At 41.4% G+C, this 144,179-nt stretch overlaps 5 protein-coding genes and 1 pseudogene across 6 annotated transcripts; 1 reads left to right on the top strand and 5 right to left on the bottom strand.

Moving 5' to 3' along the window:
• Nucleotides 1-3,133: 3,133 nt before the first annotated feature.
• LOC105856576 (alcohol dehydrogenase 1C) lies at nucleotides 3,134-17,382 on the bottom strand. The gene is made up of 9 exons (XM_012738418.3): nucleotides 17,268-17,382; nucleotides 14,067-14,168; nucleotides 13,322-13,460; nucleotides 11,343-11,430; nucleotides 11,029-11,248; nucleotides 8,812-9,072; nucleotides 6,801-6,936; nucleotides 6,049-6,187; nucleotides 3,134-3,466 (listed from the first exon to the last, which is right to left on the bottom strand). The coding sequence occupies exons 1-9, from the start codon at nucleotides 17,283-17,285 to the stop codon at nucleotides 3,442-3,444; spliced, it is 1,128 nt and encodes a 375-aa protein (XP_012593872.2). The 5' UTR covers nucleotides 17,286-17,382; the 3' UTR covers nucleotides 3,134-3,441.
• Nucleotides 17,383-32,389: 15,007 nt separating this feature from the next.
• Nucleotides 32,390-47,584, bottom strand: LOC109730141 (alcohol dehydrogenase 1C-like). The gene is made up of 9 exons (XM_075998623.1): nucleotides 47,471-47,584; nucleotides 44,650-44,751; nucleotides 43,919-44,057; nucleotides 40,914-41,001; nucleotides 40,600-40,819; nucleotides 38,565-38,825; nucleotides 36,293-36,428; nucleotides 35,543-35,681; nucleotides 32,390-32,721 (listed from the first exon to the last, which is right to left on the bottom strand). Exons 1-9 carry the CDS (start codon nucleotides 47,486-47,488, stop codon nucleotides 32,697-32,699), a joined length of 1,128 nt encoding a protein of 375 aa, XP_075854738.1. The 5' UTR covers nucleotides 47,489-47,584; the 3' UTR covers nucleotides 32,390-32,696.
• Nucleotides 47,585-53,531: 5,947 nt separating this feature from the next.
• On the bottom strand, nucleotides 53,532-67,215 carry LOC142865522 (alcohol dehydrogenase 1C-like). The gene is made up of 9 exons (XM_075998621.1): nucleotides 67,008-67,215; nucleotides 64,212-64,313; nucleotides 63,478-63,616; nucleotides 61,690-61,777; nucleotides 61,376-61,595; nucleotides 59,310-59,570; nucleotides 57,271-57,406; nucleotides 56,515-56,653; nucleotides 53,532-53,699 (listed from the first exon to the last, which is right to left on the bottom strand). The coding sequence occupies exons 1-9, from the start codon at nucleotides 67,023-67,025 to the stop codon at nucleotides 53,675-53,677; spliced, it is 1,128 nt and encodes a 375-aa protein (XP_075854736.1). The 5' UTR covers nucleotides 67,026-67,215; the 3' UTR covers nucleotides 53,532-53,674.
• A 5,234-nt stretch (nucleotides 67,216-72,449) lies between these two features.
• LOC142865524 (alcohol dehydrogenase 1C-like) lies at nucleotides 72,450-86,132 on the bottom strand. Its single transcript, XM_075998622.1, has 9 exons — nucleotides 85,914-86,132; nucleotides 83,118-83,219; nucleotides 82,384-82,522; nucleotides 80,601-80,688; nucleotides 80,287-80,506; nucleotides 78,220-78,480; nucleotides 76,181-76,316; nucleotides 75,425-75,563; nucleotides 72,450-72,616 (listed from the first exon to the last, which is right to left on the bottom strand). Exons 1-9 carry the CDS (start codon nucleotides 85,929-85,931, stop codon nucleotides 72,592-72,594), a joined length of 1,128 nt encoding a protein of 375 aa, XP_075854737.1. The 5' UTR covers nucleotides 85,932-86,132; the 3' UTR covers nucleotides 72,450-72,591.
• Nucleotides 86,133-91,514: 5,382 nt separating this feature from the next.
• LOC105856584 (alcohol dehydrogenase 1C-like) lies at nucleotides 91,515-110,272 on the bottom strand. 2 transcript variants are annotated; one of them, XM_075998620.1, is made up of 10 exons: nucleotides 110,099-110,272; nucleotides 104,987-105,174; nucleotides 102,193-102,294; nucleotides 101,459-101,597; nucleotides 99,674-99,761; nucleotides 99,360-99,579; nucleotides 97,295-97,555; nucleotides 95,256-95,391; nucleotides 94,500-94,638; nucleotides 91,515-91,681 (listed from the first exon to the last, which is right to left on the bottom strand). In XM_075998620.1, the coding sequence occupies exons 2-10, from the start codon at nucleotides 105,002-105,004 to the stop codon at nucleotides 91,657-91,659; spliced, it is 1,128 nt and encodes a 375-aa protein (XP_075854735.1). In that variant the 5' UTR covers nucleotides 105,005-105,174; nucleotides 110,099-110,272; the 3' UTR covers nucleotides 91,515-91,656. The 2 variants fall into 2 exon arrangements, with proteins under 2 accessions (XP_075854735.1, XP_075854734.1); XM_075998619.1 differs by having other exon boundaries at nucleotides 110,158-110,272.
• Nucleotides 110,273-110,752: 480 nt separating this feature from the next.
• LOC105856582 (26S proteasome non-ATPase regulatory subunit 5 pseudogene) lies at nucleotides 110,753-112,981 on the top strand (annotated as a pseudogene).
• Nucleotides 112,982-144,179: the final 31,198 nt, after the last annotated feature.

The raw sequence follows: 144,179 nt of genomic DNA, 5'->3' as shown, positions 1-144,179 counted from the left end.
GCCAAGTTTATTGAGGGTTTTTATGATGAAAGGGTGCAGAATTTTGTGAATGCTTTTTCTGCATCAATTGAGATGATCTTTGTGATGGTCTTTGTTTTTGCTACTGTTTATGTGGTGAATTACATTTATTGATTTACATATGTTGAACCATTCTTGTATCCTGGGATGAAGCCTACTTAGTCATGGTGGATGAATTTTTTGAGGTGCAGTTTAATTCAGTTTGCTAGTATTTTATTGAGGATTTTTGCATGTATTTTAAGAAAGAATATTTGTCAATCGTTTTCTTTTATTGTGTTGTTTCCTGGCTTTGGTATATTGGCTTTATAGAATGAGTTAGGAAGGATTCTTTTATTCTTAATATTATGAATAATTTCTGTAGGATGGCTATCAGCTCTTCTTTGTAGGTCTTGAATACCCTCTGTCTTTAAATGTCCCAGAAGGAGGAGAAGTTATCAAATATTCATTGAGTGCTTCAAACAATTTTTTCTATTCATTATAATTTGAAGATTTGGGGAAGATAAAACCTAAAGCCTTAGAATACCTTCCATCAGTGAAGGAATTTACTTCAGTTCAGGTTTTGATTCACTTCCTACTTTTTGAGGCTTGAATTCAGGTTCAAAAGAAATGCTTCATCTTGAAGTTATTTCCCAACTTCTTTCTCCCACCCACCTGCAATGATATTTATTATTTAAATTTACAATGAACTAAAAAAGTTTTTTGTTTCAAAACTGTAGCTATATTTGTTGAAGGCAATTAGATATATCCCCAAACACTGGAAATTGTTGGTTTCTGGGTGAGTAATAGTCTTTAAATATGAATGATCTGTTGATTTCTGTCACATGCTTTCATTGAAAATAACGCTACTGAGTTATCTGTTGACATGTCAAATACTTAAAAAGCAAGCCTGGACATGGAAAGCAGATCTTTCTCTCTCTCTACTTATCTCTGCCGGTTAGTGTTGTCTGTGAGATGTTAAGGAACCTCTAGATTCTCTTTGTGACTATGATAGTGCTGATGGTCTTCTGGACTCTGAGACCCAAGTGATGGAATGAGTAGACCAAGTTCACGTATCCAAGCATTCATCTCATCAAATTAGTGTTTGGCACAAACTCCATTGCTCCTGTTTTACTTTTATTACTGCCCCACCAATTTTTCATTATTTCCTTATGCAATGGCAGTTCCTAAATAGTGCTAGGTATTTGATTGACAAATACAATTTAATGTACTTTAATAAAATACTGACTTTAACTTCTTTCAGGGAATACCTAATTAGAGGTTATTTGTACAGTAATCATTTGGTAACATAATTGAGTAGTCAGGTATGTTCATAATTATCCAATACATATTGTGCTCATTCTACTTCAACTTCTGAGTAACTACCTAATAATTCTGTCAAGATGACCTTCTTTATAATCCTAGAGCTGCTTGTGTGATTCGCAAAGTAGCATAGGGCCAATTCAGAGTTCATCTTTGTTACTTCTTTTTGCTATATACTATTTCTGGAGGTGCTAAGTCAGTGTATCAGTGTTATTAATTAAACCATCAATGTGAAGCATGAAAACATTTGTTACTTCAACTAAGCTTTTTGCTAATAGCTAAAAGTGTGTGCGATCTATGTACATTCACAGAGTTACACTTTTGGGGGGAGAGTAGCAAACATGGAAGTTCTCGATGCTCTAGAATCAAGTAAACTTTTGATTCCAGTCAAAAGTTACTGGAGGCCACACTGATCACATGCACCATTATAGGCCTGTGGGGGTACAAGCCACTCTGTGGTTCCACTTTTCTATTTCGATTTCAACCTGCCTCCCTCCCTACCAATGTCAGCATAACTAAGAACCAGGGATGGGTGCAGAAATTTCCCCCCCATACACCTACCCAGTTTCAGTGAAAACACTGAAAGTGTCACCTGACATCCCTCTCCATCTACTCCCCTAAACTGGGAGGAAGGAGGGTAGAAGCCGGATCCAGGCCTCTCGGCCACTGGTAGGAATTTATACCTCTGTGGTAAGGTAGACATTTGGAACTACTTCTTCCTTGTGTGGGTCTCATCTTTAGCACCAAACTTGATAAGGCTGTACTGGGTGGGGGTAGCTTAATGTTTTTCAGAACACAGGATGAATAAGCTCAGAGAGTTTCAGGGACGTATTGAAGGTCACATAGTAAATGGTACATTATTTTACAATCTGTCTAGAGTAATTTCTGTGATATTAAAGAGATTGTAGATGTAGCAACAAGCAGCACTTTTGGAGAAAGCTGTAATTCCTTGAATGGGAGTAAACTTTTTCTTACACATTGGAGATAAAGCTCAAAATGCAAATCTTCCTCTGAGAGTGGGAAAGCATTAGCAAATGGGTACTATAGGTCTTTGCATATTCGAAATATTGAACTTACTTGAGGATCATAGGTTTGATTTAAGACCCAGTACTTAAGACAAAAGTTCTAGATTGAAGTTAATTTTTATAAAAATGTACCTCTGCATATGGGCATATATCTACTTAGAAAATATCCTGCTTTAGGTGTTGGTGCCATTTCTTGGTTACCATTTTATATGCTGTCCTCATAGTTGCTGCTGTCCTATCCCTATACTTCAAGCCACCATATGATTTTTAATTACTTTATGACTCATTTTCAGTCGATTGCAATTATTAACTAAGACCATCTAGCCAATGAAGCACTTCCAAAAGTAAAAATTATAGATTTTTGAACATGGTTAAAGGAATAGTTCAATTTTCCCAACTAGTATCTGAATCTCACATTAATCACATGAAGCATGAAACCTGTTATTAAAAGAATAATTATATATTCATGGTAAACGAATAACATGAAAAGGATAGAGTTACTTCCCTTCACTGTATGAAAATGTGTGACATTTTGTTTGAATTTGTAAGAAATTCTCTGGATTTAGAAGTTCTAAATTTTCTCTATTTATAAACCTGAGTGTATCTTTGGCCATACTGTAGTTTTTGCCCTGGAGTCTTGACACATTCTATAGAAAAAGAAAATACAGGCAGTGGAAATAGAGGTGGAGGTAGAAGACCTCAAGCACGGTAGCCTGCCGTGTGTGTTCGGGGTGAGTGGAGGGTGCCCTTCCCCGGGCTTCAAAGACTGTGGGTTAAAAAGACACAAAAAATGCAAGAAGGCAGAAGACATTTATTTCCTCAATGGGAAAGGCGACATAAGTAGAATGATTAAGAAGGAAAGTTTACTGGCCCCACATCCTCAGCTGATATTCAACATCTTATCTAGCTCTCACTTGGATTTTAAACATTTGCTTGAAAAATAATTTCCTATCAATTTCTATTTCCTTTGGGAAGCTCTCGTGTGTGATTCATTGCTAACATTTCTGAAGATCAGAATCAATGACATTGCCCCGTTGGTGCTGCAGAGGGTGCGGGTGGAGGAGGCTGAAGGCTGCTTGCGGAAGGCATCTGTGTGGTCTCAGAATGTCAGGACGGTCCGGATGCTGCAATGGGACAGAAAAGACAGTGTGTCAACACTGAGACATTCACACTCTTCCTGGAGAGGGTCCAGGGAGCATCTGAGGTGTCTTAGTGAAAACCTGTCTGGGCTCCCAGCTATGGCATCCCCACCCCTAACTATTTGGGTCAAATCAAATGAAAACACAGTTCATCTTTTTGTTGTTGTTCTTCTCTCTTGTGTTTTCTCTAATCTTAAGCTTGCTCATAATATCCTGGCCATGACTGTCATTTAGATGTCAATTCTATATTAGCATCCTCAAAAAATCATTTTTGAGTGCCCATATTCTTGTCAAATGAAGGAATATAAAACAACAATGAGTAATAACATGTAAAAAGTTCTTCCGATTTGTCACAAACTTTGTGGATACTTTTCATGCATTATCTCATTTAAACCTCAGTCTAAACCACAAGACTATAAGGAAGGCTTTCCTATTATTTCCATTTGAGAGATTATAAAAACTGAGAATTAGAGGAATTGTAATTTGGTGCACGTTGTACATCCAGTATGGTGTGCTGGCATTCCAAAATGCATAAATACAAAGTGTATAAATTCTAAGACACTAGCCTGAAGGAACTGATATTTTAAGTTAAAACTATGCTGAAAATTTAATAGAGCTTTGATGCAGAGATGTTTAAGGATTCTTAAAAGTAGCAATAAAGGTAATTTTGTATTAACTATAAGAGACTTCATTCTTGTAAAGGTTAGAAATGTAACATTTACACTTGGCATTCCATATTATACTCTTTCTATAAACCATCTTCTGAAAGATAAATGCTTTAGAAAAAAATGTACCTAGACGTAGGTACATTTTTTACTGTGCTTGTTGAAAAATTGGGAGCATATTATATATACGATTTGTATTCTCTATTTTCTGAACCAAGATGACATCAAGAGAATCTAAAAAATAAAAAATAAATTAAAAAAACCCAGAATCTCCCAATGTAATGCAATCATTCCTTTTAACGGCTTCATGGATTTCTAATACATAATTGGAATTTATTTAATCATTCATTTAATGTTGGACTTTCAGGATGTTTCTAGGCTTTTATGTTATAGGTAACAGGTAAACATGCTTAAACACATACATATGTTTGAATATTTAATAACCTCTGTGGAATATTTTTCTAGAAATTAAATTGCTGGCACAAAGGATCTAAGGTTTCTCAATGTTTCTGATGCAAATTACCAAATTCCTTTTCCAAAGGATGTAACAATATTCCTAAAGCAGCACATGTAGGTGCCCATGTCCCCTTACCCTTACCAATATCAAGCATTGCAATTTTTGATCTTTGCTTATTGGTAGGATTCATTATATTTAAACACACATATTGAATTGTATGACACTCTCATAAAGTAAATATAGATGCACCTAGTGAATTATTTTGTTGTTCAAAACTGCTCTCCGGGTTTGGTCATCTGTATTTGCCATCATCCTTCTACCTAATGATGATGAGGAGGATGATGATGATGATAACTAACCTTTGATGACTACTGTATTCCATATATGTATGTGAATTGATTTGCTAACAACCAGATCTTTGAATTTCACTCCCCTCTCAACTACCTGTATGGTTTTGGCTTAGATGTGTCTTCTCTGAGTCTCAGGTTTCTCCTAAGATAGTGAAATCGGAACTGGCATATCAGTATTGTTTGGGAATCACATAAGATAATACAGATAAGACAGTTAGTAGAATAGCTGGTGCTCTAGGAAAGAAAAAGTTGCTTGTTTCTTTCCTTCCTCAAAAATATTTGTCGGATGAAGTGTCTAGTATAATATTTTATGTGAGTGCGCAGGAAATAGTGTTTGAAGTTGAAAACCTCATAAGAAAAAGTGTAGGGTAGGAGAAAAGCCATGGACTATGGGGCTAGAAGGCAGGGGTTAGATACAACTGCCTATTACTAGTTGTGCTTTGTTTAAATGCAGGCGACGAAATTCATCTCGCTAGGTGGATGTAAAGGGTAAATGTTAGAAGTAGGAAATAGAATTGGCTATTTTTCTAAGCTTTAGAGAAAAGTAAGACAAACATTTAAAATAGCATTTTGCACCCTTCCCCTTTATAACTTTCATTTGTAAAAATTTCCTTGTAAGCTGCAAAAACAAAAAAGAAAAACTAGTAGTGTCTGAATAGAGAAAATCCCAACATAGTTCTATTTCCTCCCAATATGAAAGTATTGGGCATGTCCTGAATATAATTTAAATTTACAGTCCCTAAATGTCAGCCTTATTCAGGGGTCCAGGCAGAGGCTTCAGTGACTCCATAGTGTAATTAGGATTGTGTGACCCAAGTATTTTTTTTGGCAAAGGTGAGTGTCTCTTGCAAAGAAGGCTGAGTGGCTCTGATCCTGCCCTTTTGCTGTAACCAACATAATTTGGCTCCGACAGAGCAGGAAGTGCAACACGACTGTTCTCAGCTCCCACGGTAGCGTCTCGGTGCTCTACATGGGAAGCCTGAGCTGGTAACGCAAACCCGAGGCACTCCCATTTTCTCTCATCGTTCTACTTTTTCATTCTCTGCTAGCCAACCCCCTACCACAAAAAGCAAAAACGAACAACTTACAACCTACCTCTTTCCAGAGCGAAGCAGGTCAAATCCTTCATTTATTTTTTCAAAAGGCATAACATTGGTTATTAATGGATCCAATGGAAACTTCTTAGCCATAAAATCAGCCACAAGTTTGGGGACAGAGTCTTTACTCTTATAGCCTGAAAAGAAACAATACCATTGTTAGATTCAGCCAGGGGTGAGGAGGAGAATTGGAGAGATGACTATCCAAATAAGATTAAGATGAAGTTTATAAAAAGTGCTACATTCCTCAGACTGCTATTACTGAAGTTATAGAAATACAGAGTGCTTTTATAGATGTCCTTTTGCAGTGCTTTGATTTTAAGAAAAGATTTTTTAAAAATCTTGCCAGATAAAGAAGGGTCTTTAGTCATCAGCTGTCTCATAGAGAAATTCTAGTGCAGATGATTACGCCCAAAGTCAAGGAGCAATTTAGCAATTGTCTCAATTTGGGCGATGAGTGTAGACATGAATTATGTGTTCTATATTGTCTCTGTCCTATTAGAAATTTTGGTGTCTTATGGGGTCACGAGTATAAAAAGGGGTCTTAGTTTAAAGGGACACGAGGATATTCTGTCTTGGGACCGTCTGTCTTCCCTAGTTCCACATCTAGTTGATTTGGAGAATAAAGATTCAACAGGAGTTTTGATTAATTTTTGACCGCTTTGCTTTTCGAAACCTGGGCTTGTCACTTATAAAAAGGGAGAGATTCTGAGGTTAATGACAATTTGGCCTTTACGTGTAATTACATACCTCCAAAAACACCTCCTTTCCAGGTGCGTCCAGTCAACAGTATTAAAGGATTCATCGAGAGGTTCTGAGAATCGGGAGGTATCCCCACAGAGACGGTTGTGCCACACGCCTGGTGACAACATAACAGGGCAGCCATCTGGAATAAAATCAACACTGAGCATCCTTACAACAGACTCTCTGATAGTCTCTACTGATAATGCCCAGTGGGATGTCATATGGATTTAGCTAGGTTGTGAGTGTGCAGAGGGAAGAGATTATGTCTTTTTCTTCTTTGTGCCTATGCTAGAGCTGTAGTTTTAGGAAATGCCCAGAAAATATTTTTTGGATGAATGCATTTGTGTATACTTAATTCCTCCTCAGAAAGTAAAAAGGAGACAAACAGCATTACAAACATACATACCTTCTGGTTCCTTAAGGAATGGTACTGTTTCACTATCACATGATTCTCAGGCAACCTATGAATCGGTTAATTCATTTTTCATTGATTTATTAAGTAGATGATTTAACCTGGTACATTGAACCAAATAGTTTGATGGTGAACAAGGTATGATTACATCATCAAAATTTGTCTCTTTCCTACTTGATGCTTTGCCTTTTTGATAGATTCCTGTTCTACTGTCCACTTCTAAAATGGACGTGTTTTAAGCATTGTTTTTTTACTTCCCCCGAATGCATATTGGTTTCATTTTAAACTACACTTATTATTCTGGATCCTCAAAAGTCAGTCCACAAAGTCTTCCCCTTCTAGTCATCCTTTTGTACATGTTCTGTAGTAAGATAAGGGTACAGGATCCCCCCCAGGCAAATAATGATTAGTCCTTTGATTTTTGATTATGACACCTAGAAAACCAGATATCCTCAGAACATGTGGCTATCTGGCATTTGGTATCTTCAAATAAGGCAGCAATTCAGTTCCACATGAGAAAATGGAGGAAAACAATAGAAAAAGAGCATAAGGAAGAAAACTACAGAAAGTTGGATTCTCTTGAATCTCCATGCTTGTACAGCATGTTGTCCCAGGTCAAGACTGCAAAGGGCTTTACTTTCAGGGTGCTGCTCCCCTTCACCACACTGCTGAGACTTCCTGGAGAACCTCAGCAATGGGGAGTTGTTGGCCTCTGTGGACTTATTCAGCAGGATTCTAGAGGATTCAGTGTGGGTAAAATATAGCTGGAGATGTGTTTTCCATTGCAGCTGATGATATTTGTACTTATTTGAAAGTAACAGGATGTATATTTCAAAGATGGTACAAACACTGCAAGATTGGAAATAGTATTTCATATCAATAATACTAACGCTGGCTGACATTTCTTGAGAGCTTGCTGTAGGACAGGTGGCACTGTGCTAAGTCCCTTATCCGCATTATCTCATGCAATCCATAAACGATGCAATGAGATAGGTATGTATCCCTCCAATTTGGGGGCTGATAAATTGTTGATTTTTTTAAAGTGTTCAGTCCAACACATCGATATTGGGCAGAAGATAGGTGCTAGGCACTGTGTTCTCTCTGTGGTAAAATATAAGGTGCACTAAAGCAGTCATTTTCGTTAGGGCACGTTTTCAGTTAATGAAATAATTCTTGACCTAAAATTGCTCTTTACTTCAGGTCAAAATATAATATGTAAAAAAATTGGAATACATTAAAGCACATAAACAATTATTAAGCCATTTTTGTTAAGAATATGGAGGAAAAATGAATTTGAGAACAGAATTTGTATTATTTATATTTACTAGAGTTTGAATATTTTTCCTAAAACTAATAAAGTAAATCTGTAATGGTTCAATTAAAAGACAAACCCTTTTCCTTTTCTAAGGAAGAAATATTACTTGAGGCAGGCCTGCTTAGCTGATGGAATGAAAGATTTCTCAACAATAAATTAAACAAGCCAGGTGAGAAACGGGAGATGGAAAATTACCATTCATTATTTACAAAATATTCTTTATACATAATATTTATATTCTTCCGCCTAAAAGATCAGAAGCAGAAATTTCCACATATCATTGTACGTACCGTGGTGTCAAGTCGACCAACGACCTCAAACGAAAAATCCACACCTCCATCGGTCATTTCTGTGATCACCTCCTGGATGGGTTTCTTGTGGTCTTGAGGGTTGATGCATTCAGTGGCACCCAACTCTTTGGCCTTTGCAAATTTACTCTTGTTGATGTCCACGGCAATGATCCTGGCTGCTCCGGCTGCTTTACAGCCCATGATGACAGACAGGCCAACACCTCCCAGGCCAAACACAGCACAGCTAGAGCCCGGGGTGACCTGTATATTCAGAAAGTGAAAAAATGGATTAAGTAATGATTGCTGGAATGTGCCTAGGCTTTATAAAGTGCCAAGCCTTGTCTGTTGTCAAGAGTCACTCAGGCTCTCATGTCCGATCTGTTGTCAAAAGCTTTAGTTGTTTCATGTTTAAATTGAGGGGGTCAAAGTAGGTCAGTGGTTCTCAAGCTTTGCTGCATATTACACTCATCTGGTGAGCTTTAAAACATCCCAATGCCCAAGTCACAGCCTCTACCAATTAAATCAGAATCTCTGCAGGTACAACCTAGTCCCCAGGTGAGTCCAAGGGGACTGGATGATCTTTGAGTTCTAAATGTCCGTGACTGCAATCTTGAAGAGAATCTAAATGGCGGAGAGCCACTGATAGGAAGCTTTCGTATCTCACACAGGCACAAGGGCAGCTTGTGGAAATGAAATATGTGGAAAAGCCTATTCGAGGAGACTGAAAAATTATCCAGCAAAATCCTCCATTTACTCCTTGATTCATTACCTTTCAGTAGTCATGACCAGTATATCCCTATATACACTAATGAACACTAATGCAACAAAAGATGGGCTATATTTTAATAATAAATAAAATCTATGATTATGAGTATTCTCAGCTTCTGTTCTCTGGGTCGACTCACTTAGACCACCTATAGAAGAAATGAGGCAACTGCTCAAGGTACTAAGTCCAAAAGTCACAGAAAAGATGTAGTCTAAATCATCAGTCCCCAACCTTTTTTCAGCAGGACCAGTCTCATGGAATATAATTTTTCCCCACCTGGGGGTCGGAGGGGTGGTGAGTGATGGGGAATGGCTGTAAATAGAGGTGAAGCTTCGCTTGCTGGCCTGGAGCCAGGTCCTGCTGTGTAGCCCTGTTCCTAACAGGCCACAGACAGGCACCAGTCCACAGTCCTGGCACTGGGGACTCCAGCAAAATTGTTTAAATTATTAACGGGCTACTTAGTAAACCTAGTATTCTATAGTCAGCCTTCAGCGTGAATAAAATTGTCTTCCTGTCCCCAGGAATCCATTGGTACATTCCCTTAAAGGTGTCTATTCACTCATTCATCCACCAACTGTTATTAAGTACTATGAGATAGAAGACCAGTTTCAACCTTACTCAGAAAAATACAAGGCTTGTGATTGTGATTTAAAAGTGCTAGCAATTATTTATTGTGATTTAAGATTAAGCAGGAGAGTTTTAGAAAGATACTCCAGTGTTAGCTCTCATGCTCACCAGCAGCAAGCTGCATGTCTCTGGACATCAGCTTCAAACAATGAAGAGTACTACTAGATACGCTACTGGATTTTCAGCCATTTGAGAAGAGGAGTAAAGGCTCCTCTTTCAAGAATTTCTCCTTGAAACTGAGCACTTGTGGGGAGTGTGTGTGTGTTCATGGCGGGGAAGGAGACGCAGATGACTCCAACAACGAGGGGAATAAGTCTGTCACCGAAGCTTTATTACTTCCCTGTGAAGAATCCACAGAGTGAGTGGAAATGGTAAAGCTAGGGAATCTACTGTTGATCCTAAACGTGGGAGCGGGGGATCCATGGACTCGATGCTCTTGCAAGGCAAACCCTTCCTTTCCTTTATCTTTGCTGCCTCAGAACCTCCCGTGCCTAATGCATGCCCAGGTGCTCTCTAATTGTAGAATAAATGACTAAATGAACTCTGAACCCTAAAATTTAATAATCCCAAAAAGGAAAAATAAAGAAGAATAATTATTGCAAATGAAATCTTTAGTTTTTCCTAACCAAGTATGAACAGGGTTTTATCTATGATTAACAGTTGAAATTTTTAAAGACATGCTCTCTTTCTTCTGGGGCCATTTGTCTGCTTCATCAACACTGCACAACTATGAAAATAATCTGTGACTCTTGTGAGAAATTGCTTCCTTTGTGGCTCCTGCCAATCTGAGTGTAAGTGGTCTTACTGCCCACTGGCGCGCCTACCTTGGCAATTTTCACTGCAGACCCATAACCAGTTGAGAATCCACAGCCAATGAGGCAAACTTTCTCCAGTGGTGAAGCTGCATCGATCTTGGCCACGGAGTTCTCATCCATCACAGTGTACTGGGAGAAGGTGCTGATGCCGAGGAAGTGGTGGACTGGTTTCCCCCTGCAGGTGAACCTGGTGGTGCCGTCCTGCATGGTCCCCCGAGGCTTGCCCAGACTGCTCAGTGCGACACAGACACACCGGGGCGTGAGAGGGGAGCATGACTATGTGCAAACTCAAGGGCTGGGCAAAGAGAAGAGCAAAAACCTACTCGTTCTTTAAGCAGAAGTTGCTTTCAGGGTGTTTACAGATTCTGCATTTTCCACACTGAGGAGTAAAGAGTGGGATGACTTTATCACCTGGAGGGGGATAAAACAGATTCTTGTGAAATTTCCAGAGGAAGAACTTAAAGCTTATATATATATATAAGAACTTAAAGCATATATATATATATATACACACACATATATATATATAATGAAAAATGAATTAACCATTTCATAGGTTGCCAGAGAATCATGTGATGATGAAACGGTACCATATATATATATATATATATATATATATATATATATATATATATATAGTTTGTGTCTTTGACATGTAAACCCATGAACTAGAGTCCAGTCACTACTGTGTCACTGGTCCTTGCCTGCCAGCATTGGAGTTGGTTTGGGTTCCATGTGCCTGAAGATTCTCGAAGAGGAAATGTAAATGTGGAAACAAAATGGATTTTACAAGTTATTTCTGTGTATATTTAACTTTTATTGAGTGTCCTGATTTGTCCTGGGGGCTTACACACATCATCTCACTTAATCCTTAACTAATTAAATATTCAATATTCATATTGAATCACTGTATCAATAACATTTTCAGTTGAAAGTGGGCTGCCATAGTTCCGCCGGATGTTGGGGAGAGGTGATATTTTGTAATAATTTGAGTTAAAATAAAAATGAGAATTTGGATAACTGATTCTTGACTTTTCAAAATGAGTGGGCTTAACTTTAATATGTAGGGAATGCTTTTTAAAAAATGTTAATTTTGTTTTGAGGAAAACTAACAAAAATAGAACAAAAATGAATGTAAGATATCCCCCTGAAAACCTCAACCCTTAACAATGAGTTAGGCACATTCTTTCAGGAGAAGAGCTGACTTTCAAATGTTTTTGGTTGATAATTTATGAATTATCTCTTTTTTCTGCTATGGTGAAAGGAGAAGGGGTGTAAAGAAAGGGTGTCATTTTATTATTAATTTATTTCTGGCTATAGAAAATACGAAGAGAAGAAGCTCAAACTTCACCGTTCGTTTTATTATTTGCTGTTCACAGTTTCTTTAAGTATTTGATAGGGTGGAAGGTCAAATATATTGGCTAAAGGGATTTTTAGGATTAAACATAATTTTTATTTATAATCATGTATTCTACTTATCCCATAAGACCAAGAAAAATGGCTGGCCCACCACATTTTATAGATAAACGTTATGTGGGAATGGTGATATGAAAATTTTCTATTTAGTCACCCTTTCCCTGTGAAAATATTTATATCACTACATAATAAAATTAAGGCAAATAAATATTAAAGATAAAATAATTTATAATTTGTAAGCAGTCACATTTAGTCATGGCTAAAGGTAATACAACAGACTGTTGGTGGCGAGGTGCCTTCTGCTATGTTCCTTCATTTCGTCTGTGTCATTCATTCCCTGGGGAAGAAGAGAGGCTCGGTGGGAAGAGGAAACTGGTGACGGTTGTCACGTGTCTCACCTAAGCCAAGACCGTGCTGATTCTGCTGTGGCCACCCAGCCCCGTGTGCACTCCGCACAGAGCAGATTCCACACGCTGCCCTAGAGACTCGGGCCGAGCTGGCGTGATTCCCTCGTCCCCCTGCTCGTTCTGTTTGGGCCCTGGCAGAAGACAGTGCCTGTAGCACTGGACTGGGGTTACTGGTGATGGACTCGACAGTGGCAGGCGCTGTGTCTCCTGTGATCTCTCTTGTCCCTGTGCTCTAACCTGTGTTTGGCACCTTGTATCAATAGGTGCTCAATAAATGCGCTGAAGGGGAGGATACATGAGTGCTCGGATGGCCACGAGCCCGGGTCAGGCAGAGAGGGAGGGAGCAGGGAACACTTCAGGGCCCAGCTGGGCTGTGACCTTGTGCAAGATCCTCCATCTCCCTTTGCCTCAGTTTCCCCCAGGCTGGATGGTCTTGGGGTCATGAGCCAAGGGACATCCCCTGAGTGTGACTTCTGTACCTGGTTTGACTGTGGTCACCCCTTCTCCAATGCTCTCCACGATGCCAGCGGACTCATGCCCTGCGATCACAGGCAGAGGGAGCACCATGGTGCCGCTGACCACATGGTCATCCGTGCGGCAGATTCCTACGGCCACCATCTGCAGAGGAAAGGGAAGATGGTCAGATTCAGAAAGATTATGACCCTCAGATGGAGTTAACATACCCAATTTTCTGAAACTGTGCTTTTAAAACCTTTTTAAGGATTTTGCTAATAATCCCTACTCTTTCCAAATACAAAAGATGCAGTTTATCCCCAAGCAAGGCTATGCAGTTTGAAACTGTTCCCTACTTTTCTTTCCTGACTTAAAAAATTTAGAATATTCTGTGAAATAATTGGTCCTAAAATATTTGTCTTATATAATACAAAATGCATTTTATATAGAAGTAGAAATTGCAGATTAACCACAAGAAAGTGTCTAATGCTAATTGATTTGAAATCATAATATATCCCTTTGCATTTTTTAAATATACAGACATACACATTGGTTTTTATTTTACTGGGATTTTATTATACTGTATATAATTTTTGGTCACTTTTAAAAAATTTAACAATTCATATTACATCTCTCCTTGGCAAAAAATGTAATTTCATTGTCTGGATTGTAAAAGGTATCTCTTATTGGATTTCTGTTCTTTTCCATTTGTAATATTTTCTGTATTTTTTTTAAAGCTAAAATTAAATAGAAGTGGAAAAAATGTTTTACCTTAACACGAACTTCGTAAGCCTTAGGGGGTGCAACCTCCACTTCCTCAATGGAAAAAGGTTTGTTTAGCTCCCATAGCACAGCGGCTTTGCATTTTATCACCTGGAAAATGAAACAAAATGATGACACCAGTTTGTCCCCACTCTTGAGGTCATGGATTGGGTTTCTTCATCTTTGTACATGGAACATCTAGCCCATATGTGGTAGCTAGCAAGTGCTTCATGGACATGAGCACTTCTGGTTTACAAAGAGAATAAAACTGTCTTTTTAAAAAAGTATAAAAACAATACCATAGGAAAGAGAAACAGAATTAACTGTAATAAGACACTGAGATATAAGAGAATATATTATTTGAGGCCATCCCCATGTTGTTGTTTTTTCCACAAATTGCTTAATCCCGATATTTCCTAACCCTGTCCTAAAATCTGTTGTTTACAAACAACTGTTGGCTTTTACATAAAGTTCCAAATCACTATTATTTTCCCGACAGAGCCAGTGTCTGTTCACATCAATCCATTACTTCCTTGCTCCATTTTCTGCTTAGGACAAAGGATCTATCTTTGTAATGACAGTTACATACTTCCTTGCCCCTGGCCCTGGGATGACAACTCTTTTTCTACTTGCCTTTTCTCCTCCAATTTCTCTTCCCACACCAGTATACTACTTGTTTGCATCATTCATTGGAAACTTAGCTTTGGCAGCCTGTTTGGTTATATAATTTATGTGTAGAGGCTCTTTCCAAATTAGATTGGGGCCAAAAATTACAGAGGTTAGAGCTAGTGGGGTGTGTGTGTATGTTTATATACACTCACTCACACACACATATATTTTAAAACTGGAGAACTGTGTGTTTTAATTTCAGCTAGCATAGGTTATTCATAGATGCTCTTAAAAATGAAAGTTGAACACATATTTTCAGTGCGTGGGAATGTGTCATAAAATCTATTTTCATTGGTGTAAAATGTGTGCAGTTAACAGAGCTCCTTCTAGTGAGAATTGACATAATTGTAAATTCAATAGAAATTTATTGCTCTGAGAATTCATTTTCATTATTTGTCAAATCCTTCCACTTTGCAGGGTGATCAACATGGTCAATGCCAAAATAAATAAATAAGAATTCTTGGAAACAGCATCCTAGTAGCAGGAAGGTCCTGATTGTCAGCTGCCTGTGATGTGACAGGCACATGTGGCCCTGCTGGGGGGAGAGCCAGGCTGTGTCTTTAGACCTGACAAGGCGCTGCCAGGATAGTAGTATTGAACATTGGCTTTATTTTCCAGATGAAAAGATTGAGGATTAATTGACTTGGATTGAATCATTTTCCCAAAGTCCCAAAGCTGGCTGTCTAGGGAATTAAGATCAATCCAGCCTTACCTTTTTGGTACCCCATGGTAGTTAAAAGTCAGCAAAAAGTTTAATAAGAACAGCAGTAATGGTGGTGACTAACATTTATCGACTTATTTCTGTGTTCCAGGTACTTTTCTAAGTGCTTTACAGCATTAATTTATTAAATTCTCATAACCACCTTATGAAGTAGATGTTGGTGCTTTCACCATGTAGCAGTCAGGAAAATAAAATGCAGGCAGGACAAACATAAATGGAAAGCTATCAAAATGCTGAATTATTAACACTGCGCTTGAGAGAGGAGGATCAATTGCTTGTTTCATTATTTATTATTTTCATTAATATGATTGGTTTATAGCTCACTTTTCCTTAATGAACACATTATTTAGCTTAAGCTGAGTTTTGGTAAATTTAATTTTTCTCCCAATTATTTTTCCTTTAGAAGGCAAATACTAATCAGTAACCAATGAAAATAAAGTGGAATAAGAACACCGACAATTGTCCACTCATCCAACCAATCTTATTGCCATGCGCCTGTTTTGTCAGACAGTGTGTGTGTATACAAACGTCAGAGCCTTTAAATTGAGAGCCTAGCAAGACGTTTTACTGTGTGCTCCACTCCTAACACAACAAATATGCTGCAAATATTGCACAGCCTCTTGTACATAAGCAATTAAAAACAGGATTTGATTACATTGAATGTCCACATGCCGTTCACCTATCAACACATTGAAGAAATAAGTATAAATTTCTGGAAGGCTTAGAACCTGAGTTCCTAGCTCTAATAAGTGATTCAAATTGTATTAGTATTAATTTTCTGTAAAATCATACTGATTTTTATATGTAGAAGATATTGTTCTGTAGGATTTCTGTGGAAATTGCCTAACATGTGCCATAAGAGACCCCAGAATTTGCATGCTGATGCTGTCCTGCTTATGCTTGATGAATCTAGTGCTGTGCAGTTTGTATGCCTAACCTTGATGATTCTAATGCTATATGTATTTTTAAGATATTTTATAGTAAGATTAGAAGGCTATTTCAGTCTTCTGAATTAAATTCTTCTCACAAAACGTTTGTCAGATAACTTTCTGGTAACTTTAACTTTCTGTAACTTTCTGGTTTTCATAAAAAGAATGTGATTATAAAGAATAACACCTTTAAATTATGGTTTCTTTTCTTCTTTTATTTTTGAGACAGAGTCTCATTCTGTCACCCTGTGTGGAGTGCAGTGGCATCATCATAGATCATTGCAACCTCAAACTCCTAGGCTCAAGGGATTCTCCTGCCTCAGCTTCCTGAGTAGCTGGGACTAGAGGCCTGTGTCACAAAACGTGGCTGATTTTTCTATTTTTAGTAGAGACAGGGTCTCACTCTTGCTCAGGCTGGTCTCGAACTCCTGAGCCCAAACAATCCTTCCACTTCAGCCTCCCAGAGTGCTAGGATTACAGGTGTGAGCCACCTCGCCGGCCTAGGATTTCTTAATATAAACATAACTTCTTATTTTTACAACTCACATTTCTCTGAATAAAATAACTTCTTGACTAAGGTTTTTTTTGACTTTAGAATTACAAATTATTTATGATTAGCTTGGAATATACTATCACTTTACTACAAATTTATTTAATGGAGAAAATAAAGACTTAGATACCAGTTATATACATTCTTGCTAAAATTATTTAGGATAGCTTATCTCCATTGTAATTCAGTAGACAGTATAAATTGTAGCATATATTGTTTATTATATTCAGTGTACTATTTCTAATTTAGATATGAATTTTAAATAAGTCATCAAATACTGTATCCCCTTATTTATTATATTAATGAGAATATATTTCCACCAGTAATGGCTTTTTGCTTACTTTTCCTGCTGTGCTCATGTTGTTGCTGTCTTCTGTGCAGACCAGGAGACTGATGAGTTCTTGTGGACTTCTTCCCTGGCTCAGTGCATATATATATAGTGCACAGATATCGTGTTTCCTTGAGTAATGCCCAGTTCCACATGTGATCACATGTGTCTTTAAGCCACACCCATCAAATTATGCTTAGATCAGTCAAATGAGAAAAAAGGGCACTGAACTACTACTCAAAACCTTGACTTTGTGATGTGCTAATTTCAGATAACATTTTGTTTTATTAGGTTAAATATTTCCCTACACATATGAACAAGTGTTAAACTCCCTCGCTCTCTCGAATTCCATGATTCCCTCTCTCAGTGAGAGTTCTGTTTTCCCTTTCTGTGCACTAAGCTCCAACCTTGAACCCACATGGTGCAGTTAGGAGGGAGGAGGACTGAGGAAGCAGCACAGAGGGAGCGAGGAACCAGAGGAATGTATCTGGTCCAGGACTCTCCTCTTCACAGCAGGGAATCAAACACCCAATTAGTCACAGCAAAGGTGTCACCACCCTTGGCATTTCTGCTCCGTGCAATACTAGTCGATGTTGACTGAGCATCTGCCTATAGGGAGATAATAATCTGGGTCCAGTGGGTGGCAGGGTTGAATAAGAGATGACTTCCACCCATGCCCAGAGGCAGTGTGGACCAGTGGTTATGGCATGGCCTTTGGGATCAGGCAGACACCATTTCTTACTAGCTGTGTGAACTTGGACTTAATATTTAACTGTTCTTTGTCTTGGCTTTATTATTTGTAAGATGAGGATAAGTACCGGTTTCCAGGGCTGTTTGGTGAATAAGTGAAATAAGCCATGTAAAGCAACTATCATGAACTTGGCAGGTAGGAGAAGCCTCAATAAATACTAGCTACAGTTATTGTTCATACAATGGAGCTCGTAGTCTATGGGGAAAAGGCACACAGGCAACCACGCCTGCATATCAGCGTATCTGGGCAGTACCTGTCACAGGGATAAGTTAGTGCTTTGGGAGCCGAGAAGGAAGGACACAGTCCTTCCGAATGAAGGACGTAGAGGAGGCATGGTGGAGGAGCAGGCATTTGGGGTAGATTTTAAATAATCTCATAACATCAAGAAAATCCTCATTGGATCATTTCCATTGTCCTTTGTTCAATGTAACTAGTATATGTATGGCTCTCAGAGAATAGGAGTTTGATTTTTCTTTTATCCACACTTGGAGGCGTCATAAGATTGTGCAGTGAGCTATTTACTTAGCTGTAGTCTGTCAACATGGACAAGTTACCTTAAGGGACATATTTCTCCAGATTTGCCAAGGGAACAGTTTCCTGACTAGCTCATGGCTGTGTCAGGAAGCTTTAATTATGAGTCACTGAGCCTGACACCAGGGCTGAGAAGCCTCCACCCAGCAGAGCGGCAAGGGGAGATCCCACGGCTTCAGTCTGGAAAGGTAAGAAGGAAAGCAGAAAGTCCCAGATCTGATGCCTGCCTTCACAGGGGTCCACGATCTGGCTTTTACCTTCTTCTTCACTCTGCCGCTCCCTGTCGCAGTGCAGGGCCACGTTCTTTGAGAGCTCTTGTCGCTGTTGCCCCCAAACAGACGTCTGTTCCCCTCTCCAGCCCTTGCTCATCATGCTCTGTCTCCTCTTTTTTTCCCTGTGACCCATTCAGATCCTGCCCAAACTTTGAGACCCAGGACAGGCCCCCTCGTGGAAATATATTGGCTGCATATCAGAATTATCCTTCCCTTCTTTGCGTCCCTTTAGCACCAGCGTCCCCCCTGTGATATTTGGGACCTTTTCTCTGTCATTGTTCTATGCATTTAGTGTAGAGACCAGACTTTCAGATTCTATCAGAAATTTCTAGTCAGGGGCCTTCTTAAATTTTATTTATAGTACCATGTAGACAGTAGGTGTTTAAGAAATGGTTACTGAATCCCTATGCTCATTTTTGTTAGGACAGGTATCGTGCTACCTGTGAGGAATCTCATAATCCATGAGATTCAGTGACTCCACTTTAAGGGATTACAGATTAGCAGTGGGGTTGGTGGTCAAGTGGACAAGGCGGAGAACCCTCATGTGAGGTGGGAAGTGGCTGGTGCAGGAGAGAGTTGAGAGTGGATTCAGAGGAGGAAGACACCACCCTGTCTTTCCCTTGTGTATTCTCAGCACTTAATGCCTGGCTCAGAGTGAGTGCTTGTGTATTTATTGACCAAATTGAAGGAGTGACTTCTACTTTGAGAGTCAGAGAAGCCTCAGAGGAAAGATATTTTATTAAGATTAGTCAAGAAAGATGAGTTGGAATTGAGAGGTATAGACGGAATCAATAGCATACGTTTTGCTTCTCTCCCACACCTGCGGACCTAGCATTGGAGGGAATTGTAGTCACTGTCACCTTGTTTTTAGGGCCCAGATACATTTGGAACGCTGGTATTCACTTATAAGCTCCCATCACTTCATGAACACATGGCTCCATGAACCACAAAAATGCACTGGGACAAAGTCCATGGAGTCAGAAAATCCTTCCTAATACAATCTAATAAGCACTGTGCTCTTACTCTTTGCCCCACTTTCCAGAAATATAGCTAGCCAAGTGTATCAGCAATCTAGGGTCAGAGGGCCATGGCCGGCCTGGAACATCTGGAATATTCAAAGGTAAACCTGTCCGTCTGTAAGGGCCACAGGGCATCACTTCCCTCTGCTTTCCTCTCCTCTCTCGCTCTAAGGCAGCCAAATTCTATATTACATTTCCATTTAAGTATGAGCTTCTAAATTCAGATCAAGTGCTTGGCTCAGGTTAGGTCAGGGATTGCCCATGTGGTAGACAGAATAATGACCCCCAAAGACGTCCACTCCTAATCCCTGGAACCTATGAATATGTTGCTTTATATGGCGAAAGAGATACTGTACATATGATTAAGCTAAAGATTTTGAGATGGGGAGATCATCTTGTATTATTTAGATGGACCCTGTCTAATATTTTGGGTTGTTAAAATTGGAGAATATTTCCAGGCTGTGGTCTGAGAGGAAGTCCTGCCTACCCACAGGCCTGACGTGTCATGTTTGCAACAGGAGTGTATTAATTTTCCATTGCTGATATAACAAATTACCACAGATTAATAGGAAAGACGGGGCTGGCATCTCTAATATAACTATACAGAGCCTCTGAGGGAAAGACCAGCATCTCTGCAAGGGATCAAACTATCTCCTTTTTCTCGAGAGCCTTCATAATTTACATGGCCTAAGAAAGGTTATTGTAACTGCCAGAATTATCCTCATTCTAAATTCATTTTTTGGGTTAACTGACTTGGCAAAATGGTGAGATTAATATTATTCTAAAGATTTCTAGAAAGAAAAATTATAAAACCACATATGTGCATAAATAGTCTGAAAACTTTAAAGCATGTTGAAGAATGAAGTGCAAAACGAAGATTGGGAGAGGGAATTCAGCAGCAGTCAATAGAACTTTAGAATAGAATAGATAAATATTCTATAGGGCCAACTGTGGTGGCTCATGCCTGTAAACCTAGCACTTTGGTAGGCCAAGGTGAGAGAATCCCTGGAGGTCAGGAGTTCAAGATCAGCTTGAGCGACATAGTGAGATCTTGTCTCTTCAAAAGAAAAAACAAAAAAAAAAAAGAAAAGAAAAACTAGCTGACTGTGATAGTGTGCACCTGTAGTCCCAGCTACTGGGAGGCGGAGACAGAAGGTCAGCCCAGGATTTGAGATTGCTGTGAGCTATGATCACGCCACTGCACTCAGGTCCATGCAACAAAGCATGGACTATGTCTCCAAAAAGAAAAATAAATAGAAAGTTAGAATAAATAGAGTATTTTATTTAGAATGGAATAGATTTTAAGTTGCTAGAATAATTTTTGAAAATACATTAAAAACCATCAATTACTATTCAATTAGCATTTCATTTTGATTTTGATTTTGAAGCCAAAGATGGTGAGGGAGGTAGGTGCTGGCCAGCCGTGTGACCGTGGGGGCTGGGTTGCTGCCACGGGGACCACGTGTGAGGGAACAGCGAGTTTGTTGACACTTGTCTTGCGAAAGGACTTGGGAAATAATCTAAGAAGCCAAAATCCAAAATAACAAACATGTTTATCCAAGTTTTTTTTCTGTTAGAGCCAAACTACAAACCATCATAATGTCTCACAGACACTTTGGTGATTTATTTTGAATTATTCTGGCAATGTGCTTTGCAGATGCTGAAAATATACTCACTGAGATGATCTGGAAATACCAAACGTTTACTGAGACAATGCAAAGTGAAAACATGCCATGGCTGTCACAATATAAAGGTACCTGAAAATGAAAAAGGGATCTTTAGTGGTAGAGAATTTTCTCCTTTTCAAAACTTAAAAGTATTATTTTCCATTAAAAAAAACAAATTATTATCATCAATATTTATCATTTATGGAGTGCCTACTTTGCTAGGTGCTGTGCATACATTGTCTCATTTAATTCAATTTTTAGAATTAACTCTGAGGTGGATACCCCTGCCGTGCACATTTTACAGATGAAGACACTGAGGCTTAGAGAGTTTACATAGGTTTCCCCAGGCAACACCACTAGTGCTAGAGCCAGGATGCCAGGAAGCTTAACTCCAGAGTTTAATAACCTGCCTAATAATGATGATGATGATAGTTAATATCCTCGCCACCCTTAGTATACTAGGGCTGTCTGGAAAGTATCCTGGTGTGTGACCGTTCTTGTTATATTAAGAATGGCCAGATACTTTCCGGATAGCCAGGTACCATTCTAAGTGCTTTACTTCCATAAACTCACTTAAACCGCACAATAACTCTATGGTACTATTATTTCCATTTTATAGACGAATGTTTTTCTTCAGTGTCTTTGTCAGCCTTGAAGCCACTTGTTGACTTTTGTAGCAGAACTTTCCAGGACATGTCAACTCTGCTTCAATCTCTGCTTGCTTGAGACACAAGCTCTTTTCAAGCAAGGGTTGGAACAGTCTCTGGAAATCTTATTCGCAGCCAAGTGTCTCTCTGGATGCTTTGGCTTAGTCCACTGTGGGCAGGGGGTGCTCTGCATCTGGCCACGCCTGCCATCCTCGCGCCTCCCCACCCTCATCTGGGGAATCCCTTCCTTCTCTCCCGGATGAGAGCATCCGCTTCCCAGATGCCATGTCTTTCCTTAAATTAATTTTCCAGTTTGAGGGGCACTTTGTGAGGTATCTTCTGGAGGAAAGGTGCACTGGGGGATATATTTATCGAGATCTTTTATGTTTCCATTGCATTTCCCCTCCTGCTATGATACTTCTTAGTTCCCAAGGGATTTTTTTTAATGGCACCATCTCCTTAATGCACACATACAGTATCTTCTTTTCTCCTTGGAGATATTAAAGACACCTTTAAAGAAGATTTTTTATTTTTCCATTTTATGCATTATTTCTTCTAATTTCTTTTCTCTTTGCTTTGTTATCTTTCACGTTAGAAAGCTGGCGTCACCTCAGATGCCTGATGATTCTTGCTTGTCTGTTCTATTGAAGAATGGAGCACTAACAGCTTTGGGAAGCTCCGGACATGTGGATGCCATCTGTATACCTTGAGATTGGCTATGGAATTGTCTGGTGGGCTTTACTGCTGTGCAGTCTGCAATGTCAGCCTGGTTAGGTGTTTCCTCTTGGGCTGGTCAGTTTTCATAGCAATGTTTTCCAAGTGTCTGTGTAGAAGACACATGGCTAGCTGCCAGCATTCTGGCGTCCAGGGGCACAACTGAACAACCAAATGTAAGCCACTCGGGAGAAAGGCACAATCCAGGACTACCCACGTAACTCCAAAAGTTTGCTCACATTACTCTTGTAAGACTATAGACAAATCTCTATTGGATACTTTAATAATCTCATGCTTCTTAGCTCTAAATATTTTCTGTTAAGGCCTGTGAGAATTTTTTTCTTTCTAATTTCCAGCCTTGTCTATCTGCCTTATATAATCTTAGATTCCTATATGATCCAGTAAGTAATATGAAACATGGATAAAGAGCTTTTGGAAGTCCTCCTAAAGTGTTAGAGATGGCAGAGAATAGTTTATATTATTTTGACAATGAGTCAGCTCGAAGTTCTTTTAAAAAAATAATGAAAATAGGAATTATAGTACCTTTAAGTTATTTCACAATGACATACGAATGTTGGTGGCTGAAATCTTTATCTCATTTCTATACAGATCCTTTATAAAGCAATAAAGAAATAGAATCACATATCTTACAGCAAGTAAATCCTAATAGTATTGATAAACCTTAATTCCTTCACTGTTTTCAAACTCGAGTTTCTGAGATAAACAGGGTGTTTTGTATATTTCTACATCCTTCTTCATGCTCACACAGACCTCTGCATTGATAAATGGGAATTTTTATTTGGTTTGTTTTTTCTTCACAGAAATTGAGTCATACATACACATTACTTTGTTCCTTGCCTTATGTACTTAGTGAACTATATTTATCCCTCCAGATTTTAAGATATAATCTGTTCTTTTAAAGATCTGCTTACCGTTCAAAATGGAGTGGTGTCATTACTCTGTTAATCCACAATGTTTAAAGACTTTTTTTTTGTACAAACAAGTCTGCAGTAAATTGCCTTGTCATTCTATCTTTACATACACTTCTATTTCTAGGAATTGATTCCCAAGTGTGATATTGCTGAGGACATGCATGTTTTAAAATGTTAATAAATACTGTTAGTTGCTTGTCAGAAGCCTATGACAATTCACTTTCTACCAGTAGTGTAAGGTAGTAGGTGAGTAGTAGTACCTTTTTTTTGTTTCATTTTGCATTTTTTTGACCATTACCAAGGCTCAGCACCATTTTGTATGCTTGTTGGCCATTTTAATTTCCTCTCCTGGGAATTTGCATTATTACCATTTTCTGATTGTTGTCTCTTTCTCTTTTATTTTTAAGTAAAAAAACACTTGGATATAACAGATCTCAATTTTTTGTCAGTCATGTGTTGGAAACATTTTTTCCCTTTTATTTTATTTTCCCATTTTATTTTATTTTTTCATATCAAAACTTGAAATTTTTACCCATGCTCAGAATTTGATTTTAAATACTTCCATGAAATTATTGAAGTCAAACTTACACTTTATGTGAGTTTACATATATATTGTGGGAAGTCAAAGAATCAAAGCAATATATTCTCACATTCTATGCACATTTTTCCCTGTCCTTGTCACCCCTGTGTGTGTCACTCTGATAATCCTGTTTTCAACACCTGTGAAGCCTCCCCTCCATCACTATGGATTATTTCTGCTCCTTCTCTGTAGACGTAGTTGATTACAGACCTAGCCAATAATTTCTGTGCTGGAATATCTATTATACATAAATGCAATCTGGGAGGTTGAGGCAGGTGGATCTCTTGAGGCTGGGAGTTTGAGACATGTCTGGGAAACAAAGCAAGATCCCCCTGTTTCTACAAAAAAGAAAAATTAGCTGAGTGTGGTAACACACACTTGTGGTTCTAGCTACTCGGGAGGCTGAGGCAGGAGATCACTTGAGCTCAGGAGTTAGAGATTACAGTGATCTGGGATTGCACTGCCCTATTCCAGCTGGGGCAATAGAGAGAACTTGTCTCTAAATATACTTGCATATAAAATACAAGTCACTGAAACTATTTGCCCCTTAGTAAAAATTGCTTTTCATAATGTTCTTGATAGTCTTCAAGAGAGGCAGGATGAATTTATGTCAATTATGTTCTTTAATAATTTATAGGAACTAGATATTGAGGATTTTCTGATGAATTCTGTCAATTATGTTGTTTAATAATTTATAGGAACTAGATATTGAGGATTTTCTGATGAATTCTGTCAATTATGTTCTTTAATAATTTATAGGAACTAGATATTGAGGATTTTCTGATGAATTCTATTGTCGTGTTGTGTGCTATGGACTGAATGTTTGTGTCCCACCAAAATTCATATGTTAAAGGGTACTTCCCAATGTGATTGTATTTAGAGATGAGACCTTTGGGATGTGATTCTATTGCTGTGAATAGAGTCTGTGTCTTTATAGGAAGAGACACATGGTGATTGATCTCTCAGACAGAGAAGGCATCTGTCCATAGGCTAAGATGGTGGCCTTCAGCAGAAACCAGATCTGCTGGCACCTTCATCTTGGACTTCCCAGCCTCCATAACTGTGCAAAATAAGTGTTTGTTGTTTACGTCACCCAGTCTGCAGCAGCCCCAACTGACAAAGACATTGTGATAGAATTCTAAGATGACTCCCAAGATTCCAACTCCCGTGTGTATATATCTTGTGGAATTCCTTACACTTAAGTGAGGATGGAACTTTTACGTATGTTATGATAGACATTCCCTTGATGAAGGTATGTTACATGGCAAATGTTAATGGTATAGTCACACCATGATCATGCCACATTATATAAGACTCTGTTGTAACTGGAGGGCTCTGGAAGTCTGAAGCAGTACTAGAAGTCAGGAGTTTGGAAGGGTGAGAGGGTGTTCAGATGAACAATGCTGAGATTTTTCCTGCTCGACAGTGCACAAGAGAATGGAAACCTCAGTCCTATAACACAGGGAACTGAATTTTTTGGAAGAGGGCCCCAGCTCCAGAAAGGAAGGCAGGCCAACTAACTAACACCTTGAGACCCCAATGAGAGAAACCAGTTCAGCTGTGCCCAGACTTTCTACCTGGAGAAACCATGAGAAAATAAATGAGTGTTCATCCAAGCCAATAATTTAGTGGTAATTTGTTATTCAGTAATAGAATACTGACATATATGAGAAGAAATGTTTCATATAATTAACCACCTACAAGTGTTGTTTTTTTTTTAAGTGCGTTTATTTTTTCAAGTGCATTTTCACACATTTAGTGCAAACTTTTTTGTGTAATCAAGGGAGATGTTAGAAAGGGATCACTTTTAAGAAAGACTTCAGACAAGACAGAGTATTTCTGGAAACTTTTCAATGATGTGAAAAAAGACTCATGATTAAAGGTGGGAATATCACCTGGGATAAAATTTTGGCTTATAGGTAGGTGTGTAAAACACTAACAGTACAGTACTACTTACTAAAAATTTTTAAAAATGGAAAATTCATTCTAAAATAAAAAAGACTATAAGAATAGAAACAAAGCCTAACATAATTTAGAAATCCTATTTAATGACTGAATGCTAAAATTATTTATTTCCACTTCTGATACTCATGTAAAAGAGTTTTATGTAGAGGACTTAAGCAATACTTTTTGCAGTTATGACGATGTGACAAAGAGACCATAAGGGCTCTATTATCAATTGGAGCCAGAGAGCTTTTCCTCCCAAAGGTGACTAAGGATTGCCCCTACAATGATTGTACCTCCCATTCTTAGCTCCGAACTTTCTAAAAACAACCCATTTGAAAATCCTAGAGGCATTTCAAACTCATCAACTCCATTGCTGAATTTAACCATTACTATGGCTTGAATGTTTGTCCTCTCCAAAACTAATGTTGAAATTCAGTGGCCATTATAACAGTGTTAAGAGGTGAATCCCTTAAGAGGTAATTAAGCCATGAGGGCTTTGTCCTCATGGGTGGCATTAATGACATTATAACAGGGTAAGTTCAGTCTCCTCTTTCTCTCTCTCACTCTCTCTCATTCCACCATGTGATGAGAAGTCTCTCAGCAGATGTCAGCACTTTGATCTTGGACTTTCCAGCCTCCAGAATGGTGGGCCAATCAATTTCTGTTCATTATAAATGGCACAGTCTCAACTATCCTACTAGCAGCAGAAAATGGACTAAGACTACCATCTTCACCATAAATGCCTGATATGGTTTTTAGACTCCTTCCTGGTGAAGAGCTCTAGGGTCTACACCCAGCTGTCAGGCTGATACTTTGGAATTAGCCTCTGCCCTCTGTGTCATGCCCCATACTCCCTGGATCTTGCTGCCAAGTCGTCTGTCCTTCCTAAGAATGTCTCCTTCATTTGGGGCTCTTTTTTCCCTTTGCTATTGCTCTGAAACAGGCCCTATTCTGTCTTGCCTGTACATAGATAAAATCTCCTCCTTTTCTCTGTTCCTCTCCTCACCTCTAATCCACCCTCCCCAGGGCCACAAGAATTCATTTCTAATGTGCCAATCTGAACATATCACAACCTGCTCAGAAAAATGTTAATAGAACACCCACTTTCCAAGACCTAGAGGATAAAATCTCAACTTCTTTTGAGGAGTCCAGGAACCACTGTTCCCTAGCCATAGATACTTCCTGTTGTGAAATTTACATGCCAACAATTACTAAAAGCTTGTAGTTCCTTATACACACTCTGCTTTTCTGTCCTGAACCCTTTGCCTGCAGTGCCTTCCCCCCATTTTCCTTCTGTCAAACTCCTTCTGATCCGTTAAAGTTAGGTATAAGTATTTGCACTAGGTAACAATCACTGTAATCCCAGCATGGACCTTTCAGCTTAAACATTACCACTTTCTCCCTTATTAGTTTTGGATGTAACTTTTATCTTCTCTCCCTCTTTGCTCTCTTGTTTTTCCTCAGAACTATTGGAAAGAGGGACAACAGATAACTCAGACAGCCTCAAATCTCTTTCATGCTCAGAAGTCAACCAGTGTACTCATTTTTTTTTCTTACTGATTTGTTTAAGTTCTTTGTAGGTTCTGGATATTAGCCTTTTGTCAGATGTATAGTTGATGAATATTTTCTCCTATTCTGTAGGTTGTCTATTCACTCTTGGTTATTTCCTTCACTGTGTGGAATCTTTTTAATTAAATCAAATCTCATTTCTTTTTTGTTGTTATATTTGCCTTTGGTGTCTTAGTCATAAATTCTTTGCCTAGGTCAATGTCTAGAAGAGTTTTTCCTGCATTTTACCCCAGAATTTTTGTGGTTTTATGCCTTACAATTAAGTCTTTTATCCATCTAGAATTAATTTTTGTATATGGTGAGAGATAGGGGTCCTGTTTCATTCTTCTGAATGTGGTTATTCAGTTTTCCCAGCACCATATTTTGAATAGGGCTTCCTTTCCCCAGCATATAATGTTTGCTTTGTCAAAGATCAGTTGGTTGTATACAGTTAGATGGTTTTATATTGGTTCCATCTTCTGTTCCATTGGTCTTTGTCTCTGCTCTTATACTAGTAACATGCTGTTTTGGTTACTATAGCCTTGCAGTACAATTTGAAGTCTGATAATGTGATGCCTCCAAATTTGTTCTTTTTTCTTAGGATTGCTTTGGCTGTTTTTGCTCTTTTTGGTTCCAAATAAAGTGTCGAATTATTTTTTCTAGATCTGTGAAATATGATATTGGTATTTTGATGAGTATTACATTGAATCTATAAATCACTTTAAACAGTACAGACATTTTGACAATGTTGATCCCACTGATCCATGAGCATGAGATGCATTTCAATTTGTTTGTGTCATCTGCAATTTTTTTTCTCAGTGTTCCTTACTTGTTCTTGTAGAGATCTTTTATCTCCTTGGTTAAGTATATTCCCAAATATTTTATTTTCTTTGTAGCTGTTGTGAATGGTATCGAGTCTTTGATTTGACTCTCAGCTTGACTCTTACTGGTATATAGAAATGCTACTGATTTGTGTACATCAATTTGGCAACCTAAGACTTTGCCAGATTTATTTATCAATTCCAGGAGTCTTATGGTGGACTCTTTGGGATTTTCTAGATATAAGGTCATATCATCAGCAAAAAGTGATAGTTTTACCTCCTGTTTCCCAATTTGGATACACTTTATTTCTTTTTCTTGTCTACTATCTCTGGGTGGGACTTCTACCACTATGTTGAATAGAAGTGGTGACAGTGGGCAACCTTGTGTTGTTCCAGTTCTAAGGGAGAATGATTTCAACTATTCCGCTTTCAGTATAATGTTGGCTTTGGGTTTGTTATATGTGGCTTTTATAATTTTCAGACATGTTTCTTCCATGCTTAGTTGGTTGAGGATTTTTATCACAAAAGGGTGCTCAATTTTGTCAAATGCTTCTTCTGCATCTATTGAGATGATCATATCATCTTTGTTTTTGCTTCTGTTTATGTGGTGAATCACCTTTTTTGATTTGTACATGTTGAACCACCCTTGCATTCCTGAGATGAAGCCCACTTGCTCATGGTGGATTATCTTTATGATGTGCTGTTGAATTTGGTTTGGCAGTATTTTATTCAGGATATTTGCATCTATATTCATAAGGAATATTTATCTATGGTCTTCTTTTCTTATTGTGTCTTTTCCTGGATTTGGTATCAAGGTAATATTGGCTTTGTAGAATGAGTTAGGGAAGATTCATACCTTCTTGATGTTATAAAATCATTTCTGTAAGATGGGTATCAGCTCTCCTCAGTAGGCCTTGAATGTCCTCTGTCTTTAAATGTCCCAGAAGGAGGGGAAGTAATTGAATGTAAAATAAATGATCAGTGAGTGCTCCAAATGATATCTGCTATTATTATAGTTTGAAGATTTAGGAAAGATAAAACCTAAAGCCTTAGAGTTTTCTTCCATCCGTGAAGGAATTTACTTCAGTTCAGCTCTTGTTTTCCTTCCAAATTTCTGAGGCTTGAATTCAGGTTCAAAAGAAATAGTCTTGAAGTTATTTCTCCACTTATTCCTCCCACCCATCCTGCAACATGCTATCACCAAAGGGATATTTATTATTTAAATTTGTAGTGAACTAAAAATGTTTTTTGTTTCAAAACTGTAGTTATATCTGTTGAAGGCAATCAGATATCTTCCCAAACACTGGAAATTATTGGTTTCTGGATGAGTAGTCATTCTTAAATATGTTTAGATAAGAATGATCTGTTGATTTCTCTCACCTGCTTTCATTGATAATAGAGCTACTGAGTTATTTATTGACATGTCAAATCCCTCAAATGGTAAGAATGGACATGGAAAGCAGATCTTTCCCTCTATTTCTAGTTATCTTTATCTGTTAGTTTTGTCTGTAAGAAATTAATCAAGCTCTGGATTCTCTTGGTGAGTGTGATAGTGCTATGCAGATGGTCTTTTTGGATCCTGAGACCCAAGTGAATGGAATGAGCAAGCCAAGTTCACATATCCAAGCATTCATCTCATGAAAATAGTGGTAGGTACCTACTCTACTTTTATTAATATTCTTGCCTCAGCAATTTTTCTTTCTCTTCTTATGCCATGTCATGATCAGATACATTCATAATCATCCAATACATACTTGTGCTCACTCTACTTTAACTTCTGAGTAACTATCTAATAATTCTGTCAAAATGACTTTCTTTCTAATCCTAGAGCTGCTTGTGTGCATTGCAAAGTGGTGAAGAGCCAATTCAGAGTTCATCTTTATTACTTCTTTTTATTATGTACTATTTCCGGAGGTGCTAAGTCAGTGGATCAGTTATTAATTAAACCATCAACATGAAATTTTCTCTCTTAGAACCTTGAAAATATTTTTATTTTGACTAACCATTTTGCTATTGACTAAAAGTGTGTGCAAGCTATGTACATTCACAGTTACATTTTTGGGGGAGAGTAGCAAACATAGAAGTTCTTGATTCTAGAGTCAAGAGTTACTGGAGGACACACTGACCATGTGCACCACTACAGGCTTGTCGGGATACAACCACTCTGTGGTTCCACTTTTCTACTTTGGTTCTGCCTCCTTCCCTGCTAAGGTCAATATAACTAAGAACCAGTGAAAGGTGCAGAAAGTTCCCCCCCCACACCTACCCACTCTGTGAGAACAGTGACAGTGTCTACCTGACACCCCTCTCCACCTGTTCCCCTAACCTGGGAGGAAGGAGGGTAGAAGCCGGATGCAGGCCTTTCGGCCCCTGGCAGGATTTTATGACCTCTGTGATAAGGTGGGCATTTGGAACTACTTGTTCCTTGTGGGTCTCACATTGTCAGCACCAAAGTAAAAATCACAGTGCACACCGCAACAGGGAGTGTCTCCCAATGTTATGTTAGGGACATTCTGAAAGGTGCCTTGACACTGAGCGTCTTCTTCAGCATTTATGAAAAACAATTAAATGTTCCCCACATTCATGTGGCACTTTGCAGCTGGCAAAGCTCTTTCACTGGCATCATCCCCTTCAACTTGATAAGGCTATACTGGGTGGGGGTAGCTTAATGTTTTTCAGAACACAGGATGAACAAGCTCAGGGAGTTTCAGGGACTTATTGAGGGTCACATAGTAAATGGTACATTATTTTACAATCTGTCTAGAGTAATTTCTGTGATATTAAAGAGATTGTAGATGTAGCAACAAGTAGCACTTTTGGAGAAAGCTGTAATTCCTTGAATAGGAGTAAACTTTTTCTTACACATTGGAGATAAAGCTCAAAATGCAAATCTTCCTCTGAGAGTGGGAAAGCATTAGCAAATGGGTACTATAGGTCTTTGCATATTCAAAATATTGAACTTACTTGAGGATCATAGGTTTGATTTAAGACCCGGTACTTAAGAGAAAAGTTCTAGATTGAAGTTAATTTTTATAAAAATATACCTCTGCATATGGGTATATATCTACTTAGAAAATATCCTGCTTTAGGTGTTGTACCATTTCTTGGTTACCATTTTATATGCTGTCCTCATAGCTGCTGCTATCCTATCCCTATACTTCAAGCCACCATATGATTTTTAATTACTTTATGACTCATTTTCAGTCGATTGCAATCACTAACTAAGACCATCTAGCCAATGAAGCACTTCCAAAAGTAAAAATTATAGATTTTTGAACATGGTTAAAGGAATAGTTCAATTTTCCCAACTAGTATCTGAACCTCACATTAATCACATGAAGCATGAAACCTGTTATTATTTAAAAGAATAATTATATATTCACTCTAAATGAATACTGTGAAAGGAATAGAGATGCTCTCCTTCACTCTATGAAAATGTGTGGTATTTTGTTTGAATTAGTAAGCAATTCCCTGGACTTAGAAGTTCTGGATCTTCTCTATTTATAAATCTGAGTGTATCCTTGGCCATACTGTAGTTTTTGCCCTAGAGTCTTGACACATTCTATAAAAAAAGAAAATACAGGCAGTGGAAATAGAGGTGGAGGTAGAAGACCTCAAGCACGGTAGCCTGCTGTGTGTGTTCGGGGCGAGTGGAGGGTCTCCTTCACCGGGCTTCAAAGACTGTGGGTTAAAAAGACACAAAAAATGCAAGAAGGCAGAAGACATTTATTTCCTCAATGGGAAAGGCGACATAAGTAGAATGATTAAGAAGGAAAGTTTACTGGCCCCAAATCCTCAGCTGATATTCAACATCTTATCTAGCTCTCACTTGGATTTTAAACATTTGCTTGAAAAATAATTTCCTATCAATTTCTGTTTCCTTTGGGAAGCTCTCGTGTGAGGTTTATTGCTAACATCTCTGATGACAGAATCAATGACATTGCCCCGTTGGTGCTGCAGAGGGTGCGGGTGGAGGAGGCTGAAGGCTGCTTCCAGAAGGCGTCTGTGTGCTCTCAGAATGTCAGGACGGTCCGGATGCTGCAATGGGACAGAAAAGACAGTGTGTCAACACGGAGACATTCACACTCTTCCTGGAGAGGGTCCAGGGAGCATCTGAGGTGTCTTAGTGAAAACCTGTCTGGGCTCCCAGCTATGGCATCCCCACCCCTAACTATTTGGGTCAAATCAAATAAAAACACAGTTCATCTTTTTTGTTGTTGTTCTTCTCTCTTGTGTTTTCTCTAATCTTAAGCTTGCTCATAATATCCTGGCCATGACTGTCATTTAGACTTCAATTCTATATTATCATCCTCAAAAAATCATTTTTGAGTGCCCTTGTTCCTGGCAATTGAGAGAATATAAAACAACAAAGGGCAATAATATGTAAAAAGTTCTTCCGATTTGTCACAAACTTTGTGGATACTTTTCATTCATTATCTCATTTAAACCTAAACCTCAACCTAAACTGTGGGGTGGGCAGGGTTTCCTTTTACTTCCATTTGAGAGATTATAAAAACTGAGAGATTTAGACAGCTGTATAGCTTGGTTCAGGTCATACCTCTAGTGTGGTGTGCTGGCATTCCAAATTGTGTAAATACAATATTGTATAAATTACAAGATACAAGCCTGGAGGAACTGTTAATTTAATGATGCTAGGGCTATGCTGAAAATTTAATAGAGCTTTAATGTAGAGATGTTTAAAGATTCTTAAAATTAGGTAATAAAGCTATTTGTATTAACTGTAAGAGACTTCATTCTTGTAAAAGTTGGAAATGTAACATTTATACTTGGCTTTACACATCATACCCTTTCTAAAAACCATCTTCTGATGGTTAAATGCTTTTAGAAGAAGATGGTGGTCTTCATGCCTCTTTAATTTTTTTTTTACCTATACATGTATATACAAATATAACAATATCTGTAGATAATTTATAAAGGACAGGACAGTATAAAAAAGAAAGTAAAAATACTCTAATCCCACAACCTCAAAATAATCATTGTTAGTATTTTCTTGTATTTGAATAAACTTTTTTTCTAGATGTAGGTACATTTTTACTGTGCTTGTTGAAAATTTGGGATCAAATTTTATATATAATTTATATTCTCTATTATATGAACTAAGATTACATCAGGAAAATCTCCCAATGTAATCCAATAATTTCTTTTTAATGGCTTCATGGAATTCTAATACATGATTGGAATTTATTTAATCATTCACTTAATGTTGGACTTTCAGGATGTTTCTAGTCTTTTATATTATGGGTAACAGGTAAACATGCTTAAACACATATGTGTGTTTGAATATTTGATTATTTCTGTAGAATAGTTTTCTAGAAATGAAATTGCTGGCACAAAGGATCTAAGGTTTCTCAATGTTTCTGATACAAATTACCAAATTCCTTTTCCAAAGAATAGAACAATTAATATCCTACAAGCAGCACACATAGGTGCCCATGTCACCTTACCCTTACCAATATCAGGCATTGCAATTAATTTTTGATGTTTGCTTATTGGTAGGATTCATTATATGTAAATACACATACTGAATTGTATGACACTCTCATAAAGTGAATATAGATGCACCTAGTGAATTCCTTTGTTGTTTAAAACTGCTCTCTGGGTTTGGTCATCTCTTTATAAGCCATCATCTTTCCAACTTGATGATGATGATGAAAATGATGATGATGATGAAGATAATAAATAACGTTTGATGACTACTGTATTCTATATATATGTATGTGTACATACACACACACACACACACACACACACACACACGCTCTTGCAGTGTGTTTTAATAGAAAGTGAATTGATTTGCTAACAACCAGATCTTTGAATTCTGCTCCCCTCTCAACTACCTGCATGGTTTGGGCCTGGATGTGTCCTCTCTGAGTCTCAGGTTTCTCCTAAGATGGTGAAATTGGAACTGGAACATCCGTATTGTTTGGGAATCACATAAGATAATACCGTTAAGACAATTAGTAGAACAGCTGGTGCTCTGTAGTTGCTTGTTTCTTTCCTTTCTTAAGAATATTAGTCAGATGAAGTGTCTAGTATAACATTTGATGTGAGTGCCCAGGAAATACTACTTAAAGTTAAAAACCCCATGAGAAGAAGTGTGGGGTAGCATAAAAACCATGGACTATGGGGCTAGAAAGCAGGGGTTGGATATAGCTGTCTATTACTAGTTGTGCTTTGTTTAAATGCAGGTGACGAAATTCATCTGAGTAGGTGGCTGTAAATGGTAAATGTTAGAAGTAGTAAATATTTAATAGAATTGGCTTATTTTCTAAGCTTTAGAGAAAAGTTAAGACAAACATTTAAAAGTATTTTGTACCCTTCCCCTTTAACTTTTATTTGTAAAAATTTCTTTGTAAGCTACAAAAACAAAACAAAAACAAAAACTAGTAGTGTCTGAATAGAAAAAAATCCCGGTGTAGTTCTATCTCCTCCCACAATGAAAGTATTTGGCATGTCCTGAATATAATTTAAATTTACAGTCCCTAAATGTCAGCCTTATTCAGGGGTCGAGGCAGAGGCTTCAGTGACTCCATATTGTAATTAGGATCGTGTGACCCAAGTATTTTTTTTGGCAAAGGTGAGTGTCTCTTGCAAAGAAGGCTGAGTGGCTCTGATCCTGCCCTTTTGCTGTAACCAACATAATTTGGCTCCGACAGAGCAGGAAGCCCAACACAACTGTTCTCAGCGCCCACGGTAGCGTCTCCGTGCTCTACATGGGAAGCCTGAGCTGGTAACGCAAACCCGAGGCACTCCCATTTTCTCTCATCCTTCTACTTTTTCATTCTCTGCTAGCCAACCCCCTACCACAAAAAGCAAAAACGAACAACTTACAACCTACCTCTTTCCAGAGCGAAGCAGGTCAAATCCTTCATTTATTTTTTCAAAAGGCATAACATTGGTTATTAATGGATCCAATGGAAACTTCTTAGCCATAAAATCAGCCACAAGTTTGGGGACAGATTCTTTACTCTTATAGCCTGAAAAGAAGACAGAATCATTCTTAGATTCAGCCAGGGGTGAGGAGGAGAATTGGAGAGAAGACTTTCCAAATAAACTTGAGATGAAAGTTTATAAAATGTGCCACATTCCTCAGACTGCTATTACTGAGGTTTCAGAGATACAGAGTGGTTTGATAGATGTCCTTTTGCAGTGCTTTGACTTTTTAAAAAAATCTTGCCAGATAAAGAAGAGTCCTTAGTCATCAGCTGTCTCAGAGAAATTCTAGTGCAGAGGATTATGTCCAAAGTCAAGGAGAAAATTTAACAGTTGTCTCAATTTGGGTGATGAGTGTAGAATGAATTATAGATTCACGTGTACTATAGACTTTCTCTGTCCCATTAGAAATTTTGGTGTCTTATGGGGTCACGAGTATAAAAAGGGGTCTTAGTTTAAAGGGACAGGAGGATATTCTGTCTTAGGACCTCTGTCTTCCTTAGTTCCACATCTAGTTGATTTGGAGCCTACAGATGCCACAGGAGTTTTGATTAATTTTTGACCATGTGGCTTTCCAAAATCTGGCCTTGTCACTTGTAAAAGGGGAGAGATTCTGAGGTTAACGACAATTTGGCCTTTAAGTGTAAGTACATACCTCCAAAAATACCTCCTTTCCAGGTGCGGCCAGTCAGTAGCACTAGAGGGTTGACGGAGAGGGTATTAGAACCAGGAGGAACCCCAACAACGACGCTTGTGCCACACGCCTCGTGACAACATAACAGGGCAGACATCTGGAATAAAATCAATACTGAGTGTCCTTACAACAGACTCTCTGATAGTCTCTACTGATAATGCCCAGTGGGATGTCATATGGATTTAGCTAGATTGTGAGTGTGCGGAAGGAAGAAATTACATCGTTTTGTTTTTCATTCCTTTTTCTGCCTAGGTTAGTGCTGTGGATTTAGGAAATGCCCAGAAAATGTTTTTTGAATGAAAGAATAGATGAATGCATTTGTGTATATTTAACACTTTCTTCTAAAGTAATAAGGAGGCAAACACCATTACAAACATGTAAATTATGGTTCTTTAAGGAAGGATACTGTTTCATCATCACATGATTCTCAGGCAATCTTTGAGCTAGTTAATTAATTTTTCATTGATTTATTAAGTAGATGATTTGAACCTGGCACATTGAACCAAATGGTTTGGTGGTGAAGATGCAATGACTACATCCTCAAAATTTGTCTCTTCTCCACTTGATAGTTTCCCTTTTTAATCAATTACTATTCTTTTGTCCATTTCTAAAAGGGACATGTTTCAAACGTTGTTTTTACCTCCCGCCAAATGTATATTGGTTTATCTTTACACTACGCCTATTATTCTGTAACCTCAAAAGTGGGTCCAGAAAGTCTTCCCCCTCTAGTCATCCTTTTGTACATGTTCCGTAGTAAGATAAGGGTACAGGATCCCCCCAGACAAATAACCATTAGTCCTTTGATTTTGGATTATAACGCTTAGAAGAACGGATATCCTCAGAACATGTGACTATCTGGCATTTAGTATCTTCGAATAAGGCAGCAATTCAGTTCCATATGAGAAAATGCAGGAAAACAATAGAAAAAGAGCATAAGAACGAAAACTACAGCCTTGGAGAAAGTTGGATTCTTGTGAATCTCCATGCTTGTACAGCATGTTGTCCCAGGTCAAGGCTGCAAAGGGTTTACTGTCAAGGTGCTGCTCCCCTTCACCACACTGCTGGGGCTTCCTGGAGAACCTCAGCAATGGGGAGTTGTTGGTCTCTGTGGACTTTTTCAGCAGGATTCTAGAGGATTCAGTGTGGGTAAAATATAGCTGGAGATGTGTTTTCCATTGCAGCTGATGTTTGTAATTATTTGAAAGTAACAGGATGTATATTTCAAAGATTACATAAGCACTGCAAGATGGGAAATAGTATTTCATATCAATAATAGTAACGCTGGCTGACATTTCCTGAGAGCTTGCTGTAGGACAGGTGGCACTGTGCTCAGTCTGTTACATGCGTTATCTCATGCAATCATAAACAATGCAATGAGTAGGAATATATCGGTCAAATTTGGGGGCTGGTAAATAATTCTTGACCTAAAATTGCTCATTCCTTTTAGGGAAAGTATACTATATAAAAAATTGGAATACATTAAAACATGTAAAGAATTGTTAAGTCATTTTTATTAAGAATGTGGAGGAAAAACAATACCAATTTGAGAAAAGAATTTATATTAGTTATAGTTACTTGAGTTTGAATTTTTTTACTAAACATTAACCAAATAAATCTGTAATGGTTTTTCAATTAAAAAACAAACCCTCCATAATATGCCGAAATAAAAAAAAAAACCCTTTTCTTTTTTTTTTTTTTTTTTTTTTTTTTTGAGACACAGTCTCACTTTGTTGTCCAGGCTAGAGTGAGTGCCGTGGCGTCAGCCTAGCTCACAGCAACCTCAAACTCCTGGGCTCAAGCAATCCTCTTGCCTCAGCCTCCCAAGTAGCTGGGACTACAGGCATGCGCCACCATGCCCGGCTAATTTTATATATATATATCAGTTGGCCAATTAATTTCTTTCTATTTATAGTAGAGACGGGGTCTCGCTCTTGCTCAGGCTGGTTTTGAACTCCTGACCTTGAGCAATCCGCCCGCCTCGGCCTCCCAAGAGCTAGGATTACAAAAAACCCTTTTCTTTTCTAAAAAAGAAATATTACTTGAGGCGGGCCTACTTAGCTGATGGAAAGAAAGATTTCTCAACAATAAATCAAACAAACCAGGTAACAAACAGGAGATGGAAAATTGCCATTCATTATTTAAAATATTATTTATACACAATATTTATACTCTGCTGCCTTAGAGCATACTCCAGATTGCAGAAGCAGAAATTTCCACATATCATTGTACGTACCAGTGTGTCAAGCCGACCAATGACCTCAAACGAAAAATCCACACCTCCATCGGTCATTTCTGTGATCACCTCGTGGATGGGTTTCTTGTGGTCTTGAGGGTTGATGCATTCAGTGGCACCCAACTCTTTGGCCTTTGCAAATTTACCTTTGTTGATGTCCACGGCAATGATCCTGGCCGCTCCGGCTGCTTTACAGCCCATGATGACAGACAGGCCAACACCTCCCAGGCCAAACACAGCACAGCTAGAGCCCGGGGTGACCTGTGTATTCAGAAAGTGAAAAAATGGATTAAGTAATGATTGCTGGAATGTGCCTAGGCTTCACAAAGTGCCAAGCCTTGCCTGTTATTAGGAGCCCATCAGATTCTCATATCTGTTGTCAAAAGCTCTTTTGGCTTTAGTTGTTTCATGTTTAAATTGAGGGGTCAAAGTAGGTCAGTGGTTCTCATGCTTTGCTGCATATTACACTCATCTGGAGAGCTTTAAAACATCCCAATGCCCAAGTCACAGCCTGTACCAGTTAAATCAGAATCTCTGCAGGTGCAACCCAGTCCCCAGGTGAGCCCAACGGGACTGGATGATCTTTGAGTTCTAAATGTCCGTGACGGCAATCTTGAAGAGAATCTAAATGGCGGAGAGCCACTGATAGCAGCTTTCGTATCTCACACAGGCACAAGGGCAGCTTGTGGACAATGGCATAAGTGGAAAAGGCTACTTATGGAGACTGAGAAATTATTCAGTCAAACCCTCAATGATTCACTTGCTTGGTTCATTAACTTTCGGTAGTCATGACCAGTAAACCCTGCTTTAAAAAATACACTAGTGAACAATAATGCAACAAAAAGTTGGTCTATATGTCAATAGTGAATAAAATCCTATATTATGAGTATTCTGAGCTTCTCCTCTATGGGGAGGCCCACTTGGACCACCTGCAAAACAGATGAGACAATCGCTCAAGGGAGTAAGTGCCAAAGTCACAGACATTTGGAAAGATGTACTCTAAATTGTTTAAATTGTCCAGGGGCTGTTTAATAAGCCTAGACTTCTACAGTCAGCCTTCAGTGTGGGTAAAATGCTCTTCCTGTCCCCAGTAATCTCATTGGTACATTCCCTTAAGTGTGTCTATTCACTCATTCATCCACCAAATGTTGTTCAGTATGACATGGTACAGTAATACTTTCTACCTTACTAAGAAAAACACAAGGCTTGTGATTGTGATTTAAAAGTGCTAGCAATTACGTATTGTGATTTAAGATACAGCAAGAGATTTTAGAAAGATATTTCAATGTCAGCTCTCATACTAACCAGCAGGGAGCTTTATGTCTTGGGACCTCCGTTTCACAAAATGAAGAGTACTGCTAGATACACTGCTAGATTTTCAGCCTTTTGTGAGGAAGAGGAGCCTTTAAAGCATTTCTCCTTGAAACTGACCACTTGTGGGGAGTGTGTGTGTGTTCATGGCGGGGAAGGAGACGCAGATGACTCCAACAGTGGGTGAAATAAGCCTGTCACCGAAGCCTTATTACTTCCCTGTGAAGAATCCGCAGAGTGGGTGACTTTGGTTTGCAAATGTATCAGGTAAAGCTTTGGAATCTACTGTTGACCCTAAACGTGGGAGCGGGGGATCCATGGACTGGATGCTCTTGCAAGGCAAACCCTTCCTTTCCTTTATCTTTGCTGCCTCAGAACCTCCCGTGCCTAATGCAGGTACAGGTGCTCTGTAATTGTAGAATAAATGACTAAATGAACTCTGAATCCTAAAATTTAATATCTCAAAAAAGGAAAAATATAGAAGAATAATGATTGCAAATGAAATCTTTAGTTTTTCCTAACCAAGTATGAACAGAGTTTTATCTAGGATTAACAGTTGAACTTTTTAAAGACATGCTCTCAATTCCTTCTGGGGCCATTTTTCTGCTCGTAATCAACACTGCACAGCTATGAAAATAATCTGTGACTCTTGTGAGAAATTGCTTCCTTTGTGGCTCCTGCCAATGTGAGTGTAAGTGGTCTTACTGCCCACTGTCACTCCTACCTTGGCGATTTTGACTGCAGACCCATAACCAGTTGAGAATCCACAGCCAATGAGGCAAACTTTCTCCAGCGGTGCAGCTGCATCGATCTTGGCCACGGCGTTCTCATTCACCACGGTGTACTCGGAGAAGGTGCTGATGCCCACGAAGTGGTAGACCGGCTTCCCCCTGCAGGTGAACCTGGTGGTGCCGTCCTGCATGGTCCCCCGAGGCTTGCCCAGGCTGCTCAGTGCGACACAGACACACCAGGGCGTGAGACGGGAGCATGACTATGTGCAAACTCAAGGTCTGGGCAAAGAGAGGAGCAAAAACCTACTCGTTCTTTAAGCAGAAATTGCTTTCAGGGTGTTTACAGGTTCTGCATTTTCCACACTGAGGAGTAAAGAGTGGGATGACTTTGTCACCTGGAAGGGGATAAAACAGATTCTTGTGAAATTTCCAGAAATTTACAGAGGAAGAACTTAGAGCTTGTGAGAGTGTCCATGAACTAGGGTCCAGTCACTACTATGTCACTGGTCATTGATTGCCTACATTGGTGTTGGTTTGGGTTCCATGTGCCTCAAGATTCCTGTAGAGGAAATGTAAATGTGGAAAACAACATGGATTTTAAAAATTATTTCTGTGTATTGTTAACTTTTTTTTTCCAAAGAAATGTACTTTTTTATTTGACAGACTGTCAAAGACACCTGCAAGCAACATGCATTGTATGTGATAAGATGAATGACCAAGTTGGGAAAATGTCATTTACGTTGAAATACTTCATTACAGTTTCAACATTTTTTTTTATTTCGGCATATTATGGGGGTACAAATTTTAAGGTTTCAAAAAATGCCCTTTCTCTTCCTCCCCCCACAAGTCGGAGTTTCCAGCGTGACCATCCCCCAGATGGTGCACATCTCACTGATTATGTATGTATATACCCGCCACTCTCCCCACTCCCACCTGCCCAATACCCAATTACTGTAGCACCTATGTGTCCATTTAGGTGCTGCTCGGTTAATACCAGTTTGCTGGTGAATATATGTGGTGTTTGTTTTTCCATTTTTGGGATACTTCACTTAGTAGTATGGGTTCCAGCTCTAACCAGGAAAATATAAAATGTGCTATATCACCGTTGTTTCTTAGAGCTGAATAGTACTCCATGGTATACATATACCACATTTTATTAATCCATTCTCGGATTGATGGGCACTTGGGCTGTTTCCACAGCCTTGCGATTATGAATTGTGCTGCTATAAACATTTGGGTGCAGGTATCTTTTTTGTAGAGTGTCATTGGATCTTTTGGGTAGATGCCCAGTAATGGGATTGCTGGATCAAATGGTAGATTCACTTGTATCGCTTTAAGGTATCTCCATATTGCTTTCCACAGAGGTTGAACTAATTTGCAGTCCCACCAGCAGTGTAGGAGTGTTCCACTCTCTCCGCATCCATGCCAGCATTTATTGTTTGGAGACTTTTTGATAAAGGCCATTCTCACTGGAGTTAAGTGATATCTCATTGTGGTTTTGATTTGCATTTCTATAGTTAACTTTTATTGAGTGTCCTGATTAAATCTGCAAAATTCTCACTGTAAGGATTGATAACATTTATAGTTGAAAGTGGGCTGCTTTAGTTCTATGGGAAGTTGGGGAGAGGTGATATTTTGTAATAATTTGAGCTAACATAAAAATGAGAATTTGGATAACCAATTCTTGGGTTTTCAAAGTGAGTATGCTTATCTTTAATATCTAGGGAATGCTTTTTAAAAAATATTAATTTTTTTTGAGGAAAACTAACAAAAATAGAACAAAGAATAATGGAAGAAATGACTCTGAAAACCTCAACCCTTAACAATGAGTTGGGCACGTTCTTTTAGAAGAAGAGCTGACTTTCAAGTGATTTTAGTTGATAATTTATGAATTATCTCTTTTTCATGCTATGGTGAAAGGAGAAGGGGTGAAAAGAAAGGGTGTCATTTTATTATTAGTTTAATTCTAGCTATAGGAAGTTCGAAGAGCAGAAGCTTAAACTAGACTGTTGGTTTTATTATTTGCTCTTTGTAGTTTATTTAAGTATTTGGGGCAGGGCACTGTGGCTCACAGCTGTAATCCTAGCACTCTGTGAGGCGGAGGCAGGAGGATCGATCAAGGTCAGGAGTTTGAAACCGGCCTGAGCAAGAGAGAGACTCTGTCTCTACTAAAAATAGAAAGAAATTAATAGGTCAAATAAAAATATACAGAAAAAATGAGCCAGGCATGATGGTGCATGCCTGTAGTCCCAGCTACTTGGGAGATTGAGGTGGGAGGATCGCTTGAGCCCAGGAGTTTGAGGTTGCCGTGAGCCAGGCCAACGCCACAGCACTCTAGCCTGGGCAACAGAGTGAGACTCTGTCTCAAAAATAAATAAATAAATAAATAAAATAAATAAGCATTTGGTAAGGCAGAAGGTCAAATCTACTGACTAATGGGATTTTTTAGAATAAAACATAATTTTTATGTATAATCACATATACTACCTATCCTAGAAGACCAAGAAAAATGGCTGGTCCACCACATTTTATAGATAAAGGTCATGTGAAAATGGTGATATGAAAATTTGATATTTAGTCACACTTTCTCTATGAAAACATTTGTATCACTACAAATAAAATTAGGGTAAATAAGTGTTAAATATAAATTAATTTATAATTTGTAAGCAGTCACATTTAGTCATGGCTAAAGGTAATACAACAGACTGTTGGTGGCGAGGTGCCTTCTGCTATGTTCCTTCATTTCGTCTGTGTCATTCATTTCCTGGGGAAGAAGAGAGGCTCGGTGGGAAGAGGAAACTGGTGACGGTTGTCACGTGTCACCTAAGCCAAGACCGTGCTGATTCTGCTGTGGCCACCCAGCCCCGTGTGCACTCCGCACAGAGCAGATTCCACACGCTGCCCTAGAGACTCGGGCCGAGCTGGCGTGATTCCCTCGTCCCCCTGCTCCTTCTGTTTGGGCCCTGGCAGAAGACAGTGCCCCGCAGCACTGGACTGGGGTTACTGGTGATGGACTCGACAGTGGCAGGCGCTGTGTCTCCTGTGATCTCTCTTGTCCCTGTGCTCTAACCTGTGTCTGGCACCTTGTATCAATAGGTGCTCAATAAATGCGCTGAAGGGGAGGATACATGAGCGCCCGGATGGCCACGAGCCCGCGTCAGGCAGGGAGGGAGGGAGCAGGGAACACTTCAGGGCCCAGCTGGGCTGTGACCTTGTGCAAGATCCTCCATCTCCCTTTGCCTCAGTTTCCTCCAGGCTGGATGGTCTTGGGGTCATGAGCCAAGGGACATCCCCTGAGTGTGACTTCTGTACCTGGTTTGACTGTGGTCACCCCTTCTCCAATGCTCTCCACGATGCCAGCTGCCTCATGGCCGACTATTACAGGAAGAGGGCTCTCAATATGGCCACTAATCACATGGTCATCTGATCGACATATTCCTGCGGCCACTATCTGCAGAGTAAAGAGAACATGATCAGATTCAGATCCTCTGATGGAGTTAACATACTGAATTTTCTGAAATTGTGCTTCTAAAACATTTTTAATGATTTTGCTAACAATCCCTACTCTTTCCAAATACAAAAGATGCAGTTTATCCCCAAGCAAGGCTATGCAGTCTGAAACCCTTCTTTACCTTCCTTCTCTGAATTAAAGAATTTAGAATAATCTGGGAAATAATGTATCTTGAAATATTTATCTAACACAAGAATGCATTTTTATAGAATTAGAAATTGCAGATTAACTCCAAGAAAGTATCTAATGCTAATTGATTTTTGAAATCTTGATATATCCCTTTGCACTTTTTAAATATACAGACACATAAATTGCTTTTCATTTTACCAGGATTATATTTTTTACACTCTTTGGTCACTTTTAAACAATTTAACAATTCATATTCACATGTCTACTTGATAACAAATGTATTTCCATTGTCTGAATTACCATATACAATGTTCCTCTTAATGGATTTTTGGTTTTTCCATTTGTAATATTTTCTGAAGTTTTTTAAAGCTAAAATTAAATAAAAGTGGAAAAAATGTTTCACCTTAACACGGACTTCGTAGGCCTTCGGGGGTGCAACCTCCACTTCCTCAATGGAAAAAGGTTTGTTTAGCTCCCATAGCACAGCGGCTTTGCATTTTATCACCTGGAAAATGAAACAAAATGATAACACCAGTTTGTCCCCACTCTTGAGGTCATGGATTGGGTTTTTTCATCTTTGTACATGGAACATCTAGCCCATATGTGGTAGCTAGCAAGTGCTTCATGGACATGAGCACTTCTGGTTTACAAAGAGAATTAAAGTGTCTTTTTAAAAAAGTATAAAAACAATACCATAGGAAAGAGAAACAGAATTAACTGTAATAAGACACTAAGATATAAGAGAATATATTATTCGAGGCCATCCCCATGTTGTTTTTTTCCCAAAGTTGCTTATTCTGCTATTTCCTAAAGCTGTCCTAAAATCCGTTGTTTACAAACAACTGTTGGCTTTTACATGAAGTTCCAAATCACTATTATTTTCCCGACAGAGCCAGTGTCTGTTCACATCAATCCATTACTTCCTTGCTCAGTTTTCTGCTTAGGACAAAGGATCTGTCTTTGTAATGACAGTTACATACTTCCTTGCCCCCTGCCCTGGGATGACAACTCTTCTCTACTTGCCTTTTCTCCTCCGATTTCTCTTTACACACCAGTGTATTACTTGTTTGCATCATTTATTGGAAACTTAGCTTTGGCAGCTTGTTTGGTTACATAATTTACGTGTAGAGGCTCCTTCCAGATTAGATTGGGGCCAAAAATTACAGAGGTTAGAGCTAGTGGTGTGTGTGTGTGTGTGTGTGTGTATACACTCACACACATATATTTTAAAACTGGAGAACTATATGTTTGAATTTCTAGCTGGCATAGCTTATCCACAGATGCTCTTAAAAATGAAAGTTGAACACATATTTTCAGTGCGTGGGAATGTGTCATAAAACCTATCTTCATTGGTGTAAAATGTGTGCAGTTACCAGTGCTCTTTCTAGTGAGAATTGACATCATTGTAAATATGATCAATTCAATAGGAATTTATTGCTCTGAGAATTCATTTTCATTATTTGTCAAATCCTTCCACTTTGCAGGGTGATCAACATGGTCAATGCCAAAATAAATAAATGTGAGAATTCTTGGAAACAGCATCCTAGTAGCAGGAAGGTCCTGATTGTCAGGTGCCTGTGATGTGACAGGCACATGTGGCCATGCTGGGGGGAGAGCCAGGCTTTGTCTTTAGACCTGACAAGGCGCTGCCAGGATAGTATTATTCAACATTGGCTGTATTTTCTGGATGAAAAGATTGAGGATCCCTGTCTAGGGAATGAAGATCAATCCAGCCTTAACTTTCACTACCCCATGGCAGTTAAAAGTTAACAAAAAGTTAAATAGCAACAGAAATAATAGTGGTGACTAACATTTATTGACTTATTTCCATGTACCCGGTACTGTTCTAAGTGCTTACAGCATTAGTTTTTTAAATTCTCATAACAATCATATGAAGTAGATGTTGGTGCTTTCACCATGTAGCATTCAGGAAAATAAAATGCAGGTAGGACAAACATAAATGAAACGCTATCAAAATGCTAAGTTATTAACACTGCGCTTGAGAGGGGAGGATCTATTGCTTATTTCATCATTTATTGTTTTCATTAATATGATTGGTTTATACTTCACTTTTGCTTAATGAACTCATTATGTATCTTAAGCTGAGTTTTGGTAAATTTAATTTTTCTTTTTCCTAATTATTTTTCCTTTAGAAGGCAAATACTAATCAGTAACCAGTGAAAATAAAGTAAAGTGGAATAAGAACACTGACAATAGGCCACTCATAATTTCTAATTGATCTTTTGGCTTTGAGCCTGTTTTGTCAGACAGTGTGTGTGTATACTAACGTCAGAATCTTGAAATTGAGAGCCTAGCAGGACGTTTTACTGTGTGCTCCACTCCTAACACAACAAATGTGCTGGAAATGTTGCACAGCATCTTGTAAGTAAGCAGTTAAAAACAGGATTTGATTACATTGAATGGCCACATGCCATTCCCCTGTCAACACATGGAAGAAATAAGTATAAATTTCTGGCAGGCTTAGAACCTGTGTTCCTAGCTCTAATAAGTAATTCAAATTGAATTAGTATTAATTTTTCATAAAATCATGCTGATTTTTATATGGGGAAGATATTGTTCCGTAGGATTTCTGTGGAAATTGCCTAAATTGTGCCATAACAGAGCTTTTCAAATCAGAATTTGCATGGTGATGTTGTCTTGCTTGACCTTGATGATCATAACATTTAGAGATTAATGTGCCTTTTGTAAGTGATTTTACTTAAGGTTAAAAAGATATTTAGGTCTTCTCAATCAAATTCTTCTCACAAAATTTTTGTCACACTTAACTTTCTGGTGTTCATAAAAAGAATCTGATTACAAAGAATAACACATTTAAATTATGCTTTCTTAAAATAGATAACTGTTTTTTTTATAACTAATTTCTCTGAAAAAAGGTAACTTCATGATTAAAGACTTGTCTGACTTTAGAATTACAAATTAGTTAAAATTAGCTTGGAATAAACTCACTTTACTGCAAATATTTAAAGTAGGAAACACAGACTTTAACACATAGAAATTTGATCCATTTTTGTTAAAGTAACTTAGGATAGCTTATTTCCATTGTAGTTTAATAGACATTATAAATTATACCGCATATTTCATATTGTTTTCAGTGTATCATTTCTACTTTAGATATGAATTTTAAATTAGTCACCAAATACTGTATCCCTTTGTTTATTGTACTAATGAGAAGATATTTCCAATAGTAATGATTTTTTGCTTACTTTTCCTGCTGTGCTCATGTTGTTTCTGTCTTCTTTGCAGACCAGGAGACTGATGAGTTCTTGTGGACTTCTTCCTTGCTTGAGTGCATAAAGTAGATATTGCCCAGATATTTTGTTTGATTGAGTAACACCCTTTCCACATGTGATCTGCGTCTTTAAGCCACACCCATCAGATTATTCTGGGACTAAGTCAAATAGGAGAGAACAGGGCACTGAACCAGCATGCAAAACCTTAACGTTGTGATATGTTTATTTAAGATAACATCTGGTTTTCATTAGTTAAATATTTCCCTGCATGTAAATTTTAATGTCTCTCTTCCAGTCTCCCCTCCTCTCTCTCTGAAACTCTGTCTCTCTTCTCCAATCCCACACAGACCATTCAGAGTTCTGTTTTCCCTTTGCACTGAGCTCCAACCTTGAATCCTCATGGTGCGGCTAGGAGGGAGGAGGACTGAGGAAGCAGGGCAAATGAGGTGGACAGAGAGAGCGAGGGGAAAGGCAACATGTCTGATCCAGCACCCTCCTCTTCACAGCAGAGAATCAGACACCCAATCAGTCACAGCAAAGGTGTCACCGTCCCCGGCATTTCTGCTCCGTGCAACACTGGTCGACAGTGACTGAGCACCTCCCTCTGCCAGGCTCAGAGCTGGGTGGCGGGGTTGAAAAAGAGATGACGTCTACCCATGCCCAGAGGCAGGACGGGGCAGTGGCTATGGCACAGCCTTTGGATCAGGCAGACACCACTTCTTAGCAGCTGTGTGAACTTGGACTTACTATGTAACTGCTCCTTGGCTTGGCTTTATTATCTGTAAGAGGTGGAGGAACAACAGTACTACTTGAAAGGACTGTTTGATGAATGAATGAAACAATGCTTGTAAGGCAGCTCTGGCAGATAGGATAATCTGCAACAAATACCAGCTACAATTATTAGCCATAAAATTGATGAGAAAAGGCAGACAGGTGAGCAGGTCAGCCCAGCCCGGCAGTGCAACATCAGGGGGAGGGCATCCTGATTGAAGGGCTCGGAGGAGGCCTGGTAGACAGAAGATGTTCGACTTAGAGTCTCAACAATGATCGTTTTGCCAAATAGACCAACAATTGACTTGGGTATTCCATTGTCTTTTGTTCAATGCCATAAATACGGGAAAAAGAATAGGAGTTTGATTTTTAATAAATCTCAAGTCTTCTACCAATGCTTGGGGAGCCACAGTGCATTTAACCACTTAATTAGATGTAGTCTGTCAACATACACACAGAAACATAAACTGTACATTTCTCTAGAATTGTCAAGGGCACCACATTCTTGGCTGTTTCCAACTACACCAATTACGCAGGTGTTGAGAGCTGTAGGAGGGGTGCACTGTTCCACCCAGCAGAGAGCCTGAAAGGCCTTCCAGCTCTTCATTGTGGTCTTGGAGCACTGAACAGGCATCACTTCTAGAGAATGGCCATTAATCCTCTCACCTGCTCTCCCACCTTTACTCGTGGAAGGTAGTGTGGAGGAGGGAGTCTGGCTACTTATTAGATAGGCTGAATGATATCAAGGAACTCATTTGTTGCAATCAATTTGAAAGACTCATTGTATTGGTATGTTTATAGAATGATGGGCAGACATGGTATGGTATTAGAAATCATGTGAATTCTTAGGTTTTCAGGACTCTACTGGGAGACTTTCCGTATGTTATCAAATATCATCCTCAGAGCAACCCTACAAGGAAGGTATTATTATTCTCATTTTACAGATGAAGTAAGAAGAGAAGATTACAGGTTCCTGAATGTCTTTTCTAAGTCAGAGATGTTGGCTTCAAGAACAGAACCACACTTAGGCTGGGGTTAGTAAGAATTTTATAGCATGAATATGACAGGCAATCACAGAAATATCAAAGGAGAAGAAGTGGGTGGTATGTGTTGAACACCTGGAGCTCCGGAGCTAACTGACCACCTCTCATCTTTGCTTCTGTCTCTCTTTTCTCTCCTTTCTCCCTGGCCCTAATGCTTTTATCTTTTATCTTAAACCTGTCACTTAGCTGGATCAGGTCTCCAGCCCAAGTCAGATGTCTGGCCATGAAACAATCAGTTAGAACAGGAAGATTGAGGTTACACAAGTGTAGGAAGCCATATCATCTTCCAAGATGTCCCAAACCTTGTAAGTGGCAGTAGCAGAATCCCAAGTCACCTCTATCTGATTTGGAAGCCCATGTTCTTTCCACTCTTCTACAAAAGGGGAGAGGGGCAGAACAGTTTAAGTAAGACATGCAGGTATCTAGCCTCAAAAATAGCCCCCACCTTAGGCAAGCCTAAGGAAAAACACTGTAATAACTGGCAAGGATCTCAGAAATCATCCCATGCAAATTCCTCATTTTATAGGCCAAATGACTTGGCAAAGCAATATGGTTAATATTTACTTAAAAGGTATTTGGAAAGGAAAAAGATGCCACTGTTCCCATGGGTGCATACAGAGTCTAATAGTTTTCAAATATTATAGGGTTGAGTCAGGCTAAGGAGCAAGAAGCCTTAAGCTGCAAGGGTAATATGTTTAATTCACCCAAATCTTTTTTTTTTTTTTTGAAACAGAGTTTCGCTTTGTTGCTCAGGCTAGAGTGAGTGCAGTGGTGTCAGCCTAGCTCACAGCAACCTCAAACTCCTGAGCTCAAGCAATCCTCCTGCCTTAGCTTCCTGAGTAGCTGGGACTACAGGAATGGGCCACCATGCCCGGCTAATTTTTTCTATATATATTAGTTGGCCAATTAATTTCTTTCTATTTATAGTAGAGACGGGGTCTCCCTCTTGTTCAGGCTGGTTACGAACTCCTAACCTAGTGCAATCCACCCACCTCAGCCTCCCAAAGTGCTAGGATTACAGGTGTGAGCCACTGGGCCCAGCTGAATTCACCCAAATCTGACACCATAAATTAAGTCTTAGCTTCATTTCACTTAGACAGTGAAGCCAAAGTTGGTAATAGAGTTAAAGAGTTATCTCCTTCATTCCAAAATTAGAAAATATTTTGCCACTGGGCCCTGATCCTGACATGAAAAACAGGTATAGAACGTTGAAAATATTTATTCATAGGTCTCCCTGTGAACAATTTTGGGAGATAATTCTCAGAGAAGCCAAAAGGCAAAGCTGTACAGATATTCTTGGCAGTTTCCTCTGAATGCCAAAATCACAAAACCTAGACGTGTCAGCAAATGTTGTAGAGCAGTACCATGAAGTGCTATGCAAATGATCATGTTTAAAATGATGCAGAAACAAAATAGTATAAATGATTTGAAAATAATGCAAAATGACATGATTCCTACGATTTTAATAATATAAAAATGCATACATACCTGGGAAGGGTGCAATCTATAAATTGAAAATGGCTTTTTGAGGATAAAGATTCTATGATGATTTTCCATAAGATAGTATTATTTTCATTGATTATCACACATTATATCACGAATAATAGCCAAAATGTATTGAATGATTACTTGATTAAGTGCCTTACTTATATCTTTTAATTCTTCTTAGGAAGGTATTATCATAAGTCACACTTTGTAAAGAAACTGAGGTTAAGAGAGAGTATGCAAACTGCCTGAGATAAGACTCTAAAAGGTTTTTCCCAGAGTTCCAGTTTTAAGGAATAATAATAATAATAATACTATTGGCTAACAATTACGTGGCACTTAGTATGTGCCAGGCACTGTTCTAAGGGCTTTACATTTGCTAACTCATTTACCTAATTCTCAGACCAGCTGTACGAGGTAAGCACTATTCTTATTCCTTTTCATAGGTGAGGAAACCAAGGCCCAGAAGCAGGGTCCCCAGCTGGCCTGTGGCCACATCAGAATTAGAATTCAGGCCATCTGGGTCCAGTTCAGTCACCTGCACTGTCTGCACTTACTGCTCTAGTCTCAGGGCTTAGGGAAATAATACAGAAGAAATGAAGAAGAAAGAAATTGTTCATGAAAATTTAAAGTACTCATGATAATTCCAACAGAATCCCAAACATTCCAACCTGCATAAGCGGGAGAAAGGTTTTCTTGGCTAACTGGGAGGTTTATTTGGACATGATGAAGCTCAGGCCACCTGGCCACATGCTGAGTGCAGGTCCAGCTGGGGTTGGGCAGCGCAGGGATGGCAGGCCATACCAAATGACACAATGCATGGATTTGAGAGTGACAAAAAGAGGTGATCATTCTTAAATGTCAGTATGAATTAATTTCTTGAAAGAGAAAGCCGAGAGGGAAGAGCAGTCTTCAAGAAAAGTGGCAGTAACAAGGGAAGAGGGAGCAGCTTTCATTGTCAGAGGCATTCATTTCGGATGAGTCTGCAGATGACAGCAGGCAGCAGTGGAGAGGAGAGGGCCAGGAGGGAAGGGCACCCGGGGGCTTGGTGCCCAGAGGCCCCCTGACCCGGGGGCAGGTGACCAGAGAGGAAAGAAAGGGGCAGATAAGGCCGGGCGCTGTGGCTCACGCCTGTAATCCTAGCTCTTGGGAGGCCGAGGCGGGCGGATTGCTCAAGGTCAGGAGTTCAAAACCAGCCTGAGCAAGAGCGAGACCCCGTCTCTACTATAAATAGAAAGAAATTAATTGGCCAACTGATATATATATATAAAATTAGCCGGGCATGGTGGCGCATGCCTGTAGTCCCAGCTACTTGGGAGGCTGAGGCAGGAGGATCGCTTGAGCCCAGGAGTTTGAGGTTGCTGTGAGCTAGGCTGACGCCACGGCACTCACTCTAGCCTGGACAACAAAGCGAGACTCTGTCTCAAAAAAAAAAAAAAAAAAAAAAAAAAAAAAAAAAAAAAAAAAAAAAAAAGAAAGGGGCAGATGGTTGTCTGAGCTTGTCAGCAAAGGGAGCGAGGAAGGAGACCGGGAGCCGCTGGCGGAGAGACAGGGACTGGAGTCTCTTCCCAGTGGGGACTGTGGCAGGCGGGAGGGTGAGGATTGTGGCAGGTGGGACGGTGGGGACTGTGGCAGGTGGGACGGTGGGGACTGTGGCAGGTGGGACGGTGGGGACTGGGGCAGGTGGGATGGTGGGGACGGTGGCAGGTGGGACGGTGGGGACTGTGGCAGGCTGGACGGTGGGGACTGTGGCAGGTGGGACGGTGGGGACTGTGGCAGGCTGGACGGTGGGGACTGTGGCAGGTGGGACGGTGGGGACTGGGGCAGGTGGGATGGTGGGGACGGTGGCAGGTGGGACGTGGGGACGGTAGCAGGTGGGACGGTGGGGACTGTGGCAGGTGGGACGGTGGGGACTGTGGCAGGTGGGACGGTGGGGACTGCGGCAGGTGGGTCGGTGGGGACCGGCCGGGCGACGTTTGTCTCTGACAACGCGACCGGCCTGGGGCGATGGGGGGAAGCGGGGCTGAGCGCAGCCTGGGGTTAGAGTCAGTGATATAAACATCATGCTGCTCATTTGCCTGGCACCCGCAAGGTTGCCCTTTTCTAGTCTGTTCTGCGTGCTGGGTCAAGGACTCGGTTTCCCGGCTCTCCTGGCTCTGGGCTGCCCAGCGGCTCCCCCGAGAGAGCAGCAGGGAGGTCTCAAGGCCGTGAGGGGACAGGGCCCGGCAGGTGGTCAGTGTCGCCACGGAGCACCTGCAGCCCCCACCCCCCTCAGGAGGGTTGGCCGTGGGCAGAGCCGCCGCGCCTCTCCCAGCCGCCCCGCCAGCCCACCCCGGAGACCCCGCCAGCCCCAGAGACCCTGGCAGCCTGCCCTGCAGGCCCCGCCTGGCTTCTCCCCTTGTGCTCCCGGGCCCTCCAGGACCGCGTGTTCTGGGAGGCTGCAGTGTGCCCTTGTGCCCTTTTGGGCTCCCACACGCCTGTGACACATCCCCTGTGTTCGATTCGCTTCGAAAGAGCGCATTTCCCTTTGGCCACCCGGACCTGCGGGCACAGCCCTGGCGCCGGCCGGGCGGGGAGGCCGGGCGGGCACGCAGCAGGGTGGCCGCGGGCTCTGCGCTGGGGACGCGATGGCTAACAAGGTTACTGGCCCCAAATCCCCAGCTGATGATATTCGACATCTTATCTCCCTTCCACTTGGATTTTCAACGTTTGCTTGAAAAACAATTTCATATCGATTTCTGTTTCCTTCGGGAAGCTCCCGTGTGAGGTTTATTGCTAACATCTCTGACGACAGAATCAATGACATTGCCCCGTTGGTGCTGCAGAGGGTGCGGGTGGAGGAGGCTGAAGGCTGCTTCCGGAAGGCTTCTGTGTGCTCTCAGAATGTCAGGACGGTCCGGATGCTGCAATGGGACAGAAAAGACAGTGTGTCAACACTGAGACGTTCACACTCTTCCTAGAGAGGGTCCAGGGAGCATCTGAGGTGTCTTAGTGAAAACCTGTCTGGGCTCCCAGCTATGGCATCCCCACCCTAACTATTTGGGTCAAATCAAATAAAAACACAGCTCATCTTGCTTTCTTGTTGTTCTTCTCTCGTGTTTAATCTTAAGCTCGCTCATAATATCCTGGCCATGACTGTCATTTGGACTTCAATTCTATATTAGCATCCTCAAAAAATCATTTTTGAGTGCCCATGTTCCTGGCAATTGAGGGAATATAAAATAACAAAGGGCAATAATATGTAAAAAGTTCTTCTGATTTGTCACAAACTTTGTGGATACTTTTCATGCATTATCTCGTTTAAACCTCAGCCTCAACCTAAACCATGGGGTAGGCAGGGTTTCCTTTTACTTCCATTTGAGATATTATAAAAACTGAGATTTAGACAGGTTTATAGCTTGGTTCAGGTCATGCCTCTAGTGTGGCGTGTTGGCATTCCAAATTGCGTAAATACAAAATTGTATAAATTACAAGATACAAGCCTGAAGGAACTGTTAATTTAATGACGCTAGGGCTATGCTGAAAATGTAATAGAGCTTTAATGTAGAGATGTTTAAAGATTCTTAAAATTAGATAATAAAGCAGTTTGTATTAACTGTAAGAGACTTCATTCTTGTAAAAGTTGGAAATGTAACATTTATACTTGGCTTTACACATCATACCCTTTCTAAAAACCATCTTCTGATGGTTAAATGCCTTTAGAAGAACATGGTCTTCATGCCTCTTTAAAATATTTTACATATATATGTTATACAAATATAAGAAAACATGTAGATAATTTATAAAGTACAGGACAGTATAAAGAAGAAAGAATAATAATCTGTAATCCCACAACCTTGAAATCACCATTGTTAGTATTTTCTTGTATTTTAATAAACTTTTTAATAGACATCTGTGCTTGTTGAAAATTTGGGATCAGATTATATATATAATTAGTATTCTCTATTTTATGAACAAAGATGATATCAAGAGACTCTCCCAGTGTAATGCAATCATTTCTTTTTAATGGCTTCATGAATTTGTAATACATAATTGGAATTTATTTAGTCATCTGCTTAATGTTGGACTTTCAGGATGTTTCTAGTCTTTTATATTATACATAACAGATACATATGCTTAAACACATATGTATGTTTGAATATTTGATTATTTCTGTTGAATAGTTTTCTAAAAATGAAATTGCTGGCACAAAGAATCTAAGGTTTCTCAATGTTTCTGATACAAATTATCAAATTCCTTTTCCAAAAGTATGTAACAATTAATACTCCTACAAGCAGCCCACATAGGTGCCCATGTCACCTTACCTTTACCAATATCAAGCATTGCAATTTTTGATCTTTGCTTATATTAGTAGGATTCATTATATGTAAATGCATATATTGAATTGTATGACACTCTCATAAAGTGCATTTAGGTGCACCTAATGAATTCCTTTGTTGTTCAACACTGCTGTCAGGGTTTGGTCATCTCTTTATACACATCATCTTTCCAACATGATGATGATAATCATAATGAGGATAATAACTAACGTTTGGTGACTACTGTAGTCTATATATACATATATGTATGTGTAAACACACACACACACACACACACACACACACACACACACACACTTGCAGTGTATTTTAATAGAAAGTGAATTGATTTGCTAACAACCAGATCTTTGAATTCTGCTCCCCTCTCAACTACCTGCATGGTTTGGGCCTGGATGTGTCCTCTCTGAGTCTCAGGTTTCTCCTAAGTTGGTGAAATTGGAACTGGAATATCCGTATTGTTTGGGAATCACACAAGATAATACAGATAAGACAATTAGTAGAACAGCTGGTGCTCTGTAGCTGCTTGTTTCTTTCCTTTCTCAAGAATATTAGTCAGATGAAGTGTCTAGTATAACATTTGATGTGAGTGCCCAGGAAATACTACTTAAAGTTAAAAACCCCATGAGAAGAAGTGTGGGGTAGCATAAAAACCATGGACTATGGGGCTAGAAGGCAGGGGTTAGATACAACTGCCTATTACTAGTTGTGCTTTGTTTAAATGCAGGTGACGAAATTCATCTGAGTAGGTGGCTGTAAATGGTAAATGTTAGAAGTAGTAAATATTTAATAGAATTGGCTTATTTTCTAAGCTTTAGAGAAAAGTTAAGACAAACATTTAAAAGTGTTTTGTACCCTTCCCCTTTATATTAACTTTTATTTGTAAAATTTCTTTGTAAGCTACAAAAACAAAAACAAAAAGAAAGAAAGAAAAAGAAAACCTAGCAGTGTCTGAATAGAAAAAAATCCCGGTGTAGTTCTATCTCCTCCCAATATGAAAGTATTGGGCATGTCCTGAATGTAATTTAAATTTACAGTCCCTAAATGTCAGCCTTATTCAGGGGTCCAGGCAGAGGCTTCAGTGACTCCATATTGTAATTAGGATTGTGTGACCCAAGTATTTTTTTTGGCAAAGGTGAGTGTCTCTTGCAAAGAAGGCTGAGTGGCTCTGATCCTTCCTTTTGCTGTAACCAACATAATTTGGCTCCGACAGAGCAGGAAGCGCAACACGACTGTTCTCAGCGCCCACGGTAGCGTCTCGGTGCTCTACATGGGAAGCCTGAGCTGGTAACGCAAACCCGAGGCACTCCCATTTTCTCTCATCGTTCTACTTTTTCATTCTCTGCTAGCCAACCCCCTACCACAAAAAGCAAAAAGCAAAAACGAACAACTTACAACCTACCTCTTTCCAGAGCGAAGCAGGTCAAATCCTTCATTTATTTTTTCAAAAGGCATAACATGAGATATTAATGCATCAAATGAGTACTTCTTAGCCATAAAATCAGCCACAAGTTTGGGGACAGAGTCTTTACTCTTATAGCCTGAAAAGAAACAATATCATTGTTAGATTCGGCCAGGGGTGAGGAGGAGAATTGGAGAGAAGACTTTCTAAATAAGCTTGAGATGAAAGTTTATAAAATGTGCCACATTCCTCAGACTGCTATTACTGAGGTCACAGAGATACAGAGTGCTTTGATAGATGTTCTTTTGCAGTGCTTTGACTTTTAAAGAAAATCTTCCCAGATGAACAAGGGCCCTTAAGTCATTAGCTGTCTCATGGAGAAATTCTAGTGCAGACGATTAGGCCCAAAGTCAAGGAGAAAATTTAGCAGTTGTCTCAATTTGGGCGATGAGTGTAGACATGAATTATAGATTCACATGTGCTATAGACTTTCTCTGTCCCATTAGAAATTTGGGTGTCTTATGCAGTCACGAGTATAAAAGAGATTCTAGTTAGTTTAAAGGGACAGGAGGATATTCTGTCTTAGGACCTCTGTCTTCCTTAGTTCCACATCTAGTTGATTTGGAGCCTACAGATGCCACAGGAGTTTTGATTAATTTTTGACCATGTGGCTTTCCAAAATCTGGCCTTGTCACTTGTAAAAGGGGAGAGATTTTGAGGTTAATGACAATTTGGCCTTTAAGTGTAAGTACATACCTCCAAAAATACCTCCTGTCCACGTGCGGCCAGTCAGTAGCACTAGAGGGTTGACGGAAAGGGTATCAGAACCAGGAGCTACCCCGACAACGACGCTTGTGCCACACGCCTCGTGACAACATAACAGGGCAGACATCTGGAATAAAATCAACACTGAGTGTCCTTACAACGGACTCTCTGATAGTCTCTACTGATAATATGGATTTAGCTAGATTGTGAGTGTGCAGAGGGAGGAGATTACATCTTTTTGTTTTTCATTCCTTTTTCTGTCTAGGTTAGTGCTGTGGATTTAGGAAATGCCCAGAAAATGTTTTTTGAATGAAAAAATAGATGAATGCATTTGTGTGTAGTTAACACTTTCTTCTAAAGTAATAAGGAGGCAAACATCATTACAAACATGTAAATTATGGTTCGTTAAGGAAGGGTACTGTTTCATCATCACATAATTCTCAGGCAATCTTTGAGCTAGTTAATCCATTTTTCAATGATTTATTAAGTAGATGATTTGAACCTGGCACATTGAACCAAAGAGTTTGTTGGTTAAGGAGATGCAATGACTACATCCTCAAAATTTGTCTCTTGTCTACTTGATGGTTTCCCTTTTTAATCAATTACTATTCTTTTTTCCATTTCTAAAAGGGATATGTTTGAAACATTGTTTTTCCTTCCCTCAAATGTATATTGGTTTATCTTTACACTACACCTATTATTCTGTAACCTCAAAAGTCGGTCCAGAAAGTCTTCCCTCTCTAGTCACCTTTTGAACATGTTCTGTAGTAAGAAAATTGTTTAGGATCCCCTAAGACAAATAATGATTAGTCCTCTGATTTTGCATGATGACATTTGGAAGACCAGATATCCTCAGAACATGTGTCTGTCTGGCATTTGGTATCTTCAAATAAGGCAGCAATTCAGCTCCACATGAGAAAATTGATGAAAACAATAGTAAAGGAGCATAAAAATGAAAACTACAGCCTGGGAGAAAGTTGGATTCTTGTGAATCTCCATGCTTGTACAGCATGTTGTCCCAGATCAAGGCTGCAAAGGGCTTTACTTTCAGGGTGCTGCTCCCCTTCACCACACTGCTGAGACTTCCTGGAGAACCTCAGCAATGGGGAGTTGTTGGTCTCTGTGGACTTATTCAGCAGGATTCTAGAAGATTCATTGTGGGTAAAATATAGCTGGAGATGTGTTTTCCATTGCAGCTGATGATATTTGTACTTATTTGAAAGTAATAGGATGTATTTTTCAAAGATGGCACAAGCACTGCAAGATTGGAAATAGTATTTCATATCAATAATACTAACGCTGGCTGACATTTCTTGAGAGCTTGCTGTAGGACAGGTGGCACTGTGCTCAGTCCCTTACCTGTGTTATCTCATGCAATCCATAAACAATGCAATGAGATAGGTATGTAGCTCTCCAGTTTTGGGGCTGGTAAATCCTTGATTTTTTAAAGTATTAAGTCCAACATATCGATATTGGGTACAAGATAGGCACCAGGCACTGTGCTCTCTCTGTGGTAAAAATACAGGATGCCCTAAAGCAGGGCATCATTTTCAGTTTCCTTAGGGCACATTTTCAGTTAATGAAATAATTCTGTACCTAAAATTGCTCATTCCTTTTAGGAAAAGTATGATATATGAAAACATTAGAATAGATTAAAGCATGTAAGGAATTGTTAAGCCATTTTTGTTAAGAATATGGAGGAAAAATAATACCAATTTGAGAACAGAATTTGTATTGTTTACATTTACTAGAGTTTGAATTTTTTTTACTAAAAATTAACCAAGTAACTCTGTAATGGTTCAATTACAAACAAACCCTTTTCTTCTCTAAAATGGAAATATTACTTGAGGCAGGCCTGCTTAGCTGATGGAATGAAAGATTTCTCAACAATAAATTAAACAAGCCAGGTGAGATGGAAAATGACCATTCATTATGTTAAAAATATTACTTATGCCCAATATTTATACTCTGCTGTCTAAAGCACACTCCAAATTGCAGAAGCAGAAATTTCCACATATCATTGTACGTACCAGAGTGTCACGCAGACCAACGACCTCAAACGAAAAATCCACACCTCCGTCAGCCATTTCATTGATCACCTCATGGATGGGTTTCTTGTGGTCTTGAGGATCGATGCATTCAGTGGCACCCAACTCTTTGGCTTTTGCAAATTTATTCTTGTTGATGTCCACACCAATGATCCTGGCCGCTCCGGCTGCTTTACAGCCCATGATGACAGACAGGCCAACACCTCCCAGGCCAAACACAGCACAGCTAGAGCCCTGGGTGACCTGTGTATTGAGAAATGCAAAAATGGATTAAGTAATGATTGCTGGAATGTGCCTAGGCTTTATAAAGTGCCATGCCTTGTCTGTTGTCAAGAGTCACTCAGGCTCTCATGTCCGATCTGTTGTCAAAAGCTTTAGTTGTTTCATGTTTAAATTGAGGGGTCAAAGTAGGTCAGTGGTTCTCAAGCTTTGCTGCATATTACACTCATCTGGTGAGCTTTAAAATATCCCAATGCCCAAGTCACAGCCTGTACCAGTTAAATCAGTACCTCTGCAGGTGCAACCCAGTCCCCATGTGAGCCCAACGGGACTGGATGATCTTTGAGTTCTAAATGTCCGTGACGGCAATCTTGAAGAGAATCTAAATGGCGGAGAGCCACTGATAGCAGCTTTCGTATCTCACACAGGCACAAGGGCAGCTTGTGGACAATGGCATGAGTGGAAAAGGCTACTTAAGGAGACTGAGAAATTATTCAGTCAAACCCTCAATGATTCACTGCTTGGTTCATTAACTTTCGGTAGTCATGACCAGTAAACCCTGCTTTAAAAAATACACTAGTGAACAATAATGCAACAAAAAGCTGGTCTATATGTCAATAGTGAATAAAATCCTATATTATGAGTATTCTGAGCTTCTCCTCTATGGGGAGGCCCACTTGGACCACCTGCAAAACAGATGAGACAATCGCTCAAGGGAGTAAGTGCCAAAGTCACAGACATTTGGAAAGATGTACTCTAAATTGTTTAAATTGTCCAGGGGCTGTTTAATAAGTCTAGACTTCTACAGTCAGCCTTCAGTGTGGGTAAAATGCTCTTCCTGTCCCCAGTAATCTCATTGGTACATTCCCTTAAGTGTGTCTATTCACTCATTCATCCACCAAATGTTGTTCAGTACGACATGGTACAATAATACTTTCTACCTTACTAAGAAAAACACAAGGCTTGTGATTGTGATTTAAAAGTGCTAGCAATTACGTATTGTGATTTAAGATACAGCAAGAGATTTTAGAAAGATATTTCAATGTCAGCTCTCATACTAACCAGCAGGGAGCTTTATGTCTTGGGACCTCCGTTTCACAAAATGAAAAGTACTGCTAGATACACTGCTAGATTTTCAGCCTTTTGTGAGGAAGAGGAGCCTTTAAAGCATTTCTCCTTGAAACTGACCACTTGTGGGGAGTGTGTGTGTGTTCATGGCGGGGAAGGAGACGCAGATGACTCCAACAACGAGGGGAATAAGCCTGTCACAGAAGCCTTATTACTTCCCTGTGAAGAATCCGCAGGTGGGTGACTTTGGTTTGCAAATGTATCAGGTAAAGCTTTGGAATCTACTGTTGACCCTAAACGTGGGAGCGGGGGATCCATGGACTCGATGCTCTTGCAAGGCAAACCCTTCCTTTCCTTTATCTTTGCTGCCTCAGAACCTCCCGTGCCTAATGCATGCCCAGGTGCTCTGTAATTGTAGAATAAATGACTAAATGAACTCTCGACCCTAAAATTTAATATCTCAAAAAAGGAAAAATATAGAAGAATAATGATTGCAAATGAAATCTTTAGTTTTTCCTAACCAAGTATGAGCAGCTGTTTATCAGTTGAATTTTTCAATTAGTTGTTTCAATCAGTTGAAATTTTCAATTAACAGTTGAGTTTTGGAGACATGTTCTCTGTTCCTTCGGGGGCCATTTTTCTGCTCGTAATCAACACTGCACAGCTATGAAAATAATCTCTGACTCTTGTGAGAAATTGCTTCCTTTATGGCTCCTGCCAATCTGAGTGTAAGTGGTCTTACTGCCCACTGGCGCGCCTACCTTGGCGATTTTGACTGCAGACCCATAACCAGTGGAGAATCCACAGCCAATGAGGCAAACTTTCTCCAGTGGTGCAGCTGCATCGATCTTGGCCACGGCGTTCTCATCCACCACGGTGTACTGGGAGAAGGTGCTGATGCCGAGGAAGTGGTGGACCGGCTTCCCCTTGCAGGTAAACCTGGTGGTGCCGTCCTGCATGGTCCCCCGAAGCTTGCCCAGGCTGCTCAGTGCGACACAGACACACCAGGGTGTGAGAGAGGAACATGACTATGTGCAAACTCAAGGGCTGGGCAAAGAGAGGAGCAAAAACCTACTCGTTCTTTAAGCAGAAATTGCTTTCAGGATGTTTACAGATTCTGCATTTTCCACACTGAGGAGTAAAGAGTGGGATGACTTTGTCACCTGGAGGGGGATAAAACAGATTCTTGTGAAATTTCCAGAAATTTACAGAGGAAGAACTTAGAGCTTGTGAGAGTGTCCATGAACTAGGGTCCAGTCACTATTGTGTCACTGGTCATTGGCTGCCAGCATTGGTGTTGGTTTGGGTTCCATGTGCCTGAAGATTCCTGAAGAAGAAATGTAAATGTGGAAAACAACATGGATTTTAAAAATTATTTCTGTGTATAGTTAACTTTTATTGAGTGTCCTGATTAAATATGTAAAATTCTCACTGTAAGGATCGATAACATTTATAGTTGAAAGTGGGCTGCCATACGTCCACAGGAAGTTGGGGAGAGGTGATATTTCATAATAATTTGAGCTAACATAAAAATGAGATTTTTGGATATTTGAAAAATGAGATTTTTGAAATTTGGATAACCAATTCTTGGCTTTTCAAAGTGACTATGCTTATCTTTAATATGTAGTGAATGAGTTTTAAAAATATCTTAATTTCTCTTTGAGGAAAACTAACAAAAATAGGCACAAAGAAGAATGGAAGAAATGACTCTGAAAACCTTAACCCTCAACTATGAGTTAGGCACGTTCTTTTAGGAGAAGAGCTGACTTTCAGGTGTTTTTAGTTGATAATTTATGAATTTTCTCTTTTTCCTGCTATGGTGAAAGGAGAAGGGGTGAAAAGAAAGGGTGTCATTTTGTTATTAATTTATTTCTAGCTATAGGAAGTTCGAAGAGTAGAAGCTCAAACTAGACCGTTGGTTTTATTATTCACTGTTCACAGTTTTAAGTATTTGGTAAGGTGAAAGATCAAATCTCTTGGCTAAAGGGATTTTTTATAATTAAACATAATTCTTATTTATAAACATCTATTTTACCTATCCTACAAGACCAAGAAAAATGGCTGGCCCACCAAATTTTATAGATAGACCTTATGGGGGAATGGTGATAATGAAAATTTTCCATTTAGTCACCCTTTCCCTGTGAAAGCATTTATATGACTACACAATAAAATTAGGGTAAATAAATATTAAAGATAAAATAATTTATAATTTGTAAGCAGTCACATTTAGTCATGGCTAAAGGTAATACAACAGACTGTTGGTGGCGAGGTGCCTTCTGCTGTGTTCCTTCATTTCGTCTGTGTCATTCATTTCCTGCGGAAGAAGAGAGGCTCGGTGGGAAGAGGAAATTGGTGACGTTTGTCACGTGTCACCTAAGCCAGGACCGTGCTGATTCTGCTGTGGCCACCCAGCCCCGTGTGCACTCGGCACAGAGCAGATTCCACACGCTGCCCTAAAGACTCGGGCCGAGCTGGCGTGATTCCCTTGTCCCCCTGCTCGTTCTGTGTGGACCCTGGCAGAAGACAGTGCCCCGCAGCACTGGACTGGGGTTACTGGTGATGGACTCGACAGTGGCAGGCGCTGTGTCTCCTGTGATCTCTCTTGTCCCTGCGCTCTAACCTGTGTCTGGCACCTTGTGTATCAATAGGTGCTCAAAAATGCGCTGAAGGGGAGGATACATGAGCGCCCGGATGCCCACGAGCCCCGCCCGGTCAGGCAGGGAGGGAGCAGGATACACTTCAGGGCCCAGCTGGGCTGTGACCTTGTGCAAGATCCTCCATCTCCCTTTGCCTCAGTTTCCCTCAGGCTGGATGGTCTTGGGGTCATGAACCAAGGGACATCCCCTGAGTGTGACTTCTGTACCTGGTTTGACTGTGGTCACCCCTTCTCCAATGCTCTCCACAATGCCAGCGGACTCATGCCCTGGGATCACAGGCAGAGGGAGCACAATGGTGCCTGTGACCACATGGTTATCAGTATGGCAGATTCCTACGGCCACCATCTGCAGAGAAAAGGGAAGATGGTCAGATTCAGGAGGATTATGACCCTCAGATGGAGTTAACATACACAGTTTTCCAAAATTGTGCTTCTAAAATGTTTTTCAGGATTTTCCTAATAATTCCTACTCTTTCCAAATATAAAAGATGCAGTTTATCCCCAAGCAAGGCTATGCAGTCTGAAACCCTTCTTTACCCTCCTTCCCTGAATTAAAGAATTTAGAATAATCTGGAAAATAATCTATCTTGAAATATTTATCTTATATGAAACAAAAATGCATTTTTATAGAATTAGAAATTGCAGATTAACTCCAAGAAAGTACCTAATGCTAATTGATTTTTGATATCTTGATATATCCCTTTGAACTTTTTAAATATACAGACAAATTATTTTTTATTTTACCAGGATTGTATTGTATACACTCTTTGGTCACTTTTAAACAATTTAACAATTCATATTCACATGTCTCCTTGACAACAAATCTAATTCCATATACCACATACAATGTGCCTCTTAATGGAGTTTTGGTTTTTCCATTTTTAATATTTTCTGAACTTTTTTAAAGCTAAAATTAAATAGAAGTGGAAAAAATGTTTCACCTTAACACGAACTTCATGGGCCTTAGGGGGTGCAACCTCCACTTCCTCAATGGAAAAAGGTTTGTTTAGCTCCCATAGTACCGCGGCTTTGCATTTTATCACCTGGAAAATGAAACAAAATGATGACACCATTTGTCCCCTCTTGAAGTCAGGGATTGGCTTTTTTCATCTTTGTACATGGAACATCTAGCCCATGAGCACTTCCGGTTTACAAAGTGTATCTGTAAAAAAAAAGTATCTGTGTATCTGAAAAAAAAGTATAAAGCAATATCATCAGAAAAGAGAAACAGAAGTAACTGTAATAAGACACTTAGATATAAGAGAATATATTATTTTAGGCCATCCCCATGTTATTTTTTTCCCCAAAAGGTGCTTATTCTGCTATTGTCTAAAGCTGTCCTAAAATCCGTTGTTTATGAACAACTGTTGGCTTCTACTTAAAGTTCCAAATCGCTATTATTTTCCTGACAGAGCCAGTGTCTGTTCACATCAATCCATTACTTCCTTGCTCAATTTTCTGCTTAGGACAAAGGATCTGTCTTTGTAATGACAGTTACATACTTCCTTGCCCCCTGCCCTGGGATGACAACTCTTCTCTACTTGCCTTTTCTCCTCCAATTTCTCTTCACACAACAGTGTACTAATTGTTTGCATCATTCATTGGAAACTTAGCTTTGGCAAGCTGTTTGGTTACATAATTTACATGTAGAGGCTCCTTCCAGATTAGATTGGGGCCAAAAATTACAGAGGTTAGAGCTAGTGGTGTGTGTTTGTATGTTTATATACACTCACTCACACACACATATGTTTTAAAACTGGAGAATTGTGTGTTTGAATTTTTAGCTAGCATAGCTTATCCTCAGAAGCTCTAAAAATGAAAGTTGAACACATATTTTCAGTGAGTGGGAATGTGTCATAAAACCTATTTTCATTGGTGTAAAATGTGTGCAGTTACCAGAGCTCTTTCTGGTGAGAATTGACATCATTGTAAATATGATCAATTCAATAGAAATTTATTGCTCTGAGAATTCATTTTCATTATTTGTCAAATCCTTCCACTTTGCAGGGTGATCAACATGGTCAATGCCAAAATAAATAAATATGAGAATTCTTGGAAACAGCATCCTAGTAGCAGGAAGGTCCTGATTGTCAGGTGCCTGTGATGTGACAGGCACATGTGGCCCTGCTGGGGGGACAGCCAGGCTTTGTCTTTAGACCTGACAAGGCGCTGCCAGGATAGTAGTATTGAATATTGGCTGTATTTTCTGGATAAAAAGATTGAGGATCCCTGTCTAGGGAATGAAGATCAATCCAGCCTTAACTTTCACTACCCCATGGCAGTTAAAAGTTAACAAAAAGTTAAATAGCAACAGAAAATAATAGTGGTGACTAACATTTATTGACTTATTTCTATGTACCAGGTACTGTTCTAAGTGCTTACAGCATTAGTTTTTTAAATTCTCATAACCACCTTATGAAGTAGATGTTGGTACTTTCACCATGTAGCATTTCAGGAAAATAAAATGGCAGGACAAACATAAATGAAACGCTATCAAAATGCTAAGTTATTAACACTGCGCTTGAGAGGGAAGGATCGATTGCTTATTTTACCATTTATTGTTTTCATTAATAGAATTGGTTTATAGCTCACTTTTGCTTAATGAAATCATTATGTATCTTAAACTGAGTTTGGTAAATTTAATTTTTCTTTTTCCTAATTATTTTTCCTTTAGAAGGCAAATACTAATCAGTAACCAGTGAAAATAAAGTAAGATGGAATAAGAACACTGACAATTGGCCACTCATAATTTCTAACTGATCTTTTGGGTATGAGCCTGTTTTGTCAGACAGTGTGTGTGTATACAAACGTCAGAGCCTTTAAATTGAGAGCCTAGCAGGACATTTTACTGTGTGCTCCACTCCTAACACAACAAATGTGCTGGAAATGTTGCACAGCATCTTGTAAGTAAGCAGTTAAAAACAGGATTTGATTCCATTGAATGGCCACATGCCATTCCCCTGTCAACACATGGAAGAAGTAAGTATAAATTTCTGGCAGGCTTAGAACCTGTGTTCCTAGCTCTAATAAGTAATTCAAATTGAATTAGTATTAATTTTCCATAAAATCATGCTGATTTTTATATGGGGAAGATATTGTTCCGTAGGATTTCTGTGGAAAGTGCCTAAATTGTGCCATAACAGAGCTTTTCAAATCAGAATTTGCATGGCGATGTTGTCTTGCTTGACCTTGGTGATCATAACATTTGGAGATTGATGTGCCTTTTGTAAGTGTTTTATTTAAGATTAAAAGGATATTTCAGTCTTGTCAATCGAAGTCTTCTCACAAAACTTTTGTCACACTTAACTTTCTGGTGTTCATAAAAACAACCTGATTACAAAGATTAATGCATTTAAATTATGGTTTCCTAAAAAAATATAACTTTTTTTTACAACTCATTTCTTTGAAAAAAGGCAACTTCATGATTACAGAGTTTTCCGACTTTAGAATTACAAATTAGTTATGATTAGCTTGGAATAAACTCACTTTACTGCAAATATTTGAAGTAGGAAACACAGACTTTAACACATAGAAATTTGATACATTTTTGTTATTTAGGATAGCTTATTTCCATTGTAGTTTAGTAGACATTATAAATTATAGCATATATTACATATTGTATTCAGTGTATCATTTCTAATTCAGATATGAATTTTAAATTAGTCACCAAATACCGTATCCCATTGTTTATTGTACTAATGAGAAGATATTACCAATAGTAAAGATTTTTTGCTTACTTTTCCTTCTGTGCTCATGTTGTTTCTATATTCTTTGCAGACCAGGAGACTGATGAGTTCTTGTGGACTTCTTCCTTGCTTGAGTGCATAAAGTAGATATATTGCCCAGATATTTTGTTTGCTTGAGTAACACCCAATTCCACGTGTGATCTGTATCTTTAAGCCACACTCATCAGATTATTCCGGGACTAAGTCAAATAGGAGAGAACAGGGCACTGAACCAGCATGCAAAACCTCGACATTCTGATATGCTTATTTAATATAACATCTGGTTTTCATTAGTTAAATATTTCCCTGCATGTAAATTTTAATGTCTCTCTTCCAGTCTCCCCTCCTCTCTCTCTGAAACTCTGTCTCTCTTCTCCAATCCCACACAGACCATTCAGAGTTCTGTTTTCCCTTTGCACTGAGCTCCAACCTTGAATCCTCATGGTGCGGCTAGGAGGGAGGAGGACTGAGGAAGTGGACAAATGAGGTGGACAGAGAGAGCGAGGGGCCAGGGAACATGCCTGATCCAGCACCCTCCTCTTCATAGCAGAGAATCAGACACCCAATCAGTCACAGCAAAGGTGTCACCGTCCCCGGCATTTCTGCTCCGTGCCACACTTGTCGACAGTGACTGAGCACCTCCCTCTGCCAGGCTCAGAGCTGGGTGGCGGGGTTGAAAAAGAGATGACGTCTACCCATGCCCAGAGGCAGGACGGGGCAGTGGCTATGGCACAGCCTTTGGATCAGGCAGACACCACTTCTTAGCAGCTGTGTGAACTTGGACTTACTATGTAACTGCTCCTTGGCTTGGCTTTATTATCTGTAAGAGGTGGAGGAACAAGTACTACTTGAAAGGACTGTTTGATGAATGAATGAAACAATGCTTGTAAGGCAGCTCTGGCAGATAGGATAATCTGCAACAAATACCAGCTACAATTATTAGCCATAAAATTGATGAGAAAAGGCAGACAGGTGAGCAGGTCAGCCCAGCCCGACAGTGCAACGTCAGGGGAGGGCACCCTGATTGCAGGGCTCAGAGGAGGCTTGGTAGACAGAAGATGTTCGACTTAGAGTCTCAACAATGATTGTTTTGCAAATAGACCAACAATTGACTTGGGCATTCCATTGTCTTTTGTTCAATGCCATAAATACGGGATAGAGAATATGAGTTTGATTTTTAATAAATCTCAAGTCTTCTACCAATGCTTGGGGAGCCACAGTGCATTTAACCACTTAATTAGATGTAGTCTGTCAACATACACACAGAAACATAAACTGTACATTTCTCTAGAATTGTCAAGGGCACCACATTCTTGGCTGTTTCCAACTACACCAATTACGCAGGTGTTGAGAGCTGTAGGAGGGGTGCGCTGTTCCACCCAGCAGAGAGCCTGAAAGGCCTTCCAGCTCTTCATTGTGGAGCACTGAACAGGCATCACTTCTAGAGAATGGCCATTAATGCTGTCTCCCACTCTCCCACCTTTACTCGTGGAAGGTAGTGCGGAGGAGGGAGTCTGGCCTCTTATTAGATAGGCTGAATGATATCAAGGAACTCACTTTTGCAATCAATTTGAAAGACTCATTGGATTGGTGTGCTTACAGAATGATGGGCAGACATGGTAGGGCATTAGACATCATGTGAATTCTTATGTTTTCAGGACTCTACTGGGAGACTTTCCGTATGTTATTGAATATCATCCTCAGAGCAACCCTACAAGGAAGGTATTATTATTCTCATTTTACAGATAAAGTAAGAAGAGAAGATTACAGGTTCCTGAATGTCTTTTCTAAGTCAGAGATGTTGGCTTCAAGAACAGAACCACACTTAGGCTGGGGTTAGTAAGAATTTTATAGCATGAATATGACAGGCAATCACAGAAATATCAAAGGAGAAGAAGTGGGTGGTATGTGTTGAACACCTGGAGCTCCGGAGCTAACTGACCACCTCTCATCTTTGCTTCTGTCTCTCTTTTCTCTCCTTTCTCCCTGGCCCTAATGCTGTTATCTTTTATCTGAAACCTGTGTATCACTTAGCTGGATCAGGTCTCCAGCCCAAGTCAGATGTCTGGCCATGAAACAGTTAAAACTAGAAGATTGAGGTTACACAAGTGTAGGAAGCCATATCATCTTCCAAGATGTCCCAAAGCTTATAAGTGGCAGTGGCAGAATCCCAAGTCACATCTATCTAATTCGGAAGCCCATGTTCTTTCCACTCTTCTACAAAAGGGGAAAAGGGCAGAGCAGTTTAAGTAAGACATGCAGCTATCTAGCCACAAAAATAGCCCTCACCATTGGCAAGCCTAAAGAAAAACACTGTAACTGGCAAGGACCTCAGAAATCATCCATGCAAATGCCTCATTTTATAGGCCAAATGACTTGGCAAAGCAATATGGTTAATATTTATTTAAAAGGTATTTGTAAAGGAAAACAATGCCACTGTTCCCATGGGTGCATACAGAGTCTAATAGCTTTCAAATATTATAGGGTTGAGTCAGGCAAAGGAGCAAGAAGCCTTAGCTGCAAGGGTAATATGTTTCAATCACCCAAATCTGACACCATAAATCAAGTCTTAGCTTCATTTCACTTAGACAGTGAAGCCAAAGTTATAGAGTTAAAGTTATCTCCTTCATTCCCAAATTAGAAAATATTTTGCCAACTTGGCCTTGATCCTAACATAAAAAACAGGTATAGAATGTTGAAAATATTTGTTCATAGGTCTCCCTGTGAACAATTTTGGGAGATAATTCTCGGAGAAGCCAAAAGGCAAAGCTGTACAGATATTCTTGGCAGTTTCCTCTGAATGCCAAAATCACAAAACCTAGATGTGTCAGCAAATGTTGTAGAGCAGTACCATGAAGTGCTATGCAAATGATCATGTTTAAAATGATGCAGAAACAAAATAGTATAAATGATTTGAAAATAATGCAAAATGATATGATTCCTATGATTTTAATAATATAAAAATGCATATATACCAGGAAAGGGTGCAATCTATAAATTGAAAATGGCTTTTTGAGGATAAAGATTCTATGATGATTTTCCATAAGATAGTATTATTTTCATTGATCATCACACATTATATCACAAATAATAGCCAAAATGTATTGAATGATTACTTGATTAAGTGCTTAACTTATATCTTTTAATTCTTCTTAGGAAGGTATTATCATAAGTCACACTTTGTAAAGAAACTGAGGTTAAGAAAGAGTATGCAAACTGCCTGAGATAAGACTCTAAAAGGTTTTTCCCAGAGTTCAAGTTTTAAGGAATAATAATAATAATAATAATACTATTGGCTAACAATTACGTGGCACTTAGTATGTGCCAGGCACTGTTCTAAGGGCTTTACATTTGCTAACTCATTTACCTAATTCTCAGACCAGCTGTACGAGGTAAGCACTATTCTTATTCCTTTTCATAGGTGAGAAAACCAAGGCCCAGAAGCAGGGTCCCCAGCTGGCCTGTGGCCACATCAGAATTAGAATTCAGGCCATCTGGGTCCAGTTCAGTCACCAGCACTGTCTGCACTTACTGCTCTAGTCTCAGGGCTTAGGGAAATAGTACAGAAGAAATGAAGAAGAAAGAAATTGTTCATGAAAATTTAAAGTACTCGTGATAATTCCAACAGAATCCCAAACATTCCAACCTGCATGAGCGGGAGAAAGGTTTTCTTGGCTAACTGGGAGGTTCATTTGGACATGACGAAGCTCAGGCCACCTGGCCACATGCTGAGTGCAGGTCCAGCTGGGGTTGGGCAGCGCAGGGATGGCAGGCCATACCAAATGACACAATGCATGGATTTGAGAGCGACAAAAAGAGGTGATCATTCTTAAATGTCAGTATGAATTAATTTCTTGAAAGAGAAAGCCGAGAGGGAAGAGCAGTCTTCAAGAAAAGTGGCAGTAACAAGGGAAGAGGGAACAGCTTTCATTGTCAGAGGGATTCATTTCGGATGAGTCTGCAGATGACAGCAGGCAGCGGTGGAGAGGAGAGGGCCAGGAGGGAAGGGCACCCGGGGGCTTGGTGCCCAGAGGCCCCCTGACCCTGGGGCGGGCGACCCTCCCTGCAAGGCCGTGAGCCGAGAGGAAAGAAAGGGGCAGATGGTTGTCTGAGCTTGTCAGCAAAGGGAGCGAGGAAGGAGACCGGGAGCCGCTGGCGGAGAGACAGGGATGTGGAGTCTCTTCCCAGTGGGGACTGTGGCAGGCGGGAGGGTGAGGATTGTGGCAGGTGGGACGGTGGGGACTGGGGCAGGTGGGACAGTGGGGACTGTGGCAGGTGGGACAGTGGGGACTGTGGCAGGTGGGACGGTGGGGACGGTGGCAGACGGGACAGTGGGGACTGGGGCAGGCGGGAAGGTGGGGACTGTGGCAGGCGGGACGGTGGGGACGGTGGCAGGCGGGACGGTGGGGACTGTGGCAGGTGGGACGGTGGGGACGGTGGCAGACGGGACGGTGGGGACTGGGGCAGGCGGGAAGGTGGGGACTGTGGCAGGTGGGACGGTGGGACTGCGGCAGGTGGGACGGTGGGGACTGCAGCAGGTGGGACGGTGGGGACTGTGGCAGGTGGGATGGTGGGGACGGTGGGGACCAGCCGGGCCAGGCGGGGGACGTTTGTCTCTGACAGCGGGACCGGCCTGTGGCGATGGGGGGAAGCGGGACTGAGCGCAGCCTGGGGTTAAAGTCAGTGATATAAACGTCATGCTGCTCATTTGCCTAGCGCCCGCACGGTTGCCCTTTTCTAGTCTGTTCTGCGTGCTGGGCCGAGGACTCGGTTTCCTGGCTCTCCTGGCTCCGGGCTGCCCAGCGGCTCCCCCGAGAGAGCAGCGGCGAGGTCTCAAGGCCCCGAGGGGACAGGGCCCGGCAGGTGGTCAGTGTCACAAGGAGCACCTGCAGCCCCCAACCCCCTCAGGAGGGTTGGCCGCGGGCGGAGCCGCCGTGCCTCTCCCGGCCGCCCCGTCAGCCCGCCCCGAGACCCCGCCAGCCCCGAGACCCCGCCAGCCCCGGAGACCCCGCCAGTCCCGGAGACCCCGCCAGTCCCGGAGACCCCGCCAGTCCCGGAGACCCCGCCAGCCCCGGAGACCCCGCCAGCCCCGGAGACCCTGGCAGCCTGCCCTGCAGGCCCCGCCTGGCCTCTCCCCTTGTGCTCCCAGGCCCTCCAGGACCGCGTGTTCTGGGAGGCCGCAGTGTGCCCTTGTGCCCTTTTGGGCTCCCACACGCCTGTGACACATCCCCTGTGTTCGATTCGCTTCGAAAGAGCGCGTTTCCCTTTGGCCACCCGGACCCGCGGCACAGCCCTGGCGCTGGCCGGGCGGGGAGGCCGGGCCCGCGGGCTCTGCGCTGGGGACGCGATGGCTAACAAGGTTACTGGCCCCAAATCCCCAGCTGATGATATCGACATCTTATCTCCCTTCCACTTGGATTTTCAACGTTTGCTTGAAAAACAATTTCATATCGATTTCTGTTTCCTTCGGGAAGCTCCCGTGTGAGGTTTATTGCTAACATCTCTGACGACAGAATCAATGACATTGCCCCGTTGGTGCTGCAGAGGGTGCGGGTGGAGGAGGCTGAAGCTGCTTCCGGAAGGCGTCTGTGTGGTCTCAGAATGTCAGGACGGTCCGGATGCTGCAATGGGACAGAAAAGACAGTGTGTCAACACGGAGACATTCACACTCTTCCTGGAGAGGGTCCAGGGAGCATCTGAGGTGTCTTAGTGAAAACCTGTCTGGGCTCCCAGCTATGGCATCCCCACCCTAACTATTTGGGTCAAATCAAATAAAAACACAGTTCATCTTTTTTGTTGTTGTTCTTCTCTCTTGTGTTTAATCTTAAGCTCGCTCATAATATCCTGGCCATGACTGTCATTTAGACTTCAATTCTATATTAGCATCCTCAAAAAATCATTTTTGAGTGCCCATGTTCCTGGCAATTGAGGGAATATAAAACAACAAAGGGCAATAATATGTAAAAAGTTCTTCCGATTTGTCACAAACGTTGTGGATACTTTTCATTCATTATCTCATTTAAACCTCAGCCTCAACCTAAACCATGGGGCAAGCAGGGTTTCCTTTTACTTCCATTTGAGAGATTATAAAAACTGAGATTTAGACAGGTTTATAGCTTGGTTCAGGTCATGCCTCTAGTGTGGCGTGCTGGCATTCCAAATTGCGTAAATACAAAATTGTATAAATTACAAGATACAAGCCTGGAGGAACTGTTAATTTAATGACGCTAGGGCTATGCTGAAAATGTAATAGAGCTTTAATGTAGAGATGTTTAAAGATTCTTAAAATTAGATAATAAAGCTGTTTGTATTAACTGTAAGAGACTTCATTCTTGTAAAAGTTGGAAATGTAACATTTACACTTGGCTTTACACATCATACCCTTTCTAAAAACCATCTTCTGATGGTTAAATGGCTTTAGAAGAACATGGTCTTCATGCCTCTTTAAAATATTTTACATATATATGTTATACAAATATAAGAAAACATGTAGATAATTTATAAAGTACAGGACAGTATAAAGAAGAAAGAATAATAATCTGTAATCCCACAACCTTGAAATCACCATTGTTAGTATTTTCTTGTATTTTAATAAACTTTTTAATAGACATCTGTGCTTGTTGAAAATTTGGGATCAGATTATATATATAATTAGTATTCTCTATTTTATGAACAAAGATGATATCAAGAGACTCTCCCAGTGTAATGCAATCATTTCTTTTTAATGGCTTCATGAATTTGTAATACATAATTGGAATTTATTTAGTCATCTGCTTAATGTTGGACTTTCAGGATGTTTCTAGTCTTTTATATTATACATAACAGATACATATGCTTAAACACATATGTATGTTTGAATATTTGATTATTTCTGTAGAATAGTTTTCTAGAAATGAAATTGCTGGCACAAAGGATCTAAGGTTTCTCAATGTTTCTGATACAAATTATCAAATTCCTTTTCCAAAAGGATGTAACAATTAATACTCCTACAAGCAGCCCACATAGGTGCCCATGTCACCTTACCTTTACCAATATCAAGCATTGCAATTTTTGATCTTTGCTTATATTAGTAGGATTCATTATATGTAAATGCATATATTGAATTGTATGACACTCTCATAAAGTGCATTTAGGTGCACCTAATGAATTCCTTTGTTGTTCAACACTGCTGTCTGGGTTTGATCATCTCTTTATACACATCATCTTTCCAACATGATGATGATAATCATAATGAGGATAATAACTAACGTTTGGTGACTACTGTAGTCTATATATACATATATGTATGTGTAAACACACACACACACACACACACACACACACACACACACACTTGCAGTGTATTTTAATAGAAAGTAAATTGATTTGCTAACAACCAGATCTTTGAATTCTGCTCCCCTCTCAACTACCTGCATGGTTTGGGCCTGGATGTGTCCTCTCTGAGTCTCAGGTTTCTCCTAAGATGGTGAAATTAAAACTGGAATATCCGTATTGTTTGGGAATCACATAAGATAATACAGATAAGACAATTAGTAGAACAGCTGGTGCTCTGTAGCTGCTTGTTTCTTTCCTTTCTCAAGAATATTAGTCAGATGAAGTGTCTAGTATAACATTTGATGTGAGTGCCCAGGAAATACTACTTAAAGTTAAAAACCCCATGAGAAGAAGTGTGGGGTAGCATAAAAACCATGGACTATGGGGCTAGAAGGCAGGGGTTAGATACAACTGCCTATTACTAGTTGTGCTTTGTTTAAATGCAGGTGACGAAATTCATCTGAGTAGGTGGCTGTAAATGGTAAATGTTAGAAGTAGTAAATATTTAATAGAATTGGCTTATTTTCTAAGCTTTAGAGAAAAGTTAAGACAAACATTTAAAAGTGTTTTGTACCCTTCCCCTTTATATTAACTTTTATTTGTAAAAATTTCTTTGTAAGCTACAAAAACAAAAACATAAAGAAAGAAAGAAAAAGAAAACCTAGCAGTGTCTGAATAGAAAAAAATCCCGGTGTAGTTCTATCTCCTCCCAATATGAAAGTATTGGGCATGTCCTGAATATAATTTAAATTTACAGTCCCTAAATGTCAGCCTTATTCAGGGGTCCAGGCAGAGGCTTCAGTGACTCCATAGTGTAATTAGGATTGTGTGACCCAAGTATTTTTTTTGGCAAAGGTGAGTGTCTCTTGCAAAGAAGGCTGAGTGGCTCTGATCCTTCCTTTTGCTGTAACCAACATAATTTGGCTCCGACAGAGCAGGAAGTGCAACACGACTGTTCTCAGCTCCCACGGTAGCGTCTCGGTGCTCTACATGGGAAGCCTGAGCTGGTAACGCAAACCCGAGGCACTCCCATTTTCTCTCATCGTTCTACTTTTTCATTCTCTGCTAGCCAACCCCCTACCACAAAAAGCAAAAACGAACAACTTACAACCTACCTCTTTCCAGAGCGAAGCAGGTCAAATCCTTCATTTATTTTTTCAAAAGGCATAACATGAGATATTAATGCATCAAATGAGTACTTCTTAGCCATAAAATCAGCCACAAGTTTGGGGACAGAGTCTTTACTCTTATAGCCTGAAAAGAAACAATATCATTGTTAGATTCAGCCAGGGGTGAGGAGGAGAATTGGAGAGAAGACTTTCCAAATAAGCTTGAGATGAAAGTTTATAAAATGTGCCACATTCCTCAGACTACTATTACTGAGGTCACAGAGATACAGAGTGCTTTGATAGATGTTCTTTTGCAGTGCTTTGACTTTTAAAGAAAATCTTCCCAGATGAACAAGGGCCCTTAAGTCATTAGCTGTCTCATGGAGAAATTCTAGTGCAGAGGATTATGCCCAAAGTCAAGGAGAAAATTTAGCAGTTGTCTCAATTTGGGCGATGAGTGTAGACATGAATTATAGATTCACATGTGCTATAGACTTTCTCTGTCCCATTAGAAATTTGGGTGTCTTATGCAGTCACGAGTATAAAAGAGATTCTAGTTAGTTTAAAGGGACAGGAGGATATTCTGTCTTAGGACCTCTGTCTTCCTTAGTTCCACATCTAGTTGATTTGGAGCCTACAGATGCCACAGGAGTTTTGATTAATTTTTGACCATGTGGCTTTCCAAAATCTGGCCTTGTCACTTGTAAAAGGGGAGAGATTTTGAGGTTAATGACAATTTGGCCTTTAAGTGTAAGTACATACCTCCAAAAATACCTCCTGTCCACGTGCGGCCAGTCAGTAGCACTAGAGGGTTGACGGAAAGGGTATCAGAACCAGGAGCTACCCCGACAACGACGCTTGTGCCACACGCCTCGTGACAACATAACAGGGCAGACATCTGGAATAAAATCAACACTGAGTGTCCTTACAACGGACTCTCTGATAGTCTCTACTGATAATATGGATTTAGCTAGATTGTGAGTGTGCAGAGGGAGGAGATTACATCTTTTTGTTTTTCATTCCTTTTTCTGTCTAGGTTAGTGCTGTGGATTTAGGAAATGCCCAGAAAATGTTTTTTGAATGAAAAAATAGATGAATGCATTTGTGTGTAGTTAACACTTTCTTCTAAAGTAATAAGGAGGCAAACATCATTACAAACATGTAAATTATGGTTCGTTAAGGAAGGGTACTGTTTCATCATCACATAATTCTCAGGCAATCTTTGAGCTAGTTAATCCATTTTTCAATGATTTATTAAGTAGATGATTTGAACCTGGCACATTGAACCAAAGAATTTGTTGGTTAAGGAGATGCAATGACTACATCCTCAAAATTTGTCTCTTGTCTACTTGATGGTTTCCCTTTTTAATCAATTACTATTCTTTTTTCCATTTCTAAAAGGGATATGTTTGAAACATTGTTTTTCCTTCCCTCAAATGTATATTGGTTTATCTTTACACTACACCTATTATTCTGTAACCTCAAAAGTCGGTCCAGAAAGTCTTCCCTCTCTAGTCACCTTTTGAACATGTTCTGTAGTAAGAAAATTGTTTAGGATCCCCTAAGACAAATAATGATTAGTCCTCTGATTTTGCATGATGACATTTGGAAGACCAGATATCCTCAGAACATGTGTCTGTCTGGCATTTGGTATCTTCAAATAAGGCAGCAATTCAGCTCCACATGAGAAAATTGATGAAAACAATAGTAAAGGAGCATAAAAATGAAAACTACAGCCTGGGAGAAAGTTGGATTCTTGTGAATCTCCATGCTTGTACAGCATGTTGTCCCAGATCAAGGCTGCAAAGGGCTCTACTTTCAGGGTGCTGCTCCCCTTCACCACACTGCTGAGACTTCCTGGAGAACCTCAGCAATGGGGAGTTGTTGGTCTCTGTGGACTTATTCAGCAGGATTCTAGAAGATTCAGTGTGGGTAAAATATAGCTGGAGATGTGTTTTCCATTGCAGCTGATGATATTTGTACTTATTTGAAAGTAATAGGATGTATTTTTCAAAGATGGCACAAGCACTGCAAGATTGGAAATAGTATTTCATATCAATAATACTAACGCTGGCTGACATTTCTTGAGAGCTTGCTGTAGGACAGGTGGCACTGTGCTCAGTCCCTTACCTGTGTTATCTCATGCAATCCATAAACAATGCAATGAGATAGGTATGTAGCTCTCCAGTTTTGGGGCTGGTAAATCGTTGATTTTTTAAAGTATTAAGTCCAACATATCGATATTGGGTACAAGATAGGCACCAGGCACTGTGCTCTCTCTGTGGTAAAAATACAGGATGCCCTAAAGCAGGGCATCATTTTCAGTTTCCTTAGGGCACATTTTCAGTTAATGAAATAATTCTGTACCTAAAATTGCTCATTCCTTTTAGGAAAAGTATGATATATGAAAACATTAGAATAGATTAAAGCATGTAAAGAATTGTTAAGCCATTTTTGTTAAGAATATGGAGGGAAAATAATACCAATTTGAGAACAGAATTTGTATTGTTTACATTTACTAGAGTTTGAATTTTTTTTACTAAAAATTAACCAAGTAACTCTGTAATGGTTCAATTACAAACAAACCCTTTTCTTCTCTAAAATGGAAATATTACTTGAGGCAGGCCTGCTTAGGTGATGGAATGAAAGATTTCTCAACAATAAATTAAACAAGCCAGGTGAGATGGAAAATTACCATTCATTATGTTAAAAATATTACTTATGCCCAATATTTATACTCTGCTGTCTAAAGCACACTCCAAATTGCAGAAGCAGAAATTTCCACATATCATTGTACGTACCAGAGTGTCACGCAGACCAACGACCTCAAACGAAAAATCCACACCTCCGTCAGCCATTTCATTGATCACCTCATGGATGGGTTTCTTGTGGTCTTGAGGGTCGATGCATTCAGTGGCACCCAACTCTTTGGCCTTTGCAAATTTATTCTTGTTGATGTCCACACCAATGATCCTGGCTGCTCCGGCTGCTTTACAGCCCATGATGACAGACAGGCCAACACCTCCCAGGCCAAACACAGCACAGCTAGAGCCCTGGGTGACCTGTGTATTGAGAAATGCAAAAATGGATTAAGTAATGATTGCTGGAATGTGCCTAGGCTTTATAAAGTGCCATGCCTTGTCTGTTGTCAAGAGTCACTCAGGCTCTCATGTCCGATCTGTTGTCAAAAGCTTTAGTTGTTTCATGTTTAAATTGAGGGGTCAAAGTAGGTCAGTGGTTCTCATGCTTTGCTGCATATTACACTCATCTGGTGAGCTTTAAAACATCCCAATGCCCAAGTCACAGCCTGTACCAGTTAAATCAGAATCTCTGCAGGTGCAACCCAGTCCCCAGGTGAGCCCAACGGGACTGGATGATCTTTGAGTTTTAAATGTCCGTGACGGCAATCTTGAAGAGAATCTAAATGGCAGAGAGCCACTGATAGCAGCTTTCGTATCTCATACATGCACAAGGGCAGCTTGTGGAAAATGGCATAAGTGGAAAAGGCTACTTATGGAGACTGAGAAATTATTCAGTCAAACCCTCAATGATTCACTGCTTGGTTCATTAACTTTCGGTAGTCATGACCAGTAAACCCTGCTTTAAAAAATACACTAGTGAACAATAATGCAACAAAAAGTTGGTCTATATGTCAATAGTGAATAAAATCCTATATTATGAGTATTCTGAGCTTCTCCTCTATGGGGAGGCCCACTTGGACCACCTGCAAAACAGATGAGACAATCGCTCAAGGGAGTAAGTGCCAAAGTCACAGACATTTGGAAAGATGTACTCTAAATTGTTTAAATTGTCCACGGGCTGTTTAATAAGTCTAGACTTCTACAGTCAGCCTTCAGTGTGGGTAAAATGCTCTTCCTGTCCCCAGTAATCTCATTGGTACATTCCCTTAAGTGTGTCTATTCACTCATTCATCCACCAAATGTTGTTCAGTACGACATGGTACAATAATACTTTCTACCTTACTAAGAAAAATGCAAGTCTTGTGATTGTGATTTGAAAGTGCTAGCAATTACGTATTGTGATTTAAGATACAGCAAGAGATTTTAGAAAGATATTTCAATGTCAGCTCTCATACTAACCAGCAGGGAGCTTTATGTCTTGGGACCTCCGTTTCACAAAATGAAGAGTACTGCTAGATACACTGCTAGATTTTCAGCCTTTTGTGAGGAAGAGGAGCCTTTAAAGCATTTCTCCTTGAAACTGACCACTTGTGGGGAGTGTGTGTGTGTTCATGGCGGGGAAGGAGACGCAGATGACTCCAACAGTGGGTGAAATAAGCCTGTCACCGAAGCCTTATTACTTCCCTGTGAAGAATCCGCAGAGTGGGTGACTTTGGTTTGCAAATGTATCAGGTAAAGCTTTGGAATCTACTGTTGACCCTAAACGTGGGAGCGGGGGATCCATGGACTGCATGCTCTTGCAAGGCAAACCCTTCCTTTCCTTTATCTTTGCTGCCTCAGAACCTCCCGTGCCTAATGCATGCCCAGGTGCTCTGTAATTGTAGAATAAATGACTAAATGAACTCTCGACCCTAAAATTTAATATCTCAAAAAAGGAAAAATATAGAAGAATAATGATTGCAAATGAAATCTTTAGTTTTTCCTAACCAAGTATGAGCAGCTGTTTATCAGTTGAATTTTTCAATTAGTTGTTTCAATCAGTTGAAATTTTCAATTAACAGTTGAGTTTTGGAGACATGTTCTCTGTTCCTTCGGGGGCCATTTTTCTGCTCGTAATCAACACTGCACAGCTATGAAAATAATCTCTGACTCTTGTGAGAAATTGCTTCCTTTATGGCTCCTGCCAATCTGAGTGTAAGTGGTCTTACTGCCCATTGGCGCGCCTACCTTGGCAATTTTGACTGCAGACCCATAACCAGTGGAGAATCCACAGCCAATGAGGCAAACTTTCTCCAGTGGTGCAGCTGCATCGATCTTGGCCACGGCGTTCTCATCCACCACGGTGTACTGGGAGAAGGTGCTGATGCCGAGGAAGTGGTGGACCGGCTTCCCCTTGCAGGTGAACCTGGTGGTGCCGTCCTGCATGGTCCCCCGAAGCTTGCCCAGGCTGCTCAGTGCGACACAGACACACCAGGGTGTGAGAGAGGAACATGACTATGTGCAAACTCAAGGGCTGGGCAAAGAGAGGAGCAAAAACCTACTCGTTCTTTAAGCAGAAATTGCTTTCAGGATGTTTACAGATTCTGCATTTTCCACACTGAGGAGTAAAGAGTGGGATGACTTTGTCACCTGGAGGGGGATAAAACAGATTCTTGTGAAATTTCCAGAAATTTACAGAGGAAGAACTTAGAGCTTGTGAGAGTGTCCATGAACTAGGGTCCAGTCACTATTGTGTCACTGGTCATTGGCTGCCAGCATTGGTGTTGGTTTGGGTTCCATGTGCCTCAAGATTCCTGAAGAAGAAATGTAAATGTGGAAAACAACATGGATTTTAAAAATTATTTCTGTGTATAGTTAACTTTTATTGAGTGTCCTGATTAAATATGTAAAATTCTCACTGTAAGGATCGATAACATTTATAGTTGAAAGTGGGCTACCATACGTCCACAGGAAGTTGGGGAGAGGTGATATTTCATAATAATTTGAGCTAACATAAAAATGAGATTTTTGGATATTTGAAAAATGAGATTTTTGAAATTTGGATAACCAATTCTTGGCTTTTCAAAGTGACTATGCTTATCTTTAATATGTAGTGAATGCGTTTTAAAAATATCTTAATTTCTCTTTGAGGAAAACTAACAAAAATAGGCACAAAGAAGAATGGAAGAAATGACTCTGAAAACCTTAACCCTCAACTATGAGTTAGGCACGTTCTTTTAGGAGAAGAGCTGACTTTCAGGTGTTTTTAGTTGATAATTTATGAATTTTCTCTTTTTCCTGCTATGGTGAAAGGAGAAGGGGTGAAAAGAAAGGGTGTCATTTTGTTATTAATTTATTTCTAGCTATAGGAAGTTCGAAGAGTAGAAGCTCAAACTAGACCGTTGGTTTTATTATTCACTGTTCACAGTTTTAAGTATTTGGTAAGGTGAAAGATCAAATCTCTTGGCTAAAGGGATTTTTTAGAATTAAACATAATTCTTATTTATAAACATCTATTTTACCTATCCTACAAGACCAAGAAAAATGGCTGGCCAACCAAATTTTATAGATAGACCTTATGGGGGAATGGTGATAATGAAAATTTTCCATTTAGTCACCCTTTCCCTGTGAAAGCATTTATATGACTACACAATAAAATTAGGGTAAATAAATATTAAAGATAAAATAATTTATAATTTGTAAGCAGTCACATTTAGTCATGGCTAAAGGTAATACAACAGACTGTTGGTGGCGAGGTGCCTTCTGCTGTGTTCCTTCATTTCGTCTGTGTCATTCATTTCCTGCGGAAGAAGAGAGGCTCGGTGGGAAGAGGAAATTGGTGACGTTTGTCACGTGTCACCTAAGCCAGGACCGTGCTGATTCTGCTGTGGCCACCCAGCCCCGTGTGCACTCCGCACAGAGCAGATTCCACACGCTGCCCTAGAGACTCGGGCCGAGCTGGCGTGATTCCCTTGTCCCCCTGCTCGTTCTGTGTGGACCCTGGCAGAAGACAGTGCCCCGCAGCACTGGACTGGGGTTACTGTGATGGACTCGACAGTGGCAGGCGCTGTGTCTCCTGTGATCTCTCTTGTCCCTGCGCTCTAACCTGTGTCTGGCACCTTGTGTATCAATAGGTGCTCAAAAATGCGCTGAAGGGGAGGATACATGAGCGCCCGGATGCCCACGAGCCCCGGTCAGGCAGGGAGGGAGCAGGATACACTTCAGGGCCCAGCTGGGCTGTGACCTTGTGCAAGATCCTCCATCTCCCTTTGCCTCAGTTTCCCTCAGGCTGGATGGTCTTGGGGTCATGAACCAAGGGACATCCCCTGAGTGTGACTTCTGTACCTGGTTTGACTGTGGTCACCCCTTCTCCAATGCTCTCCACAATGCCAGCGGACTCATGCCCTGGGATCACAGGCAGAGGGAGCACAATGGTGCCTGTGACCACATGGTTATCAGTATGGCAGATTCCTACGGCCACCATCTGCAGAGAAAAGGGAAGATGGTCAGATTCAGGAGGATTATGACCCTCAGATGGAGTTAACATACACAGTTTTCCAAAATTGTGCTTCTAAAATGTTTTTCAGGATTTTGCTAATAATTCCTACTCTTTCCAAATATAAAAGATGCAGTTTATCCCCAAGCAAGGCTATGCAGTCTGAAACCCTTCTTTACCCTCCTTCCCTGAATTAAAGAATTTGGAATAATCTGGGAAATAATCTATCTTGAAATATTTATCTTATATGAAACAAAAATGCATTTTTATAGAATTAGAAATTGCAGATTAACTCCAAGAAAGTACCTAATGCTAATTGATTTTTGATATCTTGATATATCCCTTTGCACTTTTTAAATATACAGACAAATTATTTTTTATTTTACCAGGATTGTATTGTATACACTCTTTGGTCACTTTTAAACAATTTAACAATTCATATTCACATGTCTCCTTGACAACAAATCTAATTCCATATACCATATACAATGTGCCTCTTAATGGAGTTTTGGTTTTTCCATTTTTAATATTTTCTGAACTTTTTTAAAGCTAAAATTAAATAGAAGTGGAAAAAATGTTTCACCTTAACACGAACTTCATGGGCCTTAGGGGGTGCAACCTCCACTTCCTCAATGGAAAAAGGTTTGTTTAGCTCCCATAGTACCGCGGCTTTGCATTTTATCACCTGGAAAATGAAACAAAATGATGACACCATTTGTCCCCTCTTGAAGTCAGGGATTGGCTTTTTTCATCTTTGTACATGGAACATCTAGCCCATGAGCACTTCCGGTTTACAAAGTGTATCTGTAAAAAAAAAGTATCTGTGTATCTGAAAAAAAAGTATAAAGCAATATCATCAGAAAAGAGAAACAGAAGTAACTGTAATAAGACACTTAGATATAAGAGAATATATTATTTTAGGCCATCCCCATGTTATTTTTTTCCCCAAAAGGTGCTTATTCTGCTATTGTCTAAAGCTGTCCTAAAATCCATTGTTTATGAACAACTGTTGGCTTCTACTTAAAGTTCCAAATCACTATTATTTTCCTGACAGAGCCAGTGTCTGTTCACATCAATCCATTACTTCCTTGCTCAATTTTCTGCTTAGGACAAAGGATCTGTCTTTGTAATGACAGTTACATACTTCCTTGCCCCCTGCCCTGGGATGACAACTCTTCTCTACTTGCCTTTTCTCCTCCAATTTCTCTTCACACACCAGTGTACTAATTGTTTGCGTCATTCATTGGAAACTTAGCTTTGGCAAGCTGTTTGGTTACATAATTTACATGTAGAGGCTCCTTCCAGATTAGATTGGGGCCAAAAATTACAGAGGTTAGAGCTAGTGGTGTGTGTTTGTATGTTTATATACACTCACTCACACACACATATATTTTAAAACTGGAGAATTGTGTGTTTGAATTTTTAGCTAGCATAGCTTATCCTCAGAAGCTCTAAAAATGAAAGTTGAACACATATTTTCAGTGAGTGGGAATGTGTCATAAAACCTATTTTCATTGGTGTAAAATGTGTGCAGTTACCAGAGCTCTTTCTGGTGAGAATTGACATCATTGTAAATATGATCAATTCAATAGAAATTTATTGCTCTGAGAATTCATTTTCATTATTTGTCAAATCCTTCCACTTTGCAGGGTGATCAACATGGTCAATGCCAAAATAAATAAATATGAGAATTCTTGGAAACAGCATCCTTGTAGCAGGAAGGTCCTGATTGTCAGGTGCCTGTGATGTGACAGGCACATGTGGCCCTGCTGGGGGGAGAGCCAGGCTTTGTCTTTAGACCTGACAAGGCGCTGCCAGGATAGTAGTATTGAATATTGGCTGTATTTTCTGGATGAAAAGATTGAGGATCCCTGTCTAGGGAATGAAGATCAATCCAGCCTTAACTTTCACTACCCCATGGCTGTTAAAAGTTAACAAAAAGTTAAATAGCAACAGAAATAATAGTGGTGACTAACATTTATTGACTTATTTCTATGTACCAGGTACTGTTCTAAGTGCTTACAGCATTAGTTTTTTAAATTCTCATAACCACCTTATGAAGTAGATGTTGGTGCTTTCACCATGTAGCATTCAGGAAAATAAAATGCAGGCAGGACAAACATAAATGAAACGCTATCAAAATGCTAAGTTATTAACACTGCGCTTGAGAGGGGAGGATCGATTGCTTATTTTACCATTTATTGTTTTCATTAATAGAATTGGTTTATAGCTCACTTTTGCTTAATGAACTCATTATGTATCTTAAGCTGAGTTTGGTAAATTTAATTTTTCTTTTTCCTAATTATTTTTCCTTTAGAAGGCAAATACTAATCAGTAACCAGTGAAAATAAAGTAAGATGGAATAAGAACACTGACAATTGGCCACTCATAATTTCTAACTGATCTTTTGGGTATGAGCCTGTTTTGTCAGACAGTGTGTGTGTATACAAACGTCAGAACCTTTAAATTGAGAGCCTAGCAAGACGTTTTACTGTGTGCTCCACTCCTAACACAGCAAATGTGCTGGAAATGTTGCACAGCCTCTTGTAAGTAAGCAGTTAGAAACAGGATTTGATTACATTGAATGGCCACATGCCATTCCCCTGTCAACACATGGAAGAAGTAAGTATAAATTTCTGGCAGGCTTAGAACCTGTGTTCCTAGCTCTACTAAGTAATTCAAATTGTATTAGTATTAATTTTCCATAAAATCATGCTGATTTTTATATGGGGAAGATATTGTTCCGTAGGATTTCTGTGGAAATTGCCTAAATTGTGCCATAACAGAGCTTTTCAAATCAGAATTTGCATGGCGATGTTGTCTGGCTTGACCTTGGTGATCATAACATTTGGAGATTGATGTGCCTTTTGTAAGTGTTTTATTTAAGATTAAAAGGATATTTCAGTCTTGTCAATCGAAGTCTTCTCACAAAACTTTTGTCACACTTAACTTTCTGGTGTTCATAAAAACAATCTGATTACAAAGATTAATGCATTTAAATTATGGTTTCCTAAAAAAATATAACTTTTTTTTTACAACTCATTTCTTTGAAAAAAGGTAACTTCATGATTACAGAGTTTTCCGACTTTAGAATTACAAATTAGTTATGATTAGCTTGGAATAAACTCACTTTACTGCAAATATTTGAAGTAGGAAACAGACTTTAACACATAGAAATTTGATACATTTTTGTTATTTAGGATAGCTTATTTCCATTGTAGTTTAGTAGACATTATAAATTATAGCATATATTACATATTGTATTCAGTGTATCATTTCTAATTCAGATATGAATTTTAAATTAGTCACCAAATACTGTATCCCTTTGTTTATTATACTAATGAGAAGATATTACCAATAGTAAAGATTTTTTGCTTACTTTTCCTTCTGTGCTCATGTTGTTTCTATATTCTTTGCAGACCAGGAGACTGATGAGTTCTTGGGGACTTCTTCCTTGCTTGAGTGCATAAAGTAGATATATTGCCCAGATATTTTGTTTGCTTGAGTAACACCCAATTCCACGTGTGATCTGTATCTTTAAGCCACACTCATCAGATTATTCCGGGACTAAGTCAAATAGGAGAGAACAGGGCACTGAGGTAGCATGCAAAACCTCGACATTCTGATATGCTTATTTAATATAACATCTGGTTTTCATTAGTTAAATATTTCCCTCCATGTAAATTTTAATGTCTCTCTTCCAGTCTCCCCTCCTCTCTCTCTGAAACTCTGTCTCTCTTCTCCAATCCCACACAGACCATTCAGAGTTCTGTTTTCCCTTTGCACTGAGCTCCAACCTTGAATCCTCATGCTGCGGCTAGGAGGGAGGAGGACTGAGGAAGCAGGACAAATGAGGTGGACAGAGAGAGCGAGGGGCCAGGGAACATGCCTGATCCAGCACCCTCCTATTCACAGCAGAGAATCAGACACCCAATCAGTCACAGCTAAGGTGTCACCGTCCCCGGCATTTCTGCTCCGTGCAACACTGGTCGACAGTGACTGAGCACCTCCCTCTGCCAGGCTCAGAGCTGGGTGGCGGGGTGGAAAAAGAGATGACGTCTACCCATGCCCAGAGGCAGGATGGGGCAGTGGCTATGGCACAGCCTTTGGATCAGGTAGACACCACTTCTTAGCAGCTGCGTGAACTTGGACTTACTATGTAACTGCTCCCTGGCTTGGCTTTATTATCTGTAAGAGGTGGAGGAACAACAGTACTACTTGAAAGGACTGTTTGATGAATGAATGAAACAATGCTTGTAAGGCAGTTCTGGCAGATAGGATAATCTGCAACAAATACCAGCTACAATTATTAGCCATAAAATTGATGAGCAAAGGCAGACAGGTGAGCAGGTCAGCCCAGCCCGGCAGTGCAACGTCAGGGGAGGGCACCCTGATTGCAGGGCTCGGAGGAGGCTTGGTAGACAGAAGATGTTTGACTTAGAGTCTCAACAATTATTGTTTTGCCAAATAGACCAACAGTTGACTTGGGTATCCCATTGTCTTTTGTTCAATGCCATAAATACGGGAAAAAGAATAGGAGTTTGGTTTTTAATAAATCTCAAGTCTTCTACCAATGCTTGGGGAGCCACAGTGCATTTAACCACTTAATTAGATGTAGTCTGTCAACATACACACAGAAACATAAACTGTACATTTCTCTAGAATTGTCAAGGGCACCACATTCTTGGCTGTTTCCAACTACACCAATTACGCAGGTGTTGAGAGCTGTAGGAGGGGTGCGCTGTTCCACCCAGCAGAGAGCCTGAAAGGCCTTCCAGCTCTTCATTGTGGAGCACTGAACAGGCATCACTTCTAGAGAATGGCCATTAATGCTGTCTCCCACTCTCCCACCTTTACTCGTGGAAGGTAGTGTGGAGGAGGGAGTCTGGCTACTTATTAGATAGGCTGAATGATATCAAGGAACTCACTTTTGCAATCAATTTGAAAGACTCATTGGATTGGTGTGCTTACAGAATGATGGGCAGACATGGTAGGGTATTAGACATCATGTGAATTCTTATGTTTTCAGGCCTCTACTGGGAGACTTTCCGTATGTTATTGAATATCATCCTCAGAGCAACCCTACAAGGAAGGTATTATTATTCTCATTTTACAGATGAAGTAAGAAGAGAAGATTACAGGTTCCTGAATGTCTTTTCTAAATCAGAGATGTTGGCTTCAAGAACAGAACCACACTTAGGCTGGGGTTAGTAAGAATTTTATAGCATGAATATGACAGGCAATCACAGAAATATCAAAGGAGAAGAAGTGGGTGGTATGTGTTGAACACCTGGAGCTCCGGAGCTAACTGACCACCTCTCATCTTTGCTTCTGTCTCTCTTTTCTCTCCTTTCTCCCTGGCTCTAATGCTGTTATCTTTTATCTGAAACCTGTGTATCACTCAGCTGGGTCAAGTCTCCAGCCCAAGTCAGATGTCTGGCCATGAAACAGTTAAAACTGGAAGATTGAGGTTACACAAGTGTAGGGAGCCATATCATCTTCCAAGATGTCCCAAAGCTTGTAAGTGGCAGTGGCAGAATCCCAAGTCACCTCTATCTGATTTGGAAGCCCATGTTCTTTCCACTCTTCTACAAAAGGGGAAAAGGGCAGAGCAGTTTAAGTAAGACATGCAGCTATCTAGCCACAAAAATAGCCCTCACCATTGGCAAGCCTAAGGAAAAACACTGTAACTGGCAAGGACCTCAGAAATCATCCATGCAAATGCCTCATTTTATAGGCCAAATGACTTGGCAAAGCAATATGGTTAATATTTATTTAAAAGGTATTTGTAAAGGAAAACAATGCCACTGTTCCCATGGGTGCATACAGAGTCTAATAGCTTTCAAATATTATAGGGTTGAGTCAGGCAAAGGAGCAAGAAGCCTTAGCTGCAAGGGTAATATGTTTCAATCACCCAAATCTGACACCATAAATCAAGTCTTAGCTTCATTTCACTTAGACAGTGAAGCCAAAGTTATAGAGTTAAAGTTATCTCCTTCATTCCCAAATTAGAAAATATTTTGCCAACTTGGCCTTGATCCTAACATAAAAAACAGGTATAGAATGTTGAAAATATTTGTTCATAGGTCTCCCTGTGAACAATTTTGGGAGATAATTCTCGGAGAAGCCAAAAGGCAAAGCTGTACAGATATTCTTGGCAGTTTCCTCTGAATGCCAAAATCACAAAACCTAGATGTGTCAGCAAATGTTGTAGAGCAGTATGATGAAGTGCTATGCAAATGATCATGTTTAAAATGATGCAGAAACAAAATAGTATAAATGATTTGAAAATAATGCAAAATGATATGATTCCTATGATTTTAATAATATAAAAATGCATATATACCAGGAAAGGGTGCAATCTATAAATTGAAAATGGCTTTTTGAGGATAAAGATTCTATGATGATTTTCCATAAGATAGTATTATTTTCATTGATCATCACACATTATATCACAAATAATAGCCAAAATGTATTGAATGATTACTTGATTAAGTGCTTAACTTATATCTTTTAATTCTTCTTAGGAAGGTATTATCATAAGTCACACTTTGTAAAGAAACTGAGGTTAAGAAAGAGTATGCAAACTGCCTGAGATAAGACTCTAAAAGGTTTTTCCCAGAGTTCAAGTTTTAAGGAATAATAATAATAATAATAATACTATTGGCTAACAATTACGTGGCACTTAGTATGTGCCAGGCACTGTTCTAAGGGCTTTACATTTGCTAACTCATTTACCTAATTCTCAGACCAGCTGTACGAGGTAAGCACTATTCTTATTCCTTTTCATAGGTGAGGAAACCAAGGCCCAGAAGCAGGGTCCCCAGCTGGCCTGTGGCCACATCAGAATTAGAATTCAGGCCATCTGGGTCCAGTTCAGTCACCAGCACTGTCTGCACTTACTGCTCTAGTCTCAGGGCTTAGGGAAATAGTACAGAAGAAATGAAGAAGAAAGAAATTGTTCATGAAAATTTAAAGTACTCGTGATAATTCCAACAGAATCCCAAACATTCCAACCTGCATGAGCGGGAGAAAGGTTTTCTTGGCTAACTGGGAGGTTCATTTGGACATGACGAAGCTCAGGCCACCTGGCCACATGCTGAGTGCAGGTCCAGCTGGGGTTGGGCAGCGCAGGGATGGCAGGCCATACCAAATGACACAATGCATGGATTTGAGAGCGACAAAAAGAGGTGATCATTCTTAAATGTCAGTATGAATTAATTTCTTGAAAGAGAAAGCCGAGAGGGAAGAGCAGTCTTCAAGAAAAGTGGCAGTAACAAGGGAAGAGGGAACAGCTTTCATTGTCAGAGGGATTCATTTCGGATGAGTCTGCAGATGACAGCAGGCAGCGGTGGAGAGGAGAGGGCCAGGAGGGAAGGGCACCCGGGGGCTTGGTGCCCAGAGGCCCCCTGACCCTGGGGCGGGCGACCCTCCCTGCAAGGCCGTGAGCCGAGAGGAAAGAAAGGGGCAGATGGTTGTCTGAGCTTGTCAGCAAAGGGAGCGAGGAAGGAGACCGGGAGCCGCTGGCGGAGAGACAGGGATGTGGAGTCTCTTCCCAGTGGGGACTGTGGCAGGCGGGAGGGTGAGGATTGTGGCAGGTGGGACAGTGGGGACTGTGGCAGGTGGGACAGTGGGGACTGTGGCAGGTGGGACGGTGGGGACGGTGGCAGACGGGACAGTGGGGACTGGGGCAGGCGGGAAGGTGGGGACTGTGGCAGGCGGGACGGTGGGGACGGTGGCAGGCGGGACGGTGGGGACTGTGGCAGGTGGGACGGTGGGGACGGTGGCAGACGGGACGGTGGGGACTGGGGCAGGCGGGAAGGTGGGGACTGTGGCAGGCGGGACGGTGGGGACGGTGGCAGGCGGGACGGTGGGGACTGTGGCAGGTGGGACGGTGGGGACTGTGGCAGGTGGGACGGTGGGACTGCGGCAGGTGGGACGGTGGGGACTGCAGCAGGTGGGACGGTGGGGACTGTGGCAGGTGGGATGGTGGGGACGGTGGGGACCAGCCGGGCCAGGCGGGGGACGTTTGTCTCTGACAGCGGGACCGGCCTGTGGCGATGGGGGGAAGCGGGACTGAGCGCAGCCTGGGGTTAAAGTCAGTGATATAAACGTCATGCTGCTCATTTGCCTAGCGCCCGCACGGTTGCCCTTTTCTAGTCTGTTCTGCGTGCTGGGCCGAGGACTCGGTTTCCTGGCTCTCCTGGCTCCGGGCTGCCCAGCGGCTCCCCCGAGAGAGCAGCGGCGAGGTCTCAAGGCCCCGAGGGGACAGGGCCCGGCAGGTGGTCAGTGTCACAAGGAGCACCTGCAGCCCCCAACCCCCTCAGGAGGGTTGGCCGCGGGCGGAGCCGCCGTGCCTCTCCCGGCCGCCCCGTCAGCCCGCCCCGAGACCCCGCCAGCCCCGAGACCCCGCCAGCCCCGAGACCCCGCCAGCCCCGGAGACCCCGCCAGTCCCGGAGACCCCGCCAGTCCCGGAGACCCCGCCAGTCCCGGAGACCCCGCCAGCCCCGGAGACCCCGCCAGCCCCGGAGACCCCGCCAGCCCCGGAGACCCCGCCAGTCCCGGAGACCCCGCCAGTCCCGGAGACCCCGCCAGCCCCGGAGACCCCGCCAGCCCCGGAGACCCTGGCAGCCTGCCCTGCAGGCCCCGCCTGGCCTCTCCCCTTGTGCTCCCAGGCCCTCCAGGACCGCGTGTTCTGGGAGGCCGCAGTGTGCCCTTGTGCCCTTTTGGGCTCCCACACGCCTGTGACACATCCCCTGTGTTCGATTCGCTTCGAAAGAGCGCGTTTCCCTTTGGCCACCCGGACCCGCGGCACAGCCCTGGCGCTGGCCGGGCGGGGAGGCCGGGCCCGCGGGCTCTGCGCTGGGGACGCGATGGCTAACAAGGTTACTGGCCCCAAATCCCCAGCTGATGATATCGACATCTTATCTCCCTTCCACTTGGATTTTCAACGTTTGCTTGAAAAACAATTTCATATCGATTTCTGTTTCCTTCGGGAAGCTCCCGTGTGAGGTTTATTGCTAACATCTCTGACGACAGAATCAATGACATTGCCCCGTTGGTGCTGCAGAGGGTGCGGGTGGAGGAGGCTGAAGCTGCTTCCGGAAGGCGTCTGTGTGGTCTCAGAATGTCAGGACGGTCCGGATGCTGCAATGGGACAGAAAAGACAGTGTGTCAACACGGAGACATTCACACTCTTCCTGGAGAGGGTCCAGGGAGCATCTGAGGTGTCTTAGTGAAAACCTGTCTGGGCTCCCAGCTATGGCATCCCCACCCTAACTATTTGGGTCAAATCAAATAAAAACACAGTTCATCTTTTTTGTTGTTGTTCTTCTCTCTTGTGTTTAATCTTAAGCTCGCTCATAATATCCTGGCCATGACTGTCATTTAGACTTCAATTCTATATTAGCATCCTCAAAAAATCATTTTTGAGTGCCCATGTTCCTGGCAATTGAGGGAATATAAAACAACAAAGGGCAATAATATGTAAAAAGTTCTTCCGATTTGTCACAAACGTTGTGGATACTTTTCATTCATTATCTCATTTAAACCTCAGCCTCAACCTAAACCATGGGGCAAGCAGGGTTTCCTTTTACTTCCATTTGAGAGATTATAAAAACTGAGATTTAGACAGGTTTATAGCTTGGTTCAGGTCATGCCTCTAGTGTGGCGTGCTGGCATTCCAAATTGCGTAAATACAAAATTGTATAAATTACAAGATACAAGCCTGGAGGAACTGTTAATTTAATGACGCTAGGGCTATGCTGAAAATGTAATAGAGCTTTAATGTAGAGATGTTTAAAGATTCTTAAAATTAGATAATAAAGCTGTTTGTATTAACTGTAAGAGACTTCATTCTTGTAAAAGTTGGAAATGTAACATTTACACTTGGCTTTACACATCATACCCTTTCTAAAAACCATCTTCTGATGGTTAAATGGCTTTAGAAGAACATGGTCTTCATGCCTCTTTAAAATATTTTACATATATATGTTATACAAATATAAGAAAACATGTAGATAATTTATAAAGTACAGGACAGTATAAAGAAGAAAGAATAATAATCTGTAATCCCACAACCTTGAAATCACCATTGTTAGTATTTTCTTGTATTTTAATAAACTTTTTAATAGACATCTGTGCTTGTTGAAAATTTGGGATCAGATTATATATATAATTAGTATTCTCTATTTTATGAACAAAGATGATATCAAGAGACTCTCCCAGTGTAATGCAATCATTTCTTTTTAATGGCTTCATGAATTTGTAATACATAATTGGAATTTATTTAGTCATCTGCTTAATGTTGGACTTTCAGGATGTTTCTAGTCTTTTATATTATACATAACAGATACATATGCTTAAACACATATGTATGTTTGAATATTTGATTATTTCTGTAGAATAGTTTTCTAGAAATGAAATTGCTGGCACAAAGGATCTAAGGTTTCTCAATGTTTCTGATACAAATTATCAAATTCCTTTTCCAAAAGGATGTAACAATTAATACTCCTACAAGCAGCCCACATAGGTGCCCATGTCACCTTACCTTTACCAATATCAAGCATTGCAATTTTTGATCTTTGCTTATATTAGTAGGATTCATTATATGTAAATGCATATATTGAATTGTATGACACTCTCATAAAGTGCATTTAGGTGCACCTAATGAATTCCTTTGTTGTTCAACACTGCTGTCTGGGTTTGATCATCTCTTTATACACATCATCTTTCCAACATGATGATGATAATCATAATGAGGATAATAACTAACGTTTGGTGACTACTGTAGTCTATATATACATATATGTATGTGTAAACACACACACACACACACACACACACACACACACACACTTGCAGTGTATTTTAATAGAAAGTAAATTGATTTGCTAACAACCAGATCTTTGAATTCTGCTCCCCTCTCAACTACCTGCATGGTTTGGGCCTGGATGTGTCCTCTCTGAGTCTCAGGTTTCTCCTAAGATGGTGAAATTAAAACTGGAATATCCGTATTGTTTGGGAATCACATAAGATAATACAGATAAGACAATTAGTAGAACAGCTGGTGCTCTGTAGCTGCTTGTTTCTTTCCTTTCTCAAGAATATTAGTCAGATGAAGTGTCTAGTATAACATTTGATGTGAGTGCCCAGGAAATACTACTTAAAGTTAAAAACCCCATGAGAAGAAGTGTGGGGTAGCATAAAAACCATGGACTATGGGGCTAGAAGGCAGGGGTTAGATACAACTGCCTATTACTAGTTGTGCTTTGTTTAAATGCAGGTGACGAAATTCATCTGAGTAGGTGGCTGTAAATGGTAAATGTTAGAAGTAGTAAATATTTAATAGAATTGGCTTATTTTCTAAGCTTTAGAGAAAAGTTAAGACAAACATTTAAAAGTGTTTTGTACCCTTCCCCTTTATATTAACTTTTATTTGTAAAAATTTCTTTGTAAGCTACAAAAACAAAAACAAAAACAAAAACAAAAAGAAAGAAAGAAAAAGAAAACCTAGCAGTGTCTGAATAGAAAAAAATCCCGGTGTAGTTCTATCTCCTCCCAATATGAAAGTATTGGGCATGTCCTGAATGTAATTTAAATTTACAGTCCCTAAATGTCAGCCTTATTCAGGGGTCCAGGCAGAGGCTTCAGTGACTCCATAGTGTAATTAGGATTGTGTGACCCAAGTATTTTTTTTGGCAAAGGTGAGTGTCTCTTGCAAAGAAGGCTGAGTGGCTCTGATCCTTCCTTTTGCTGTAACCAACATAATTTGGCTCCGACAGAGCAGGAAGCGCAACACGACTGTTCTCAGCGCCCACGGTAGCGTCTCGGTGCTCTACATGGGAAGCCTGAGCTGGTAACGCAAACCCGAGGCACTCCCATTGTCTCTCATCCTTCTACTTTTTCATTCTCTGCTAGCCAACCCCCTACCACAAAAAGCAAAAACGAACAACTTACAACCTACCTCTTTCCAGAGCGAAGCAGGTCAAATCCTTCATTTATTTTTTCAAAAGGCATAACGTGAGATATTAATGCATCAAATGAATACTTCTTAGCCATAAAATCAGCCACAAGTTTGGGGACAGAGTCTTTACTCTTATAGCCTGAAAAGAAACAATATCATTGTTAGATTCGGCCAGGGGTGAGGAGGAGAATTGGAGAGAAGACTTTCTAAATAAGCTTGAGATGAAAGTTTATAAAATGTGCCACATTCCTCAGACTGCTATTACTGAGGTCACAGAGATACAGAGTGCTTTGATAGATGTTCTTTTGCAGTGCTTTGACTTTTAAAGAAAATCTTCCCAGATGAACAAGGGCCCTTAAGTCATTAGCTGTCTCATGGAGAAATTCTAGTGCAGACGATTATGCCCAAAGTCAAGGAGAAAATTTAGCAGTTGTCTCAATTTGGGCGATGAGTGTAGACATGAATTATAGATTCACATGTGCTATAGACTTTCTCTGTCCCATTAGAAATTTGGGTGTCTTATGCAGTCACGAGTATAAAAGAGATTCTAGTTAGTTTAAAGGGACAGGAGGATATTCTGTCTTAGGACCTCTGTCTTCCTTAGTTCCACATCTAGTTGATTTGGAGCCTACACATGCCACAGGAGTTTTGATTAATTTTTGACCATGTGGCTTTCCAAAATCTGGCCTTGTCACTTGTAAAAGGGGAGAGATTTTGAGGTTAATGACAATTTGGCCTTTAAGTGTAAGTACATACCTCCAAAAATACCTCCTGTCCACGTGCGGCCAGTCAGTAGCACTAGAGGGTTGACGGAAAGGGTATCAGAACCAGGAGCTACCCCGACAACGACGCTTGTGCCACACGCCTCGTGACAACATAACAGGGCAGACATCTGGAATAAAATCAACACTGAGTGTCCTTACAACGGACTCTCTGATAGTCTCTACTGATAATATGGATTTAGCTAGATTGTGAGTGTGCAGAGGGAGGAGATTACATCTTTTTGTTTTTCATTCCTTTTTCTGTCTAGGTTAGTGCTGTGGATTTAGGAAATGCCCAGAAAATGTTTTTTGAATGAAAAAATAGATGAATGCATTTGTGTGTAGTTAACACTTTCTTCTAAAGTAATAAGGAGGCAAACATCATTACAAACATGTAAATTATGGTTCGTTAAGGAAGGGTACTGTTTCATCATCACATAATTCTCAGGCAATCTTTGAGCTAGTTAATCCATTTTTCAATGATTTATTAAGTAGATGATTTGAACCTGGCACATTGAACCAAAGAGTTTGTTGGTTAAGGAGATGCAATGACTACATCCTCAAAATTTGTCTCTTGTCTACTTGATGGTTTCCCTTTTTAATCAATTACTATTCTTTTTTCCATTTCTAAAAGGGATATGTTTGAAACATTGTTTTCCCTTCCCTCAAATGTATATTGGTTTATCTTTACACTACACCTATTATTCTGTAACCTCAAAAGTTGGTCCAGAAAGTCTTCCCTCTCTAGTCACCTTTTGAACATGTTCTGTAGTAAGAAAATTGTTTAGGATCCCCTAAGACAAATAATGATTAGTCCTCTGATTTTGCATGATGACATTTGGAAGACCAGATATCCTCAGAACATGTGTCTGTCTGGCATTTGGTATCTTCAAATAAGGCAGCAATTCAGTTCCACATGAGAAAATTGATGAAAACAATAGTAAAGGAGCATAAAAATGAAAACTACAGCCTGGGAGAAAGTTGGATTCTTGTGAATCTCCATGCTTGTACAGCATGTTGTCCCAGATCAAGGCTGCAAAGGGCTTTACTTTCAGGGTGCTGCTCCCCTTCACCACACTGCTGAGACTTCCTGGAGAACCTCAGCAATGGGGAGTTGTTGGTCTCTGTGGACTTATTCAGCAGGATTCTAGAAGATTCAGTGTGGGTAAAATATAGCTGGAGATGTGTTTTCCATTGCAGCTGATGATATTTGTACTTATTTGAAAGTAATAGGATGTATTTTTCAAAGATGGCACAAGCACTGCAAGATTGGAAATAGTATTTCATATCAATAATACTAACGCTGGCTGACATTTCTTGAGAGCTTGCTGTAGGACAGGTGGCACTGTGCTCAGTCCCTTACCTGTGTTATCTCATGCAATCCATAAACAATGCAATGAGATAGGTATGTAGCTCTCCAGTTTTGGGGCTGGTAAATCCTTGATTTTTTAAAGTATTAAGTCCAACATATCGATATTGGGTACAAGATAGGCACCAGGCACTGTGCTCTCTCTGCGGTAAAAATACAGGATGCCCTAAAGCAGGGCATCATTTTCAGTTTCCTTAGGGCACATTTTCAGTTAATGAAATAATTCTGTACCTAAAATTGCTCATTCCTTTTAGGAAAAGTATGATATATGAAAACATTAGAATAGATTAAAGCATGTAAGGAATTGTTAAGCCATTTTTGTTAAGAATATGGAGGAAAAATAATACCAATTTGAGAACAGAATTTGTATTGTTTACATTTACTAGAGTTTGAATTTTTTTTACTAAAAATTAACCAAGTAACTCTGTAATGGTTCAATTACAAACAAACCCTTTTCTTCTCTAAAATGGAAATATTACTTGAGGCAGGCCTGCTTATCTGATGGAATGAAAGATTTCTCAACAATAAATTAAACAAGCCAGGTGAGATGGAAAATTACCATTCATTATGTTAAAAATATTACTTATGCCCAATATTTATACTCTGCTGTCTAAAGCACACTCCAAATTGCAGAAGCAGAAATTTCCACATATCATTGTACGTACCAGAGTGTCACGCAGACCAACGACCTCAAACGAAAAATCCACACCTCCGTCAGCCATTTCATTGATCACCTCATGGATGGGTTTCTTGTGGTCTTGAGGGTCGATGCATTCAGTGGCACCCAACTCTTTGGCCTTTGCAAATTTATTCTTGTTGATGTCCACACCAATGATCCTGGCCGCTCCGGCTGCTTTACAGCCCATGATGACAGACAGGCCAACACCTCCCAGGCCAAACACAGCACAGCTAGAGCCCTGGGTGACCTGTGTATTCAGAAAGTGAAAAAATGGATTAAGTAATGATTGCTGGAATGTGCCTAGGCTTTATAAAGTGCCATGCCTTGTCTGTTGTCAAGAGTCACTCAGGCTCTCATGTCCGATCTGTTGTCAAAAGCTTTAGTTGTTTCATGTTTAAATTGAGGGGTCAAAGTAGGTCAGTGGTTCTCAAGCTTTGCTGCATATTACACTCATCTGGTGAGCTTTAAAATATCCCAATGCCCAAGTCACAGCCTGTACCAGTTAAATCAGAATCTCTGCAGGTGCAACCCAGTCCCCAGGTGAGCCCAACGGGACTGGATGATCTTTGAGTTCTAAATGTCCGCGACGGCAATCTTGAAGAGAATCTAAATGGCAGAGAGCCACTGATAGCAGCTTTCGTATCTCACACAGGCACAAGGGCAGCTTGTGGACAATGGCATGAGTGGAAAAGGCTACTTAAGGAGACTGAGAAATTATTCAGTCAAACCCTCAATGATTCACTGCTTGGTTCATTAACTTTCGGTAGTCATGACCAGTAAACCCTGCTTTAAAAAATACACTAGTGAACAATAATGCAACAAAAAGTTGGTCTATATGTCAATAGTGAATAAAATCCTATATTATGAGTATTCTGAGCTTCTCCTCTATGGGGAGGCCCACTTGGACCACCTGCAAAACAGATGAGACAATCGCTCAAGGGAGTAAGTGCCAAAGTCACAGACATTTGGAAAGATGTACTCTAAATTGTTTAAATTGTCCACGGGCTGTTTAATAAGTCTAGACTTCTACAGTCAGCCTTCAGTGTGGGTAAAATGCTCTTCCTGTCCCCAGTAATCTCATTGGTACATTCCCTTAAGTGTGTCTATTCACTCATTCATCCACCAAATGTTCAGTACGACATGGTACAATAATACTTTCTACCTTACTAAGAAAAATACAAGGCTTGTGATTGTGATTTAAAAGTGGTAGCAATTACGTATTGTGATTTAAGATACAGCAAGAGATTTTAGAAAGATATTTCAATGTCAGCTCTCATACTAACCAGCAGGGAGCTTTATGTCTTGGGACCTCCGTTTCACAAAATGAAGAGTACTGCTAGATACACTGCTAGATTTTCAGCCTTTTGTGAGGAAGAGGAGCCTTTAAAGCATTTCTCCTTGAAACTGACCACTTGTGGGGAGTGTGTGTGTGTTCATGGCGGGGAAGGAGACGCAGATGACTCCAACAACGAGGGGAATAAGCCTGTCACCGAAGCCTTATTACTTCCCTGTGAAGAATCCGCAGAGTGGGTGACTTTGGTTTGCAAATGTATCAGGTAAAGCTTTGGAATCTGCTGTTGACCCTAAACGTGGGAGCGGGGGATCCATGGACTCGATGCTCTTGCAAGGCAAACCCTTCCTTTCCTTTATCTTTGCTGCCTCAGAACCTCCCGTGCCTAATGCAGGTACAGGTGCTCTGTAATTGTAGAATAAATAACTAAATGAACTCTCGACCCTAAAATTTAATATCTCAAAAAAGGAAAAATATAGAAGAATAATGATTGCAAATGAAATCTTTAGTTTTTCCTAACCAAGTATGAGCAGCTGTTTATCAGTTGAATTTTTCAATTAGTTGTTTCAATCAGTTGAAATTTTCAATTAACAGTTGAGTTTTCAAGACATGCTCTCAATTCCTTCTGGGGCCATTTTTCTGCTCGTAATCAACACTGCACAGCTATGAAAATAATCTGTGACTCTTGTGAGAAATTGCTTCCTTTATGGCTCCTGCCAATCTGAGTGTAAGTGGTCTTACTGCCCACTGTCGCTCCTACCTTGGCGATTTTGACTGCAGACCCATAACCAGTGGAGAATCCACAGCCAATGAGGCAAACTTTCTCCAGCGGTGCAGCTGCATCGATCTTGGCCACGGCGTTCTCATCCACCACGGTGTACTGGGAGAAGGTGCTGATGCCGAGGAAGTGGTGGACCGGCTTCCCCTTGCAGGTAAACCTGGTGGTGCCGTCCTGCATGGTCCCCCGAAGCTTGCCCAGGCTGCTCAGTGCGACACAGACACACCAGGGTGTGAGAGAGGAACATGACTATGTGCAAACTCAAGGGTTGGGCAAAGAGAGGAGCAAAAACCTACTCGTTCTTTAAGCAGAAATTGCTTTCAGGATGTTTACAGATTCTGCATTTTCCACACTGAGGAGTAAAGAGTGGGATGACTTTGTCACCTGGAAGGGGATAAAACAGATTCTTGTGAAATTTCCAGAAATTTACAGAGGAAGAACTTAGAGCTTGTGAGAGTGTCCATGAACTAGGGTCCAGTCACTATTGTGTCACTGGTCATTGGCTGCCAGCATTGGTGTTGGTTTGGGTTCCATGTGCCTGAAGATTCCTGAAGAAGAAATTTAAATGTGGAAAACAACATGGATTTTAAAAATCATTTCTGTGTATAGTTAACTTTTATTGAGTGTCCTGATTAAATATGCAAAATTCTCACTGTAAGGATCGATAACATTTATAGTTGAAAGTGGGCTGCCATACGTCTACAGGAAGTTGGGGAGAGGTGATATTTCATAATAATTTGAGCTAACATAAAAATGAGATTTTTGGATATTTGAAAAATGAGATTTTTGAAATTTGGATAACCAATTCTTGGCTTTTCAAAGTGACTATGCTTATCTTTAATATGTAGTGAATGCGTTTTAAAAATATCTTAATTTCTCTTTGAGGAAAACTAACAAAAATAGGCACAAAGAAGAATGGAAGAAATGACTCTGAAAACCTTAACCCTCAACTATGAGTTAGGCACGTTCTTTTAGGAGAAGAGCTGACTTTCAGGTGTTTTTAGTTGATAATTTATGAATTTTCTCTTTTTCCTGCTATGGTGAAAGGAGAAGGGGTGAAAAGAAAGGGTGTCATTTTGTTATTAATTTATTTCTAGCTATAGGAAGTTCGAAGAGTAGAAGCTCAAACTATAGACCGTTGGTTTTATTATTCACTGTTCACAGTTTTAAGTATTTGGTAAGGTGAAAGATCAAATCTCTTGGCTAAAGGGATTTTTTAGAATTAAACATAATTCTTATTTATAAACATCTATTTTACCTATCCTACAAGACCAAGAAAAATGGCTGGCCAACCAAATTTTATAGATAGACCTTATGGGGGAATGGTGATAATGAAAATTTTCCATTTAGTCACCCTTTCCCTGTGAAAGCATTTATATGACTACACAATAAAATTAGGGTAAATAAATATTAAAGATAAAATAATTTATAATTTGTAAGCAGTCACATTTAGTCATGGCTAAAGGTAATACAACAGACTGTTGGTGGCGAGGTGCCTTCTGCTGTGTTCCTTCATTTCGTCTGTGTCATTCATTTCCTGCGGAAGAAGAGAGGCTCGGTGGGAAGAGGAAATTGGTGACGTTTGTCACGTGTCACCTAAGCCAGGACCGTGCTGATTCTGCTGTGGCCACCCAGCCCCGTGTGCACTCCGCACAGAGCAGATTCCACACGCTGCCCTAGAGACTCGGGCCGAGCTGGCGTGATTCCCTCGTCCCCCTGCTCGTTCTGTGTGGACCCTGGCAGAAGACAGTGCCCCGCAGCACTGGACTGGGGTTACTGTGATGGACTCGACAGTGGCAGGCGCTGTGTCTCCTGTGATCTCTCTTGTCCCTGCGCTCTAACCTGTGTCTGGCACCTTGTGTATCAATAGGTGCTCAAAAATGCGCTGAAGGGGAGGATACATGAGCGCCCGGATGCCCACGAGCCCCGGTCAGGCAGGGAGGGAGCAGGATACACTTCAGGGCCCAGCTGGGCTGTGACCTTGTGCAAGATCCTCCATCTCCCTTTGCCTCAGTTTCCCTCAGGCTAGATGGTCTTGGGGTCATGAACCAAGGGACATCCCCTGAGTGTGACTTCTGTACCTGGTTTGACTGTGGTCACCCCTTCTCCAATGCTCTCCACAATGCCAGCGGACTCATGCCCTGGGATCACAGGCAGAGGGAGCACAATGGTGCCTGTGACCACATGGTTATCAGTATGGCAGATTCCTACGGCCACCATCTGCAGAGAAAAGGGAAGATGGTCAGATTCAGGAGGATTATGACCCTCAGATGGAGTTAACATACACAGTTTTCCAAAATTGTGCTTCTAAAATGTTTTTCAGGATTTTGCTAATAATTCCTACTCTTTCCAAATATAAAAGATGCAGTTTATCCCCAAGCAAGGCTATGCAGTCTGAAACCCTTCTTTACCCTCCTTCCCTGAATTAAAGAATTTAGAATAATCTGGGAAATAATCTATCTTGAAATATTTATCTTATATGAAACAAAAATGCATTTTTATAGAATTAGAAATTGCAGATTAACTCCAAGAAAGTACCTAATGCTAATTGATTTTTGATATCTTGATATATCCCTTTGCACTTTTTAAATATACAGACAAATTATTTTTTATTTTACCAGGATTGTATTGTATACACTCTTTGGTCACCTTTAAACAATTTAACAATTCATATTCACATGTCTCCTTGACAACAAATCTAATTCCATATACCATATACAATGTGCCTCTTAATGGAGTTTTGGTTTTTCCATTTTTAATATTTTCTGAACTTTTTTAAAGCTAAAATTAAATAGAAGTGGAAAAAATGTTTCACCTTAACACGAACTTCATGGGCCTTAGGGGGTGCAACCTCCACTTCCTCAATGGAAAAAGGTTTGTTTAGCTCCCATAGTACCGCGGCTTTGCATTTTATCACCTGGAAAATGAAACAAAATGATGACACCATTTGTCCCCTCTTGAAGTCAGGGATTGGCTTTTTTCATCTTTGTACATGGAACATCTAGCCCATGAGCACTTCCGGTTTACAAAGTGTATCTGTAAAAAAAAAGTATCTGTGTATCTGAAAAAAAGTATAAAGCAATATCATCAGAAAAGAGAAACAGAAGTAACTGTAATAAGACACTTAGATATAAGAGAATATATTATTTTAGGCCATCCCCATGTTATTTTTTTCCCCAAAAGGTGCTTATTCTGCTATTGTCTAAAGCTGTCCTAAAATCCGTTGTTTATGAACAACTGTTGGCTTCTACTTAAAGTTCCAAATCACTATTATTTTCCTGACAGAGCCAGTGTCTGTTCACATCAATCCATTACTTCCTTGCTCAATTTTCTGCTTAGGACAAAGGATCTGTCTTTGTAATGACAGTTACATACTTCCTTGCCCCCTGCCCTGGGATGACAACTCTTCTCTACTTGCCTTTTCTCCTCCAATTTCTCTTCACACAACAGTGTACTAATTGTTTGCGTCATTCATTGGAAACTTAGCTTTGGCAAGCTGTTTGGTTACATAATTTACATGTAGAGGCTCCTTCCAGATTAGATTGGGGCCAAAAATTACAGAGGTTAGAGCTAGTGGTGTGTGTTTGTATGTTTATATACACTCACTCACACACACATATGTTTTAAAACTGGAGAATTGTGTGTTTGAATTTTAGCTAGCATAGCTTATCCTCAGAAGCTCTAAAAATGAAAGTTGAACACATATTTTCAGTGAGTGGGAATGTGTCATAAAACCTATTTTCATTGGTGTAAAATGTGTGCAGTTACCAGAGCTCTTTCTGGTGAGAATTGACATCATTGTAAATATGATCAATTCAATAGAAATTTATTGCTCTGAGAATTCATTTTCATTATTTGTCAAATCCTTCCACTTTGCAGGGTGATCAACATGGTCAATGCCAAAATAAATAAATATGAGAATTCTTGGAAACAGCATCCTAGTAGCAGGAAGGTCCTGATTGTCAGGTGCCTGTGATGTGACAGGCACATGTGGCCCTGCTGGGGGGAGAGCCAGGCTTTGTCTTTAGACCTGACAAGGCGCTGCCAGGATAGTAGTATTGAATATTGGCTGTATTTTCTGGATAAAAAGATTGAGGATCCCTGTCTAGGGAATGAAGATCAATCCAGCCTTAACTTTCACTACCCCATGGCAGTTAAAAGTTAACAAAAAGTTAAATAGCAACAGAAAATAATAGTGGTGACTAACATTTATTGACTTATTTCTATGTACCAGGTACTGTTCTAAGTGCTTACAGCATTAGTTTTTTAAATTCTCATAACCACCTTATGAAGTAGATGTTGGTACTTTCACCATGTAGCATTTCAGGAAAATAAAATGGCAGGACAAACATAAATGAAACGCTATCAAAATGCTAAGTTATTAACACTGCGCTTGAGAGGGAAGGATCGATTGCTTATTTTACCATTTATTGTTTTCATTAATAGAATTGGTTTATAGCTCACTTTTGCTTAATGAAATCATTATGTATCTTAAACTGAGTTTGGTAAATTTAATTTTTCTTTTTCCTAATTATTTTTCCTTTAGAAGGCAAATACTAATCAGTAACCAGTGAAAATAAAGTAAGATGGAATAAGAACACTGACAATTGGCCACTCATAATTTCTAACTGATCTTTTGGGTATGAGCCTGTTTTGTCAGACAGTGTGTGTGTATACAAACGTCAGAGCCTTTAAATTGAGAGCCTAGCAGGACGTTTTACTGTGTGCTCCACTCCTAACACAACAAATGTGCTGCAAATGTTGCACAGCATCTTGTAAGTAAGCAGTTAAAAACAGGATTTGATTACATTGAATGGCCACATGCCATTCCCCTGTCAACACATGGAAGAAGTAAGTATAAATTTCTGGCAGGCTTAGAACCTGTGTTCCTAGCTCTAATAAGTAATTCAAATTGAATTAGTATTAATTTTCCATAAAATCATGCTGATTTTTATATGGGGAAGATATTGTTCCGTAGGATTTCTGTGGAAAGTGCCTAAATTGTGCCATAACAGAGCTTTTCAAATCAGAATTTGCATGGCGATGTTGTCTGGCTTGACCTTGGTGATCATAACATTTGGAGATTGATGTGCCTTTTGTAAGTGTTTTATTTAAGATTAAAAGGATATTTCAGTCTTGTCAATCGAAGTCTTCTCACTAAACTTTTGTCACACTTAACTTTCTGGTGTTCATAAAAACAATCTGATTACAAAGATTAATGCATTTAAATTATGGTTTCCTAAAAAAATATAACTTTTTTTTACAACTCATTTCTTTGAAAAAAGGTAACTTCATGATTACAGAGTTTTCCGACTTTAGAATGACAAATTAGTTATGATTAGCTTGGAATAAACTCACTTTACTGCAAATATTTGAAGTAGGAAACACAGACTTTAACACATAGAAATTTGATACATTTTTGTTATTTAGGATAGCTTATTTCCATTGTAGTTTAGTAGACATTATAAATTATAGCATATATTACATATTGTATTCAGTGTATCATTTCTAATTCAGATATGAATTTTAAATTAGTCACCAAATACTGTATCCCTTTGTTTATTATACTAATGAGAAGATATTACCAATAGTAAAGATTTTTTGCTTACTTTTCCTTCTGTGCTCATGTTGTTTCTATATTCTTTGCAGACCAGGAGACTGATGAGTTCTTGTGGACTTCTTCCTTGCTTGAGTGCATAAAGTAGATATATTGCCCAGATATTTTGTTTGCTTGAGTAACACCCAATTCCACGTGTGATCTGTATCTTTAAGCCACACTCATCAGATTATTCCGGGACTAAGTCAAATAGGAGAGAACAGGGCACTGAGGTAGCATGCAAAACCTCGACATTCTGATATGCTTATTTAATATAACATCTGGTTTTCATTAGTTAAATATTTCCCTGCATGTAAATTTTAATGTCTCTCTTCCAGTCTCCCCTCCTCTCTCTCTGAAACTCTATCTCTCTTCTCCAATCCCACACAGACCATTCAGAGTTCTGTTTTCCCTTTGCACTGAGCTCCAACCTTGAATCCTCATGCTGCGGCTAGGAGGGAGGAGGACTGAGGAAGCAGGACAAATGAGGTGGACAGAGAGAGCGAGGGACCAGGGAACATGCCTGATCCAGCACCCTCCTATTCACAGCAGAGAATCAGACACCCAATCAGTCACAGCTAAGGTGTCACCGTCCCCGGCATTTCTGCTCCGTGCAACACTGGTCGACAGTGACTGAGCACCTCCCTCTGCCAGGCTCAGAGCTGGGTGGCGGGGTGGAAAAAGAGATGACGTCTACCCATGCCCAGAGGCAGGATGGGGCAGTGGCTATGGCACAGCCTTTGGATCAGGTAGACACCACTTCTTAGCAGCTGCGTGAACTTGGACTTACTATGTAACTGCTCCCTGGCTTGGCTTTATTATCTGTAAGAGGTGGAGGAACAACAGTACTACTTGAAAGGACTGTTTGATGAATGAATGAAACAATGCTTGTAAGGCAGTTCTGGCAGATAGGATAATCTGCAACAAATACCAGCTACAATTATTAGCCATAAAATTGATGAGCAAAGGCAGACAGGTGAGCAGGTCAGCCCAGCCCGGCAGTGCAACGTCAGGGGAGGGCACCCTGATTGCAGGGCTCGGAGGAGGCTTGGTAGACAGAAGATGTTTGACTTAGAGTCTCAACAATTATTGTTTTGCCAAATAGACCAACAGTTGACTTGGGTATTCCATTGTCTTTTGTTCAATGCCATAAATATGGGATAGAGAATACGAGTTTGATTTTTAATAAATCTCAAGTCTTCTACCAATGCTCGGGGAGCCACAGTGCATTTAACCACTTAATTAGATGCAGTTTGTCAACATACACACAGAAACATAAAGTGTACATTTCTCTGGAATTGTCAAGGGCACCACATTCTTGGCTGTTTCCAACTACACCAATTACGCTGGTGTTGAGAGCTGTAGGAGGGGTGCACTGTTCCACCCAGCAGAGAGCCTGAAAGGCCTTCCAGCTCTTCATTGTGGAGCACTGAACAGGCATCACTTCTAGAGAATGGCCATTAATCCTGTCTCCCACTCTCCCACCTTTACTCGTGGAAGGTAGTGCGGAGGAGGGAGTCTGGCTACTTATTAGATAGGCTGAATGATATCAAGGAACTCATTTGTTGCAATCAATTTGAAAGACTCATTGGATTGGTATGTTTATAGAATGATGGGCAGACATGATAGGGTATTAGAAATCATGTGAATTCTTAGGTTTTCAGGACTCTACTGGGAGACTTTCCGTTTGTTATCAAATATCATCCTCAGAGCAACCCTACAAGGAAGGTATTATTATTCTCATTTTACAGATGAAGTAAGAAGAGAAGATTACAGGTTCCTGAATGTCTTTTCTAAGTCAGAGATGTTGGCTTCAAGAACAGAACCACACTTAGGCTGGGGTTAGTAAGAATTTTATAGCATGAACATGACAGGCAATCACAGAAATATCAAAGGAGAAGAAGTGGGTGGTATGTGTTGAACACCTGGAGCTCCGGAGCTAACTGACCACCTCTCATCTTTGCTTCTGTCTCTCTTTTCTCTCCTTTCTCCCTGGCCCTAATGCTTTTATCTTTTATCTTAAACCTGTGTATCACTCAGCTGGGTCAGGTCTCCAGCCCAAGTCAGATGTCTGGCCATGAAACAGTTAAAACTGGAAGATTGAGGTTACACAAGTGTAGGGAGCCATATCATCTTCCAAGATGTCCCAAACCTTGTAAGTGGCAGTGGCAGAATCCCAAGTCACCTCTATCTGATTCGGAAGCCCATGTTCTTTCCACTCTTCTACAAAAGGGGAAAAGGGCAGAGCAGTTTAAGTAATACATGCAGCTATCTAGCCACAAAAATAGCCCTCACCATTGGCAAGCCTAAGGAAAAACACTGTAACTGTCAAGGACCTCAGAAATCATCCCATGCAAATGCCTCATTTTATAGGCCAAATGACTTGGCAAAGCAATATGGTTAATATTTATTTAAAAGGTATTTGTAAAGGAAAACAATGCCACTGTTCCCATGGGTGCATACAGAGTCTAATAGCTTTCAAATATTATAGGGTTGAGTCAGGCTAAGGAGCAAGAAGCCTTAGCTGCAAGGGTAATATGTTTCAATCACCCAAATCTGACACCATAAATCAAGTCTTAGCTTCATTTCACTTAGACAGTGAGGCCAAAGTTATAGAGTTAAAGTTATCTTCTTCATTCCAAAATTAGAAAATATTTTGCCAACTTGGCCTTGATCCTAACATAAAAAACAGGTATAGAATGTTGAAAATATTTGTTCATAGGTCTCCCTGTGAACAATTTTGGGAGATAATTCTCAGAGAAGCCAAAAGGCAAAGCTGTACAGATATTCTTGGCAGTTTCCTCTGAATGCCAAAATCACAAAACCTAGACGTGTCAGCAAATGTTGTAGAGCAGTACCATGAAGTGCTATGCAAATGATCATGTTTAAAATGATGCAGAAACAAAATAGTATAAATGATTTGAAAATAATGCAAAATGACATGATTCCTACGATTTTAATAATATAAAAATGCATACATACCTGGGAAGGGTGCAATCTATAAATTGAAAATGGCTTTTTGAGGATAAAGATTCTATGATGATTTTCCATAAGATAGTATTATTTTCATTGATTATCACACATTATATCACAAATAATAGCCAAAATGTATTGAATGATTACTTGATTAAGTGCCTTACTTATATCTTTTAATTCTTCTTAGGAAGGTATTATCATAAGTCACACTTTGTAAAGAAACTGAGGTTAAGACAGAGTATACAAACTGCCTGAGATAAGACTCTAAAAGGTTTTTCCCAGAGTTCCAGTTTTAAGGAATAATAATAATAATAATACTATTGGCTAACAATTACGTGGCACTTAGTATGTGCCAGGCACTGTTCTAAGGGCTTTACATTTGCTAACTCATTTACCTAATTCTCAGACCAGCTGTACGAGGTAAGCACTATTCTTATTCCTTTTCATAGGTGAGGAAACCAAGGCCCAGAAGCAGGGTCCCCAGCTGGCCTGTGGCCACATCAGAATTAGAATTCAGGCCATCTGGGTCCAGTTCAGTCACCAGCACTGTCTGCACTTACTGCTCTAGTCTCAGGGCTTAGGGAAATAGTACAGAAGAAATGAAGAAGAAAGAAATTGTTCATGAAAATTTAAAGTACTCATGATAATTCCAACAGAATCCCAAACATTCCAACCTGCATGAGCAGGAGAAAGGTTTTCTTGGCTAACTGGGAGGTTCATTTGGACATGACGAAGCTCAGGCCACCTGGCCACACGCTGAGTGCAGGTCCAGCTGGGGTTGGGCAGCGCAGGGATGGCAGGCCATACCAAATGACACAATGCATGGATTTGAGAGCGACAAAAAGAGGTGATCATTCTTAAATGTCAGTATGAATTAATTTCTTGAAAGAGAAAGCCGAGAGGGAAGAGCAGTCTTCAAGAAAACTGGCAGTAACAAGGGAAGAGGGAACAGCTTTCATTGTCAGAGGCATTCATTTCGGATGAGTCTGCAGATGACAGCTGGCAGCAGTGGAGAGGAGAGGGCCAGGAGGGAAGGGCACCCGGGGGCTTGGTGCCCAGAGGCCCCCTGACCCTGGGGCGGGCGACCCTCCCTGCAAGGCGGTGAGCCGAGAGGAAAGAAAGGGGCAGATGGTTGTCTGAGCTTGTCAGCAAAGGGAGCGAGGAAGGAGACCGGGAGCCGCTGGCGGAGAGACAGGGACGTGGAGTCTCTTCCCAGTGGGGACTGTGGCAGGCGGGAGGGTGAGGACTGTGGCAGGTGGGACGGTGGGGACTGTGGCAGGTGGGACGGTGGGGATGGTGGCAGGTGGGACGGTGGGGACTGCGACAGGCGGGACGGTGGGGACTGTGGCAGGTGGGACGGGGACTGCGGCAGGTGGGACGGTGGGGACTGTGGCAGGTGGGACAGTGGGGACTGTGGGGACCGGCTGGGCCGGGCGGGGGACGTTTGTCTCTGACAGCGGGACCGGCATGTGGCGATGGGGGGAAGCGGGGCTGAGCACAGCCTGGGGTTAAAGTCAGTGATATAAACGTCATGCTGCTCATTTGCCTGCTGCCCCCACAGTTGCCCTTTTCTAGTCTGTTCTGTGTGCTGGGCCGAGGACTCGGTTTCCCTGCTCTCCTGGCTCCGGGCTGCCCAGCGGCTCCCCCGAGAGAGCAGCGGCGAGGTCTCAAGGCCCGGAGGGGACAGGGCCCGGCAGGTGGTCAGTGTCGCCACGGGGCTCCTGCAGCCCCCACCCTCCCAAGAGGGTTGGCCGCGAGCCCCGCCAGCCCCCGGAGACCCCGCCAGCCCCGGAGACCCCTCCAGCCCCCGGAGACCCCGCCTGGCCTCTCGCTCTGTGCCCCCGCCCTGCAGGACCGCGTGTTCTGGGAGGCCACAGTGTGCCCTTGTGCCCATTTGGGCTCCCACACGCCTGTGACACATCCCCTGTGTTCGATTCGCTTCGAAAGAGCGCGTTTCCCTTTAGTCGTGGGACAGGGCAGGGCCTGCGCCGCGCCGCCTCCCGGTGTCCTCTGTGACAGGCAGGGGTCCCGAGACACGCTGGACCCGGGGGAACTGGAACCGCCTGCCCGGGACATCCCACCTCCGCCCCAAGCCTCGGTTTCCCCGCCGGCCTGGGGCACGCGTCGACCCCTGCTCGAGGGTCTTCACCAGGGCCCGCTGGCCTCGATGTGGGTCCAGATCTCCGCAGTCGCCTCCTCTAAGCTCACCTCGGCTGTCCCCCGGTGCAGTGTGTCCAGCGTCACCGCCGTCCGGCCGTTACCGGCGCCGCGGAGTGGCAGTTACGTCCGCAGGGCGGGCACGCGGGCCGCCAACGGCTCGGCCTGCGCGGGCGCGGCCACCTGCCCACCTGCCCGCCGCTGGCGCGGCCACCTACCCACCTGCCCGCCGCTGGCGCGGCCACCTGCCCACCTGCCCGCCGCTGGCGCGGCCACCTGCCCACCTGCCCGCCATTGGCGCGTCCACCTGCCCACCTGCCCGCCATTGGCGCGTCCACCTGCCCACCTGCCCGCCGCTGGCGCGGCCACCTGCCCACCTGCCCGCTGTTGGCCCACCTGCCCGCCGCTGGCGCGTCCGCCCGCCGGCCGGTGGCGCGGTTGAGGAACACCTGGGCGGGGGAGGCGATGGTGGGGGACATCTGGCCCTGCCGTTGGTACAGAAGAAGACCCTCAAGTAAATTTATGTGTTCACAGATTTAGTGGTGTCTTTATTTCTTATTCTTTCATTTTTTTGTTCTTTCCTTCCCTGAGCTGATGTCTTTTCTGATGGGAATAATTTGCTAAGATAGAAAGCACTGGAGCGAGTATGAAGGGACTTGAGAAGAAAGGAAAAGATCAAGAGCAGCAAACAGAGGGGATGCCAGCAGAGGTGACCGAGGGGCCTCAGCTGCTCTTTGTGAGTTTGATGCAGCCCTTGGCTCCTCTGTGATGATGTTTTACACCCTCGCCATTTGCCTGCAAATAGAAGTTTCCCAGAGCACTTTCAGGGTGTTTGAAATGTAGTGCCTTTCCAATCTTTATATCATAGTCACTGAAGATGTTATTCCCAGCCATAAATACCTATTTGTACAATGCTATGAAATTTGTTTTAAAATTTTTACTCATTCATTTGTATTTTGTGAAGAACTGATCCCAATTCTTCTCAAAAATTTAAAACAAAGAGGAGGGAAATACTTCCAAACTCATTTTATGAGACCAGAATTTCCCTGATACAAAAACCAGAAAAAAAAAAAGACACAAGGAAAAAAGAAAACTGCAGACCAATATCCCTCATGAATACAGATATAAAAATCCTGCACAAAACACTATCAAACAAAATCCAAGAGCACATCAAAAAGATTGTGCACCATCAAGTGGGATTTATCCTTGAGATGTAAGAAAGATTCAACATACGCAAATTAATAAAGGTGATACATTACATCAACAGAATAAAAGACAAAAACCATATGATCATCTCAGTAGATGCATAATAAGCATTTGACAAAATGCAATTTATCACTTCATGATAAAAACTCTCAACAGTTGAGGTATAGAAGGAATGTACCTCAACACAATAAAGACTATTCATGACAAACCCACAGCTAATGTCACATTGAACAGGGAACAGCTCAAAGCTTTTTCTCCAAGAACTGCAACAAGAAAGACAAGGATGCCCACTTTCAGGATTCTTATTCAACGTAGAACTGGAAGTCCTAGCCACAGGAATTAGACAAGAGAAGAAATAAAAGGCATCCAAATTGGAAAGGAGAAAGTCAAATTGTCCTTGTTTGCAGATGACATGATTTTTATATATAAAAAAATTTAGAACTGATAAATGAATTCAATAAAGTTGTAGGATACAAAATTAACATAAAACATCCATAGGTTGGGGGAGGACAAGATGGCGGCCCAGGCCTGGCGCCGCTGAGGTGGGTGGTGGGGCTGGGAGTGCCGCTCAGCCAGCTTTGTGAGCAAGTGACAGAGTTATCTCCCTGCTCCACGAGAACCACCGGTTGGACGAATTGTTGAAAACTCTAATGCTGTCACTGAGAGTCTAAATAATGCTGAATTACTCATGCAAGTTGTTTATTACACTGGTGGAGAGAATCTATCTGTGGCTAACGTGGCCATCAAGTCCCTGTCAGGAATGTCACTGCCCCAGGCTGGACGGGAGGCTTTATTCGGAAGCAATCTGCTGCTGGATGATTTGAAAGTGTCATGAAAACAAATGATATCGCTCGATATGGGGTATGTGAGCTAACTGTAGAGATTTCTTCTGTGTCACCAGGATCTTGAAACTAAGGCACCAAAAGTGGACTGGGGTCCCAGCTCCTGAGAGAGCCGGTGAGGCTGTGCTAGTCAGAGCCACCTGCATAGAAATGGTGATGTCACTGGCATATACTCATCATGGACCACAGTGCCTTGCTCAAGAAGGAGCAATTGGCCAGACTTCTGATATAATTGTTGGGGCAGATTCAGACCCTTTCTGTAGCTTCTATTTGCCAGGTTTGGGGAAGCTTTTTGGAAACCTGGCTGTCATGGATGGTCCTCAACAGACCTGTGAGCATTATCCGGTCTTTGTGGGAAAAGCCTTTGAAATGAAAGAAAGTCAGGACCCCACCAGGACTGGCGTGGCAGTGGACAGCTGGCATTGTAGGATCCAGTGCCGAAGGAAAACAGGCTTTATAGAAAACAGGAACTCGCTCTGAACGCTTGCTCATGAGAACAGGGCATTGAGCAAAGAATGCCTCGGCAGAGCTAAAAATTAGATGTCTACATGCAATTTCATCTCTTCTGTACTTGTCACTGGAGCAACAGACGGGTGACCTACTCAGGGTGACAGAATCCTGGTTTTCCTCTTTATCTCAGGACCCACGGGAGCTCTTCTGTGGCATCAGTGATAAGCCCTTCCCTGACCACTAAAAGTGTTCACAGCCATTATGAACCGACTCAGAAACTTACATTTAACAGTCCAGGTTGTGTAGAATACGTGGAGGGCCAGTCTGGGGAGCATGCCACGGCTCTCGTGGCCACTGTACCTTACATGGGCATTTAGACGCTCTTCCTTTCTCTGGCTCTCACAGGGGCATGCTGTCAAAGGATTAGGAGTCAGTGCACACGTGCTATCCCAGGGCAATCCTGAAGGCCTGCCTTAACCCCTAAATATCTTTGTTCTTTGTCTTTGACATGATGATTATAACTATACTCTTCAAAGAAGACAAAGCACTTTCACTAATGTGGTCTCCTTCGATCATAAAAATGAACAGCGTTGGTAGAGCAAGGATAGGTTCTCCATTTTTTTCACAAATGAAGAAACAGGCTCAGAGAGGTTAAATATCTTGCTCAGGGTCACACAGCATGTAGATATGTTTACTTTAACTCTTGTTGTCTCTTGCATAATACAAAATAATTGCGATGGAAACTAGATTTGGTTGTACAGGAAGTACTTTTAAATGCCCCAAACCTTTTATCGTCTAGCATTAAAAAAATTCACCCTGAGATTTATAATTAATATCAGAGTTTTCCCTGAGAGCAAGGTATTTGCAATGGTTTAAAAAAACAGAGTAAATCAGGTAGCTTAATAGAATGTTGAGTCTTGGGAGAGTCAAAGAGAAATCATATCTACTTCACAATTTTTTCTTAGGTTCATCTGCACTGGGACAAACACCTGGAGGGAATCGTGATCTTAGAGCTAAAGCAATGGTTTAGGTTTTAGTATTTCTTTTGCTGGGAAACTCTACTGTTTAAGAAGATAGGTCATTTTAAACATCTTTGTTTTTTTTCTCTTCTATCTTATTTAGTTCATTCACTTATTCAATAAGCATTTGTATTATAACAGGGTTGAAAATTTATGCATTTATGCATGCTACCTCTAATAAATATGGGCAAAATGTGATTTTAAAATTATGTCTTAAAAAATGCAGGCCACGGCAATGATTTCAATAATTCCTTTAGATTGTTCTCTTTATCCTTTGATAAAAAGAAATGCCCAGTTTCCTAGAGTCTCCCTGTTCCCTGATTCTCTTCCAGGGCATCTGGGAGAAGGAAGACCTTGCAACCTCCTTGCCTGGGGAAAGGAGGGGATCCTCAGTCCTTGGGATGCTTTTCTCCCTCTGTCTTCACCATGATGTGCCTATCTGCCTGCCTGCCGTGGGCTTCCTCTGGCGGAGCTCGTGGTCTGGCTTATTTTGGTTGTTTAGAGCCCAGGGTTGCTCTCCTAATCACCCAGCTCACCTGACCTCTCGCTGTGACAACAAAACCCTGTCCTCGTCTGGTCTCCAGCTCTGATGCTCCAGCCCAAGCCAAAGCTGGGCAGTCTGTCCCGCCTGGCCAATCCAGCCATGGGCAGGGCTGTCACCTAGCTCACAAGTTACCTAATTGCTCAGTCATTCCCCTCCTCCCCCTGCTCTCTCCTGAAACAAGAAGTTAATGGAATATTGAGTTTCTGTCCCTGCCTTTCAGTGCCAGAAAGCTGCCCTGAAAAGCAAATCTTTAGGGTTAATTTCTGTCTAATCGCTCTTTGTTGCTGAATTGAACTCCGAGGTGGCTCTGCCCTAGGTTGGGCTGGGTGGCTTCTGGCCCACTGTTTGCGTAGACTCAGACAAGACCCAACAGCTCCTCTGCCCCGAGCACCCCCTCCCCTTCCTGAGGCCCAGTCCTGGCTGGTCCTGGCTGAAGCCAGAGAGAAGTGGAGATGCTTACACTGTTCCTCCTTCTCCCTATCCCCGTCCACCCCCCAGCCCCATCCCAGGGGGACTGGCCTCCCTCCCTCCCTCTGCATCCCAGCCTCTTCCTGCCTCCTGCAGCAAGCCCTGGTGTCATGGGCAGAAGGGACAGGAGTTACCATCGTGCCAGAAGCCTGAGTCTTCTACAGGCTTTATAGAAAAGAAAGATGCAGGAATTGAAAAAAATTCCTAAAAAGCTTGGCTTTTAAGTTTTTTGTTTTATTTCAAAGTTCTATTTTATATGCCAGGAGGTAAACAGCAACAATTTCATGCACATTTCTCTGGCCACCAATCATATGGATGTTTCAGGTCAATTAAGAAGAAGGTCTAATAAGGAGATAATGCCATAGAGACATAAACAATTCTAACCCAGAAGGCCAGCTGTACAGCTGGGTGGAAAATTTCAGTGTCTTTTAGCCACCCCCCCCCACCTTTTTTTTTTTTTGCCAGAGTTGAAGGTCATGGTTGTGGAGTGGAAATATCTGCTTACTCTCCTTCTGGACAGCCATCTCTGTCATTGTGCTTTCTGAGCTTCTCACATGTTTATCGAACAATTGCAAGACTCATGGAACTGCAGGGTTATCACGAGAAAAGTAAATGAAAATCTCCCGGTCTTTAGGAGACAGGCCCTCCCGGACATACGTATACACTAGCAAAAACACCCAACCCTCCAGAGCCTCCTCTGAGTGCTCACCCTGTTTGCACCACTGCACAAAGAAAAGAAAAAAACACGTTTCTCATTCTACGTGGCCACGTTCCAGGTTGGCATGCCACCACACATTTCGACTTTGCTTCAAAGCCTCTGCCCTTAAAAAGCAAATAAAGAAAGAAATGTTTAATCTTGCTCTCATGGAATTAAAATCTACTTGGAACACCACACAATAACTAGAAAGAGAAAAAAGGACCAGGCCCAGTGCCTGAGCCACTGAGTCAAAAGTTTCCAGGTTTCTTCCTAATCACGCTATCATAATTTTGCAATCATTAGTTAGCCAACGAGGTTTAATAGCACAGTGTGTTTGTGCACCTTATGTAAAATAATATTCCTAAGAGTCTGAAAAGTTCAGTAAAAGTCCATCAGAGGCCAGTTTGTACAACTCTTCTAGAAGCAAATAGGTAAGTAAAAAGCATCCGTGTGCAAGCGTATTGTATAGAAGGTGAAAATGGTAGGAAGTAGAATTAAGCAAAAGAATATAATTTTTCTCCTTCTACCATAAACTTAAACTTTTGACATCAGTTTCCATATGTTTATTCTAAGGTCTCGGCCTGGCGCGGTAGCTCACGCCTGTACTCCTAGCTCTCTGGGAGGCCGAGGCAGGAGGATTGCTCGAGGTCAGGAGTTCGAAACCAGCTTGAGCAAGAGCGAGACCCCGTCTCTACTATAAATAGAAAGAAATTAATTGGCCAACTAATATATATATATAGAAAAAATTAGCCGGGCATGGTGGCGCATGCCTGTAGTCCCAGCTACCCGGGAGGAGGCTGAGGCAGGAGGATCGCTTGAGCCCAGGAGTTGGAGGTTGCTGTGAACTAGGCTGACACCACAGCACTCACTCTAGCCTGGGCAACAAAGTGAGACTCTGTCTCGGGGCGGGGGGGTGGGGGGCAGGCATGGGCAATATAAGTAACCTTAACAACACTTGTATCCCCATAATACGCTAAAATAAAAATAATAAAAAAATATTCTAAGATCTCAGAATTGTATAGTTACTCTGAATTTAATGGCAGCATTCTAAGCATTAGAATTCTAAGCATTATGCCTTTTGAAAATTTGAGAACTTCTCTGCTCTCTAAGGCTTTTTTGACTCTAAAACTCTGTAGGAAAAATTAAAACATTTCTATTGCACTTTGAAGTTTTTACAAAAATCTTTACAGCTACATGGGATTATGTAGTCTAAATTATTTTACACATGATGCAAACAAAGGTCCTCTGAGATTATGCAAGTTTTCCAGGTCATGCGCAGTGGGGGAAATATCTGGAATGGGAACTCCATGCATTTTCTAGTATACCTCACTAATGAGGTCTGATCACAGGTTTCTTACTTCTCTAGTTTATTGTATTTTGGGGTTAAATTATTGGGTTAACATGATATATGAGTAGCTATCCCTTCTATGTCTATGTCCAACAAAATAGACAATGGCACCCACAGTAAAAGATTTTCCATCACTATTGGGCATAGTCTCTGAGTCATACCACATACTTCAGCCTTTGGACCAGATTGGAGCTTAATATTCCCAAAGGAAATAGGAAACTATTTTGTTTTACCTCTCTTCTCTATGCCTTTTTTAGGTTGAAGAACTCTACCAACCCCTGGGAAATTTGGCAGTTCCTGAACTGACTATGAAGTATTGTCTTTGCCCATTAGAATCCTCCTGCTGTTTCTAGCCATACCCTGCAACGTCACTGCCTCTCTTTATCATCCTGGCTTCTTCATGAATGTAACAAATGGAATGAAAGAGGTCTGGAGAAAGCACATGGCGTCTGGGATGTTTAGTGACCTAAGGAAAAGCAATCCAGTGTCACAGAGAACAGCTCACGAGGAGGTCTGGCTAGCCCCACATACCGTGCTGCTCAGTGAAGACTGTGCATCGAATGGCTGGGTGCTGTGCACATAAATTGAACATTTAGCTTTAGCTGCAAAACAAGTGCCCAAGTGCATAGAATGGAAACTTAACATTGTCCCACTCATCCTATCTTGTGCCCAATGCAGTGTCTGGATAGATATAATTTTTTAAACAACTAAACAAGAAGAAACTAAAATGGGGCTTATAAAAGGATACTGCAGCACAAAGGAGGTGAACACCACCCCAAAATATAAAATGAAATAACTGCATATAAGAAACAAATTATAATTTTAGAAAGCAGTTCCTTCATTGGTCTTCCCCCAGTCTGTGAATGGTACAGCTTGTGTGAAGTGGGTGCTTTGACCCGATAGGCAAAGGCTGGAATCTAAGTGGAATCCAAGTGAAGGGGCAACTTATGCAATAAGCTAGAAATGTGATAGTCAAAGCAAACAAATCAACCAACAAAACCTCAAAACGGAAGTAGCAAAGCATAGAATTGACACTCCTGACATCAAACCAGCAACCTAGAGGGTAAATTTGAGATTCTCATCAAGTGACTCTAGGTTTAAAAAAAAACTCTTCTTGAAATAAAATAATAAAGGTCAAAAATAAAAAGATGGTGACAATTTTATTCATGCAATTAATATTTATTGAGCACCTGTTATATTTTGGGCACATATCGGGCAAATTCAAACGAATAGAAATCAGGATGGTTTCATAAACATCTTACAGAGTATAGTTCCAGGCAAAGCAGACTGAGACCTACCAGAGAGGGTCATTTTCTATCGATAAAAGGAAAACTGCACAGTCAAGAAATTAAATAATGTGATATTTTAAAAGTTCGAATTATAGAGAAAATGGGAGAAGTAAACACTTAATGGAAACTTGGAAGTACCAACCTAATCTAAGGGAGAGTCATGCATAAAGGTTGGGCCACTATCCACTAGGAAGTCTGGGCACCAGGTTACAAAAGGCCAACAAAGGCTTACGCCTTTGCTACCCAAGGTGAGGTTCACGGCCCAGCAACCTGGGCATCCCTGGGGAGCTTATAAGAGATGCAGAGACGCCCACCCCACCCCTACTGAAGCAGAATCTATATCCTAACAAGATCGCCAGGTAATTAATTCACATGCACATTATTCCTTCATAATCAAACATGTACATGATATGTAAAGAATTTGAATAATAATAGTAATCAGGTAACATTATTACTGATATTAGTGCTGCATCCTCTACATATGGAGACTGTCTTTCCTGAACATTATGGAAGACTTACAAAATGCACTAGGCTGTAGACAAAACTCCTATTATCTTCAAAGAGCAGAAATCATACATGTCAGATATCCTGAAAGCTAGAATAAAATTTAATTACACAGGCTTAAACAAACATATAAACCAACTAACCAATAAACTAACAAAAATCCTAGTTGAGCATTGTTTCAAAGAAGAAATTGTGGACTTTTTGGAAAGCTACCTACTAAAGTTTACAAGATGCTCTCAGCTGTATTCATAGGGAAAAGCCTAACTTCTTTAATAAGAAAAATGATAATTGAGCTATTTAAGTTAAGGAAGTAGAAAAACTATGACAGCTTTGGGAAAGGGAGAGGCCAATATACGCATGCCTGGTGGCAAAGCTGCTTCAATCAAGAGCTTATTTACATAGCTTGAAAATCATATTCTTCAACAGTCATTGTTCTTTAACCGGTGTGGAAGCTGGTTACTACTTAGATAGCTCTGCACTGCTCCCGGCCAGCTCCCTAGATGGGCACATCTCCAATTGCCTGAAAAGTGGAGACCAGAGCTGGAATTGCCCATTCACTACATAGAAGCCGTGGAGGGCTTTACCCCACCAGGACAACCTGGTGACCTTCTCGGGAACGAGGGACGGGGAGTGTTCTCTTTCCTTTTATTAATTTCCCAGAGCAAATAATGTGGGCCCATAGTGATACATAATCACAGTATTTTTCTGCCCCGATTCAACATACAAAGGATAAACTTCTTGTTAATTTTTATGGACCAATAAAAGGCAAAGATGTGTGATTTTCTAAACAAAGAATGTTAAGGAGGTGTGTGTTCATTGCGTGTTTACTGCTCTTACTGTAAATATTCAGTATTTGTCAGAGCAGGTGCCCAGCTCTTGCCATACTTTACTTAAGAACAATAGCAAATAAAAATCATTAATCATATCTGGTCTCATAAGGAAATAAAAAATTACCATATGGTTGCGCCAGGAGGTTGAAGTGAAGATAGTAAAGATAAGAGCCAGGTCCTGCTGGGCTTCAGCGGAGAGCCGTGTTTGCGTGAGATACAATGATCTGGAAGAAAATGTCTCTGGGAACTGTGGTTCTGTCTTTCATCTACAGCTTGTGAAAAATCCTGAGTAGGGTGGGAGAGAATGAAACATAGAGGAAGGCGCTGTCTTTTCTTTAGAAACTCCAGTTTAGCCAGCTCTTTATTAAATTTTATTTTATTTTTATTTTTGTTTCAGTAGATTTAGAGGGGTGTAAGTGGTTTTTTGATACATGGATGAATGGTATGGTGGTGAAGTAAGGACTTTTAGTGCACCTGTCACCCAAATAGTAGACATCGTGCCCAAGAGGTAATTTCTGACCCCTCAGCTGCTTCCCCCCTCCCCCCTTAAGTCCATTTTGCTACTCTATGTGACCACATATCACCATGGTTTAGCCCCACTTCTAACTGAATACATGTGGCTCTTCTTTTTTCTTTCCTGAGATCCTTCACTCATGGTTATGTCTTCTAGTTCTATCCAAGTTGCTACAAAAGATGTTATTTCATTCTTTTTTATGGCTGAATAATATTCCCTGGTGTATGTATACTACATTTCTTTGTCCACTCATCAGTTGATGGGCACTTATCTTATATTTATTCCACATCTTTACAGTTGTGAATTGTGATAAACAAAGGAGTGAATGTGCCTTTTTGATATAATGACTTCTTTTCCTTTGGGTAGTCCCCAGTAGTGGGATTGTGGATTGAATGGTAGGTCTATATTCAGTTCTTTGACAAATCTCCATGCTGTTTTCCACAGAGGTTGACTAATTTACAGTCCCGCCAACAGTGTATAAGCTTTCCCTTTTCACCACATCCATGCCAACATCTATTGTTTCATAACTCTTTAATAACACCCATTCTGACAGGAGTAAAGTGATATCTCATTGTGGTTTTAATTTGCATTTCTCTGATGATTAGAGATGTTGAGCATTTTTTCATGTTTATTGGCCATCATTATATCTTCTTTTGAAAAATGTCTGTTCATGTCTTTTTTTTTTTTTTTTAGGAGAAGGAAAGAGGAGTTTATTAATTTGCTAACAGATGAGGAGACTACCAGACTCCCATCTTGAAGTACCAACATCCTGCTTTTGAGCAGAAGTACAGAGCTTTTAAAGGTTCTGGTTCATCCTATCTTTGGCTAAGACAATCATGTGGCTTCTGCCTGGATTATTCCCTTGAGCCATCTCCTATGGCACAAAGAACAAAGGACACTCCAGCCCCTCTTGACCACGGGCCTGCAGCAGAATGTAGGTTTTAGTTCTCAAAAAGAGTAAGGGGGTTTTGAAGAGACAGGAAACATCTTTCATCCTTTTTCAGCCCATTTTCTCTGTTACATAGTCCCTACCATGAATTTTGCCCTTCCATATCTATGGGAGGAGGGGTGATGTAGTCATCAAGCTACTTCCGGCTGAATTGGGATGTTTTAGATGGAAGACACAGATCGTCAGATGAAAAAGGGCATAAGCAGTAACTACAAGCATGAGGACTGACAAGGCGAGGTAGACTGTCTTGCACGCAATGTCTGATGCAGGCTGGGTCAGGAAAGAAACATGGGACCTCAGAGTGCAGAGCTATGAGTCGTACTCTGTAGGTCAGTGGTTCCCAACCTTTTGGCATGCCTCCTTCTGTGTGGCCCCCAGTTCCTAAGTTTCTTGGGAAATAAGTTTTCCATGGATGGGCAGGGGGGGCAGTAGAACTCTGTGGCTCAGTCCCTAACAGGACCCAGCAGTGGGACAGATCAACAGAGGAGGCGACAGCCCAGGGAAATCCTCACTAAGGAGCTGTCCTTCTGTCTTTGGTGTCATGGGCCCACGGTGTCACTTCTGACAATTTTAACGAGGTGTGAGTTGTTAGAGGCACTTCGTAGTGGCCCTTCCTCTTCTGTTTCCAACTGGAGCAGGGTCCTGAAAGGGACAAACTCATGCACAGTGCTTAGCACCTGGCCCACTCATTTGACATGTTGCTTTATTCTACCTTTTCTTACTCATGCTTATGTTACCATACTTATCTCGGGGTGCTAGGAAACATTTTTTATAAATTATTTCTTAGTGGCTCAGATTAAGCCCATTTCTAAAAGCCTACCCTTATGCAGAGGAAGGCGAGCAGAAACGCCCTACCTAGGTGCAGGGCTTTGCTTACTTGTTGGGTTACGTCCGCTGCAAAGGGGTGTCCCTTGTCATTCTTGTGCCGCCCAGAGCCCCGCGGAGGGTGCTCCCGGGTCCTGATGGCAATGGGCGCCTGCTGATGTCCACGCTGTAGGAGGAGGAGTGCTGAGCCGCGTCTGTGGCTGTCTGTCCGTCACCAGCCCTGGTGCCCTTCTCCGCCTGCTCGGACTCTTTCCCTGGACTGCCGCTGCCCAGCATCCTGTCGCCCTCTGAGGCCCGCGCCTGCTCTGTGCTGGCAGCGAGTGCAGGACTCGGCGAAGGCCCTGTCTCGGGCCAGCAGCTGCTGGTAGGAGCCCATCTCAGAGCCTCGGGCGGTCTCTCCGTTTGGGAAGGACAACTCTCTACCCAGCCCGAAAAGGGAGCTACTGATACAAGCCTCGGTATCCACGTGAAACTGTCAATCATCGAAAAGGGGACCCCACGTGCTGGGCTGTCTGTGCAGCGAGTTGCCTTTGTGACCTTGGGCCACCCCAAGGACATAAACGGTTAGTTGCAAATGGCGTCCTCTCAAATGAGGTGCCACCAAATCCATCACCATGTCACGCTCCCAAAGTGTGTATTCATGTAGGTGCTGCGCAAACGCGGGCCAGCGCTTTGGGCAGGAGCCGAGTCTGAGAATTCTCTCTCCATCTAGCTGTGCCGTCCCGAATGTCAGAGCCCCAGCCTTTAGTTTTAAAGGGGTCTAAATCTAGCTGGGGTGTCAAGGCCCTGAGGAACAGATCACCTCCAGCGGCCTCCTTAGCCGCTCTGCCAGTGGTCTGAGTGCTTTTTGTCATGCTGGCCACCTGTTCGGGCTCAGCCAAAGCTGTATTAGGGCCATGATTCTGGTGGCACAGTTCATATCCTGACTCACTTTTGGCAGCTTTATTCTGGGCAATGCTGCCGTGCTGTGCAGGTTTGCTGGGGCCCAAAGTTCAAAGCACAATGGCAGTCTCCCGCATACTTCAGCAGGCCCTGGTATTCGTCCAGCGGGGGTTGTGGCACCCCGCCCGCCCCCTTGCAGAGCTGAGCTCCTGCTGCTCGCCCGGGCCTGCTGTGACGGGTTTCTCAGCCGCTGCTTGTCTACAGCTGCCTCACTGCCACCTGCCCCCCCCCCCCCCCCCCCCCGCTGCCCCTGGCCTGGGTCTCAGAGCACCAGGCACAGCTGGGCGCTGGAGATCAGGGTGGCGGCCAGGGAAGGGTCCCCCAGACCACTGCTGTCCACAAGGCTGGTGCCACTTGAACCCCCTCTGTCAGTTTTGCCCGTGGCTCCTCTGGGATATTTGGAGGCAGGGGGCTCCGGGCCCCTTCCTCACCGTGTGAGTCCTGGACCTAAAAATGCTGTTTGCTCTCCTGGGGCTCCTGCCACCGGGAGTCCTTTGCGATTGTGGGCAGTGCTCCTTTCAAGGTCCTTCTTCTTCACAAAAAGCCAGTCTGGGGCAGCTTTTCCACCCTTCCTTTTTTTTTTTTTTTAAAGACAGAGTCTTACTCTGTTGCCTGGGCTAGAGTGCCGTGGCATCAGCCTAGCTCACAGCAACCTCCAACTCCTGGGCTCAAGCGATCCTCCTGCCTCAGCCTCCCGAGTAGCTGGGACTACAGGCATGCGCCACCATGCCAGGCCAATTCTTTTCTATGTATTTTAAGTTGTCCAGCTAATTTCTTTCTATTTTTAGTAGAGGCAGGGTCTCGCTCTTGCTCAGGCTAGTCTTGAACTCCTGACCTTGAGCCATCCGCCCGCCTCGGCCTCCCTGAGTGCTGGGATTACAGGCGTGAGCCACCGCGCCCGGCCCCACCCTTTCCTTCTGAGTGTCTCAGAGGACCCTGCTGGTGTCCCTGCCATCCAAGCCCTCTCTCTGTCAGTGCTGCAGGTTGCCCTGCTGCGGCTGGGGCTCCCTCTCACCCAAACTGGGTTTGCTGCTGGGAGGATCCAGCCGAACCCTGAGTCGGCATTTCCTGGTGTGGGACTAAGGCACTAGCTGAGGTGGCAGCGGCAGCAGGCATCCCTCCCTTGGTGCTGGGCCACGTGCTCTGGCGTCCCTCCTGCCAGCTCTGCCCCTGGGTTGAGTCCCTGCCCGGCCCTCACCCTGGCTGGCTGCGGGCCTTCTGGTGGAGGGGGAGGACCTCATCCATCGAAAATCATACAAACACAGATCGTCGTGTACGTCATGAAGAGTGAGTTTATCTCGAGCAGAGAGCTTGAAGGTTCACTCTCATCTCAGCTCCCCAGGGACCGAGTGCCAGGTTCTCCCGCCTTCCGCGCCAGCTCCAGCGCTGCATGGATCAGCCCTCACTCTCATTCGCGGGACGCACAGCAAAAACTGAGGACCCCCTCCCCCCCAGGAGGCGATCCCCTCCCCCCCCCAGAGTGGCACAGGAGCACCAAAGTCACGAGGACCCCAAAGCCCCAGTGCCGACAGAGAGCACCCTCACTCTGGCGGAGAGCTGCGAGCACACCTCCTGCGTGCCCTCCCTTTTCAGAGGCGCTGTGCCTGCCCCGCTCCCAGCTTCTTTCACCCCAAGAAACTCCTTCTTCCCTAGCCATGTTCCCAGCCGGAAGCCGGAGGCAAGCTCTTGTGCTGTACGCAAGGCCATACCCAAAAAAAAGTCCACTTTGGATGTCAATCTCAGTCCCTTCTTGACATGTGGTAAGAGCTGAAGCCAAAAGGGACATAAGGCAGTCACAGCCACATAGAACCAGCACGTGTCTCTCTCCCATTGTGACCAAGGCTAAGCGACCCCTTTGGCTTTCCTGAAACCAGTCTCAACTCAGTCTTCAGTCTCAGTCTTCAACTGAGACTGTTGCAGCCACTTCTCGAACAGTCCTTTCACTGCTCCTGTACTTTATGACTTTCACTCTGTACAGTTGTAAGGAAGCTGACAAGGTTTTCTTAAATCCCATATCCTCCCCCCACCCTGTCCCAAGGGAGGACCCAGCCCACAGGGAAGTCCCTTCTTTTTAACGATCTCTAACTGCAGGCTTTGATCCTCACTTTAAGAATACTTGTTAAAACAAAGCAGTTGGTCCTGGTGATGTCTACCATATTTCTACACTTGAAGTAGCTGAAAGCCAAGCTAATCATACACAGGATTAACTATACTTTAAAAGTTAATGATTACAGCTCAAGCCTGTAAATCCTAGCACTCTGGAAGGCCAAGGTGGGAGCAATGCTTGAGGCCAGCCTGAACAAAAGTGAGACACCATCTCTACAAAAACATAAAAAGTAAAAAATAGAACAATTAGCCAGGTATAGTGGCACATGCTTGTAGTTCTATCTATTTGGAGGACGAGGCAGGAGGATCGCTTGAGCCCAGGAGTTTGAGGTTGCAGTAAGCTATGATGATGCCACTGTACTCTAGCCCAGAGTGACAGAGTGAGACTTTGTCTCAAAGAAAAAAAATGATAATGATTAATGATGAAAATACTTATATTCTTGATTCTCCCTAAAACAGGTTAGTGGATGCAAAATTCAAGAGAGAAAGCAGCCAGTACTAGATCTGAACCAGACTGCAAACTCAACATGTTACCTAACATTGAGCCTATAGTAGTTATGAAACTCTGAAACCAAAGGTGGCCTTTTATCTTCCTGGAATCTGAAAAGTATCTTACAAAATACTTATCTCAAAACTGATAAAATAATGTCGTTAAAAATACCCAGAGTTCCAACCTTGGTTCTCAAAGAACAAGATTATTCATTCTCACTTTTCAGGGAAAGTGACTGTGTGTTAAATAAAAGGACAAAATCTAGCTACATGACAAGGAGTAGGTGTGATTTGAAGGTGGTGACAAGCTCCCTGCTTAGAGTCCCACCTGTGTTTGATAGACTAGTAGGTTACTATGGCAGAGAAAACAGATTCTTTTATTCCAGTGATTTGCCTCTTTAAGATACAAATCTCCTTTTAAGCTGGGCATTATTTTATAGCTCCAAAAAAGCAAATTCAAACACATAATGTATTAATATTAAAAGAGAGGGAGTGGTCACAGAAGTCCATTGCAAATTTCACAATGGTTTTCATTTCCCTAGAGAACACAAGTTAATCAAATCTTAAGACCAATTGGTTCTGAGTTTTAGACAGTCCTGTAGCTTTGAGAAAGAAGTACCGGGGGAAAAAAACTAGTTTAAATATTAGACTATCATGTGTCTTTTTCTTGATAAGACTGTAAAGAGTAATGAACAGAAAATTGCTTTCCTTTTGGCTTGGTTGTATAAACTAGTCTGGTAGCCTTACTTATTTTATGCTGACCAGAAGCTGATCAGTAATGTGTGGTTCTGATTAATAACAACAACAATGCACACACCATAAAAATGAGAAATAAAAAAAAAATAACAATGAGAAAAAAAGGTACTGCTTTAAAATGTTGTTTGGGAGACAGATTATGTCAAAACCTGAAGTCTTAAGGGGGTTGTGATAATGAAAGAGAGATTGATGGCGAATCTTAAAGAAACACTCCTAACTGAAAGGAGACTGTGGGGGTCAGCACTCGGGGGTGAGCCTCTGCCTCTGGGAGGCGAATCACTTCCCCAGCAATTCTCAGTCTCTTCTGGCCACTGCTCCCATCGGGCAGCTTCTCACCTAGGGCTCCAGCTCTTGCCCGATTCTGGTGTCTCCCTTCTTTGCCATTGACCTTCAAGCAGAGGGGTGATAATAGTTTCCCACGTTAGGGAGACCCTGGACGCTTCATTGCCCCTTGTTGGGTGATCAACCCTGCCTACACTTCTGAAAAAAAGTATTAAACTATCTTTGATGAAACTCTAATTGGATGAAGCAGCCATACCCTGCTAGGACCCTGACCGACACAGGTCCTGCCCTCCAGTTGACCACCAGGCAAACCAGTCAGCATGAGCACTACTGGGATGAAAATGCTAGTTTCTGGCTTACCCAGTTAGAAGTTAACCAATATAAGCAACAAAGAGGATATAAAACAAAGAACATAGCAACCACTGAGGCAAATGCTTAGGGATCGTGGAACTAAAGCATTCTTTCAACCTGCATTGATTTATTTGGCACCCACAGCTGAGAAGTTCTGTGAGGCAAGTGGAACACTTAAAATGGGAGAATGGGATCATTCGATGGAATTAAATACTAATAAATGTAAATAAGGTATAACAGGAAAGACTTGGAGTCACATTGGAGATACAGGCAACCAAATAATTCCCTCCATCTATGAAATTATAAGCAAGAGAATGATTACATACAGAGTGGCCATTTTTTGTTCCTTTTTTTGTCATTCCTAAAGCAATTCCCAGGTCCTGCATGACCAAAGTGGGAGGATGTGCTTTATTCAAGTTGCTCAGCCGGTCCAGCATTTCGGGGTTTGATGTCTTCATCAAACACAGAATTTTCAACTGTGGCTTTATTTTCCTCAACTCTACTATAAAAGAGAAGCAAACAAGGCAGCCAAAAAAGTGTCCCAAGATACATTCAAAAGGGAGCTGCTGCTTCTGATTTCTGCTCCTGGCAGCAGCGTGAAGTGAACTGACTCACAGCTAGACACTGCCACCTTCCCGCCCTTTGTAAGTCCTGCAGAGGAAACCAGTTCTGCTGGAATCGAGAACCTTTCATTTATGTTTAAGGAACACTATTTGACGTCTGTCCCTGTCAGCCTCTCTGCCAGCAGCTGAAGAAAGATGAACAAACCAGTGAAGGAACAAACACACAAACAGAAAATTAAAATATAACGTGGTACACACAGTGACAGAATTAGACCCAGGTTATTGAGAGAACAGAGACGCCCTGAGGTCAGAAGAGAAGTTCTGGAGGAGTGAAGACTAAACTGAATCCTAAAGTATAAGCAGGAATTTGCTAGGACGAGCAGGCAGGATGGGAGAATACAGCAAGAGGAATAGCAAGAGAGAAAGCAAGCAAGAAAAAGAAACTCCAGCATGGTGGGTGCAGCATTTTGATGTTGCCCGAGCATTGTGGGTAGTGCAGGGGCTGACGGGAGCCAGACAGCCATCTTGAGGGGCCCCTCATGCCTGTTCATGATCCCAGAAGCAAAATGGAGCCCTGGAATGATTGTTAAGTGAAGGAGTGTCACAGTTAGATTTGCCTTTTGGATGCCTCACTATAGGGACGGTGTGGAAGATATATCTGTGAGGACGAAGGCAAAAGTAATGGTCTATAAAATTTCTGAATGTTCTCTTTGTAATTGCCTTGGAGGAAAATAGGAGGATAGCAAAATGTCTCTTTAAGTATTGGCAATTGTTCAAAGAAAATTAAGTCACACGGGCTATGTTTTGGTGAGTACTTTGTGATTTCTGAAATATCACTCAGCTTGTCTGTAATGAATGATAAAGCAGTTAAATCCATGGTAATTAGACCCTGAATCTTCTGTCTTGGTTTTAAGGAAAATGCCACTCACATGTTTCCAGTTTATCATTCCTCACATTTAATCCCCTTGCAAAAGAGTCGGTTTAACCATCTAGAGGAGCTTTCTAGGAGTATTGCATTAGTTGACAAGCAAGATAAGGTATAATTCATTTGTATCTGAACGAATTAAAATATTTTATAGATGTCCTAGACAGATTTAGGAGTAGGAAGATGGAAAGTGTTTGTCTCTCTCTCTCTCTGTCAGAATTCAATAATCTTAGAAAACCATCCAAGTGAATAATTCTAGCACAACCAGTTGAACAACCGGAGGCCACATCTAATCACTCCACATCTAATCTCCATTTCTGCGAGATGAGAAGCTCTAACCTGCCCTACCCAATGCAAAAACTGGGTTGGGCGCAAAAACGTTGTAGAGATGCAAAGACACAGACTCAAGTCACCCAGGAGCTGCCATCACAGTCCATGACAGCCACCGTCCCCTTTGTTGCTTACCACACTAATTGTCTCCTTCCTTCACCATTGCTATGTGATTATATATGGCAATTAATACTGGCTTAAATTCCTTCAGACAAACCAGCAGCATTTCCTGTTTTACAAATTTGTCCTTTGTGAATAAATGATACACAGATGGCAGTTTGGTTAGTCTATTGCATTTGAAATTGTAGCAAAAGAATCTAGTTTATGGCAACATTATGTGAACATCAGGGAAAAAAATCAGTGGGCTCGAGAAGTGCACCCCAGATCTAGTCCGGACCTGCATCCCACGTGCTATGTGACCACAAGGAATCATTAGGCTGGGCTGCATTTCTGATACATCAAACAAAGGGATACACAAGATGATCAATAAGGCTTACAATTCTAGTGTTTGATGAAATTCACTCTGGGAAAATTAGAACATTATATGCACTCTTCTGTCCACAGTAATATTATTTGAGAAGTCTGTTTATAAAGACTTAATTAGGACCCAATATAACAGTTGCCAATTTATTAAATGCAAAGCAGCTGTGCTATTGGAACAGCAGGAACCCTTTTCCATTGAGGAAATAGAAGTTGCCCCACCAAAGGCTAATAAAGTTCCCATTAAGGTGAGAAAGAGCCTTGAGTATATGAAACTAAAATGTTATCACATCTATATTGAGTATATCACTGTCATGAGGTCAGATTTTTTTTTTAATTTTAAAATATTAAGGAAGTACAAATATTTTGGTCACATGGATCACATTTGTAATGCTTGAGTCATAGCTGTAAGTGTGCCCATCACCCAAATAATGCTCACTATACCTAATAGGTAGGTATATGCCCCTCCACTCCTACACCCTACTTGATTTCCACTAAGTTTTACTTCCCTCTGTGCACATGCGTGCTCATCAGTTAGTTTCAATTTAATAGCAAGTACATGTGATGTGTTTTTTTTTTCCATTCTTTAGACACTTTGCTTAGGATAATGGTTTCATGCCTAACATTTAAGTCTTTTTTTTCCCAGCATATTATGGGGGTACAAATTTTAAGGTTTCAATAAATGGCCTTTTCCCCCCTCCCCCACAAGTCTGAGTTTCCAGCATAACCATCCCCCAGATGGTGCACATCTCTGTTTCATGCCTAATATTTAAATCTTTTATGCATCTCGAATTAATTTATGTGAGTGGTGAGAGATAGGGGTCCTGTTTCATTCTTCTGCATGTGGCTATCCAATTTTCCCACCACCATTTACTGAATAGGGCTTGTTTTCCCCAGTGTGCATTGTTAGACAACAATGCTTTAGTCTGCTTTGTCAAAATTTAGTTGGTCTTAGGTAGATGGTTTTATATCTGGATACTCTATTCTCTTTCAATGGTCTATGTCTCCATTTTTGTGCCAATACCATGTTGTTTTGGATACTATAGCCTTGTAGTATGGCTTGAAGTCTGGTAATATGATGCCTCTAGTTTTGTTCTTTTTGCTTAAGATTGGTGTGGCTATTTGGGCTCTTGTGTGGTTCCAATCACAGCACAGAATTATTTTTTCTAGATCTGTGAAATATGATGTTGGTATTTTGATGGGGATTGCATTGAATCTGTAAGTCACTTTGAGCAGTATGGACATTCTAATAATGTTGATTCTGCTGATCCAAGAGCTTATTTTGGTTTTCCATTTTTTTGTGCCCTCTATTATTTCTTTCTTCAGTGTTTCATAGTTCTCCTTAAAGAGATTTTTTGCCTCCTTGAGTAAGTATAGTTCACCTCCTTGGTGAAGTATATTATTTTCTTTGTAGCTATTGTGAATGGTATTGAGTTTTTGATGTAACTCTCAGCTGTGACTGATAGTGGTATATACAAATGCTACTGATTTGTGTAGATTGATTTTGTAATCTGAAACTTTGCTGAATTAATTTATCCACCTCTTGGTGGAGTGTTTGGGATTTTCTAGATACAAGATTATATCATCAGCAAAGCAATAGTTTGATCTCCCCTTTCCCAATTTGGATATTCTTTATTTCTTTCTCTTGCCTGATTGCTCTGGCTAGGACCTCTAGCACTATGTTGATTAGAAGTGGTGATAGTCGGTACTCTTCCTTGTTTTGTTCCAGTTCTTAGGGGAAATGCTTTCAAATTTTCTCTAATCAGCATAATGTTGGCTGTGGGTTTGTCATATATGGCTTTTATAATTTTGAAATATATTCCTTCTATGCTGAGTTTGTTGAGGGCTTTTATCATGAATGAGTGCTGAATTTTGTTGAATGCCTTTCTGCATCTATTGAGATGATCATATGGTCTTTGTTTTTACTTCTGTTTATGTAGTGGATGACATTTATTGATTTATGTATGTTGAACCAACCTTGCATCCCTGGGATGAAGCCCACTTGGTCATGGTGGATTATTTTTATGTGCAGTTGAATTCAGTTTGCTAGTATTTTATTGAGAATTTTTGCATCTATACTCATAAGCTATATTAGTCTGTTGTTTTCTTTTTTGTTGTATCCTTTCCTGGCTTTGGTATCAAGATGATACTGACTTCATAAGATGAGTTGGGAATAATTCCAATCTCAATGTTACAGAATAATTTCTGTAGTATGAGTACCAGGTCTTATCTGTAGGTCTGGTATACTTTGACTGTGAATCCTTCTGGTCTGGGGCTTTATTTCATTGGAAGACTTTTAATTACTGTTTTGATCTTGCTGCTCATTTTAATGTTAATGAGATATGTTTCTTCCTGATCGAGTCTTGGGAGATTTTATATGTTTCCAGGAATCTGTTCATTTCTTGAGCTCATTCTTGAGCTCATTCTCATCTATTCCTGATTAACTTAGAAAAGAATCTGTTGATTTTGTTTATATTTTCAAAGAATCAACTTTTTCTTTCATTTACCCTTTGTATTTTTTTTTCCATTTTATGTAGTTTTGCTCTGACCTTCATTATTTCTTTTTTTCTGCTGGTTTGGGTTTGGTTTGTTCTCCTTTTGCAGTTCCTTGAAATGTGACAATAAATTGTTAATTTGTGATCTTTTGTCTTTCTGATGTAGGCATTTAAGCCTATAAATTTTCTCCTGAGGAATACTTTTGCTGAGTCCTATAGATCTTGATAGGTTGTCTCCACTTTATTGTTCAGTTCAAACAATCTTTTGATATCCATCTCAATTTCATTCTTAACCAAGTAATTGTTCAGCAGCAGATTGTTCATTTTCCATGACTTTGTATAGGGCTGGGTATTTCTCTTGTGACTGATTTCTAGTTTTAATCCACTGTGGTCTGAGGAGATAGATAATATAATTTTGATTTTTTAAAAATTTGTTGATGCTTGTTTTGTAGCCTAAGATATACTTAATCTTGGAGTATTTCCCACGTGCTAATGAGAAGAATATATATATTCAGTACTTTTGGGGTACAATGTTCTGTAAATGACTGTTAGGTCCATTTGATTTAGAGTCTTGTTTAAGTCCAGCGTTTCTTTATTTATTTTCTTCTTTGACGATTTGTCGATCTCTGCCAGTTGTGTGTTGTGGTCCCTGGCAATTACAATGGTGGTATTTATTTCTTTGTTTAGCTCTAGTAAAAATTGCATTATGTGTCTGGGAACTTCTGTGTTAGATGAATATATATTTAGGATTATTGTATCTTCTTGTTGAATTCTTCCATTTACCAATATATAATGATGCTCTTTATCTTGTTTTACCTTTGTTGATTTAAAGTCAATTTTATTTGCATGGCTACACTGTTCTCTTTTGGTTTCCATTCTTTCTCTAAAGTAAAGAAGTTCTTCTGAAATTGGAGCAGAGATATACGTGGCAGCTGGAAAAAGAAGTGGTTTAGGGGGGTTGAGAGAGGGTTGTTTTCTTTCCCTTGGGTCATTGTTTCTTAAGATGGGAGAAATACAGTTTATTTGTACGCTGCTGGGAATAATCCAAAATGGGGAAAGGTAATAATGCAGGAGAGAAACAGACAAATAAGGGATAATAAAATGTGAGCCTTACTTAGTGACGTCTAAGGAGAAAATGTGTGCTTATTTGCAGGTTGGAAAAGCAGAGATGATGTCCCAAAGCTCGTGACTGATTTTCTGGCAAAGAAATTTGACCTGGACCAGTTGATAACCCACGTGTTACCTTTTAAAGACATCAACGAAGGATTCGAACTGCCCTATTCAGGGCAAAGGTATATTTTTTTTTTATGGAGATCTTGCTTCTTCTCTACAAGTTACTTTTAAAATTTAGGACTCACAAATGTGCCCGTTTTCTTCATGTTTTGTTTGATTTCATCTAGCCAGTTCTATATAGCTGACTACTTCTTCATGGCCTTCGTAACCAATTGTCAAAAACTCCTTGGGGTGTGTTTTTCACATCAGATTTATTTCATCTTGGCTATTTTAATTTGATCATATATTTTTATAATGCCATAAAATTTTCTTATTTTAGTTTTCAAAGGGTCTTTTTCAAAGGTGCGTGCTTCTGATTCTCGTGGGTCGGTTTTGCTTTTGTCACTTTCAGATGAAGACACTAAGGGAGCGAGAGGCGAGTAACCAGCGCGCGGCCTGCTGGGGGCGGCAGGTGTAGACCGCGTGCAGAGCCGGCTCTGCCCAGCGCGCCCCGCCGGCAGGGCTCCGGCTCCGGCTCCGGCTCCGCTCCGGCTGTGGGCTGCGGGCTGCGGGCTCCGGGCGGGTCCGCGGTCCCGGCTCCCGATGCCCCGCGGCCGGGCGTGGAGGCCGCTCCCAAATCCCAGCTGCGGCCTCATGCCGTGGAGGCTGGAGAGCCATCGAAGAGCCTGTCTGGGAGACAAGACGGCCCTTCCCCGGCCCGCACGTGCTTGTCACGCCCGCATGCGCTTGTCGCGGTCCGCACGTACTACATACTTGTGGGGGTCCGCACGTGCTTGTCCGAGTCCACACGTGCTACGTACTTGTCGCGGCCCGCACGTGCTACGTACTTGTACCGGTCCGCACGTGCTTGTCACGCCCGCAGGTGCTTGTCCCGGCCGGCACATACTACGTACTTGTCCCGGCCCGCATGCGCTTGTCGCGGTCCGCACGCGCTTGTCCCGGCCCACACGTGCTACGTACTTGTCGCGGCCCGCACGCGCTTGTCTCGGCCTGCACATACTTGTCGCGGTCCGCCGCGCCGAGGACGCGGGTCTCTTGTCGGGAGGCGCCGCGGCGACGTGGGACACCTCCCAGCGCCCGTCTCCCCCCGCGTCCCCCGGCCACAGGAGCGACGTGTCGGGACACGCATTTAAATTGTGTTTTTAAGCAACGAAACAGAGGGTTTGTGTAGAAAACTGTCGGAACCGCCCGCCTCACTCAGCGAGCGAAATGCAAGGTGGCGCGGCCTGCGGGACAGCGTCGCCCGTCTCTCCAAAGACACACAGACCCGCTCCCAGGGCCTCGCCTCCGCCCCGCGCAGCGCCTCCGGCCGCGTCTGCCACCGTGCTCACAGCCGTCCCGCCGGGCCGTCCCGCGTCCCCGCCCGTGCGCAGCGCGACTCCCGCCGGGACGTGTCGCCGCAGACGCCGTCGCCCTCGCGCTTGCAGACGGGGGGCGACTCCCGCCGGGACGTGTCTCCGCAGACGCCGTCGCCCTCGCGCTTGCAGACGGGGACGACTCCCGCCGGGACGTGTCACCGCACAGACGCCGTCGCCCTTGCGCTTGCAGACGGGGGCGACTCCCGCCGGGACGTGTCGCCGCAGACGCCGTCGCCCTTGCGCTTGCAGACGGGGACGACTCCCGCCGGGACGTGTCACCGCACAGACGCCGTCGCCCTCGCGCTTGCAGACGGGGGACGACTCCATGCCGGGACGTGTCACCGCGCAGACGCCCTTCTCAGAGATGGACAAAGCACGGCGGCGCAGGTCACAGCCGCCAAGATGTGGAAACAGCCCAGGTGCCCATCAATCCAGAGTGGATTAATACAATGTGGTGCATGTGTGCCGTGGAGTTCTACTCAGCTCTAAGAAACAATGGTGATCTAGCACCTCTTGTGTTTTCCTGGATCGAGCTGGAGCCCATTCTACTAAGTGAAGTATCACAAGCATGGTAAAACCAGCACCACATGTGCTCACCAGCAAATTGGTATTAACTGTCAACACTTATGGGCACTTTCAATAGTAACATTCATCAGGTGCTGGGCAGGTGGCAGGGGAGGAGGGGATGGGTGTATTCACACATAATGGGTGTGGCGAGCACCGTTTGGGGGATGGGCACACTTCAAGCCCTGACTCGGGTAGGGTCAAAGGGCGATATATATAACCTAAACATTTGTGCCCTCATAATTTGCTGAAATAAAAGAAGGAAAAAAAGAAAATTAATTGGTCAGGATGTCAAGCCCAAAGGACTTCCACTCAAAGAATTTACCAAAGTTTCTATAACAGAGAGAAAGACAATTCTTTAAATTATTCTGATTTGAAAGCTATGGAAAAATATCATGAAAACTCTCCTTTCGCATTTCAGCATTCGTACTGTGCTGACGTTCTGAGAAGCTCAGGGGCAGGGGCCGTGTTGTGGCTGGTCACCTGGAGTCCCTCCTGAGATCATGGAGCCGCCTCACAGACACAAGCAGAAGTGGAATATTTGCTGCAGATATAGAAGCTTTATAAACGCTTATGCACCTTTCTAAACATTTAGAGTCTTCTGAGCACCTGAGAATCAGCAGGGAGCTTAATAGCAATATTTAAAAAATTAATTTACATTTTAAAAAGCTGCAATTATATATTTGAAATCACATATACTTGGATTTCTATTTTTAAATAGAGATGTCTTTTAAAAGAGTTTTAGCTAGTGTCTACTTAAAACTGATACAACATATAAAGTAGGATAATTATATTTCCTAAACTATATTCATTTAATACATTGTAACGATTACATTTATTTGAATGGAATTTTTTAAAAAACACTTGTGATAAAAATAACTTGGATTAGGTTTTGAAATCAGCCCATTGTTTCGTACATTGTTTGATCAGATTAAGAAAGAAATAGGGTTATTTAAGAGAAGGGCATATTTTTGAATCATTAAGAATCATCATTGTATAACATGATAAAACTGAAAAAATGTATTATTAGGGTGCATGGGACTATTTGCCAGAATATATTGATATTGTATAAAATATGCATTTTTTTTGTAATACATACTATTTAAATACCAAAATGCAGCTAAAATCACATTGTAATATTTATCCTAATGTTCAGTTTGATAAAGTAGAATTACAAGTCCTTAAGTCCTTATTTAGTATTTAGCAATGACTCCACTTAATAAAAAGAGCTTTTGGTTTGGTACCACTGCACTGGCGTATCTATATATCTCTATAACCTGTTAAAACTCTTAATAAAACTAAATGTTTTTGAAAAAGTTTTGCAGTGATATATTTCATTTGAAAAGAGCAGTTTTATTTTCATCTTTTCTTGATTATGAATAAAGTATAGAACTACCCAAAAACATGCAAAATACTTCACGAGAAAATAAGAGTTTGGGTGGGTGGACCAGAAATCGGGGATTTCAATATAAGAACATAGCGTAGATTGGACAGTCCTGCCCAGGTAGATTGCAAAATGTCCAGGTAATTATGAGCCACATGATAAGTATATCTTACTGAAAAGCAACTTGAACCCATGGGGTATAAGTTCTTTTCTCTATTACAAGTTTGTCAAACTAGGTTTGATAATTTTGGTAAAAAAAAAAAAAAAAAAAAAAAAACTAACTGAAATAGCTGAAAAGTATAAAGAATTCCTTTGTGAAGTATCTTCAGCATCAGCTAGGTTTAGTTATAACAGTACTGAGAGCATCCCATAAATAGTCTGTAAGAATAAATATATATATACAAATACACACACATCTGGGTGTGTGTATACAATCTTCACGTAGGGATCATCTGTAGACATTTCTCCCATGCATTAGCAATGTCAATAGCTAGAATCCCAGGACCCATTTAAGGAGGACAAACTGACAAAAAAAAAAAAAAAAGGAAGCATTTTATCAAGGAAAACATGTAAAATGAATTAATTACCCTTTGTCTCTTGCCTCAAATTGTGCAACACACGTAAATAAGGACATAACAGTTACATACAAACATATATTATCTACCCGCCTGGCTGTGTCAAGCGTGCCACCCAGCAAACACGCACACTGTGACCCAGAGATTGGATGCAGTGGCCAGGCGTGCTCTTGGCAACTGCTCTTTCAGATAGTCAAATATTAAACCTTACATTTAGATTGATTTTTCTCTGCTGTGAGTGAGCAAGACTCTCACTTCACATTCAAGCCAGTATTTTAATTAAAAATCGTGTTGACTTGAATTAGCAATTAAACATTTTTAAAACACACATGTGGTGTTTTAACTTCATTAGCATAAATTTTGAAGCCAGTTCTGGCAAAGGACCACGTACTTACATAACTTCCTGGCATGCATCAAATGTAGTACTAGTGATTCAGCAAGGCCTTTTGTAAAACAAACCTTCCTGTGTAAAAATAAACGCAGTGCAAATATTACCCCCTGGTTGGGAATCACAGCCCCAGGCGACAGCGTGGCGAGGTGGCCTGACTCGGGGGCCTGCGTTGCTCCAGCTCCGCCCCGCGCTGCAGCTCCCAGCACGGGTCTCCTGATGTCCATGGGGCTCTCCCAAGGCTCCCATTGGAATGAGAGTTCCTGACGTCACCATGAACTTGGTTTTCTTTATTTCTGAAAAGAAAACTGAAGACTGTCTGCACAGGAACAGAGGTGCCAAAGCACTTTCAATTCATGGCTTAACCACAGCAGAATCATCTAGCACAGTAGGTGGCAAATTGGAGTCAGAAATTGTCTCCCCAGGAAGCCACTGAATGTTCTGGGAAGCACTCAGGTGGGCCAGCTGGGTCAGGACTCCACCCTGCAGAAAAAAAGGAGAGGCCTGACTTCTAGGACCTCAGCCCTAGCACCGTCAGGGTGCCCTGTTTATCCCTACATGCGTGTAGGGTGCTTGACATGGCAGAATTCGAATCCTGGTCTGCACGGCTGTCCCTGTGCAACTTGAAAATGTTATCATTATAACACCAGTCCCTTTTCAAGCCCATTTCTCCACAGTCTGAGGTTTATCTTGTTTGAAAAATACTCAGTCCCGTCTCTTCCCTCTGGTTGCTTTATTACATGGTTAAACCACAAGAAATACTTCCTGTTATCTGAATTATTTCTCTAATTGTGGAAAGGGTGAAATGAAGAAACAGGGCTGCTTCTCCGCACCGGGTCTCCACATCCGAGGCTCAGTGGGTCCACAGCACAAGACTGGGACCTTCCTGCAGGCGCTGGGTGGGCTCCTTAGGGTCGGTGCATTGGGAGTGTTCACGGGAATGCCAAGATCCCTGAAAGGGAAAACACCTAATCATTCCCTGAAGTCTCCCCACCCCACCTGGGAGACCGCTGGTATTAACATAAGTCTCTCTACGCTTTAGCTAAGAACATGTTTCTCCTTTTCGAAATGCATACAGTGGAAATGGCCAAGCCCAACACTTTGCCCCAAGAAGAGCTTAGTATTTGGACCTCACTCATGTGAGTTAACTCTTCAACCACTGACAATAACCACCTGGATGCTCACGGGCAGCTCAAACTAACACGACCAGAACTAGACCCCTTCCTTTGCCCCCAAGGTGGATCTGCCTCCTGGCATCTCCAGTGTCTGATCTCACCATCCACCCACTCGCTCCACCTGGAAGCCTGGGCGCCACGCCGGTTCCTCCTCCCCACCAGTCTCTGCATCTAATGAATCAGCATGGCCGCCTGGTTTTCCCTAATGTGGAACATCAGTTCCCGCTTCCTCTCCCCTGCTCCACGTGGCCTGGTTCATTCCTTCCTCTCTTGCCCGGATTCCTGTAGTCACCATCTAACGCCTGTCCCTGCCTATTGTTGAATGGCTTTGGAATGGACTTGGATGGCCTATGCAATCCTCCAAGCCTACCAAGTTAAGCACGCTCTTTTTGTGTTCTTTAAAATATAAAAAGGCTTTCTGAGAGCAAATGAGGAAGCATTATCATCTCCCTTCTACCACATTCTCTCACCTCGCACCTCAGAGCAGGGGCCCTCGCAGTCCCAGCATAGACAGGGTGTGTAGGACGGAGGGGGACACCTGCTCACTGTGGACCGGCCCTGCTTGGGTGCCAGTTGACGCTGTCACGTGGGAGGGGGAGGGATAGAGCAGCACCTGCCAAGGGCACGCGCGGTGCTGGCACAGGTGCGCTCGATGTCCAGGCCTCGGGTCCCACCTGAGTCCTCCCCTTCCCATCAGAGCAGGAGCCCCGTCTCATTCCTCCCTCTTCCTTAAGAATAAGGAGACTCATCTTCCATTGGCGTATTTCTTCTTGCTAATGGATGGGGTAAATGTCTACAATAATTCTTAGGTGAAGAGTTTACATATAAATTAATACACATATGTGTATGTGTATTTATATTCATTCTTCCAGACTATGGGATGCTCTGAGAACTGCCTTAGCTGAATGTAGCTGGTGATGAAGATATTTCACAAAGGGATTCTTTATACTTTTCAGCTATTTCGGCTGCTTTTTTAAGACCTAGATTATTAAGCCTAGATTGACAAACTTGTAACAGAAAAGAGAATTTATACCCCTTAGGTTCAAGCCACTTTTCAGTGGGATATACTCATCGTGTAAAAGTGGCTCATAATCACCTGGACATTTTGCAATCTACCCAGGCAGGACTGTCCAATCTGCGCCATGTTCTTATATTGAAATCCCCAATTTCTGCTCCACCCACCCAACCTCTTATTTTCCTCATTAAGCATTTTATATACATATATATTTTAGGTACTTCAACACTTTTCTATAATCAAGAAAAGATCAAAATAAAATTGTTCTTTTTAATTAAAATTATCGCCATGAACTATTTTGTAAAGTGTTTAGTTTTATTAAGAATTTTAATGTCTTATGGGTATATATAGATATGCCAGTGCAGTTGTACCAAACCAAAAGCACGTTTTATTAAATGAAGTCATTACCAAATACAAAATAGGGACTTTATCAAATTGAATATTGTGGCAAATATTACAATACGATTCTAGCTGCACTTTTGTATTTAAGTAGTATTATAAAAAGGTAAATTTTCTGAAATATTTATATATTCTGGCAAATAGCCTCATGCACCCTAAAAATGTACTTTTTTCAGTTTTACTAAGTTATATAATGATGATTCTTAGAGTTAATCATTGAAAAATATGCCCTTTCCTCTAAATCGCCCTATTTCTTTCTTAATCTAATCAAGCAATGTAGGATACAACGAGCTGATTTCAGAACATAGTCCATGTTAATTTGTAACAAGTGTTTCAAAAAAAATTCCATTCAGATAAAAACAATAGTTACAATGCATTCAATGAGTATACTTTAGGAAATACAACTGCCATATCTTTATATACCATGTCTGTTTTGAGTGTTAGGAGCTAGTTAAAACTCTTAAAAATGTCTCTATTCCAACATAGAAATCCATGCACAAATGTTTTCAAATATATAATTAAAGCCTTATAAAATGTAAATTAAGCTTTAAAATATTACTCTTAAGCCCCCTGGTGATTCCTAAGTGCTCGTAAAACTCTAAATATTTATATAGGTACATAAACCTTCATAAAGGGTCTACATCTTCACCAGACATTCTACTTCCGGTTGGGTTTGTGAGACAGATCCACGATCTCAGAGGAGGGAACTGTGGAAAGTGAGGCTCCAGGTCACCAGCCCACAACACGAACTTCCTGCCAATCCCACTACTTTATAAAATAGCAATCCCCTCCCGACCCTGCTCTCCCAGACTACCCACTGCCCTTCCTCTATTTTTCTCCTTTGCATTTGTCACCATGTGGTGCACTCTACATGGACTTCTTTTTTATTATTATCATTATTTCAAAATATTAAGAGGGTACAAATACTTTCGTTACATAGATAGCTTTTATAATCTGCTAGTCAGGGTTGTGAGTGTGCCCACCACCCAAGTAGTGTTCGTTGTACCTGTTAGGTAGGTTTTAACCCCTCCCTTGAACTCCTTCCCCCTTTCCTGATTTCCAACAACCTTTACTTCTCACTGTGCCCACGGGTGGCCATCAATTAGTTCCAAATTATTAGAGAGTACATGTGTTTTTTTTACACTCTCACGATATTAAAAATTCACTTAGGATAATGGTCTCCAATTCCATCCAAATTACTGCAAAAGACATTAATTCATTTCTTTCTATGGCTGAGCAGTATTTAATAGTATATATATATATATATCACATTTTGTTACTCTGCTCCTGAATTGTTGGGCACTTGGGTTGATTCCACATCTTTGCCATTCTGAATTGTGCTGCAATAAACAATCGAGTGCAGGTGTCTTTCTGATGAAATGACTTATTTTCCTTTGAATAGATACCCAGTAATGCAATTGTTGGTTTCAATAGTAGGTCTACTTTTAGTTCCTTGAGGGCTCTCCATACTGTTTTCCATAGAAGTTGTGCTTATTTGCAGTCCCACCAACAGTGTCTAAGCATTCCTTTCTTTCTGCATTCATGCCAGTATCAGTTGTTTTTGAACTTTTTAATAAAAGCCATTCTAACTGCAGTAAGGGAATCTTTTTTAATTAAAAAATTAATTTATTTAAATTTTAGCATATTATGGGGGTACAAACATTTAGGTTACATATATTGCCTTTGTCCCACCCGAGTCAGAGCTTCGAGTGTGTCCATCCCCCAGACAGTGCACACCGCACCCATTAGGTGTGAATATACCCCTCCCCCTCCTCTCCCACCTGTCTGACACCCGATGACTGTTACTACCATATGTGCACATAACTGTTGATCAGTGAATACCAATTTGATGGTGAGTACATGTGGTGTTTGTTTTTCCGTTCTTGTGATGCTTCACTGAGTAAAATGGGAGCCTTTGTACTGGTGAGTATCCATGTGCTGATCCTGTGTAAGGCAGTTCTGTGCATTTTCAGCAGGACAGGTTGCATTGGCGCCTTCATTGTCCGTCTCTCTACTGTGAAATGAGAGGATTCTCATTCTTCTTGAGAGCAGGGACTTGGTGTGTTTTGCCTGTGCTATATTCTCAGCTCCTGGAATGATGCTTGGTACTCAGTATACACTTAATAAATATTGGTTACATAACTGAATTTTACTTCCAATATATCTAAATAATCCATAATCTCCCCACATCACAAAACAGTTAAAGTGAGGAGACTCAACTTACAGCCCTTAGTGTTTTGTTCCTCCATTCAAGTCTCATCTCCTCCGAAGAATTTTCTCTAAAGAAAAAACTCATCAATATCAACTATCCTCTTGTTTCTGTGTTTCACTTAATATCGAGCAAAGAGAATGAGCTATGGCTTCCCAAGAACCAGCTTTAACTCCCAAATCTCAGCATAGGAACTATAGAGGCAAAAGACTTAATAAGCCCAAGTCTGAGTTTCAGTATTCATCAATAAGCCCTCCAGTTCCATTCCAAAGCCATTCAACAGTAGGCAGGGACAGGCGTTAGATGGTGACTACAGGAATCCGGGCAAGAGAGGAAGGAATGAACCAGGCCACGTGGAGCAGGGGAGAGGAAGCGGGAACTGATGTTCCACATTAGGGAAAACCAGGTGGCCGTGCTGATTCATTAGATGCGGAGACTGGTGGGGAGGAGGAACCGGCGTGGCGCCCAGGCTTCCAGGTGGAGCGAGTGGGTGGATGGTGAGATCAGACACTAGAGATGCCAGGAGGCAGATCCACCTTGGGGGGAAAGGAAGGGGTCTAGTTTTGGTCGTGTTAGTTTGAGCTGCCCGTGAGCATCCAGGTGGTTATTGTCAGTGGTTGAAGAGTTAACTCACATGAGTGAGGTCCAAATACTAAGCTCTTCTTGGGGCAAAGTGTTGGGCTTGGCCATTTCCATTGTATGCATTTCGAAAAGGAGAAACATGTTCTTAGCTAGAGCGTAGAGAGACCTTATGTTAATACGAGGTCTCCCAGGTGGGGTGGGGAGACTTCAGGGAATGATTAGGTGTTTATCCTTTCAGGGATCTTGGCATTCCCATGAACACTCCCAATGCACCGACCCTAAGGAGCCCACCCAGCGCCTGCAGGAAGGTCCCAGTCTCGTGCTGTGGACCCACTGAGCCTCGGATGTGGAGACCCGGTGCGGAGAAGCAGCCCCGTTTCTTCATTTCACCCTTTCCACAATTAGAGAAATAATTCAGATAACAGGAAGTATTTCTTGTGGTTTAACCATGTAATAAAGCAACCAGAGGGAAGAGACGGGACTGAGTATTTTTCAAAGAAGATAAACCTCAGACTGTGGAGAAATGGGCTTGAAAAGGGACTGGAGTTATAATGATAACATTTTCAAGTTGCACAGGGACAGCCGTGCAGACCAGGATTCGAATTCTGCCATGTCAAGCATCCTACACGCATGTAGGGATAAACAGGGCATCCTGACGGTGCTAGGGCTGAGGTCCTAGAAGTCAGGCCTCTCCTTTTTTTCTGCAGGATGGAGTCCTGACCCAGCTGGCCCACCTGAGTGCTTCCCAGAACATTCAGTGGCTTCCTGGGGAGACAATTTCTGACTCCAGTTTGCCACCTGATGTGCTAGATGATTCTGCTGTGGTTAAGCCATGAATTGAAAGTGCTTTGGCACCTCTGTTCCTGTGCAGACAGTCTTCAGTTTTCTTTTCAGAAATAAAGAAAACCAAGTTCATGATGACGTCAGGAGCATCATTCCAATGGGAGCCTTGGGAGAGCCCCATGGACGTCAGGAGACCTGTGCTGGAGCTGCAGCGCGGGGCGCAGCTGGAGCAACGCAGGCCCCTGAGTCAGGCCACCTCGCCACGCTGTCGGCTGGGGCTGTGATTCCCAACCAGGGGGTAATATTTGCACTGCGTTTATTTTTACACAGGAAGGTTTGTTTTACGAAAGGCCTTGCTGAATCACTAGTACTACATTTGCTGCATGCCAGGAAGTTATGTAAGTACGTGGTCCTTTGCCAGAACTGGCTTCAAAATTTATGCTAATGAAGTTAAAACACCACATGTATGTTTTAAAAATGTTTAATTGCTAATTCGAGTAAACACGAATTTTAATTAAAATACTGCCTTGAATGTGAAGTGAGAGTCTTGCTCACTCACAGCAGAGAAAAATCAATCTAAATGTAAGGTTTAGTATTTGACTACCTGAAAGAGCAGTTGCCAAGAGCACGCCTGGCCACTGCATCCAATCTCTGGCTCACAGTGTGGCGTGTTTGCTGGGTGGCACGCTTGACACAGCCAGAAACATATAAACCTCTCAATTCAGTTGTTGAATCAGCCAAGAATGTTTGCATAGTGCTCACTGAGTACTGGATGTTCTAGGAGGTTCTATGTTTCACAGGAACTTGGAACACAATCCTTATCTTCTGAAAGATCCCTTCACATTTTACATGTGAAATGGGTGGGGCCCTTGAGGAAGGCATCAGCGCTGCTCTGTGGCCGAGTGGTGCCCGACAGTGCCCACAGCAGGGGCAGAACCGCTGGAACCCCAGGCTGGTTGCCTGGGCAGCAGGAATTTTCATGGTCCCTGGTGGAGGGAATCCAGCTCTGTCAGGGAATGAGGAACAAAAAGATGGGTGAATACATATGTGTGAAGAAGATAAATACTATAAACTAGTTTATGAGGCCTTGGTTGGTTATCGATTTCATAGAAATATGAACAATTTTAGGTTTAAAGAAGAGGGAGAGACAAGAAATAAATCTCTGGAGGAAGTAACTTTTGAAGAGGTTGGCACTGTGGTGCTG

The sequence above is a fragment of the Microcebus murinus genome, chromosome 29, assembly GCF_040939455.1.
Source record: "Microcebus murinus isolate Inina chromosome 29, M.murinus_Inina_mat1.0, whole genome shotgun sequence".
Taxonomy (NCBI): domain Eukaryota; kingdom Metazoa; phylum Chordata; class Mammalia; order Primates; family Cheirogaleidae; genus Microcebus; species Microcebus murinus.
This window is presented reverse-complemented; position numbering and strand designations above follow the sequence as displayed.

Excerpts from the sequence above, each read along its gene's own strand:
- LOC105856576 (XM_012738418.3), bottom strand. Across the intron at positions 6,937-8,811 it reads TTGGTCGACTTGACACCACG|ATGGCTGCCCTGTTATGTTG; the intron begins GTACGTACAATG and ends ATTTTATTCCAG. Across the intron at positions 6,188-6,800 it reads GAAAGGAGGTGTTTTTGGAG|GCTATAAGAGTAAAGACTCT; the intron begins GTATGTAATTAC and ends GTTTCTTTTCAG.
- LOC142865522 (XM_075998621.1), bottom strand. Across the intron at positions 59,571-61,375 it reads CTGCAGTCAAAATCGCCAAG|GTCACCCAGGGCTCTAGCTG; the intron begins GTAGGCGCGCCA and ends CTCAATACACAG. Across the intron at positions 56,654-57,270 it reads GACAGGAGGTATTTTTGGAG|GCTATAAGAGTAAAGACTCT; the intron begins GTATGTACTTAC and ends GTTTCTTTTCAG.
- LOC105856584 (XM_075998620.1), bottom strand. Across the intron at positions 101,598-102,192 it reads CCCATGAAGTTCGTGTTAAG|ATGGTGGCCGTAGGAATCTG; the intron begins GTGAAACATTTT and ends TTTTCTCTGCAG. Across the intron at positions 94,639-95,255 it reads GACAGGAGGTATTTTTGGAG|GCTATAAGAGTAAAGACTCT; the intron begins GTATGTACTTAC and ends GTTTCTTTTCAG.
- LOC109730141 (XM_075998623.1), bottom strand. Across the intron at positions 40,820-40,913 it reads AATTTCTGCTTAAAGAACGA|CCTGGGCAAGCCTCGGGGGA; the intron begins GTAGGTTTTTGC and ends CGCACTGAGCAG. Across the intron at positions 32,722-35,542 it reads CTGCTTCGCTCTGGAAAGAG|CATCCGGACCGTCCTGACAT; the intron begins GTAGGTTGTAAG and ends GTCCCATTGCAG.
- LOC142865524 (XM_075998622.1), bottom strand. Across the intron at positions 76,317-78,219 it reads TTGGTCTGCGTGACACTCTG|ATGTCTGCCCTGTTATGTTG; the intron begins GTACGTACAATG and ends ATTTTATTCCAG. Across the intron at positions 72,617-75,424 it reads CTGCTTCGCTCTGGAAAGAG|CATCCGGACCGTCCTGACAT; the intron begins GTAGGTTGTAAG and ends GTCCCATTGCAG.